The 144,179-nt window shown below is 42.2% G+C and overlaps 8 protein-coding genes across 12 annotated transcripts; 5 read left to right on the forward strand and 3 right to left on the reverse strand.

Moving 5' to 3' along the window:
• Positions 1-14,005: 14,005 nt before the first annotated feature.
• socs1a (suppressor of cytokine signaling 1a) lies at positions 14,006-16,898 on the forward strand. Its single transcript, XM_079178417.1, has 2 exons — positions 14,006-14,183; positions 15,356-16,898. Exon 2 carries the CDS (start codon positions 15,413-15,415, stop codon positions 16,109-16,111), a length of 699 nt encoding a protein of 232 aa, XP_079034543.1. The 5' UTR covers positions 14,006-14,183; positions 15,356-15,412; the 3' UTR covers positions 16,112-16,898.
• A 7,147-nt stretch (positions 16,899-24,045) lies between these two features.
• Positions 24,046-56,381, reverse strand: clec16a (C-type lectin domain containing 16A). 4 transcript variants are annotated; one of them, XM_079177637.1, is made up of 23 exons: positions 56,224-56,381; positions 55,340-55,468; positions 53,880-54,013; positions 53,475-53,623; positions 51,656-51,761; positions 48,941-49,064; positions 48,442-48,616; positions 48,036-48,086; positions 47,550-47,666; positions 42,804-43,029; positions 41,382-41,493; positions 40,490-40,590; positions 39,552-39,671; positions 39,084-39,193; positions 37,488-37,532; positions 34,959-35,009; positions 34,742-34,870; positions 34,321-34,441; positions 29,517-29,668; positions 28,677-28,881; positions 27,765-27,935; positions 26,733-26,870; positions 24,046-24,615 (listed from the first exon to the last, which is right to left on the reverse strand). In XM_079177637.1, exons 1-23 carry the CDS (start codon positions 56,295-56,297, stop codon positions 24,053-24,055), a joined length of 3,303 nt encoding a protein of 1,100 aa, XP_079033763.1. In that variant the 5' UTR covers positions 56,298-56,381; the 3' UTR covers positions 24,046-24,052. The 4 variants fall into 4 exon arrangements, with proteins under 4 accessions (XP_079033763.1, XP_079033762.1, XP_079033764.1 ...); XM_079177636.1 differs by having other exon boundaries at positions 34,706-34,870; XM_079177638.1 differs by lacking the exon at positions 26,733-26,870 and having other exon boundaries at positions 34,706-34,870.
• A 335-nt stretch (positions 56,382-56,716) lies between these two features.
• Positions 56,717-60,270, forward strand: dexi (Dexi homolog (mouse)). Its single transcript, XM_079178146.1, has 3 exons — positions 56,717-56,827; positions 57,134-57,697; positions 57,922-60,270. Exon 2 carries the CDS (start codon positions 57,257-57,259, stop codon positions 57,524-57,526), a length of 270 nt encoding a protein of 89 aa, XP_079034272.1. The 5' UTR covers positions 56,717-56,827; positions 57,134-57,256; the 3' UTR covers positions 57,527-57,697; positions 57,922-60,270.
• Positions 60,271-61,529: 1,259 nt separating this feature from the next.
• ciita (class II, major histocompatibility complex, transactivator) lies at positions 61,530-78,979 on the reverse strand. The gene is made up of 22 exons (XM_079177678.1): positions 78,204-78,979; positions 71,304-71,366; positions 70,671-70,718; positions 70,454-70,525; positions 69,779-69,877; positions 69,525-69,590; positions 68,962-69,003; positions 67,924-68,130; positions 67,327-67,377; positions 67,002-67,115; positions 66,847-66,906; positions 66,523-66,740; positions 65,031-66,376; positions 64,322-64,858; positions 63,899-64,078; positions 63,716-63,787; positions 63,524-63,604; positions 63,349-63,432; positions 63,132-63,215; positions 62,939-63,022; positions 62,507-62,590; positions 61,530-62,097 (listed from the first exon to the last, which is right to left on the reverse strand). Exons 1-22 carry the CDS (start codon positions 78,859-78,861, stop codon positions 62,022-62,024), a joined length of 4,326 nt encoding a protein of 1,441 aa, XP_079033804.1. The 5' UTR covers positions 78,862-78,979; the 3' UTR covers positions 61,530-62,021.
• A 1,887-nt stretch (positions 78,980-80,866) lies between these two features.
• nubp1 (nucleotide binding protein 1 (MinD homolog, E. coli)) lies at positions 80,867-88,471 on the reverse strand. Its single transcript, XM_079177161.1, has 10 exons — positions 88,412-88,471; positions 87,446-87,550; positions 87,142-87,275; positions 86,541-86,609; positions 86,404-86,436; positions 86,201-86,291; positions 85,956-86,110; positions 83,556-83,666; positions 82,514-82,700; positions 80,867-82,036 (listed from the first exon to the last, which is right to left on the reverse strand). The coding sequence occupies exons 1-10, from the start codon at positions 88,440-88,442 to the stop codon at positions 81,984-81,986; spliced, it is 969 nt and encodes a 322-aa protein (XP_079033287.1). The 5' UTR covers positions 88,443-88,471; the 3' UTR covers positions 80,867-81,983.
• A 15,221-nt stretch (positions 88,472-103,692) lies between these two features.
• On the forward strand, positions 103,693-117,206 carry emp2 (epithelial membrane protein 2). Its single transcript, XM_079176979.1, has 5 exons — positions 103,693-103,798; positions 112,882-113,081; positions 113,172-113,280; positions 113,370-113,510; positions 114,316-117,206. The coding sequence occupies exons 2-5, from the start codon at positions 113,004-113,006 to the stop codon at positions 114,483-114,485; spliced, it is 498 nt and encodes a 165-aa protein (XP_079033105.1). The 5' UTR covers positions 103,693-103,798; positions 112,882-113,003; the 3' UTR covers positions 114,486-117,206.
• A 1,427-nt stretch (positions 117,207-118,633) lies between these two features.
• Positions 118,634-125,270, forward strand: atf7ip2 (activating transcription factor 7 interacting protein 2). Of its 2 annotated transcripts, XM_079177119.1 has the most exons (14): positions 118,634-118,660; positions 119,035-119,101; positions 119,654-119,869; positions 120,900-120,972; positions 121,174-121,305; positions 121,842-121,910; positions 122,196-122,230; positions 122,345-122,385; positions 122,456-122,502; positions 122,772-122,817; positions 123,103-123,182; positions 123,380-123,520; positions 123,609-123,796; positions 124,638-125,270. In XM_079177119.1, exons 3-14 carry the CDS (start codon positions 119,670-119,672, stop codon positions 124,843-124,845), a joined length of 1,260 nt encoding a protein of 419 aa, XP_079033245.1. In that variant the 5' UTR covers positions 118,634-118,660; positions 119,035-119,101; positions 119,654-119,669; the 3' UTR covers positions 124,846-125,270. The 2 variants fall into 2 exon arrangements, with proteins under 2 accessions (XP_079033245.1, XP_079033244.1); XM_079177118.1 differs by lacking the exon at positions 118,634-118,660 and having other exon boundaries at positions 118,842-119,101.
• Positions 125,271-131,612: 6,342 nt separating this feature from the next.
• LOC306709263 (NACHT, LRR and PYD domains-containing protein 3-like) lies at positions 131,613-138,524 on the forward strand (the record flags this gene model as incomplete). Its single annotated transcript, XM_079177330.1, has 9 exons — positions 131,613-131,757; positions 132,016-133,897; positions 134,089-134,262; positions 134,431-134,592; positions 134,986-135,159; positions 135,448-135,618; positions 136,515-136,688; positions 136,823-136,872; positions 137,761-138,524. 9 exons carry the CDS (start codon positions 131,613-131,615, stop codon positions 138,294-138,296), a joined length of 3,468 nt encoding a protein of 1,155 aa, XP_079033456.1. The 3' UTR covers positions 138,297-138,524.
• Between the last annotated feature and the right edge of the window lie 5,655 nt (positions 138,525-144,179).

Raw genomic sequence — 144,179 nt, forward strand, 5'->3', positions numbered from 1 at the left:
TCCTGTTTGACAAGCTTATCCCGTTAAATACTGCAGATAATAGTTCTCCACCCAGACTGAACCTTTTGTGACTGGTGGGAGGAGGCGCCACTGCTACTGGATACGAGTGCTTCGAGGAAACACCCAAACTCAAATTCTTGTTGGATAACCTTATAGTCTGTGAAAGTTTAAAAATGTTCCACAACCTGTTTTGTTGTTATTCACCATCTTTGTCTGGGATTCCCTACATTTCCCTCAGTTCCTTCAGCTCAATATATACATCTCAGTGATTTTATTAAACATATTTCAATGTGTTACTTTCACAAGCAAACAGGTAAGATCTCGTAACGATTACAGCTGAGAGAAGCACTAATACGACAATTACAGGACATACTGTGTAAACCGAGCACAGAAATACACGTGTGACTGATTTCTGTGTATAAGAATTTGCTGACACGTGTGAAAATAGTTCCACAAAGATAGAACTTTTTTATTAAACTGAGCAACAGCATTGACCACACAGGAATGAAGTCCTACATACATGCTGATGTGTGTGCAATCAAAACAATAAAGCTCCTTCAAGACAACATCAACACAGGTTACTCAATATCAGCTGCTGCAAATTCATAAAAAATGAAATTGAATATCTTAAAATACCCCAAGAAGCCTCTCTGTTCTCCGGCACATTCATCAGCTGACACACATTTAGCTTAAATGAGAATTCCAAAAATAGCTTGAGGTCGGATTTCCTGCCTGCAGATGTTAATCATACTGTGGAATAATTAATAATCATTGTATGCTTATTTGCGTTCTTGCAGAGTGTTGTGAGAATATGAATTATTTGACAGAAGGTTATGTGCAGGACTACTTCTTGGCCTTAACTGGTAACTTACTCCGCTGGTTGCCTGGCAACTGGTAAAAATAGTCTGACTTTATTTTTTTTTGTACAGATTAAACAGAAAAGATTGTGTTAATAAGTGACCTTTGGAGGTGCTGGTGGGTAGATTTTTGTCAGCTTCGGAAAGAATCAGGCTAGCTGTTTCCCCCCGTTTCCAGTCTTTGTGCTAAGCTAAGCTAACTGCCTGTGGTATCAATATTCTCACCTAACAAGCAAGGAAACAAAGGTTCATCTCTTCATTCACTTACATCTGTGTGTTTCCTTTACAGGCCTGTTTGTGAGTCTGTCCCTGCCTGAAACAGGGCGTGCAGATGACTGTCAACTTTTCTAACTGGTTTTGTTAAATGGATAAAGTTCACTATTATTAGCAGTTTTGTTGTTGTAGCCCGTCCCCATCCTCATATCTTTGTGTTGAGTAATACGGCAGACATGTGCACTGTTAGGTAATCCAGACTTTACTCTCATGAACGAGCACACTGTCGGTGCTAAATGATCCGTGGCCTTTCTGTCACCACACGCGATGGCCAAAACGCAAAAACCTCCTATCTGTCTGTTTTCTGATTGGCGGATTTCACTTTGGATGATGAGTACAAGGAAGGCTGCTCATATTCAGTCTGTCTGCAAGATGTTCCCGCCCTTCATTGTGAAAGAAAAGTTATTCCAAAAACAGTATATTATGTATAATAAATACAAAAACAAGAAGTTCTTTTTTGTTTTCTCAACAAAGTGCATTTTTCAGATAGGAGGTTTTGCTTTTCGGCCATCGTAATATGAACTTTATCAACTGACAAAATCCAAACAAGAATTCTTCAACATTTCCATAGAAGAAGCCACAGTGACACAGTTGTCACAGAGAATTTAAATATCCTGGAAAGTTCCAGGATATTTAAATTCCTCACACAGTTTTATCTCTTGGTGACACATACTGAACACCCTGGTGAGGTTATGTGACAGTGAGTTCATTTGGGTACCCATGACATCACTTCCAAAATGGCTGCCTGGCTGGTTCAGCACATTTTGACAGAACTAGCACATTTTAAAAAGCTTGTTTCTGTTGCTAAAGTTTCAACACATCTAACAACTCCAATGCTTTGATAGCACGTTCTACATTACATCTAAACTGTTCTAACCATGTTTATCAAACTCATTTATAAAATGATTCAATTATCAGTAATATGTATTATGAAAGAATGTTTGCGTTACAGGAAACACAAACTAGATTTATATCCTATTTTGGTCCGATTCCAAAGTAATTTCAATATTTATTTTGTCAGTATGGATTAGAATGAACGATAGTGTTCAGGATGCACTGAAGATCATCCAAGGAGAAGACGTTTGTCTCTTGTAAAACAAATCTGGTTGAATCTGAAAAGTTATAGTTTTGATATGTGTTGTGGAAACGCAAATAGAACTTTGTTACTAAGCCAAAAAAAAGGCCAAGTTGATTGGTTTTCAAATGAGTAATACATTTATATTAAAACGCCCATCGTGACATACATGTAAACATTCCAGATCTTTGGCTCTAGGTGGTAGTATTTAGAAAATATTTTCAGAAACGTGGTCCATTTAGTCTGTTTTTTATCCCCTCTAAAATGAGTTTGGGTTGTTATGGGTTAAATCAAAGTTTCTGTTTATGCGTCTTCGTGTGGAATTACTGTAAATGGCTTACATAGATCCTCTTCTTCTGAAATGCTTAAATATCATAGAGAAGTGTCACTTCCCTCTTTTAATGGCTTCATACAGCCAAACCACTCCAAACGCACGCACACACACACACACACACACACACACACACACACACACACACACACACACACACACACACACACACACACACACACACACACACACACAGTGTACAGTACAGTCTAGACAAACATGGGCAGCAAGTATTTGACCACCAATAAACAGTCGTTGTTTCAGTGACAGTAACTATTTCCTATTTTTGTTTAATAACAGTGACATCACTTTCATTTCATCATTTCATTTCTTTGAAATAAAGATGACTGCATCATAGGGAACATCTATTATCACTTCTATCTAGATACTGTTTTAGCACAACATCACGTAGGGTTGTATGATGCAGAAGGACCTAAAAACCTCCCAACACAAGTGTGTATATGCAGACGTGTGTGTTTTCGTTAACAGGTCACGGTATAGATGCACACACACACACACACACACACACACACACACACACACATACTGACATGCTCGTCAAGTACTACCACGATGATAAGAGGTCACATGACTTCATAAAACTGAGTCAGTGCGAAAAAAGGGGGTCGACCACAGAGCAGTGGTGTGTCGGTGTGTGTGTGTGTGTGTGTGGGCGTAGTGCCTTTGTGTGTGGGTTTGTGTGTGTCTATCGACGGTAAGCTTATGACTGAGACAGTGTTTAGTGGAAACATCAGAATCACGATTAATGAGTGTGCACGGTAAGCTGTGTGTGTTCCTGTAAGTCGATCTTTCTGATGGTCCTGAGGAGAGGCGGAGCCAAGATATAGCTGCTGCAACATGCAGCTGACAGTTACCTCAAAAGACAACTCATTCAAATTGCAGCAGTAGAGGATTTGAAATGTTTCCCTGATGTGGAATCCATATTTTCTGCACAGAGAATTATATTGTTGCTGTTGTTCACATTAACATTATATTACATGACAGTCATTTAGCAGACGCTTTTATCCAAAGCGACTTACAATTCAGATTCTATCATATTTCTACACCGTAGGCACAGCTACGGGAGCAATTTTGGGGTTAAGTGTCTTGCTCAAGGACACATCGACACATCATGTGACTAGTGGGGCCGGAGCCGGGGATCAGAGGACGGCCCTGCTACCCACTTAGCCCCAGTTGCAAATAGTGATGCAGTCTTAAAAAAGATGGAATCCAGTAATTCAGCACTGTTTTTGTTTTGTCGTGTTCCTCTTGTGTAGCAAATGGGCAACAACTGCATTTCGTTGTGCAACCCTGTGTTGCATAACGGCAATAAATCATCCTTAAATCCTCAGTAATTATAGCAGCAGTGTAGGAGGGAGAGAATAGGAAGCAACTGTACTGATACCTGTAAAGTATCTAAGTAGTATAGGAGTAATATGTAACGTGGTATTAGTTATAATAGTGTATTTACATGCACACAAAGTATCCTGAGTTTGTGGTTTAGATATTCGGGATGAGGTGGAACATGAGAAACCTGGTTGTTTCTATCAAACGGTCTAAACGTTTAACGGGACCATGTTTCTGAGCAGCAGAGTGCAGTTCTGTCTAGATTCCTCATCATCACGCCACATATTTCTCTAGTTTACGTGGAACATTGTAACCCTTCTTAGAAGTTATATAAGTAAAAAAATAACACAATGAAATAATACAAATGTTTCTAAATCATAGAGGAATAAAACCCTTTCTGCTGTCCACTTCCAGGCCACCATAGCCAGCAGATACCACATGAATAATTCAACTGAAAACAAACAGCTGGGCCTTATTCTTTTGTCTTTCTTATTCGGAACAAAAGACCATTAAATATGAGTCCTGGCAGCAGGACGACAGTCTTCAAACCAATAAATAAGCTGCGTGCAAGTTGCTTTCTGTTTCCTCGAGAAAACCCGAAGGAATCAAACTCTCTATAACGGTTTGGAATAAAGACAGCGAACCGCGGGTGTGTTCACTCCCGTGCACGGCCTCGTTTCTAATAAAGTCTGTGGAGCAATTCCAGATTAAATCCTGCGAGAGAGGCTTGTGTGTTTGCATCCATGTGCGTGCAGGACAGTGAACAGCAGTGTCAGCTATCATGCCGGTGGATCACGTTACATGCAAACAAAGCAACGCAGAAAGAGAAGAGCTGCTCATTCAGTGTTCTGTATGAGCAGGATATCACATTGACGTCAGCAAGGAATAAACAAAGGACCCGAATGACTGCTTTACTGTACATGCCTCACTCTTTATTTACTTATTTCAATATGATATGTTATCATTTCATTTATTTTAGGATTACTGTTTACGGCAGACGTTGTAGCACTCACACACACACAATAATCAACTTTTCAGATGAACCTTCTCTTTAGGGATTCTGCTAAATGATGGTTCCAAGAAGACTTTTCCGAGAAACCTGACAAACCTTTTCCTTTGGTTTTCACTTTGCGTGGACATGTTAAATCCCCCAAAAGTCCTTTTAAAAGAAACCCTCCAAAATACTTTGTTTGTACGTCGAGTTTGTGACTCCGGGAAGAAGAGATCAAGAACTATAGTAGGGCTTACGTCATACCCTCAATAGTTGCTTTAAATCATTTATTATCAAGTAAAGTCTATTAATTGTTCACTTAAACTACGGCTCTTCAAGGCAGCGTGAGCCAATCAGGGTTTGAGAGGCTCAGATGCATCATCTGTTGCTCTGCTACATCACAAAACATCGCTTTCACTTTCGGGTTCTTAGAAAAACGGAGCATTTCTATCACAGTGCGGCCGCTGACATGGACAAAGACCACAATTTGAAGACAACACACACACATATACTGTTAACTATTTATAGTTTTTGCACACAGTCATGCCAAACACACTTTATAGCGTGCAGACACACAATAACGCAAGGCATGAGTATGCACTTACGCAATAATACAAATCCTGTGTGTGTGTGTGTGTGTGTGTGTGTGCAGTTTGAATCAGAGTGTGCATGCATCTATTTGGGTGTTGACACTAATTACAAGCCAGCTGGGCTGTCAACATCCAGTTCTTTGCTCTGCACTCCTCCCACCATCAATCCAGTTTCTTCAACTGTAGCCTCTTTCCATAGAAATAGGAGGGACAGGAGGGAACTACAAGTCAACAGGACTCAAACCCTTTATCTCAACAATCTCATCTTTGAATCGGTGGGGAGGTTGGCTTTCAGTTTCACTCTGACGATGTGCTCTTCTTTGCACCTTCCTGGACTCCGGCCACTCAGCAGATGGTTACCAAAGACAAAGCTTTGAAACAGTGAAACAGTGAATTTGCCAGGTTCCCCCTGCAGCTTCAGAGCTCTAGTTCAGCCTCACACCTTGAGCTTTTTGTCAATGTGAGTTTTGGAAATAGCATGTGGCGTCTAAACTCTCAAACCAAAAGTGAATCTGCGCGGTCCTCATATCAGCTGTCATCTAGACACTGAGTAGATTAACAGCTGTGTGCACATACAGCATGTATAAATAACAAAATGTGTTTCTATTGAGGGAGAGGGCTTTTGCACACTATCAGCCGATCCTCTGCTGGGATCTGGAGGCTTGTGTGTCTAGTTTATAGAAGCAGGGCACGAGGCCAACGTTTGAATGAACACAGCAGCGTTGCCAACTGGCCGAGCTCACGGAACCAACCAGACGGCAACCTCCGGATCAGAAAAGTGAAGCCAATGTGGAAGTGCCTTAAACCTACATGCATTCTTTACTTATTAACCAGCAGGGGGCGACTCCTCTGGTTGTATAGAAGTCTATGAGATTTATTACCTCAGTAAACATTGTAAACATGAGTTTATGGTCTCTGTCTCTAGCTTCAAGTCTTCTTCAATACAGCATGATGTTCATTTAGTAAATTATTGTCCATTTTAAAGTAAACTAGAGGATAAAGCGAGGTGTGCTTTAGGGCGGGGCCACAGTGTGATTGCCAAGTCACTCCCACGCGTTGTGCGGTTTGGGAGTTGTTTGTGTTTTCGACTTACTTTCACAGTGTTTCAAGTTCATGAAAGTTTATTGTCCCCTTTTTGGTCGTAAACATGTCTTATTGAGAGCTCGGTTGTACTTAGCTCCACCCTCTCCTGTCGCTTCTGGTTGTGCAAAACTAAAATGGCAACAGCCAAAAGGGAGGGACTGCAGACGAATGAATGAATGTCAAGCAGCAGAGAAGGATGGAGCGAACAGTGTTGGAGAAACTGCAGGAGTTCACTGGCGTGACAGAGGACCCTTAGCTGGATGAATACTCTCCTAATACTGCAGGAATAGTACAGTAGGAAACAGGGAGCACCCAGAGGCTGTGCTTTAAATACACTTTAGTAGCTAGAGGCCAAATGGAACAACGCTCAGAGTTAAGGAGAGTTTCCTCATCATATGATTAACCACTTAGGTATGCTGTGGCAACAGAAGGGCATTAATAATTGGACTGCATGACTCAGATTAGCCTGCGAAGGTTATCTCATGAGGTCCCAGACAGCATGACGGCAGGGATGGTGTCATTCATTGTCAAAAAATGCGAGCAGTCATTATGAGTCTGAGCACATACATGAACATCTAGTGTACCTAACAGTTAATAGTTACTTTTCTGAATTCAATTTGACCCTAAAATGTATTACATACGAAAAATGTAGAGAGGCGAAGTCCCGTCACTGCCTGTTAACAACTGTGGGAACTTATTTCAGAACAATGATGCACAAGAGACAGAAACCTTTTTTGGTCCCGTTTGAATTCACATAAGATGTTTGTAGGATTAAAAGATACATTTTTGCACGTCAAGAAAGTCACTTTTTGTTGTAGAACTTTTGAAATATAAGATTGTGTAAAAAGACTACACACCCAAAAGTTGTGTAAGTTTAATCTCTCTGAAGCTGCCATACCTGTGTGTTTGGCACCAGAAATGTTCTCACACACACAGCAACAGGTATTGCTCGTTCTCTCGCTTCGCTGATGAAAAGAGTCGTTGGATAAAACACATCAGGTCAGATAACGTTACATTTGTGGCTGGAACAGAGCTCAGTTAGGGTACCGGCCATGTTGGTGACGTAGATAATAATAAGACAATAATACTACGACAAATCTGCTACAAACTGTGACTTTCTAGAATTGCAAAGTTATCTTTTATATTGACGAACATCATATGTTTCATTCATGGCACAATTCAAATGAGAAGCTACGGTTGAAAATAGTTCTTACATGAAACTCCGACATGAAACCGCTCACAACAAGGTGTGTGGATTATCTTTAGTCGTTTCTGGAAAGAGATATCGCTGTTGAGTTTTCCAAATGTATTATTCTTGGCGCTTTGAGCACCACAGGCCAAGTGCCATAAAGCTACATTGGAGAGAAGGCAGACATCTCTTCAGTTTACACCAAAACAATCTAGATTTACAAATAAAAATATGTATTTTTGATTTTGGGTTGATCTGACTCTTTAATTCAACATTACACTGAGAAAGAAAGACGCCAAACTCCAAATAAATGACATTTAATCAAAATGAACATGATTTAGCGGTTTGATTCTGCCAACTGGCTTTTTCACTTTGATCTAATGACAGTCTAAATGGTGCTTTTTGCGTAATCTGGTTTACTTGGCGGCAAAAAGAGCAGCAGCAGAGGGAAGAGCTCCGGGCGTCGGTACGACGGAGGGAAGCCAAACATTGATCATTTGAACACATCACCCACACGCAACCATAACAAGCTGGTTGAGTTTCCCTTTTTTTTTTCACTATTGGGTAAAGGTCTTAATACTTATTTCACAATGGTTTTACAAAACAAAAGGCAAAAGTGACACATTCAGGACGTTGTTCCTGAATCTCACATGTTGATGTTCTTTATATTAACTGTCAGCGCAGTTTAAAAAATCCTAAAATGCTGCAACGAGTTGCATAATTGAAGTGCCATTGACAACATTAGACACAGCTTTCCTTTGGAGTTGTTCTCTGAGATTCAAAACGTTACACACCGAGTTTGGCTCCTCTTCAAGCAGCAGGCCCAGAGTTCTTCACTCGGCAATGTTTACTTTTCGCAGCCAGCTTCAAGGCCGCTTCATGTGCCGGCCTGCTTTACTTAAGTAGAGTGCTCAACGCACCACCATATTCTGGAGAACAATGAGATTCTGACATCGACTAATCAATCAACAGACAACCATGGACCTTGGCAGCAAACCGATGCATTTTGCTGGCACAGTGAGGGCAGCACATTAGTGAGAAACATCTCTTCTCCCCTCACAGTTCCCCAGAAGCTCCGTGTCGTGACGGGAGAGCTCCGATTGGACTTTTAGCTGCCAGACTGCTCAGAGCCACTCAGGCTCGTCAAGTTAATCTGTTGATTCGCTCGCTGCAACTGGATTACTGTAAATTGTTTCACTTGCTGAACAACATTTTGTATTTCAACAGAAGAGGCAGATGGTTGTCCTTGACAATGAATCAATTCCAGAGAGGTTTCTGCGGCCCACTTTTCGGAAAGAGCAAGTCGAAATCAATGACATGTTATTGTTCCGACAGAGAACACAGGAAACAAAGGCACCTCAGTTACTGAGGAGTGACTGGGGGACGACCAGCAAAATAACTTGAACATACAAAGTGCTTTGTTGTTGTTATTTTCCAGATATTTGACTAAATGTGGCCTCATGAATACCTTCTTTAAAAAGCAGTGCATTCTGGGGAGAGAAGGGAATAGAAAAAACTAATATAAAATACAAAGAGAAATAAAAAATATACAAAGAGACTACTTTGAGAATGTACTCTGTAGGAGCAACACACTGAAGACCAAATCACAGATTAAGACGATTTTTAGAGGTTTTTTTCCACAAACATTTATTGTGCAGTTTTGGAGCCTAATTACATGAACTTGTTTAACATCCAGCAGCTCTGGAAACTGTTGAAGCCGAAGGGATTTTATTGGCTGGCAATAAAATGTAAAAATGCTGCAGTGTTTCCCTTAAACATCAGAACTTCATGGAAGACACTCTGCTTTCACATTTAGCAGAGTGACCTTTGGTGCAAAGGTCACTTATTATGCCATGAATCAAGATTGCATATCAGATATGAGCTTATTTCTCTGTCTTTCCCGCATTGTGAATGAGAAAGTAACAAATGTCCCGGTACAATTCTAGAACCTACTTACAATAATCAGTAAGGATTCAGTGAAATGCAGCTTCTCATTTCCCTGCAGCTCTACTTCCACTTTCATCCCAACTCAATCGTGTTTTGACAGACGAATACAGGAACTACTGGATCCAATTTACTGAATTGGAACTTCATCAGGCGCATCATAAACAATCATTAGAAACACATTCTAATTATCGTCTTGCTTCTATTTACTTCCTCTAGAACCTTCTGTCTTCTTGTAAAGCTCATCTTAGACCAAAGACTGGTTTGTAATGATAAGCCACACATAATGAAACTGTAGAACACACACACATGCACGCACGCACGCACACACACACGCACGCACACACAACCAAAGATAAAGGTTTTGCAGCGCTTAAAGATAACTTAGTTGTTGGTTTAGTGCACCAGGCAAGATACGCTGCTACTGCCGTGACATACACACTACAAACGCGTCACAGCAGGCTCATAACAGACGTGTGTGCAGCAGATGTGTTCACAAGAAGTTAACTGTTTACTAACCGTCATTCAAGCCCTGTTATTGAGGCTGTAATCACCAGTAACCCTTATCGCAGATGACAAAGTACATAGAAATGAAAGTGAAGCAAACTGAAAGTGTAACCCAGAAGATAAGAACCTAAACTACATTTTCATTATTTTCAGATTGTCCTCATATTGAAAGTACATTCTGCTATGGTGCAAGGCCTGATGTCCGCATTCCGCTGATGGTCACCATGCAAATATTAGCCTCCGCCAAACAAGAAGGACAAATAGATTTTAAGCTTTGAAGAAAGTTCCTGTTTCCAGACAATGAAGTGCAGATATTTCTTTGTGGACTGGTGGAGACGGACACGCTGTGAAGAGAGCGCCTCTGGGATGCAACGGTTTCATTTTACGTGACACAAATCCACGGATGAGGACACACCCACAGACACACAGGTCCTGTTCATCCTCTAATATCTGTCTTTGCTGTGTGACACACATTTTGCTCGCTGAAAATTGCAGGTCGACAATAATTTAGAACAATGAAACTTAAATAGTACGTATCTCAGCAGATCCCAGAAATCTAAAAGTGAAAAACAACAGCACCGAAGCATCGGCTTGCTCCTGCAGAAACTTTCAGAATGCATGTGCTAAGACATGTTTCATCTGCTGATAATCATTAATAATGTCTCTTCCAAGCATGCAGACTCCAGTAAAACACATGGTTTAATACTAAGAGCTCCTGCAGGACTAGAAACAATTGATTTTTCCTACTCTGCATTTTTCATCCATCTGTCATGCATCGAGGGGCCCTCACACACTGCAGGCTCTCATGGAGTGTGTGCAAAAGAAAGAAACAATAAGCTTTATTACAATATATTTACAGCCACAAATAACTTTTAAAAACTAAAACTGATCCCAGATTATTTGAACTGCAATAATGTCCATTTTTACATATTCATGCATGTGTGTATTCTCTGTTGAACCGCTGCATTCATTCATTCATTCTTTCATGCACACACACGCACACACTGTCAGTAGTGTGCATGGCTCTGTAATTAGACACAACAAACCCTCTGTTGAGCTGGCTATGTTTCAGTTGCTTCTCTCCCTGTTTCACAGAAATGAAACTCATGGAGTACACGCACACCTGCAAACAAACAAACACAGAGTGCGTATACTAACGAGCACGCAAGGCACATGCACACACTGTTAAAAAAATGCATTGTGCAGAATGAGACGATAGTGATTTAGAATATGTCTTTAATGCACGAAATAAATCCAAAACAGACGTGCAGCGAGAGCAGTGTGTGTGTCTGTGTGTGTGTGTGTTTCTGATTAAGCAGAGACAGACAGAAAGCTAGAGATCCGGCCCTCCTTCTCTCTCTCTCTTTACTGGAATCATATCTCGCTGCACTGATCTGAATGTATTCTGCATGCTGCAAATTTGCATTGTGAACATAATGTTCAACACCCAAAAAGAAAAATTTGATTAGATTTGATTCCCGGTAGCAGCGATTATTCTCAAAGCCACCCCAGCTAGTTATAAGCAAATGTGATGAGTGAGCCACAGAGACATAGTTTCCTTCATTTTAACTTAGTAGTCTTCAGTCCTAACTGACTCAAGCGGCGTCACTTTGCAGCTACCTCCTGGAGCCACAGAGGCTCGTATATACTACGTCACTTGCTCGGCCCGAATGCACAATCGTCCACATTCAACGTGTCCGTGGTTTGCAGGAGCGTGCAGTGCCAACATTTATCCTGCTGACTTTGCTGCCCCCAACACCTACAAACAGTAACTTAAAGGGGAACGCCGCAGATTTAATGCCTCAAAGTCTGACAGTCTGCAGGCCTGTTTCCAAAGGAGCAAACACATTTTATCACCTGATGCAGAAGATGAGTGGTGCAAGACTGGAACTAAGCCCACGGGGTTTATGTCAGCGCTGCAGAGTGGGCATGATTAACACCAACAGATTTGATGGAACCAGCATGCTAATCTGAGTGCTAGCTGAATCACGCTAGTCCTGATAAAATGAAACTCACCATAACACAGACTTACACACAGCCTCTCTGCCTCTCAGCCTCTCTGCCTCTCTGCCCGCCGCCCCACCTCCCTGTCTCTGTCTCTTTAAGCAATGCCAGCTGACCTGTAGTCTTTCCTTAACTTTCAGTTTGCCTCCCTCGCTCTTTTGTAACATGACCACTTGGAGCTTAGCTCATCTGGCTCTCTCTGAAAAACAAGTTTATATTTACTTGAACTGTAATGCCCATATTTATGTGTGTGTGTGTGTGTGTATGCAGACATTTGATAGCTCTTTAGGACGAGCTGATGCAGCATGTGATGTTTTAATGTGCAGGTACTGTATATCTAGAATACTGCACATTATGCTACTTATTTAACAGATCAATGCCGAACACATGAATCATTTGGCGTGAAACACTGATTAGGTAATGTACACACACACACACACACTCATAATAAAGCAAAAGTGAGATTGGAAAAACATTCAGGGAAGTGTACTTCATGTGAAACAGCTGTTACTTAGAAACAACACTCTTCCGAGTCTCACTGGTCATCATAACCATCATTTGACCACAGCTAAAGAGGAATAGGACAAATGCTCCACTGTATGCTGGGTTGATTGCGTCTCATTAATACTACATGGCAAAAGAAAATGGGATTCAAAGGGGAACTGGGTTGATGTGACTTTGGTGTTGAAAGTCTAAATAGTGGAATGACTGTCAGGGTGTCACAATATGAGCATTTCTGAGATGAATCAGCCCAAATGTGGAGGCTCTTCTGTGGAAGAGCCTGCTGTAAACAACAAATGAAGAAGTGACACAGCGACACTGGTTCGGTTTTCCCTCGAGGCCCGAGTCAACTGATTTGTCCGCTACTGCCTCTTTTGTTCTTTCTTTTTAACCGAAAGATCAGAATGTTCCTTCTTTTGTGACATGATATTATACACGAGTGCTCTCTGACTGCTGAGATCATTCTGATAATAGGACTTACCTTGGTGGGGCCAAATGTTTAAAACATGCACCTGATGTGCAATCTTCTGGAAAGGTCAACTGAGACTAATGACAAACGTGAAAAACATTTCACGTAATGTCTAATGATAAAAATAATCTTTTGAAATGACTGATGTGTTGACATACGGATTACAACCGTACATTTGCAGTGAATTAATAGAACAAATATTATGACACAGACAGATGGAGAGAGACTGACTACAAAGACAAATATTAAAGGGACAGTTCAGCTCAAAATCTAAATGACATAATTACAACATAATTGTGAGATAGATGTAGATGTCTACCTTTTCACACATTTAAGGGGACTGTATGCCACTCGGCTTGTGGTGCTCGAAGTGCCAAAAAAAACACATTTAATAAAACTCAACAGTAATGTCTATTTCCAGAAATCAGGACCAAGTTACTTACAATAATCCACAAACCTGGTTGTGAGTCGTTTCATACATGTAGCCGCCCACAACAAGGTCTTTTGGGGTGAACTGTGCCTTTAAGAAGACTCATAAAACGCCACTAAAAACCCCAAAAAACAAGCACACCTTGTGTAGTAAACGCTGCCATTACTCGGATCTGTCACCAAGTCTTTCAGTAACGTCCGACTGTCATGTGGCTTTTGCGGTTTTCTCCAAATAACAAGCGCGTTCAAACGAACTGAAAGACCGGAGGGGGACCGAGATCAGTTTCACTTTCGTTTCAGAGAAACTGGCTGGCTGCCGCTAAAGAGTCGTGTCTATATTCGTGGAAGCGGGCGGAGCTGAACGAGAGTATAAAGGCGTGTTTTATCACGGGAGGACACGCATTCACACAAACACACACGCACACGAGAGTCAAACCCTGACGGGTGGAAATCACGACTCAGATGCTCCCGAGCTGTCAGGCTCACCGTTGCTCCTCCACCTCGCGCTGCGTCACGGATTTACCTGCAGGACAGCAATTTAGGGATTATAGACAAACGGATCTTTAAACAACCGCTGTTGTTAGAACAAAACGGTAAGACTTTTCAAACTGGAGTTATTTTTTTCCTCTTTTTTTTTTTTTGCTGCTTTGCAGCATTCATGTATGGTTTTCTTTTTTCTGGGCCTTGTGCAGTGGAACAAATAAGTGATTGAAATGTGAAAACTGTGTGCATGGACTGTTATTTGGGGCAAACGTTGCATGCTGGAGTTTCACTCTTCTTACTCGTGTTTGGTTCTCACTGTCCAGATGTTTGCTGTGGAAAATAAAACTTCACGAGGCAATGCAGCAACTGAAATAACAAAGACATTTGCTCTAAAGATTTATAAAAAAAAAAAAATCTGAAATCTGATTATAATTTGAATTTAGTCCCAATGATCGTCTGACATTGAAACTAAAAAGATCCCCCATAATCACAACACCTGTTAATCATTACCTTTCCCTGGATTTGTTGTTTGTTTGTTGGTAGGGCAAGCTGTTCGATAATTCACAGAGGAGTAGGAGGTGAATAGCACACAGGGCAGTTCATATGTGAGTTCTGGGAACATCTGGTGTAGCTTGTACTCCGCTGATGAGAATCTACAGGTGTTCATCACCACATCTGAGTCCAGGCTCCAGCGTCTAGTATTACAAACCACATGTCCCGAAAAACTCTACAAAAACTACTGTCTTCTTCCTAAATACAGAGCCTTTTATATCAGTGGCTTGAAAAAGTTTGATTTCAACCCGGGATTTCAGTCATTGTCGGTAGAAGTGAGAAAGAAAAAACACAGCAAGAAGCCCCATAAACTGTGTGTGTGTGTGTGTGTGTGTGTGTGTCTGTCTACAGTCAGTGTACAGTAATCTGACTGTGGCTGACTGTATTTTGGCCTAACCGCAGACTCCAGTCATATGAAAGAGTACCTCTTCATTGTATTTCTAAGCTAGACTCAGAGACAGTCACTGACTTGTGCACACACTCCCCCCCCCCCACAGACACACATTAACTTCTATGTCTTTTTAGAGCATCAGAGCCAAACATGGCCTTCATTGCCTAAAAGTTGTGTGTTGTTCTTGTGAACAATGATATTCACTGCCACCTTTATAGTTTTACATGAAGATGGAACTGTTATCTTGAGTTCGACCCGGCTGCTGTGAAACTAGTAACACATGAGTGAATGTTTGTAGTGACGATAATAACGTGCTCTTTCTTATCTCGTCTCTCTCAGGATGTCAGTGTGGTGGTTAGAGATGGGAGAGGGTCTGGGGCCGCTCTCCCCTGTAGGATGGTAGCCGACAGCACAGTGGAAGGCCATGACAAGACCCAGTTGTCCAGCTCTTCATCCTCATCATCATCCTCCTCCTCATCATCGTCGTCGCCCCCGTCATCACTGCTGTCCAGGCAGCTCGCTCTCAGCCCTCGCCGCACCGAGTCGGATCAGCTCCAGCATCGGGCCGCCCCGGATCCGAACCCGAGGTCGGCGTTCGTCCCCTCCGTGTATCTGACCCACTTCCCCACCTTCTCCTGCAAGGAGGACTGCAAGATCATCACAGAGACGGCGTCCAAGCTCGAGCGCAGCGCCTTCTACTGGGGCCCTCTGGGAGTGGAGGAGGCCCATCGCATGCTGCGGGACGCCCCGCTGGGCAGCTTCCTCATCCGCGACAGCCGGCAGAAGGACGTCTTCTTCACGCTGTCCTACCACGGCAAGAGCGGGCCGGTCAGCGTGCGCATCGACTACAAGCGGCAGAAGTTCTCACTGGCGGGCAACGAGCGCTCCTTCCCGACGCTCTTTGCCCTCTTGGAGCATTACGTCAACTCTCCCAAGAAGAGCCTGAAGTTCCCGTACAGGAAATGGGAGCCAACGCTGCAGGAGCTGTGCAGGAAGCGCATCATGGAGCTGTGTGGCGAAGGGAGCCGGGTGCAGGAGCTGCCACTCACTCACGTTGTCCAAGACTTCCTGTTGGAGTTCCCTTACAAACTATGACCAGCTTGCCATTCAAAGTTCTGGTTGTATTATTCTTCATTTCAAGAAGGCAGTTTTCACCGAGAAAACAGGAGGAGTGTTTACACATAAAAGCATCTCCCTGTACGGTGCCGAAAAGCTGCAAAATGTATCATAAAAGACAAGTACGGGTCTCCAGTTGGACAGGGCGAGACATTTCAACACACATTACCTCCAGAGACACAACTTGCACACGGACAGAGCGCCTTCTGGTCTCGAGGACACACAGGAAGTTGGAAAAGGCTGCATTAAGAGAAATCTACACGCGCGCCGGCGCTGTCACAGCGGCGGGGTCCACTGCGACTGCGCTGCTGGAAACTGTAGGGTCTGTTTTTTGGCCCCCGGAGGCCCGGACACGCTTAAAAGCGGATGGTGGAAGGACATTAAGAGCATCTACGGTGTGGACTTGTTGGAGGCGGCTGAAGCCGTCAGCAGGCTGTGGTGACCAGTAGGACTTGTAGCATACTTTTAATACTCTAATGTTGTTGAATGTTTACACATCGCAAGTGAATGTTTTGCCGGCGCCGATGGCTCAAATACCACCCGATGTCTTTTTCCAATCCGCTGTCACGGTGAAATATTGAAGAGGATGTCAGACGGTATCTGGAGTCACGAGGTCATGGTGTTTAAATGTACTGTATGAAGAGGCTGACCGCCTCTTACTCCGACTCTCTGCCAGGCAGACCATGAGTGTGTCTTTACTGAATGAGATATGCAGGAATATCTTTTTTTTAAATATATTTTATATTATATTTGAAATAAAACCTATTTAAACTAACCTTGTTGGATTTTTAGTAACTTTTTTTTTCGACTGTGGTATTTCTCTTCCCCGAATGAATCACGTCCTTTACAGGGAGAGGTAGGAGTCAGTAGGGCTGGTGAGAGAGAGGGCGGGACAAACACACACACACACACACACACACACACACACACACACACACACACAACCTCATAATCACGCAGACAATGGGCCATACGGACAGACAGGAAGTGCGACGCGGGAGCGTACAGTATCGTCACCACAGTGAGTCATCTGTGCAGGCTAGAGTGACAGGTGGGTGGGGTTACACGGACTTTTGCACTTAGAAACGCACACACTTACCAGAAACAGGGGCAGAGGTGACACATAACGATTGTGTGTGTGTGTGTGTGTGTGTGTGTGTGTGTAAAATTTCCTCAGGAGGAAGTGGGAAATTTCTTTTGGGGTTAGTGGTTTTGACAGAGACATGTTAGATCAAGGTCAGGGTTACAGTTTTGCGTTTTTATTTTTGGAGTTATGATAAACATAAGTATGCAGCGCATATTTAAAACTGTTGTGTGTGTGTGTATAAGCAGTATGGTATTAAAGTAATACAACACTTTATACTGTACATACCGTCTCTTAAAGAAGAGATTTAAAACATGACTGTTTTTTAAACAAAGTGCTGCCATTGCTGACTGAAGAGTCACCGTTCTTTAATGGTGTGGCCACACCGATCCAGGTGGGTATAACCTGGTTTGAGTGTCTGACTTATTAGTTGTTAACACGCTGCACAAACTATACACGTAGTCGGTGTCACATTGGAGCAAAGCCCAGCTGAGCGCTTCTCTGCAGACTGATCCAGTCTTTAGAGACGCCGCTCTGTTTAAAGGGGTGTGACGGTGTTCAGACAGGAACCTTAAACCACACCTTTTACACACTCTTACACAGAGCCGTTGCGTTCATCCACGCTGTTGTAGAATGTGCCGCAGAAACTGACGACACTTTCTTTTTTTGTCTGAACCACAAGTTGAAGAGTTCAACTGCAGCATAGATCAAGGAGACATGGATTGTTCTACGTTATCTCAAATGTGGAGTCTCCAGCCGGCGGAAGTATCAAGACCACCGAACAACAAGGGTGATGCTTCTCAGCAATTGTTCAAGAATAACACAAGTTTTTATTTTTTTCCTGACAGACTCCCATCTCACCGCTGGAGGAACGGCAGATTGCAGCCAATCGCCCTCTCGGCAGAGCGAATGATACGCTGCAGTCTGCCCTTTGTCCTTGGCGGTGGCTGCAGCGTACCAGACCGTGATGGGAGGATGGACTCGACGATGGCTGTGTAGAAGTGCACCATCATGGTCTTTGGCGGGTAGAACTTCTTCAGCTGCCTCAGAAAGTCCATCCTCTGCTGAGCCTTCTTGGTGATGGAGCTGAAGCTGACTTGAGGACTTATTTTTCATTCTATATTAACGCTCTCAACCACGTACTATGCATCTTTAAGTTCTACATCTGTTAAAAACGACACCCAAGTTTGTATTGGTAAAAAAAATAAAAATGCTCAAACAGATGTCACGTCGATGTTAAAAAGCACAGCGTGTATTACAGTATGTGTGCACAAAACTTTAGAAAGCAGAATTATTTGCTCAAATTTAGCAGTTTCATGGCATTTGTGAGAGCATGAGTCACTTTTTCGGACAGCGTAGCCTACTTCTCATTTCCAGCTTGAGGTTATACCTTCAACTAACCTCTTCCTAATACCTAACCCGAACTCCAACGCTCAAACCAAACCTTACCATAAGGCTCTGTGATCTTTATGGGGATTTTTTAAATTATTTTTATTCTCTTGGGTCTAGACAAACGTAGCCACACACACACACTCATACCGAATATAACACTCACAGCTTGATTCAAGTAAAGCCCTACAAGTTTGAGGATATAATTATCTTAGCTTGAGGAAGAGGCTGCGCAGGGGTGGAACACACACACACACACACACACACACACACACACACACACACACACACACACACACACACACACACACACACACACACACACACACACACACACACACACACACACACACACACACACACACACACACACACACACACACACAATTCTGTGAAACATGAGTCAGTGATATAAACACTGTGATTGCGATATCTTAATTCTTATAGGCGTGTTATCAATCCTCACTTTTTCGAAGCTTTACCTTGAAAAGATGACAGATTTAAGCGCAGTGGTGTGTTCTCGTGGTGTGGCGAGTGAATCATACGCAGCAGTTTCATTCATAGCTTCTCAGTATTCAGGACATTTCCGACTATTTTGAGAAGTGAAACGTGAAGTGAGGTGTCCTGTGATCGTGTTATCAGCTGATTTCGGTGGAACCCTCCACTCGGAGTTTTCTGTCCTTTATTAAAGGACACAGACACCCTTCTACAGAAATCAATTGAAAATGGACACCTCAAGAAAAAAGGGACAAAGAATAAAAGGGAGAAGATCTTGCAAAAACGATGAGCTTGATATTTGACGTGATTAAGAATAAAGTCTATGAGCCGTTCACCCATCAGGCAAACTCGCTGGTCTTTTCTTGGACGAGGCTTTTCTCAGAACAAACACAAATACCTGAGTTCTAGTCACCATCAGTCACCAGGTTGTGGGACATCCCAAAATTCCCGGTATTACAACTGATATGCAGGAAACGTCATAGAAACGTTGGTCATCAGACGAGAAGAATGTGTTTTGAGCTGATTTACCAAAAGTGACATGACTCTTTACAAAAACACAAAAAAAAGACAAAGAACCTCGAAAAAACTCAAACAATGTGTCGCTTACAGCAGGAAAGGTCTATTCTCTTTAAAAACACAACACGGTGATGTGGGAGGCTGCTTCCAGACAAGCTTCAACTAAATCCAGTGTGGATGTGTAACGCAGTAGTTCTTCTAACAGCTGCTGTAGATCACGGATACAAGGAATTCCCCAACGTCGTTCTTTAAACTTTCCAGCTGCAACAACGGTCAACACTTTCTGGAGGAGAGTTAGATGAGAAGATTCATACCACGCTCATGTCATGTCCATTAAATATGAGGCCATAGCCAGTCGCAGGTTAGCTTAGCATAAAGACAGGAAACAGAGGGGAAACAGCTAGCCTTCTCGGTCCGACCAGCACCTTTATGTCTCAATAATGAACACGTTATGTCTCATTAGGGTTTTGACCCCAGACCCCTCAGTTTACAGTCCAGCTTATTTTCTGCTGGCTGACTGTAGCACAGAGGCCCCTAAATGTGTGTGATGGGTTTGATATGTGGTGGTTGAATCGTTCTTAATGGGAACAAACAGCGGGATGGAGACACAACTGTTTTCTAAGCAGCACTTTACCGTTCTGCCCACAACAAGCATGGCTGTATAAAGCAAACAACAAGCTTCCTTATTATAACTCACGTGATCGAACAACACGTTCTTATTCAACACGTCACATACTGACGCTTTGTCAGACCAACAAAACCACTTCGTTAGGTTTAGAATAATCATGGTTTGGCTTAAAATAACTACTTAAACGAAGTAAAATGTCAACAATGTAATTTTAGAACAGAAAATGAGTTATAAATACGTAACTTCAAAATAACTCTGTTTGAAGTCCTGTGTTTATTTGACCCATCAGGCTTCCCTCCCAAACACCGATGCTGTGTGTTTTTGGCCTTATATACACACACTACGATGTCCCACACCCAGAGCATGTTCTATAAGCGTCTAATAATCCCACGGATGGGTTTACATCGTAGTTATAGGGTGTAGTGGCATTTGACACCCTGGGAATGAGAACAGGCTGGACCGAACTAACCAATCAGAAGCTAGGAGGACTTGGACTGAGGTGAACATGAAGAAAACCTCAGAGGTAGACGCACATGTTCTTCATCTTTGGTTAACTGTGATACTGGCATATGTGAAGTGCCATTAAACTCTTCTGTACGGACCAGAACAGCAAAACCGTACAAATCTGTAAGATCTCTACAGTCAAAACTTCAATGTAATGCTGTGACTGTGGTTAAGCACAGAGGAAACACACACACACACACACACACACACACACACACACACACACACACACACACACACACACACACACACACACACACACACCAGAGCACTTTACTATAGCTGCAGTACCAGGAACCCAGTCAAATGTTTACGCACACCTAACCCGACTTCCTTGAAGAGAGGAACCGCGATAAAAGCAACACATACAGACCACAAGATGACTGAGGGCTCCTGCAGCCGTCACAGCAACGCGACGCAAAAGGTAGAAAGTGTAAAAGCAACGTCATCACCGTCTCTCTCACACACGCACACGCACGCTAACACAAATCCAGTTCAGAAGCAAATACATACATATTGTTAAACTTCCAAACACAACTTTACATCTGGTTGTGGAGGCGCAAGGTAGGATGGATCATTAACTCTCTTTTCAGATGAGGGGAGGGACGGTTTTACAGCTTTTGGAGCCATAAAACCTAATCAGTGGAAGCCTTCACACACTCAGTAAGATAGTATACAGGGTGTGTGTGTGTGTGTGTGTGTGTGTGTGTGTGTGTGTGTGTGTGTGTGTGTGTGTGTGTGTGTGTGTGTGTGTGTGTGTGTGTGTGTGTGTGTGTGTGTGTGTGTGTGTGTGTGTGTGTTCCTGAGCTTGCTAGTTCTTTTCTGATCTATCCTGTGGTTTCCTTGCTCAAACACATCTGCTGTTACTACCAGAGTGTGATTCTGTGAAGACGGGGGGGTGGAAAACAAACTTCTGTGTGCAGACAACACGACTCAAGCACTGTTGTTAAGTAGAATAATTTATTGCAGTTCTTTATTTATTCCTCTGTTTCAGTTCATTAACAATAATTACAGATTTAAAAGCAAAAAAAAGCATTTACAGAGCATATAAACATTTTACATACACACACACACACATACACTACAATCAGAGACTTAATGGAGGCTCGACATGACGTGTTGGGATAGCGGGTTCCAGTGGTTACCGGCTACATGCCGCCATGTTGTCTTCAAAGATGGCGGCATGTTCCTTCACGCCATCGGAAGCTGCTCTACAAATTGTGCCAAGCCTCTTCAGCACGCCAGTGATCATCACCATCATTCTTCTATTTACAGTAGCAAGATGGAGAGAGAGAGAGAGAGAGACACTCGAAAAAAACCCAAAGTATTGCTCCAAATTCCTCCTTCATAAACGTGTTGACTGTACAGAGTTAAAACATAAGAATGATCGAGCATTAAGACTTGAGCTGCTAAGAGAACGGCACAGAAAAGAAGAGCGGAAGAAGCTAAAAGGATTAAAACGGATGAGATAGAGAGATCAACGCTGCTTTTGTTCCTAAGATTTACAAATCAAGTCATGAATGATAAAACACAACGATCTCATTCTGAACGACCAAATAACACAACAGAGAGAAGTCGTCCGTTACATTCACCTCTCCCCTCGTTGGTTAGCTCTTCAGATTATTGCAGTAGTAAAGCTTTATTCAGCTGATTAAAGGAGGTCCGCCCCTCCACACTGACCTCAGAGCAGCAACTCAACAAGGTAATGCTGCTTTTCCTTTTGTTTGTAAACAATCCAATCACTGTGCTTTATGCAAATTAGCCCCGACGAGTCCTTCCTGGAGGACGAGGAGTTCATGGGTTCACCAAGAGTTGGAATCTTGTCATTTGAGTGTTGAGAGCGATACACGAGAGTAAGACTGAGCTCAGGTCAGTGCCTGAGGGGGAAACCGGCACATACATTCAACCCAGTGTTGCCAACCTGAAGACACAGAAGTTGTGTTTTCAGAGTTTTACTACATCACTCGATGAGGACGTCAGTGTTTCATTTAGTCACGCAAATCCACTTCTTCATCTCTACGACTGAACGCATCAAACCGTACTCTCTTCATTGAGTCAAGCAGCAGCTCACCCGTGTTACTAAGGCTGAAGTGCTTTATGCAGAGAACACGCGACTCTGTGAATTATTTACTACTACTACTCAGTGACCTGCTATCCATTATGAATAACTCCTGTACCACTTATTCAGCTCCATTCAGATCGTTCAAATCCGTTTGTGAATAACACACACCATCTAATCCCTGAAGGCTCTGAACTACAGCGTGGATATGAGGAGGAAGTTGAAAACAAAAAGCAAATCTAACGAGGTCAAGGTTTGCTGAATACTGTTGCATATCTGAAAACAATGCTTTGCTCCACGGCACTCAAGCAACCCGTACTAAACTGTGAGCTCAAGAGATCAACGCCAACTATGGCGGAAACCCACTGCGTGCTGTGACACTCCACGCTAACGTCTGATGAATGTTTACAGTAGGAGACCTGCTTCCTCCCGGCTCAAGATGCTGCAGACTATTCTAATATTTTTTCTTTAATTGTCACCAGTTAGTAAATGTGAAATGAACGGATCATTACTCTACACCTGGAACAATAAGAGCTAAACAAAATGTAGAAAACATACAACCCACGGTGTCTGAATCATTCAAGCCCATGCACATCCCGACAGACAAACACACATACACACACACACACACACACACACACACACACACCTTCCCAATGGCAGTTACTGCTAACGGGTCTGACAGACAGCGGTTAAAAGGCAAGTGCAGCTGACTCAGTGTGGACTGTGTGTATAGCATGTCTGTGTTAGCATAGACGCCACAACACCACAAAACATTAGTGGTGAACGTAACATACGACAAAAAGTCTGTGGATGAACAGCAGCATGTGGTGTGTGTGTGTGTGTGTGTGTGTGTGTGTGTGTGTGTGTGTGTGTGTGTGTTTCTTTGAGCTGACGAACAATCGATCAGAATGAGTAAAAAAGGTTGCTGGTTGCGCGTCTAAACACACGCTCACTACAGTGAACAGAAACCCAAATGTGCTTTAAGCCTTGCTTTTTTTTAAATCCGTCGTCTGTTCTCTCCGAGTGAAAAGAGTCTCTCTTCATGTGCAAAACACAAACGTTGAGATGCCTCAAAATCCAACTATTCACATCACACACTATCTACAGGTCGCAGCATGAAAACATGCTGCGGTCACGCTGGATAGTTTAACTATCACACTTCCCCGTCCTCCTAAGTGTGTGAGAGATATGTTGAAGTGCATGAACATGGCTGTGTGTGTGTGTGTGTGTGTGTGTTGCTTAATCCAGTTCAGGAGAGTCTGGTGTTTCAGTGTGCATCTCTGGATCCTCCGTTTCCGCTGAGTCGTCTCTTTCTTGGTCTCTATTCACCTCTGGAGGAGCGTCTTCACCTTCCGCCTCCGGTTCCTCGTCAGTGGGGGTGACCAACTCCGTTGTTGTGGTTTCCTCTTTTACCGTCTCGTCTGTGGGCGACCCCTCTTCCTCTGGCAGCTGCTCCTCATCTCTTTGCTCACCTTTCCTATGTCCCTCCCCCTCCTCCTCCTCCTCTGCGATGGAGGCGCCTGCTCTCTGGAGGGAGTGCGCTGTGGAAGTGTGGCTGGCACAGGGGTGCAGGTGCGGCGAGTCTGCCGGCGGCAGCAGCGTGAGCGACTCCACGCTGAGCGCCTCCGCGTCGCCGTCCGTGAGGAGGGAGATGGTGGGCTGGGACGACGGGGTGAGGCTCGGGGCGAGGCCTGTGACTGGTGCCGAGGGAGCAGAGGAGACTAGCGTTACTGCTCCACCTCCTCCTTCCCCCTCTCCGCCCGAGAGGGAGGGCGGGGTGTGCTCCAAGAACGTACCATCATCTAGAGGAGAAAGCGAGGCAGGTGAACTCAGAGGAACACTCATTTCTAAAGGATTCTCACTGTGGCCCCGCTGTGAAATGATGTGGCTTCTCTTAAACAAAGAGATGATCTAAAGGGGTAAAACGTGTAGCGTGCATTTGATGCACAGTGAGAAAACACAGTAAATGCACCATCGTAAGTCTGAATTCAGAAATATTTTGCCTAGAAAATAACTTGTATCTAAACTTAAATAACTAACAATCAGTGGGAGCCATGCAATTAGACAGACAGACAGGCTGATGAGTAACCCAGCACAGTGTGTTCACCAAGTCCCTCCTCTCGTTTTCATTGTTTATAGAGTAAAGAATGAGCAGATCCCTTCTAACAGGGAGGAATTCAGTGCAGAAAGCTTCTAGGAAGGAAGAAGAGGAACAAGGTGGACTCAGTGAATGTGAAACAAGCAGCAGCAGCAGCAGCAGCAGCAGCAGCAGCAGCAGGTGTACTAGTGGTTTAACAGCAGCAGCATAGTTTGAATAAGCTATGAACTACAATGTAAACTACTGTGTGAGCATACTTACATTGTTAGAGTGTAAGGGTGCAGTGTGAAAGATACAACAAAACCGTTTTACAGTCAGCAATGTCAGATGTACAAAGTTAGAACAAACCACTGGATGAAGGGTTACAGTTCCCTGAGAGCGTGTAAAGAAAGACGAGTGAATGAAATGATGCAGACCGTCTGAAAACACTCGTGTGTTAAGTTCGTCATAGTGAAAATGTTTCAGCTGTAGAATATTGTTTCTTTTGTGATGTGCTCTTTTACATTTGGTACCGATTAGCTGCAGTCATGAAGACTTTCAGGTTTGAGCCAGTGTATGAAAACACTTCCTGTCTTTACAAACACACTCCGTACCAAAGAGCAGAGCCTGAACACGTAAAACACTTGGGACTGACTTTATTAACTGTGATGAGTCCAAGCAACTCGTAGCAGCTTATATGCAACAGTCTGTAAAAAACAATAAAAAGCTTAAAAACCCACGATCATAAGGAACCCTTTTCATCTGATCAAACTAATCCCTCACAGAACTCAACCTTAACGTTCACCTGCTCTGGGTTTCAGTTCACTCGTGTACAGGTGAGAGTGACAGATGTCCCACATCCCCTTTAGGTGTAAACCAGTGTAACAGGTACTCTGAGGGTAAGACGTGTGATTTACATTCACAAAGAAACAACACATACACGGGACGCTTTATTTGCGTCTGTGTCTTTCTGCCTTTTCACGACGCTGCGCTCCCTAAAAATACGTGTTTTTGGTGACTGCTTGGTTGTCGGCTCTTTGTAGTATGTCAGTCATTCATGCTCAATACCAGAGCCCTGGACATAAGTAATTATTAATCACACACGTGTTTACCCTGCAAGGACATGTATAAAAAAACAGCTGCTGTGAAAAGGGCCTATTCATTTCAGTCCACTACTTTATGTATTTTAAGGTAAACACATGACACATCCTTGTTTGTTTTGAGGGTTCATAAGATGTTGATTTACTGTCAAGAGATCAGCTGCTCAGCAGCCCAATCAAGGAAAAGCGTAAGCAGGTTTGCTTAATTGCGTCCTCTGAGCAGAGAGCGGTTAGTGTGCTTATTAGTACGTATAGATCGAGATGTCAGAGACATTGTATTAATGCTATTTGAATCGGTTTAGCTCGCATTGGGGGAGACTCACTACTCATCGACATGCTTCTTCAACATTCCTTTTCAAGTTTCCCGGTACCAAACTACCTCGCCTGCTTATTTGCATGGGGTGACGGTTACACAGTGTCCCTGTCCTACTTCTTCTCTACCAACAGCTCAACTGACACCACTCTGCAAGCTATTGTGGTTTTCGTGGCGAGTGTAAATATGTACCATAGTTACACCCAATGCTCTACATGTGTAAAAGACGTATGTGTGTGCTGTATAGTGCAGATATACTGTGTGGACCACACCTCAGCTCCATAAAGAGCATGCTACTCCGGTCGTTTATTTTTTCAAGTTGAATTTTACTTTCCCAAAAATGATTGATTTACATCATAGTCCAAGAATCTGTTGTGCCTCTTTATTTCTGTATTGAGGGAATGTGGATGTACTGTGTGTGTGAGCTACCTGTGGGGCTCTGAGCTGATATAGTGCTCGCAGTGACAGAGTCGCATCTTCCTGTGCTCCCACTCCCACTGGAGGGAGGCGAGGGGGAGGAGAGGGGCGAGGGACTGTGCTGCGACACACACTGAGCCACGGCAAAACCTGGAGATGGCGCACAGGAACATAGACATGTGTTACCATGGCTGGGGCAATGATCTCCCCCTCACCACATGTAGTCTGAATGATTGTGTGGCACACAGTATATAGACACATAGCTCATTATACCTACAGTAAGAGACGTGTGTGGCAGATGCAGTATGTGCACGTTTGCTTATGCGTGTTCCTAAATTAGTTTGATTCTAAAGAAAGATATAAACTTCAAATGTCTGTAAACAAACTTAAAATATTATTGCAATTCATCCAAAGCACACTGCACATTAATACTAATCAGAAAAACCTTCCTTTAGATGAAAACATGTGGACTTTTGTTGACCTAAGTGGCTATAAATTCATTGGCTAGCTTTCATTCTCACTGTGATGAAGCCTGGACTTCAGAAATGGAGCACGTTTCCTTGCTGAGACAAACAAAGAGTCCTTTTCACCAACAGACAAGGCTACACAACGTGAAACTACAGTAGAACTATAGCAAATGGTATGCAACATAAATGGAAATGCATGAATTAAGCAAGTATGTATTCTCAGGAGTCTTATTTCTACACAAAGCCTCTAAATCTTTGTTTCCTCAGAGCTCCACTAAAGATCAAATCACAAACCCATCTCCACCTGCTGTCTCGATCTGAAGGTCTGACAAGGTTTTCTCCAACACATGTTTTTAATTTGTCATTAAGTATTCAGTGTGTGGAGCGCGGGAACGAGTTTACTGATGTTTGTATGATCCTTCAGATCCAGGCTACAGGCGCTCCGCTACTTATCTTGTTAAGAGTTTACAATGTCTAGATTTAAAGCGGAGAAAGAAGCATGAAGAGACGAGGTTCTGGATCTGTATAGGCTAAAGCAGTACGTGTCGGCAGTGGAGCCCGGTTATCTGTGCGTCACCTGGTACTTTATCCACGGAGGCGAAGACCGCTCTATTTGCCGTGGGGTCGCTGGGCGACCGCCTCGACTGCTCGTAGAACCGGAACGGCAGGGCGCTGGGTGAAGCGTTGGCCGTCTGACCGAAACCCAACACCTCTGTTGCGCTGGGCTGCACGGGCAGGTCCAGCAGAGCTGCAAGCAGAGGAGTGGAGAGCGTGAGAGGGATGTAAACACAGCATCACTGCAGGTGAACCTTTGGGACTTCGTGTGAAATTACAGAGAAAAGAATCAAACTTTGAGCGGACATCCCGTCTATCCTGTCCACTGTATTTGTTTAAACGATACATATACAAATGTTTTTGTATATGTACAAATGTTTTTGTATATGTGACCGTGTAGTCATTGAGAGAATCTGACGCAGAGGTTATTTGGGCAGGGTGCACATCCTCCTTCACTCTATTACTTTTGTGTGTATTTCTAAAGAACCAGACCGTCGGGAAGGGAAGTACAAGTGGCTGGTGGGTAAATCCATGAGTGTTTACAGTACAAAGGGACTGGAGGAGGAGGAGGAAGTCATTTAAAATGTGTATTAATTGATTAAGTAGAATTGAATGAACAGAGAGGAAGGACTGATTCAGGGAAATGACTGTTGCTATGAAGCTCTTCATAAATAGAATCGCTGTCACTTCTGTTAGAGAGTAGTTTCACTTCTAAATTTAGTAAAGTGAAGGAAATTTAAGTGATTTGTCATTTTCTTCTTTTAAATAACATTGTTTTCTAATTGTGTTTTTTTTTAATTGTGTTTTTAAGAGTTATTTTATTTTACCCTCACGTGATTTCTTTAAAAAAAGAAAACTTAAATTAAACACTTCCCGCCTCTGTGAGGAAAAAGGGTCATACCGACCATCTGATCATGGCTTCCTGTCCACTCACCTGCAATCCTCTGCATCTTCATGCGTCGGGCCTGGATGCGACCCTTGGCCAGCCTCTGCTTGGCGATGATGCAGCGGATGTGGTCGGCGAAGATGAAGTTGGCCTGCAGGATGGGCAGGGGCTTGGCGTGGGGGTTGGCGCTGGGCTTATGGATGACGATGTTCAACGCTCGGCTGTCGTCCTCCACGCCAGACACCTGCATGTCCTGTCGAGAGGCGGGACAAAGAGCAGGGGAGAGCGTCAAGAGAGATGAAGAAGAAAACAGGAAGACAAAGACATGGAGAGTAGAGTTGAGAGACAGATGAATGGAACATAAACTTTGACTTTAGCGGCATTCATAAGTTCAGACCCTAACAATAGTTAAAGTGACATTCATCAAGCAGAAAAAGGAAGAAAAGCTTACGTCATGTGGATTCAAAATACACAGGAAACATTGTAATTACACTGCTGTAGATCCATTTCACAACAGCTGTGCTTACTGTATCTATTATGCAATTCATTTTTCTGAATTTCTTTAGAAAAATGAAATTCAGTATCAACTCAACTCATCTGTTGCCATACTGACGCAGCAAGACTAAACATGATTACACTCGTCAAAGTACCCAGAAGAGACAGTAAAGCACGTTACTGGAAGATCTCTGCGGTTATTATTTCTAGTGTTTTTCTGGTGAAAAAAAGATATGAAAGATAGAGGGAAGTGGAAATAGTCATAAAAACTGACAAAAAATAAAAAAGGAGGAACACAAACGAATTATTGGTTTTAATGACTGAACATCTCACACCTCACTCTTCGGCACAAAGACACATCCACAGACGTGGACACGCCCCCTTTTCTCTTACCTGCAGAAGGCCAGCAAACTTGACCACACCCCATCCGAGGCGCTTGGTTTCTGGTTCGACCAGACTCATCTGGTACACGTCTACAGAGAGGAACCTCTGGGCCTGGCCGCCATCTTTACTGACCACCATACAGGCTATTAAGTCACTGTTATCTGAAAGAAGGGGGCAGACAATGAGAGTAAATGTGAATCGAGTCGAGGTATGGCCGAGTAGACGCCTCAGGTGCGTCTGTGATCTTTAGCAAACACAATATCACCTGCTGGGACAAAGGCTCCAAACTCAACAGACATGAAATATGCGGTTTGCATAAGATGACAAGACTAAGAGTGTACAGCAAGTACAGGAATGATCCGTTGACGGTTCAAATAATTACACTTAGTAATGTAAATAATGTAGAACAGGATTTAGCAGGCCCAGGCCCACCCTACAGCTCTACTGAGGCTGGACTAACTCCGACTCTAGGCACAGCGCTACTTTAAGCTAAATGCTAGGTATCATTTTTTACCAGGTTAACATGCAACTTTTAGGATTTAGCACTGTGGTAGAAATGCATGGTTTGTGTGTTGTCATGGTTTGGTATCAGAGTCCCTGGCTGTCTGGAGGTTGAGATAAGATGAGGACCGTGACGATGTTCCAGACGTCGATGGTAAATAGTCTCGGCCGAGGGTTACACAACACAGACTGGAAGTACACGTTTTCCACGTAAAGCACTCAACACAAAGTACAGCAGAGTCTGACGGGACGGTAATTATTCTTTGCAGGTATTTGACAGGAGCACACAGCCGGTCCAAAACGGACAGACCGCTACGCACACTTGAAAGGACCGAGAACGCTTCTCTCCCACACGTCTAGCAGGATGAAGAACAGATGAGCCCACATCAGTTTACCACAAAACCTTTCTGCAAGAAATGTGGAACTGATGATGACCCGTTTTGACACCACTGGTTTGGTTTTTACTATCAGCCTCTGTCACTGGCTCTAAATGTAAACTTGTAACAACCCACTGATGTAAAGCCCCCCCCGACAAACTTCTCTTATTCATGTCGCTTCCACTTTATAGTATATAAGCTCTCTGGTTCCTTAAATTTTCCATTTTCAAGAATCCTGACTAATCCAACATTAAACCAGTATGTGACTAATGTTATTAGTGTGAAGTTTTGCTCATTCAAGTAGCCGTTTCAGTACAGAGGTCACACTATTTATAGTTTCACAGCTGGCGGCTTGTGGTGTTAATCATACATGTCACATTAAAAGATCACCGGGAGTTACCAGGAACTTGACTTTACCCACCGAAACAGTGAGCAGGGTAAAGTACCTGCAGCTGTAGAGGTAGTCCCCGATTTACTCTGGCAGCAGAATGGACAGAGAAATTAGGGGAAGTTTAATAACTTGAATCCCCTGACCAGCTGCAGAAAAAAACACCTTCCACCCCCAATGTCGACTTAACTTCTGACTACAGAGGGCGGGGGCGGGGGCGGGTCAACTTGATAATAAAAAAAGGCTTGAAAGTCATCCGATTTATGAGCTCACTGAAACCAAGTCAGTTGCCAATCAAGTGACGGTTTCACTTCGATTTCTAGTGTCTCCATCTATTAGTCAGGTGAATCTTTAGACTCCCTCCCCCTCACAAAAAAACATTTGCAGCCACAGTTTCAGTGTGTGAAGGCGTACTGCTGTGTCATCGGTTCCATTTATCAGGACAGGTGTACATCACTAACCATTCAGCATTGGTGTTGCCGATGCTCTTTATTGCTGAAATTCTTCTGAATTCTTCAGATAGAAGTGAGACACTCTCTGTCACTACGAGCGTGATGTGACTGAAGCTGTTCAGACCACAGTACAGGAAGAGCAGCCGTAGTTCTCTAAGTGGTCAACACCCTGCAAGTATTCCCTGAGGCTAACCACTTACCTTTAATAACCTGCCTATTGCACAAACATTACAGAAGGTAAACAATGGAGTGACTGTACTAGAAGATAAAAGAACACATGACTCCAGTGTATTCTTGAGTATTTCGTCGTAACGGGTCACGGCTCATTAGAAACATATAAAACACATAAAATCAGTGTTGTCAGATTCTTCAAAAGGTGAATTTTTGCACATTCTGACAATTAGTCTTTGTGGTTCACACACACACACACACACACACACACACACACGTTTGCAGCAAAGAATAGGTACACTTCCTTAAACACACTTTTGATGTTTCAGTTGATGGGAATGCAACATGACCTTCCGCTTGCAAGACAATCTCTGAAACCACAAATACTACGACTCCACTGACACAATATACAGGTACTGACATTAGCAAATGTTCTGCGATTCAACAGCAGCTAACCGATGATGTGGTGAACTGGAGGCGGTGGCAGCCTATTGGTCAGAGAAAGGAGTTTGTGGTTGGAAGGTTGCAGGTTTAAATTCCCCAACCCACGATAAAAAAAAAACTCCCTCTCTCCAGAATCACTCTGTAAGAGTGTTCTTAGTCACTTTTATACAAGTGAGATTGACTGTGAATTAGAAAACAAAGGAAACCCCAATGTGGGGTTGAGTTTTTCTTTCACTATACATGGGTAAAGTTAAATGATCTTTGATCTATGTCCCGATCAATGGCGTCATCGAGAAGCGTAGCGCCCATTCTCTGGTTCACCCTCAGGTAAACACTGCAAGCTCTGTCAGCACTGTTGACGTTGTTAGCCCCGTTAGCCCCCAGCTCAGCCGTGGAGGCAAAAGTTTAGCATCTTTAAAATGATGTATTCATTCAAGTGACAGAAAATGACTGGAAGTAATTCCACATTTAATATTACAGCTCATGAACCTATATCTGCCACAGACTCTTTCAACAGGCATTTGGAATTTACGAAAAGACAGCCGCAGTTTCAACTGCTGTGTTAGATTTGAAAGTGGAGCTGCAGGGAGACATTCGGTTTCAAATTGATACGTTTCCATCTGTTAGTCAAATGATTTTTTTACCCCGCAAAACACATCAATCACAGAAGTGGAAAGTCTCTTAAGAATTCAAACTAGGTCAGTTATTGATAACAGTTAACTACGACCGTTTCATGTAGTCTGAAGACAATGAATGACATCTATTAATATATAATATTTTGATGCAGAAACAAATGAGCACACAACCATTGACACATCTACAGAAAGCGTCTCAGTATCTGAAGGCTCAGTGTTGTCATTGGTTTGATCCACTCATCGGGTTTAAATCTTTACTCCTTCTGAAAACGGCGTTTCCAAAAAGTACCGAAACTGCAGCTCAGTCGTCACAGATGATATGATAACTACTAAAGGCCATCGCTGCCACAGACGGTACAGTCATCACTGCGCAGTCACCCAGAGGAATTTACAATGAACTGTTCTCTTTGTGTTTAATTCTAAGAAGTGATATTAATGATACACCTACCTCCACTTTAATCATTTCAAAGTGCAGTGCAAGTAATATCTTTTACAAAAAGTGTCATTTTCTTAAATGTTCATCTTGACGTCATGCTACTGATCAGTACAAAACCAAGAAAAGTAGAATAAAAAAAGATGGTGCAAGATAGTGTGAAAGAGGAAAGAAAACTTTCTTTGCTTGCATCATTAGATACACCGAATATAGATACCGTGTGACACATTGGGGAATTTGTGGTGAACCGTACTCTCTTTCTGAGATGTTCTGCTTGTCAAAATGAACTTCAATGAGGGAAGAGGCTCATTTCAAAGAAGAGAGGAGGCTGTCCTGTCTGCTCTTTAGCTCCTTTCGTCTCCTTCAGTGTGAACGATATGAGTAAAGTGGTATATATTCTATTCCGTCATTTAGATTATATCAGTAACATTGACATTTTTAAGTTGTAACAAACATACTATAACCAGTAATATAACCGTGTCAAACACGTCATCTACCTCTGGATAAGGCCCGATCAATGCTGCGTGCAGCTCTAATTCTACTATTTATTTATATATCTCAGTACATCTTTAATTATATTCGTAATTCTTGAGGTCGTGTTTACCTCTCAACTTCCTGTAGTTTGGGTGTTTCCATGGGATTTGTTGGTAATCATATTACAGACATAAAAATCAAACCAGGTATATCCCGTGTGTTAGAAATTATCTTTTAAACAAAGACATCAACAACACGTTCGGTAGCTGAGTTGCAGCCTAGCTTTAGTCACGGAGAAGTGGACGGCTGTGAGGTTGAGACGGCAAAACGTTGCATATTTATATTTGTTTTAACATTAGTCACAACTTTAGAACCACAAGAGCATATATGCACATCAGCAAAAAAAGCACAAAAAAACAAAAACTCTGCAGTACTTGTGATATCCTGCAAGGCAGAGCTAACCACATGCAAGTTTCCACAACATCAACTCCACACCTGTGTACAGTAAGAGCCGATCGTTCAGGTTATCTCAGTGTGGGAAGCTGTGTGCAGACACACTTGTTGCAAGTGCGTCTGTATGCTCTACTCTGTCGTTGTGGTTGTGAACATTTGCATATGCGTGTCCGTGTATCGTTAGGACGGCGCTCACATGTCTGTGCTGTCAATCTAACGCCGTCTTTTACAGGGAGAGCGAGTGTGTGAGACAAAGAGAGAGACGCGTCTGTAACTATCTTTGCTGAACTTTCTGTGGTTATACTTTTATTGCAGTAATTACACTTAATTTAGAATTTCATAGTGTCCCACCCTGAAGTTTGACTCCATTTACCAAAAGTGTAAAAATGATTAAAGAAATCAGCACGTTGTCAAGTGTCCTGTAGGAAGCGGTCTGGGTTTGGTAAAGTGTACAGTATGCCTCTGTTTCTTTGTGCGTGACTTACTGAGGTCTAAGACGTCATCCGTCTTGATAAGGTCTTCTGGTCTGGTCAGAGGCAGCTGCGTCTCAGGTTCCCCCTGAAGCTGGAGCGATAAGGACCTCAACATGAAGAACACACGGATCGCCTGTGCAGAGAGAGAGGAGAGGTCCCACATAAAACACACAAACTAGAACGGTTTACGTTCTATCTTTCATCTGAGCTTTGGAGTGCCGCCATGCTGATGTCATCTGTGTTTGCAGCATGGTTGCGAAACACAAAACCAAAGGAATGCAAAGCGAGTTACATCTGCTACGTGGTACAGTGTAAACAATAAGACCTGACTTTCCACGAGTCTAACAACTTGTTGTATTAGAGAGCCCTGGCTTTTAAAAAGGTCAGGGTTACGTACAGTTTGGACTGAGCTCCGGTGAACGAGTGGACGTACCCTGCGTGTCTTCTCCACGTCTCCACAGGGCAGCCTCTTGACAAAGTCGATACCAGTCAGAGGGGTACCGGTGGGGGGCAGCAGCACGGAGGCGTCCATCATTAGATACTCCACATTCAGCGGTTTACTCTGCAACATACACACGTGCACGAGTACAGACAAGCTCCAAGCAACACCAAGAGCATATTTGAAACATATCAAGTGAAGGCTAACTGACCGTCATGCTCCTGTACTCATCTTCAAACATGTCCAGAAAGATGTCCTCGCCCTGTGATGACATGATTCAAATGTGTGGTTAATTAAAGAGCTTCAGCAGTAAAAGCATCAGATGCATTCAAACAATAAGAAGTGTGTGTGCAGAGCAGAAATAAGCAAATGCATCTTCTGTGTCTGAATTATAAACACATCTTAGTCATCATGCATACCCACTGATTTACGCATTTTCTTGTTTTGGCATCATCCTGGAACACTAACAACAGTAAAACCCATTCACACACTGTTCTACTGTTACATGTTGGTGCATGGCCTTTCCATTTCATCGTGACAGTAGAGATACAGATACAAACATGGGAATGGAGCTAAGAGCAGTGTATATGTATATCACAGGAGGTATTAATAATAAATACCTGGTTTGTTCTTAAATTCTTAATTATAATTATTTAAAATCAGGCCTCATTATGGTCTGGAATTGTCTCATTAATCATGATGCCAGTAAAAAGAAGAATGTTAATGCACACATGTATAAATTCTCTGTGGATTCAAACTGATGATACTCAACAAGCTACGGCTCCGTCCTGAAAACATCCCCCCCCCACAAAAAAATCCCTGTATCATGTTTTCCTTCACTTCATCATAGGATATGACTCATATCATGTCAATATCATACACTCAGCTGACTCATCTGTGCTCCAGTGAATGGAAGCATCGACACTCTCACGATTTGTTCCGATAATATAGTTTTCTGTGGACAGCGAGCTGTTCATGACCATTTTGTTTGCGTTGGTCATATCTGCAGCTTCGCAGTGTTACCACATTCATCTACTCTTGCACGCATTACACGAGTGACTTATTAAAAAGAGACCGTTTGTGATCTGGAGATTTGAAGCTGTCGCAGGGCCTCTTTCTCCAAACATGACACCCTCAGCTCTGTGCACAAATCCTACTTATCTGCCGTGTGTTCCAGCACATAACCCGCATAAATGAGCCCTGGAGAGGGAGAGGAACTCTTAAAGGACGCCCTATCAGCCAAATGATGACGTGAACCAAAACAGGAAGTGCTGGACAGATAAGACGAGTTGCTTGGACATGCAGAGTTGAGCAGCTTAGCCTACAGGACAGTGATTGTTTATGTGTTTATGAGATATGTATCTACTCCTCATCAGCTCAGCGTGCTCATCTAACCACACAGTGATACGTCTCGGCTAAAATCCACTCAAGTCAAAACGGAAACTAGAAGTAAGAGAGGTTAATATCTTGAATAGAATAAAAAAAGGCCAATGATCAATTAATGTTGTTTATCACGGTAAAATTAAACCAAATAAACAAAGAAGCCAGCACACCAATAATTCATATATATAGATATATAGATCAGCTCAATAACATATTTACTGGAGTGAGGCAACTCAACAGAGAATTTCAAAGTGTTCTTGAATGCGGTGCTAAATGTAATTGTTTGATAAAAAAATGAAAATGAACTGAGTAAAGATCAACATTAGGAAGCACTTAAGATATTTTAATGATCACCCAATTAAAACATCCAATGGTTTCTCCGGTTTCATTTCAGATTAATCACTTTATTGTTTCATCCAAATATACTTTAATCAAATCAACATTTAATCTCATGAGATTCATAATTCAAACTTCCACTTTCTTGAAAAAAAACCCTAGAAGGGCTCTATTGTTTCACTGATTCTGAATCTTTTTGTATCCTGTAGATGTTTGAGAGGAAGTTAAAAATCATTTAAAACTCTCAACCTGTTGAAATCACCAGTTGAGAATCAATAGCTAACTGAGAGCAACCATCATCTCTTTTTACCGATCAGGAAGCTTCTTTTGCTCATATTAAGAGTATTTCCCTGAATGCTGGAACAGAACGCTCTGCGTCTCTTTGACGTCCACTTGGTTGAATTGTGTGAAAGTCAGCAAAACTCAACTCCTGTGACTGATTCCAAAACTGATATCCAAAGACACTCAAAGGGAAACAGAAAGCACAGAAAGCACTTTGCCTACGAGTATACATTTGAAGTTGTATAGTATGCAGGAAACACTTTCACTTTTACCTATTACACCTTCAGGGAAATGGTCTTGGTTCTAATAAGTAGAACACACACAGACAATAGAGACTGAACGGGTAGATGCTTCAGCCATTGTTGATACACGTTTCTCAAGAAGAACTGGCTGGAACACCAGATCGTTTCCTCATTATTCTCCCTAAATTATTGTTTCCTTGTCTGCTTGCCTGTCTCAGCAGAGGCAGCAACAGTTTTTCATGCTATGACTTGTCAGCTGAAATCCTATTGCAGGGCAGTCAGAAGAATGCAAACATATATGACATTAATATCATTTGTTGGCCGGCGTCAGTCTGCTTGTTTCCAGCTGTCTGTTGCTGCTCAGTTTGTCCTTCCTTCTTGTGTGCATATAGAGTATATATATGTATATGTGTGTGTGGGTAGATGGGAGAGAAGCGCTCATGTTTATGTAGGTTAGTGGTGTGTGTGTGTGTGTGTGTGTTGCTGTTCACTCTCACCTTGTAGAATCTCCGCAGTAAATGCAGACTTTCTTCTCTAGCACCCTGCAAACACAAAATGATGATCTACAATTATGGCAGATGCTATTAGCAACCAGGTGTCAGACGCTGACATTACATTCACACCCAGGCTCCCTATTTGTCCTAAAACTAACCAAACTGAAAACAATGACAACAAAATGTATTTATTAATAAATAAAATTAAATAATACAAATTCCTAAATTGAATCCATTCATCCACCTTAACCTAATCCCTTCACATATTTTGCCGCTCTTTATACTACTACTATTAATATTACACCTTCCTTCTGCCTTGCCAACTATTGCTAAATAAATAATGAATAATAGAGGAATAAAATACATTGGAATGCTCCAGTACTTCATTCAGTACAACAATCTGTTTGTGAAGTACTACTTAACCTCATCTCTAACTACTGTGAATCTTATGTCCGGTCTGTTCCTGAGAAAGAGTCACACCTCAACTGCTAGTGAATCACACACTTAACAGGAATTGGATCCGATTTCACTCCTGTGCTGTTTTATGCAAGGCCCTTTCCTTTAACAGCAGTACATGCCTCCCTGGTTATTCTATTCCCATCAAGTGTCAGAGAGCTGGAGGAAGGACAGACAGTCTTCCTCCTGCAGTGATGGTAGAATGAAAGTGCGTTTGCATCCAGTAATCCTCCAACAATGTGAAGCCCTGTGTGATTAACACTAAATAAACTAAATCTGGACAGTTTTCCTGTCAGAGATTAGTAATACGACTAGTCAGCTATTTCCCAGCAGCAGAACAGAAAGGGAATCAGCAGCATACGGGTCAACTACAAATAATAGCAACAGAATTATTATTTCATGGTCAGTGAGGTCAGTTTTTAATCATTTAATCATTGTGTCATTGTGTCATTGGATTGCACACAGAAGAGAGCCAGAAGCCAGTAATGCAAAATAAACTGAGACTAAAAATAATGATCCTAATTCCTGGAAAACCCCTCAACCATTGCAGCCAAAGAAGCAGCTTCGTTAACATTAAACTGTGTCAGAGGAGGGACATTCTTCAAGCAGAAACCCCTTGTGATGCGTCTGATACCAGTAGGTGAAACATGGCCTTTAAAATGACCACGTCAGGTTTCAATTCACTTTTAAACTCACATTAGACGTGGTTTCTTTTCAAAAATGAAAATTCAGACAAAAAGCATCACATAAGCAGTAGTGCAACTACTTCCTGAAGCCTCCGTTGAGAAAGAAAAGAGGACTGCAGAGAAAAGAGGATGTGGAGGATTACCCTGAAGTGAGTGGAACAATAAAACAATAAAATTCCCAGAAGAATGAGAAAGAAAAACCGAGTGCTGTGGAAGCCGGGGCGGGTAACAAGAGAAGAGAGGAAGAGGAGTCAACGAGGAGGAGAGGACGGCTAATCAGCTGAGATGTGAGGTTTGAAGAGAAAAGGTGGTCCGGCTCGTCCCTGCTGAGACATTTCTTAAGTCATAATCATAAAACCCTGCAGCTACATGAATGGAACAAGTTCCAACTTCCCACCTGCTGGCTCTGATAAGTTTACATGTGAGTGTAGCATGTACATGTTAGCGTGTGCTGTACCTCCAGGCAGGCCAGGTGCACATCTTTGATTATACAGCGGTTTCCAGACAGCACAGACTGCTTTAACAAAAGGCAGCTCAGCTCCAGGGTAGCGAGACGCACTTTACCATCTACACACACACAAACACACACACAAGAGAAATATATGAATAAGTAATGAGGACATTTTTCTCCGAATTAGCTCAACAAAGCCAAAGTTTGTATGGAACAGTGTGTACGACGTTAATATCTAATATGTAGTTAATTGAGCAAAATATGTTCATAAAACGTGTGGTTTTTGAGTTACACATCCAACAATATTTACAACATTTCCATTCACGTGTAAAATGTGTTTATCTGGAAAGCGTCCATGCTCGTATGTTCATCTTGCCAGGTGTGGCACAGCATATGTTAAATTAGTAATTTCATATTAATCACACTGGCATGCATAATGGATAAAGTGTGTGTGTGTGTGTGTGTGTGTGTTACCTGGCTGCGCTGCCTGACTCATTGCTCTGATCAGTCTCTCTACCAGCACCAGGCTGTAGGAACTCTTCTCCTGGTCAGGAACTGGTAACTGCAGACGCTCCAGAAGATCTCGGTTTATACCTGCAGACAGACGGGCAGGGAAACAACGTATACATCTCCATTTTAGAGAGGAGCTCAATGGTCATACATGTAATTCTGTATTACATTATACAGTCAGGTTTTCATGTTATTTGGCCTCTCAATCATATAAATAGGGTGGACAAAATAGAAATGCCTGTTAGTATAACACAATTCAACAGTACCACTAACTTCATCCTCCATAGAGTTAAATTAAAACCTCTATAAAACAGTTACTGCCTTGTATTTGTATGCTTCCGCCAACCAGTCATGTTGAAGTTTACATCCATGTTTGTCCAAAATGTCATCACTATTAGACATTTGTGTGAAATTGTCATAATTAAAAATCGGACAACCCAAACACATAATGCCTGTTGCACGGCTATCATCGACGAGGAGGCATAGAAACGGAACACTGTAAACCTTTGTGAAGGTAGGACTTCTGCATGATTGTTGTATTAGAATGCATGAGTTGCCAATTTATTAGGTACATCTGGCTACAACAGAGTGTGTATTGAAACAAATCTGATCAAATGCAAAGTAGGAAATGAAGAGTTCTGTGTCAAAGACGCCTCAGAAATGAACCAGATGTATTCAGTTCTGCTGAGTCAGTCCTGCTTATAGAAATGTAAGCAGTAGTGTGCAGACATTTTCAAACGTGACAACAAAAACATTGTAAATGAGACCTTTTGTGCTGCCTGTTGCCTGTTGCAATGTTTCTTAATGCAGTGGCTGACAGAAAGTAAGCAGACCGGTAAAAGAACTGCAATGAAAAATTCTATACGGACAACCAACCCAATGAAATGAATAGAGAGGCCAACCTTTGCTGTGTGAGACAGCGTAGAGCAGGCAGAGGACAAACAGGGCGTGGTAGTCATCGGTGGTGCAGTCGAGGGCGCTGTACACCATGTCTAAGAACGGTCTGCAGAAAGACAGGATTTCATCAGTCCATTAACACGTTATTTCCCTTTTTAGTCATTATTTCCACGTCTAGTTCAGATATGCATGTGCGTGTACCTGCTCCTCTGAGTGTGTATGTGTGTGTACCTGCTCCTCTGAGTGTGTATGTGTGTGTGAGTGTACCTGCTCCTCTGAGTGTGTATGTACCTACTCCTCTGAGAGTGTGTGTGTGTGTGTGTGTGTGTGTGAGTGTACCTGCTCCTCTGAGTGTGTGTGTGTGTGTGTGTGCGTGAGTGAGTGAACCTGCTCCTCTGAGTGTGTGTGTGTGAGTGTACCTGCTCCTCTGAGTGTGTGTGTGTGTGTGTGTGTGCGTGAGTGAGTGAACCTGCTCCTCTGAGTGTGTGTGTGTGAGTGTACCTGCTCCTCTGTGTGTGTGTGTGTGTGTGTGCGTGAGTGAGTGAACCTGCTCCTCTGAGTGTGTGTGTGTACCTGCTCCTCTGAGTGTGTGTGTGTGTGTGTGTGTGTGTGTGTGTGTGTGTGTGTGTGTGTGTGTGTGTGTGTGTGTGTGTGTGTGCGTGAGTGAGTGAACCTGCTCCTCTGAGTGTGTGTGTGAGTGTACCTGCTCCTCTGAGTGTGTGTGTGTGTGTGTGTGTGTGTGTGTGTGTGTGTGTGTGTGTGTGTGTGTGTGTGTGTGTGTGTGTGTGTGTGAACCTGCTCCTCTGAGTGTGTGTGTGTGAGTGTACCTGCTCCTCTGAGTGTGTGTGTGTGTGTGTACCTGCTCCTCTGAGTGTGTGTCTGTGTGTGTGAGTGTACCTGCTCCTCTGAGTGTGTGTGCGGGTGGCTGCAGCGGTCTTCTCCTCATCAGTGGTGTTCTGCTCCGTCAGCTCCGACACTTTACACTTCTCCATCACCACCATCTCGATCTCTGTGTGAACGCACACACGCACACACACGTTGTACCTACTTACTGGTATATCCATAGATGTGAAAAAGTTTTAAATGTATTTTTGAACATTCACATCACACAAAAATGAGCTACTGTCACCAGTGAATATGAATGTAACGTCTGCTGTGCTTCCTTCTCTAGTTAAAAAATCTTAAATGTGTAAAGACGGCAAAGACGAGCCAATCAGTGTCTGCTGCTATTGATTAGGAACAAAATACTGATTTTTCAATGCAATGCGATGCATTGAAATGCAAGAATATTTAAATCAATGATTTTTAGCATCTCACAAGTAACCATTTATCCTTCAAAAGGTTTATTATTTTATCTCTTTTATTATCAATCGGTTAAATAGGGTGGGCGTCATCTTTCCACCACGAATGATGCGTGTGTCATTTGGAAACTATCCGTTCCTCTGCAGCCCACGATGTCATTTGTGTTAAAACGCAGGCTGTGTGCACAATTGTGTGCCATGTGTTTGCATTAAGACTCTGCAAACAGAGTCGGTTCACTCAAAGTAAAGAAGGAATCATGTCAGATGAGTTAAATGGTGACATTTTAAAATAACACAAACATACTCAGATACTAACAAACACACACACACACACATGCACACAGAGCAGGAGTGAGAGACAGGCGGAGAGGTGAGGCGCACAGGATGGATGGTGTGTCACCGTGGAAATGGACAGTCGGCTGTGGTCAGTGGGGAAGCAGCCTAAAGAGGGGGGGGGGGGGGGGGGGGGGGGGGGGGGGCCTCATCTCAAAACTATCCAAAGAGGAATTTTTGGTTAAATGGACTTTCTTTCTGCCGTTTGTCTCCTGCAATGTTTTAGCCTAAATTTTAATACTATGACATTTGTTGTTTTTAACACTCCCTTTTCAGGATTTAAGCATTTAGAAATATCTTTCTGCTGAGCAAGAGGCTGCACAGTCCAATGTGAATTTGACAAGCAACAGTAAATGCATGAAGATGAGCGTAACAGTAAAGCGCACACTAAATTAAGAAAAAATAAAAAGCAAAACAGTTACAGGAAAAGAAAAATGTTCGTTATTCAGTCTTTTAAGGAGTTAGTTTCTCTCTTTTCTGTTTTGAGACGAGGGCTGCTGCTGTGGTGGCTGATGGGTAACCAAGGTGCATCATGGGAGACTACGTCTGATTGATGGCAGTAAAGAAAAACTGAGAAACACAGCCCTGTACTGCTGTGTCCAGTGAGACACACACTCACCTTCCGCCGTCTCCCCACTCGCTCTGCTTCCCTTAGAACTCCCACCTCCTCCTCCTCCCTCTGTACCTTTTCCCTTCTCCCTTTCTCCGCCTCTGCCGTCATCGTCCCAGCCCTCCTCTACTCCTCCACTTCCTCCTCCTCCCCCAGGCCTTTCGTCATCCTCCTCCTCGCCCAAGTTCTTGTAGTTTGGCCTCTTCTGAGTTCTCTTGCGGCCGCGATGGCGGGACAGCTCCAGGGAGCGCTCCAGAGACTCCGAGGGCTTGGTGAAGCGACGCACACCTCCTGCACTGGCCTGAGGTTTAGAGAAGGAAAGAGAGGCAAGGGTGTGAGAGGGGGAGGAACTCACATGTCTGGAAGTGACACTCACACGGTATTATCTTATCAACTCTACATTTTGTCTGAATCCATTCTTGTGATCATGAAAGTCCACGATGTCCTTTCAAATTTGTTTTTAGCTCAAATAAAGCATTGGCCGTTCTGTGACTTTGCTTTGTGGTTTTTAACATATACGGTGGCAACACAGCACCAAACCTCCCAGTATGTGCTGAATACAGAACAGAAAATGGTTCAAAACAAGTGAGATAAAGAAAACAGGTGTATTTAATCAGTTCATGATATTCTGAAGTAAACGCACAGGATACCTAGAAGAAAAAAAAAACTGTCCCGTTTCCAGGCAGCAACATCTCTGCCACCTTTTACTGGCAGAAGGGCATGAAAAAAAAAAAATAGACACACATAAACACAAAAAGACTAATAACGGATGTGCCTAAATCTTATCGCACATGCTCACAACCACCAAGCCTTACAGTAAATCCTTCTAGCACTATCTTGTTGATCAAAGTTTGATAACACACAAAAGCCTCTTCCTCCCAGATACACTTCATCAGAGAAAATGAACTTTTGACACACACACAATAACTGGCTTTGAGGCCAAGTCGGTGAGGCCATACTGGAACTAGAAGTAACCCGCTTCTCACATATGGCCCTCAAATGTACAGCAAATTGCAGTTCATGCACACAGGAAACAGCTGGCGAAGATAAGATGCTGAGAAGAGATGTCAGCACTGACCTACCGTAAAAAAGAAGAACCACACGTTTATGGACCACATAACAACCACAGGTCAGCATGGTTATCACTGTGTGCGAGGCCAGAGGAGGGATGCATTTAAAGACAAGGCGGCTACAGCAGACCATGCTGGACTAGGACTGACGCATCAGCAGTACGAGTTCATTACTAATTCAGGCAAACCTGAAAAGTGCACTTCTAACACCACGAACAAAAACGTGCCTGAATATTGTGATGTCAAATAAAATCATTTGAATGACTGCAATTGTACTTTGTTTGTGCATGTACTCATTTGCCTGTGTGTGTATGTACAGCGGGTAAAATAAGTATTGAACATAAGTATATTTCTAAAGGTGCCATTGACATGAACAAGATGTCGGTAACAACCCAAGTAATCCAAACATACAAAGACAACCAAACTAATAAGTTCAGAAATAAGTTATGTGTAATAAAATGGAATGACAGAGAAACGGTATTGAACACGCGCACTGAAATGTATTTAATACTTTGCACAAAAGCCTTTGTTGGTAATGACAGCTTCCTGTATGGAGAAACTAGTCGCATGCATTGCTCAGGTGGGGTTTTGGCTCATTCTTCCTTACAAACAGTCTTCAAATCTTGAAGGTGATCCGTGGGCCTCGTGATGGGTGAAAGCAAAAAGCTCTCTCAAGACCTCCGCAACCTTATTGTTGCAAAACATACAGCTGGCATTGGTTACAGAAGGATTTCTAAACTTCTGAATGTTCCAGTGAGCACTGTTCCGGAAGTGCAAAGAACATCATTTCACCATAAACCGGCCATGGCCAGGTGCTCCTCGCACGATTTGTGACAGAGGAGTGAAAAGAATTATCAGAAGAGTTGTCCAAGAGCCAAGAGCCACTTGTGGAGAGCTTCAGAATGACCTGGAATTAAGTAATGCACTCAACCGCCAAGACTCCATTGCTGAAGAAAAAGCATGATGAAGCTCGTTTAATCCAAATAGACAAATAAGATCGATACTGTAGAGAGCCCAATGGTGCGTCAAAAATAAAAAGCCACTGAATACCAAAATAAACCTGCCTTCAGTGGTTTCATTTGTAGAAAAACGATTTGCCTTTGTTGAAGACGATAAAGAGGAAGAGGATCAGGTATCACGCTGAAACTAGGTGGCCCTATTTCACTTCACCTCATACGCTAACACAAACCACCGAACACACGTCAAGCCATAGGAACACACACACACGCACACGCACACGCACACGCACACGCATGCCCATCCTTCCTACATGCCCAAACAGCTGCTCTTTCTCAGAATACACATTTACTGGAAGGAGCAGTGAGCCACATGAATAAATAACTAAAGTTAGACTTCATGTTTCAGTGCTATTCTTTGACTAAACCTATTCATTGCTAGATGATAGTGAATGCTGAAGTATTTATTTTGATTCCCTCTCCCCTACATCCTCTCTCAGGCTTTTTTTTCCATGTTCTCATGACAGGAGAAGATGGTTTTATAAGCAATAAACACATCTGTGGTCATTAAAGACTAAAATGTGTTGTAAATGGCTTGTGTTTCAGATCAAGTCCAACCTATTTTTAAAACCATTACCCTAAAGCATAAATCTAAAAGCCTCAACAACTCATTTACACAGAACAATTAGACACGCCTCTGTAATCCTTCCTAAAGCCAGCCAACGAAAACATTGATATCTGTATCACTCGGGGAGTGTGAGCACTTAGCATTGTTCTGTACTCGCTGCTAAGAACACGGTGTGTCTGCTCGCTGTCAGACATAAACCACAGACTAGCTTTAGAGAGTGTGTGTGTGTGTGTGTGTGTGTGTGTGTTGCACCTGTTAGCTGACTATGTTCTGGTAAACCGCTCACACTCAGAGCCTATGCTGAGAAATTGATGGAGGTCACCAAGCGTGTAAGGCAAACCTACACAAACACCTAGCAGCACAACAAAATAGAGCACCATTTGCAGGGCAAAGATATTCTTATAGATGCACACAACTTAAAACAGCTGCATGTGTTTTTGAAAGATAAACGCCACACAAACGGATCTAACTGGTGCACTTGCAAGAAAAACGTGTGTACAAAATAGAGAGAGAGAGAAAAAAACACTTCCAGGAAAGAGATTTGGGTTAGGTGAGCCAGCTCTGTCAGTGTTCCATCATGTGACCTAATTTCCTGCCACATCACAGACAAACAGGAAGAACCATTTGACCACCTGCACAGAAACGGAGCCCATGCTTCACTGTGTCTGTTTCATCTACAATAAATCAAACAATAACACACCAAGAGTTCCATCTGATGTGGCTGAAACAATTCATATCCACAACCCAACATGCATGTAAAAAAAAAACAGTACTTCTGTACACCTTATGTCTCAGGCATTATCGGAAATAATCAAAGGCTTTTCCCACAATAAATCAAAGAGTCTTTCGTGCTTCGTCAAAATTCTGTGGTGCCTTTGAGGGAGGCCGGCCATCAAAGCTCCTGTTGCAAGTTGATCAATAAATAAAGTGAACACAGGAAGTAAAACAGACAATGGGCGGGATGACCTGTCTAAAAAACACATGACAGTAAAGCCATCTCAAGTCTGTTTCTCTGGTTTATTTCAGTTGTTAGAATATCCTAAAATCCAGACCATGACAATGGCCTGGACAGTATATTTACTATGAACACTATACTTCTCTAATCTTTGGGAAACTGCTCGACTAACGTTTAAAAATGCAACATGTGGCGCTTTTAAAGTCCTCAAGATGCAGAGAAAAAGCACAGCTGAGTGAATAGCTGGCAGCTACTAGTTTGGGTCTGGCTGCCTCCTGTTGTGGTAGACCGACATTTTTAAGACTTCACGCCTCAACTCACATTCACTGAAAAGGTGGGCTGCTTCTTACAACAGCCACAGGTCTAGTGCACACACACGCACACAGCACAAAGAATAACCACAAGAGTTCTCAGAAACGCTCACTAGCTCAGCACACCCACCTGACTTTACAAACAGATGGTCAACAAATGAAGAAAAGCGAGAGGGGGAGGGGGTGAGAAGAGAAACTGAATCACGGGAGAAGAAGAAACTGGGAGGCTGACAGATTTAGAAAAAGAGAGGTGAGGGGAGTCAGGTGGGGAAGATAAGGGGCAGACGAGGGAGAGATAGAGAGAGAAGGAAACAAAGTGAGAAGGGAAATAACATTCAGATGAAAACACAAAGAGAAAGGAAGGCCTAGACGAGGGGGGGAAGATGAAAGGAGAGACTGCTTGAAAAATGTAAAGAAGAAAAAACTATGGAGCTAATTAGCATAGCTGCCTTGATGTGGGTGATTCATGGAGAAAACCATGAGCCCGCGATCTCATAGCCACCTACACGCACTCCTGGAACTCCAGTCTCTCTCTCTGTGTGTGTGTGTGTGTGTGTGTGTGTGTGTGTGTGTGTGTGTGTGTGTGTGTGTGTGTGTGTGTGTGTGTGTGTGTGTGTGTCCATGCGGTTGCCTGCGTAGGTGTGCATGTTCTTGTTTGTGCGCTGTACTCTGTTGTGTGTATGTGTATATGCTAGTGTGACCCTGTATCACAATGTACACTCTGCTGTGTGTGTGGGCGTATATTTAAATTAAGTGTTTTTTGTTGATGGTTCTCTGAGTGCTGAGTGCTGAGTGCTTGTGTGTGTGTGTGTGTGTATACAGCAAGTTCAAGGTGTGTGTGTGTGTGTGTGTGTGTGTGTGTGTGTGTGTGTGTGTGTGTGTGTGTGTGTGTGTGCATTACCGTATTCTTGTGTGTGCTGTGTATATCCGTCTGTGGGGTGAAGACAGACAGGTCTCCATTGAGAATAACTTCAGCCAGGGAGTTGACCATTGGATGATAGTGGATGATCAGAAACACCTGGGAAACACACAGACATACACAATTAAGAAGGTAATCCAAAACATCTTGAAAAACAAGAATTAAATGAAGAACATGTGAACAAGATGTATGGTAAAGTAACCCTAAAAGGACTTCATTGGACAGGTTTAGCTTACATAGAAAAGTAAAGCAAAGGCACGAAAACAACACGAATGTAGCTGAAACTCTTTTTCAGTTACAGAAATATCTCTGAGTTCAGTTTCCATAACATCCGTGTGTGTGTGTGTGTGTGTGTGTGTGTGTGTGTGTGTGTGTGTGTGTGTGTGTGTGTGTGTGTGTGTGTGTGTGTGTGTGTGTGTGTGTGTGTGTGTGTGTGTGTGTGTGTGTGTGTGTGTGTGTGTGGCTTACTTGAGACAGCAGGTAGAGGGACACCTGAGGGTTAATCTTTCGCTCTTCGGACTAAAGAAACAGAACAATTAAAGACCAGTCAGTGTCACACATATGCAGTACATATAAGAAAATGAAAGGAATCGTGGACTGCATTATGAGATTAAACTGAAGAGAGTGATGAGAGACAAAGCATAGAGCTAGTCTGGACCGTAGAAGTGCTTTTGTACGTTAAGCTAAATACATTTTCCGTGCTTACACCTTCCGTCAACGCTGGAAGTTATTTTCCAAAGCATTTTAAAACACGTCATGTGCTTATCTTTCTAAAAATAAATAGAAGAAGCATCTTTGATAGGACACAAGCGCAGCACGTAGAACCGGTTATCGTCAGCGTGAACTAATTCAGTTGGACATGAGGGTCACGTACCGTCTCAGGGATCACCAGAGAGTAGACGTAGAGGGGCAGGAACAGACGGTTGAGGAGGTGGTCGGTCAATACGTCGTTCAGGAATTCACAGTTGATGATGAGGATGTCGTTCAGGTAGTGCAGGTGGTCAAGGTGCTCCGCTACCAGGTCACTTAACTTCCCTCTGTTCCTGTGTCTGGCACACAAAGACAGGCAGAGAGAAAGAGACTGAGATGTTGCGTGATTAGTGTACATTAGTATCACAACGGCATCTTAATGTATGTGCAGATTCATAATGTAGGACTCTTTTTGCTGCAATTGTGTGCAGCGAAAAGAAAAACACACTTTCTTCTAAGTTGAAAGTTGATTAAAATAAAATGTAAAGGCTGAATTCAGTGATTGAAAAAGTGAAAGTATAATGTAATGTATACAAAGCATCGTTCCCTTGAGGAGACAAAATAGAGCCGTACCTGACCCCTAGAGGCCACAGTGAGAAACACAACGATAAGAAGACACTTACTCTTCGTCTGTCTGCACACACTTGTCCAGTTCGATGACATGGCTGCCAATAAACCAGACAAGGTTGCTAAAATACGGGACCGCCGTCTTATCTCGGATGTAGTGCAGCATGTGCTGGTTGTCCACTGCAGAGATAAGGGTCAGGATTAACATCTGGGTTCCCAAGGCTGCCCAAAAGTATCAAATACCACACACACAGTCACACGTACACACACTGTGAAAGAATCACCACAATGTGACCGTTAAATACGATTTAAAAAGGAACCAAAACCATTGAAGTTAAGAGACAAATTATGAAAATTAACAAACCATGCTAAGTCAAAGTAAGTACATGAGCTGGTTTACAATCTAAAGGGAATACTACTGGAGTAAGATTAGGAGGAAAGCCAGTTCAGCTCACAGTGACTCGCTGTCATAAGACAAGAAATGCTTTTTTAAAAATGTAATTCAAGTAGAGAAAGGTAAATAGGAACTACAGCTATTTTTCCCACCAAATGTAATATAGAAGACGGTATTTCTGCTGCACCAATTTTTCCTTTTTGTAAGCTGCCCGTCGTGAGTCTGTCTAATGTTTTATAGGAGTGCAATACTAAACTGGTGGGTTACTGTTTAAAAAGCCAGAATGCCAAACTGGTTTTAGAATTGTATCGGCACCACTGTACTGTACGGACAACCGGTAACAGTATAAAGAAAGAAAATAACACAACACGTCTCTACAATACCCAGCCCTAGAAATACAAAGACTGAATGAATGGAACCAACTTACATGAAACTGGAGTTAGGCAGATGGGGCACGCAGAGGGAGGAGAGAGACAAGGAGAGGAAGAGGAGGAGGAGGGAGAGGGAAAACAGACACAGGGTTAATGTGTGTAAAGGGGGGGGAGGTTGGGAAGGACCCCACAGGTATTTTAACAAACTGCAAACAATGGCACATTTGGCAAAGGAGTTTACATGTTACCGTATCATTTTAAACATTCAGGATATCACATTGCTTTCTCACTGTGTAGCATGTCAACAACAGAAACAAACAGCAAGTTACCAGAGAAAAGGCTAGTGTAGTAACAATCATTATATAATTAAATTCCAACAAACTATTTGAATATCTTGACGAACCCTTTTCCAGGTTGTCATTTGTTGCAGTGCATGACTTCAGGAATCAGTAGGAAGCATCAAACCGTGAGATGATCAGAACTTTATGCTAAAATGGTTTTCATTGCAACATCCTGACCCGTTTCGGGAAAGTAACTACATCAGCAAGGGGTTTGTTGGAACAAGTTCTTTGAACATTTGACTGCATAATGCAATGAATAGCTTCCGTTGCAGCAGGGCCTCAGCCTGTTCGTCAGGATACAGATGTTCTGTGTGGTCCCCTGATCATTCTCAGTCAGAGCAGCTGCATTGAGATGATGCTTCCCTCTTTGACAGATTCCTTACTATAGCATAGCACATGGACCAGACCAGCAGTGATACATCACATGTATTTCTACGGTTAAAGTCAGTTGAGCGAACTGTTATGGCGTCACTGTTGGGAGTTACAGAATCAAGACTTTATGGACAATGTAACACACACAGCTGTATGGCGCAGTGTTACATGCAGGGCTAAACAGACAGGACACCATGTTGCGGTGACTGGATGTTGAGGAAGGTAAATGTTATGCATGGTGAAGAGAAGCATGACGTGTGGAGAAAAAGCCAAACCCGCTAAATTGAACCACCCGCATCCCCTGGAGCGACAGCGAGCAGCTCAGAGCCCAAAGAGACGGCAGGAAGAAGCAGCAGAGGCCGACACAAAGCAACAGTCCTGTTGTGCTGCTCCTGCACTCATAGTGCACTTATTTTGAAAAGGCCTGCGTGTTGCTATTGATTTCTGGGTGGAAAGAGTTCAACAACTTTGTTAGAATGGACTTGCTGAAGAGTTAGTTCCTTTATAATAAGTAAGTAAATCAGTGAACGTTGAGGTGATGCTACTTTAAACGTCGCACATTATATGGTACAGATGGTATTTTTATCTAATTTGATCATTTTCTGCATTTAGACCCACAGCTGCTGGCTGACTGCGGAGATTCAAGGGTTACAGTCAGATATTGCTGTATTTAGATTCTGAACTGCAAGTATTTATACAGATTTTCATCCGAGTGTTAGAGGTCAACAGCTTTCATCGGTCTGGTTCAGAGCAAATATTTATTGGATTTCTGGTCTGTGTTGTAGAGTTGCTCTGTGAGATATCATTAGAAGAGACGTGTGTGTAATGGCAGATGGCATTACTGTAAAGAAACAGGACACACTCTTGATACTTTAAATGCCTCGACTAGCACCAGGTAGCTATGAATAATTTCAGATTGGAATGTACAACTTTAAATGCAGAACGTCCAATAAAGGTCTGTTAAATAACGGCTTAAACAGCTACCATTTGGAATACATCCTGCTTTTAGAGAGCTCCTCTTTTACTCTAGAATGACGGTAAATCGCACCCATTCGAAAGCAATGAAACATTTAAGAGCAAGAACTAAGCAGGTTGTGTGTGTTTGTCACAGAGTTACCTGTTGGTCATGCTCATGCACCAGAAGCAGCAGCAAGAAGAGGACAGGAGGACATAGAAAGGCGGTAGACAGTCCCAGCATCCCAGGAGCGTTTGTGTGCGCGCACACACACACACACACACACACACACGTGTGTGTGTGGTTAGCATGTGCGCATGCGTGTTCCCGGCACTCACCTTTGTAGACGTTGAGTGTGATGGTCCGGACTGCGATGCGAACCATGCTTTCAGGGTGGTTGAAAAACTTAATGGCCTCGGTGTACAGGGCAAAGTCATTAGTGTGCTGTGTATGGGAGACAGAGAGGGGGCGCCGGTGAGCAAGGCACTGTACTGCATCGCCGCTAGTGGAGACAGACACTCTAGGCAGTATTGCATTTTGATAACAAAGGTCTTAATGAAAGTAACAATCTGGTTTTTATTTCTCTATTTAACTGAGAAAATGTTCCATAAATGTTAAAGTGCAAGTCTGGGCAAAGACACAAAACGTTATTTTCAGATGTTTCAGAATTACTGTAAGACTCTGAATTTCTCCACTTCCTGTTAACAACTAGCCTGCGAGTTACCTTACGGAGCAACGCACATCTTACAGAACTCATGATAAATGTTTCATGACTCTTAAAATCCAGTCAGTAGGGATGCTACACTGGATGGATAGGTGAGCCCGTTTTGTCTTTGACACTTCATATCAAAAGAACACATTGTAAGCTTTTGATTTGGGTGCTTTTGGTTCAACCTGAAACCTGACAGAGGCACTCAAAAAGTTGATCTAACAGTTCTTTAGATGGGCAACATGTGCTAACATACCCGCATGCTGCATTAAGTAAACCGGCTGCATCTTAGCGATCTCTCTCTGTGCCGGTGCCTGATCCTCTACCCAACCGTTCCTCAGTCACTGAGACCTCCAGCCAATCACAGTGGAGGGCCAGAAACCAACAGAGGTCACAGTAAATGAAGAACCTGGACACCAAAACCAAACCAAAGTGTGTCCTCTGGTCTGAAAAATGTAGCTGTGTAGATCTGACAGCAACACAAGTGGCCAACGCAATGCGCTGTCCAACAGCGCCCTCTGGAGGAGATGAAACAGCAAATCTTCACATTATAAATTACTCTTGATAAATGACGTGAGGGATTCATTATAAAACATGACTAGTTTGCAGTTTTGTATCATAAATAGGATTTGCTTTCAGACTGACAGGATTTCAGCTAAGTTATTCAAATGTCCAAACATTAATTACCTTTAGCTAATCAAACAATAGACATAAATACTCAGATCTACACGTTGGGTCTGGTCTTGGCGTCAGGGGCAAAGCAACCATCGACAGTACACCAATAACTTCCCCCAGCACACACAGGCCAATGAAGGACTACTTCTGCTGAAACATTGAGCAGTAACAACGACATCATCAGTTAATATTCAGGTGGTCTGTTTTTTAAAAGTTTCTATCACCACACACACACACAGACACACACAACAACAACAACAACAGGCCTGATTAGTTTTAAATAAAGAATAAAATCAGTTTTGAAACTCCCTTTCAGAGAATCAAGATGTGAAAACTGTCTGTAATAAATATAATAAATGAATAACTTCCTAAAATGAAGGCAACATTGACACGTATGTGTTTGTTAGAGCTGGTGAAGAGAAAGATGATTTGTGGCTTGATTGGCTGAATCAAGCCATCTACACAGGAAGCTGACTCAACTTGCACACGATGCAAGTGACAAACGAGCTTCTGGAGCTTCAGCAAATTAACTGGCTCTCTGTACATAGAATGATTTTATGTATCAGTAAACATGTCTAAAGTTGTAGTAATAGCTGATTTAAGCAGCAGGCTATTATTTGTCTGACGAGTATTAATCATCTGCTCCATCGATCCCTCCCTTAGTTCTCAGCCTGTAATATGGACTTTGTTCCTTCCTCTTTGTGATAGAGAGAGCACGATGACAGATGACATTGACTAAAAGACCCTCGATGTCCCTCCGTCTACAGCCTCACCTCGTTGTAAAAGAAGTGCACGGTGTGGTTGTTGAGTTTGAGTGACAGTGTCTTGAGGAAGGAGATGTAGTAGGCCATGATCTCCTCATCCGAGAAGTCAAACTTGTGGACGATGATGGAGTTCACGTGGTTGTTTGACAAAAGGTAATCTGAGAAGAGAAGCCACTTCATCAGGCTTGTTCACACAGCACATTTTTTTAAAAGTGGCCTTTTGGCAAAATGATGAAAAATCTCTCTATGAACCATCTAGGAGCCCAGTGATTGTAGAAGGGCACACTGTACTCTACAACAACAACAACAACAATAATACACACAGAAATATATTACATGTTACGGTGCTATTAAATTGCAATGCGTTGCATCACAGCCTTTATTTTGTCAACCAGTGTTAATTCAAATACTCACAAAGGGAAGTCTCATGGCTGATGTTCTCAAACAGTATGTTGAGAGTCTGGAGGAGCTGGACGCACACGTAGCGGCCCGACTTCTGACGCAGGATGTTCAGGAAGAACGCAAACATGTTCTTCTCCAGGAAGAAACTGAACACACACACACACACACACACACACACACACACACAAACATGTAAAAAGAGTCAGTTCATGATGATTTCGTCTTGATATAAAATGTATTAAAGAGAAGAATGATTCTCTTTTGCAGCATCCTGGTGGACTAGTAGTTTAGACCCATACTGTATACACACAATGGCACTTAATTAGGGTACCGGACCTTTATTGAATCTCATGTCCTTTTTTAAGATTATTTTTTGGCACATTGCCTTTATTAGAAATTGTTATGCTGTACAATGTAAATCTCTCCTCACATACTGCCAATTTCCTGCTAAAAAACATGCAGCTCGTCACCTCAAGCGACTGTTCATTGGAGCAGATCTCAGACCGGCTGTATCTAAAGTAAATACTCAGTTCAGAATGATAAGAGTACTCAGGCACTTTGCACCATAGATATTTCATGTTTTGTTTACCTATAAGAAGATCATTATCACAATGTCGCCATTAGGCTACATATCAGTTTAACTCTTCCATAAAAGAAACATAGCCAATGACTTCAGAAATACCAAAGAGAAAGAGTACAATATAAGTGACTGTTCATGTCCATGTATATTCTAAGGGTTTCCTGATCACACAAAGTCATCTTTCAACATCCTTTGTGGCTGTTCTGCTCTTCAAAGCCATTTCCTGTTTCATAAAATAAAGCCAGAGGTGGCAAAGTAGAAGAAATGATGACATGCAGCACTAATTGCAGAGCTGCTTCTGATTGAACAAAACACCATGCTTTCATGAGCTTGAGTCTTGTATGTATATATACAGGATTACACTGTTTATTTTTGCCATTGAACAGGCTTTTGCAATGAAATGTGGATAAATATAATATATTTTCCTCACACAAGGATGTTCAAGTCAAAGTGTTACTGCTCTCTGCAAAGCCAGCACAACAGAAAGACAATCAGTAATCTCTGTGATGCACATACACAGTTTAACATATGGTTCACAGTAAGAGAGCGGAGAACAACCACTCAGTTGTTGAAATATATTTAAAAAAAAGAAGAGGGAGTCCGAGTTTAACATTGCCTAGGAGTGTGAATTGGAGTAAGATTATGCATCTATATTAGTTTTAATGTTGGAGATAAGGTTTACAAGTTCGCCTGTTCAAAGTTCTTCTGTGTGCTTCTGGTCAAATGCATGTGAGGTTTATTAATGGAGTGAGCAACATTTAGCAAAGCTTGCCTATATGAATAGAGATCTAAATATGAGTAAATATGAAGTCATCACTTTGATTCCCACGCAGTAGTCACATCTGCAGGTACAGGTGAGGAATTTGTCAAAAACACATCGATTGGTACTTACTCAAACACAGAGCTGTCATTCTGGTCCCCCCAGATGAGGATCTCTGTGATGGAGCGGATGGTCTCCACGAGAAGGTTTCGGTTATGGTCTGTCACTGTGGTGTTTTTGGTCAGGACATGGTACATATACCTGATGGAACGACATAAATCAAGGGTAAAGGCACAGCTCGGTAATACTTTGTACAAATCTATCTACAAATTGAAGTGATATAAATACATGTCTGGAGGCCAGAATAGTACAACAAAAAAACTCTTATTTATGGATCTCCAAATAATGTAATGTAATAGCAATCCAATTAAAGCCCCTACACTGTACACGCACACTGGTGTTTTCACTTATTTCGCCTGATTAGACTACCTGTGTGTGTGCGTGCGTGTGTGTGTGTGTGTGTGTATGTGTGTGTGAGCTGGATTATCTCCCTCACTCTACTGGTAATTTGTTGCACCTGTTGTGATGGGACAATTTAAAAGTTCTTCCATCCTGACTGGTAACGTTACGTAGACGTTGGTGCCCATCAGTAATAGAGAGCACAGCTTCTATCTACTTCAACCTGAGCGGATTTACAGCTTGTACGGACAGTTTATGATCAATACTGACTTAATTTTCCAAAAAACATTATAGAAATTTAACGTTAAAGTGTCAATTTTGTATTAGGGTGGATTTTCACTTTGGAGCTAACTTAACAGCTAACGTTAGCTCACATTTCTGTCCAACACTACCTTAACAAACAGAACAACAAACATGCATTATATTAGCTGACTGGACAGTTACGGTTAACTGTTGTTTTATCCGTTTACAACAAAGCTAATGATAACGCTGACTGTCGTTCTCAACCGGTAATCATAGAGGGCTAACGTTAGCATATCTAATACTTAGCTACTCACTTCAAATGGTCCAGGGAATGGATGTTTTTCGGTTTCCCCGGTCCTCCAACCCAGCTCCGTGACCGGCCAAACATGGTGGTGGTTTTAAGGGGTCTAACGATTTGACAGGTGCGTTATTTTTGCTAACGTTAGCGTCCGCATCTATACATAACACCCACTTTTCCCGTGTGGATAGCTACTTAGCAAACAGAAGGTGATAGGCGGCGCTAGCTGCGCGGAGGGGTCATTGCGTAACCGCGGTTGTGAACGGTTTGTCTGGGAGTTGTAGTTTTCTCCCATTGATATACCCTCGATACAGCATACAAAGCGAGTGGTTCTAAAACTACACCAGTACTTCCTGTGTTAGCAGTGACGATTAAAGCAGGCGACACGTCCTCGCGAAGGGCTATTTAAATGATCGACAACTGATCGACACCTGATCGACACCTCAACGACCAATCACGAGAGAGCCTGACAAGCGGTGAGCCAATCAGCTGCCGATGCATCCGATGACGCGTTGTGTGGTCAGGACTGTTTTGATGTAGTTCGCTAACATGTTATAAGGGACGTTCAGCTGTGAAATCATCACCAGAAGCGTGTTTGTGTGAATGTTTCGTATTTCCCGGTACGGCTGTGTATACATGAAAACTCCAAATAACTTAACTTACAGAAATGTTCGCGTTTGTTTTACACTAGCATTGCATGCTACTGTTTTTAGCCCTAGCCAGCTGGCATGGCGTGAATTCCGCAAACCCGAAGGACCAATGTCAAGAATGCGTCGAGCTCGCTAACGGTGTATTTTAATCCCGTCCGCCGGTTATTATTAGCTATGAATGCTACGCCCTTAAGTCTACCTGTGTTGCTGTCGTTTTTCTTCGGGACCGTACAGATGCGTTAGCACTCAAAGCTGCCTCTCAATCACTGTTTGCAGGTCGGGACGAACCGAGATGGACGCCCCATCCCCCCGGAGAGATTTCTAGCGTTGACACCAGCGACTCCGGTCCGCCACATCCTGACCCCGCAACAACACAAACCGTGGCTCTCCTTCTTTTCTATGACACATCCAATTTATGCACAGCTAGATTCGGTAGAATCGCTGTTGGACGAACTCCCATATATGTTTTATCTGGGCCTGTTCTTTGTGAACGTCCTGATCCTCTATTATGCCTTTCTAATGGAGTACATCGTCCTGAATGTGGGGATAGTATTTCTTCCCGAGGATATGGACCAGGCGCTGGTGGACCTCGGGGTGCTGTCCGATCCGGCCTCTGTCCCTTATGACACGGACACGGAGCTGGATGTGTTTGAGGGGTATCTTGAGTGACACGGCGGTCCTGGAGGAAGAAAAAGAAATTCGAGTGGTGGTGGTGAAGATGCAGAGGTCCAGGACGGACTGGACCAGCGTGAACACTCCCTGGTCCTCCATGTGGCGAAAAAGTCCCTCAAAGCGGATGCTGTTGCTGCCTTTTTCTCACACAGACACATCAGTGAAAAAGTAAGCAGAGAGCACACAAGACATGTACAATATTATGGACTACACGATCCAGTGGTTCCCTCACAGAAAGAAACACGGGGTGCAGCTGATACAAAGAGGAGGTTTTGGTGATTTTAAATATGATTTTTATCCACAAAGCTCCCCCTTTTTTTATGATATGTTGTAACATAAGCTGTATGAAATGTTTTGGACATGATCTTCTGTCTTTTGTTTTGTTTTTACAGCTCTAGGTTCTCTGGGCTCAAAACAAAGGTAGCCTGAGGAAGAGATTCAGCACCTCCGCCCACATGATCAGCACTTGTCCCGTGGGAGGAGGAAGAGCTCTCTACAACGGCTCAGCTGTCGGGTCAGTTTGTTGCCATCCTAATCGCGATTGGCTGGTCGCACACCATGGGGTTAGCACTGGCATCTGTGTCCTTCACTGTGGACACAATGAAATAAAAAAGGAAGCACAATGTGCTCTCAAGTGGAAGGAGGCAGCTGTTCCCTGTGGATTGGAAACAAATGTTACCAGTGATGTGCAGCATGACTCAGGTCGTCTGCATTGCAGCCAGTTCAGACAAAGTAGTCCGATATGACTTGGCATTTTCTTCCCAGGCTGTGCAGGAACCGGTGGTCGACGGCTGAAGGAAGCGTGACATTCTGGGAAAACAATGTCCACTGTAGGTCTGTTGCATACTCAATCATCGACAGTACCACTAGTTTCATTCGTCTTTTTTAGAGGTTTTCAGAATGTACTCTGCAAGCTCATGCACCCTTGAGACATAATTCAGAATGTGTCTTTTGAGGTCGCCCATGCTGTATGTCTGCTGCAGGGATGTACACACTCTCAGGAGCACAGCTTGCCCTCTGGGTGCACTGACCCCGGACACAGGCTGCCAAACTGAGATATAGGAGAGCCCTAATCTTTTCAAGCTCTCTCATGAATCAGAAACACTTCACTGTAATGCAGAAAGTATTATTTCTTTGATACAGTAAGCCCTCTGATGATGTTTACCACATTAGTAATTGGGGGTCTTATGCACATGTCATTGTTTTCCATGTAGAAGTTAACAGCAGTAGTGATGACAGCTGTGATCACAGCTGGCCAAGATGTGTCGAAGTGTTTTCAGTGCGCGTCGTGTCAAAGGAAACAGAATCCCAGAAGACGTGCGTCACATATTTTACTTTGTTGCATTCATGTTTATTTGTTTTAATGTTGCAAATGTGTGTTAGACACATACAGAAAAGACTTGACGCATGATATTGGTTGTGTTTAAAGAAATGGTTTTGACGAGATTCTGTTTTATCCTTCTGTTCAGTTTGTTATGGATTTAGAATTCCGTTAATACGATGTATATTCTAGGCAGCAATAATAAACATGATTCAAGCTATGAGGCAATTCCATACTGGATATGTGTAAGCCTTGAAGGTACTGTACATACTATAGCCCAGCTAATTAACTAGACATTGATTTTGAGAGGCAATACAGAGGAACCAGTATTTTTTCACTGCAAACAGCACCAGAATAAGCAAACCGTGCACAATAATCACAGCAATGTGGTTGTTGTCCACCAAATAACTGAAGTCGTAGAGACGAAAGGCGTTTCCAAAATATTTGCTCATGCACGTTTCATACTCTAAACAAGCTTTAGTCCAGAATGTACGACTCTGTCAGGGTACATGAACGTTACATTCAGCTGGACAACCTTTCACTGAGATGGTGTTTCACCAACACTTTGCCACACTCGATATTACCGGATCGTTGTTCAATCACAGCCACATCGCCTCATGATTTCAAAAGAAACGGCCGTGTTGCAAGTCAAGAACAGCGAAGTAATGATTCTGTCAAAGACACTAATGACGGCACAGTTTAGTGAACAGACTGAGATTTACCATTTTAAACCTGATCCTCCGTTGTGCCACGCAAGACTGAGTTCATCCAGTGTTGATTAAGGATTGCTGATAACCAAATCATTTCCTCTCATTGGATCAAGGCTGCCATGATGAAATATTTTGTGGTGACAAATGTACAATGTTTGGATTGTTGTTCATGCGTTTGTATGAATCAGTGTGACTACTGACAGGATAACAATTCATCTGCAGCTCAGGATACTAATATTCATGAAGTATTGTGAAACATGTTTGTATGGAATTTGATCAAAAGTCAATGAATGGATAACAGGAACGGTCTTCCTGTAGATGAACAGTGTGTGTAAGCGAGCGTTCTGGAGGTGGAGGGCATTGACAGGCTGATGTCAGCACGATGAGTTGGGTAGTTCAAGTAATAAAGTCGCTGCCTAAAGTCTGAAAAACAATAAAACGTGGAGGACGCTAGTTTTGTATACAAACTGTTGATGGACCCGCTGGTGTCGGCTGCAGGTATCTGACTGCTTGTGCTATTTCCCAGCATGATGCACACTGTGCTCGTCAGGTTCTGATCAACTTCAGTGGAAACCTACGAGACTTCACTTGGACTGTGACGGATCATCTCCATACAGCCTTCACCTTGTGCTTGTGTCACCCCTCCACATCTGCTTCTTTGCAGACATGCACATTCTGTAATAAGCTGTGGATCGTAAACAGAGATTTATTTTCCGATGTGTATTTAATAAACTTTGAGCGAATGACAGCTTTTTGTTTTTCTCCGCCTCTTACTTTATAGTCATTAGATGTGTGTTCATTGATTATCTTGCAGTTGTTCTTTTAAAGTGGACATGTTGATCTCAGACTGTTTACTTGTTGCCATGTACTCGTTTGGTGTCACTTTACATTTTGTCCACAAGATGGCATCAGTTCACCAGACAACAACAATGAGAGCTATGGTGGAACACTTTGATGTTTTGCTGGTGCTTGAAAAATAAACTCCGTGACAATCAGCGGTCCTCAGACTTATGTATGTCAGGAAAATAATGTCAGTGATTGATCGATGACGCTACCTGACATATTGTGATGTGACGCACCGTAAGTTAATCGCTAATACCAATGATATTTGTTACGCAGTCATGAAGTTTACCAAGGCACGATACTAGTTCACGTGTAGTTAAATACGGAAGAATACATTTGAATAACCTATTTCCCTTTTCTATTTATTGAGAATCAAGTATGGCTTCGTCTATTCACACATGAACCAAATATAGAACTGTCATTCAATTCTTCGAGGGCTGTTAAACAAGTGCATACATATTAAGGCCTTTAGCATTAATCTACTAAGAAACTGCTACTTGTATTCTTCCTTCTAAAATCAATCACACAACCAAAATACAATTTAATATTAACATAGAGAAGAAGCTAGATTGTGTGAAGTATTTCACATCTATGACGTACGTGATGAAAAGCAAAAATTAAATGTTTTAATTGTTGAAGAAACCCAAAAGTGGTTCAAATAAATATCTAAACCTCCGTGAAATGTGTGATTCTCTGATATTTGAGCCCTTAAGTGACCTGATATTTATTTGTGTTTTATTTTACTTTTGCAGCAGCAATTTAGTAGTATTTTCAGATATGGGTCTAGCCCCCGAAGCACTGGATCCTTCATTTCCCATAATGCAACTCAACACCCTCCCTGTCTGGTAGATGTGTGAAAAGTGATAACCAAGTATTTATGATACCTGTTTTAGCATGATAGCACAACTGGGTCTGCCCTCACTCTGGAACATATTGGCAGAAATATAAATAAAGTAATATAATGAACTCAGTGCTGCAGACACCAAAACAATGTAAAGGTCAGTTTGCGTCAAAATAGAGAACAGAAACCTGTTGGGAAGGAAGCGAAAATACGCTGGTAATAAACTCAGTAAACATAACCAATGATTAGTGAAAAAGAGGAAAGGAAATAATGTACCTTGTGACAACATGAAACATTTTATTTATATCAAAGTGCCATGTAATAGTTCAGCAATGTCTCATTTAGAGCCACTGAAGGAGTGCAAACAAAAATGCTGTTAAAGTCACACAGTGAAGAACGCTCATCAAATAGCAGGCCTCACAGGCAACGACAATAGACAGGAAACAAATCGATAATTGCGTAAAGACAAGTATCACAGTGCAAATGTGCGTATTGAATTTCTACCGACGAGCATCACAACACAGCCGTACCGTACACACATGCAGTGCTGTGTGACGCTGAATTAACTCATTGTAGCACTTGAACCTGGCAAGATGAAGTGTTGAATAAAGCAGCGGAGAATTTGTCCATTTTGGGTTTGTTTTAGTTCGTTCTCTCTCTCTCTCTCTCTCTGTTCCAGGAACTGTTTCTTTAACATACATGCTTTAGAAAAAGTGTTGTGTAGTGTGAACATGTATGCATGGGAAACACAATAAAAAGTCCAGGCTTCATATCGTTCTACTGCCACTGGATCCGGTTGTCCTGCTGCTGAAGTCTCTCAAACACTCCGTATGGAATACACTGGTTCCACATCCTGTGATAGGATGAGATGGAAAAAGACATTATGATGCAATCTGACATGCAGGAAACTAAATAACAATAACAAGTCTTTGGTTGTGGAGCAATTAAACCTAAAAAAGAGAGACGGGACATCCAGGGCGATGGTCCCGCACACACACACAACCTTGTACTTCTATCTTTGTGAGGACACTCACAAATGCCTTCCCTTGTCCCTTACCCTAACTTTAACGATAAAAAGCTCAATACCTGACCCCAACTGTTACCTTAACCAAGTCTGAACCCTCAAACAGGCCTTTGAAGGTCTGTCCATAAGTGAGGACTCCGAATGTCTCAAATTAAAACGGGTCCCCCCAAAGATAGCTGTACAAGTACAGATACGCACACACACACACACACACACACTCACACAAAGGGTTTCTCACCTCAGAGTCTTCATTTTTTTACAGTTTCTCAGACTGGCTCCCAAACTCTGTGCTCCAACGTCTGTTAGCTTGTTAAACTTCACGCTGTCAAACAGAAACGAGTTTACACTTTAAATGTCTCTTCAATGTGTCAACATATTAGTGACTTCAGAACAACAGACCCGCTGATCAATATTTACATGCTTCTAATCAAATTCTAATCACTGGTTCCTCATTTTCTGTCTGCTGAGGGTTTGTTGAAAATGATTGTCACTACAAAATACAGATGTGGTACATTTTGTCATTCAGTAAATCAACCAAAATGTATTTCTCTGTTTCTACGAGATATTTGCTGCTGTGACACTTAAAGAGTCAAATATGAGGACACCAAGTTATCAAAGCAGACGCATACACACAGGAATCCCAAATGTCGAATGAAAACGTGAGTCTTACTCCAGGTCAGTGAGTGAAGCCACGTGTGGGAGGACAGCTGCTAAGCTCTCTGCGCCTTCATCAGAAATCTCATTACTGTAGAGACTGGACAAAAACAGAGGAAGGTGAGATTATAGTGAGTCCACGGTATGTGCAACTGTGGGTGGTGTTGTTTCGGTATATGCGTGTGTGTGTGTGTGTGTGTAATATATACCTTAAACAGTGCAGTTTGGGCAGATCCCTCAGTGTTGCTGCTAATTTCTTAACCCCCTGGTCTCCGATACAGTTCTGTGAGAGACTAGGAACCCACAAGTAGAGGGTTAACACTAAGATCTTACAATGTAAAAAACTAAATGATTTATTTTGTATTGTGAGGTCAGATTTAGTTTTTATGTCACCCCTGAGAGGAGGGTCAACATTTTTGTACTCACTTGAGTATCTCCAGGGAACCATGCGAGACGAGAGCATCAGCCAATTTCTCTGCTCCTTTGTCCCCTATCTTACTGTTCTCTAGACTGAAGGAGGAGAGAGAGAGAGACCGTGAGACACTAGAAACAAACACATAAACACAGAGAGAGAACTAGAAGTAAAGGTGTGTATATTTACTCTAAGTGCTGTAGGTTATGTAGACCTGGCAGGAGCTCCCAAAGCTTGGGAAGAACCAGGGGACCTTTTTCTGGACCAAGCCTAGAGAGAAAGATAATGTCATCATCATCACCACCATCATCATCATCACCACCATCATCATCATCACCACCATCATCATCATCAGTTCAAACGTCAGAGCTCTATACTCACGCAAACTCCAGCTTGTGTAGCTCTTTGACAGCCGGTACCCCCTCTGCCAGAATGGAATCTGATTGGCTGGAACTACAATTAAACACAACACACACTTCAGGGGCCAGACACATAGTTTGTATTTTGCAAAAGGGTCACTGTGGGTATCTTAGTGTCTCTGTGTGTGTGTGTGTAGTGTGTTACCTGTCCGACAGCCTCTTGTGCATATGTATGTTCACCAGCTTTGCCAGGTGCTCCACGTGACACACCTGTGTGGCTTTCAGAGGATGGATCTTGAATTTGGACACCGTCTCTTGTAGGAGGTCTTCTTCCCCACTGTGCTCTAGCTGCTCCCATAAGGTGATGACATCAGCGATGCATGCCCTAGAAGACACCCAAGGGTTGACATTGGCATCACTGAAATGTCAGCGGACACTGATGAAGGTATAAATTACCAAAAAACGTGCTACTGTAGGTAGTAAGCTAGTTAGCCAGACATAAAATGCAAAGTAAGTTACTACAGCCCCATGCACATCCCTTTGGATTCTGGCAAAATCCCAAACTTGACAGACCCTTATTAGCGTTGCTAAGCTATTACTTTTTGAGATGTGCATTTTAATCATGTACCTGTATGTGTTGATGTTGTTGAGCCCCACCAGAGCTCTGAGTCCCGAAATCTGTATCCCAGAATCCTCCAGATCCAAACAGAACCTTCTTCCTTCAGTTCCACCCCTTTCGAGAACGTTCTGCACAGCGAACACGTCCGACGGCTTGAGTGGAACTCCGTGAAATGTCAGGACTTCTGGAAGATTCGCTGCCAGGTGAGCGACTAACCGTGTGCTGCCACTGTCTCTGCTACCGTCGCCATGCGTGGAACTCGCCTCATAAACATAGTTACACGCCTCCAGGACCTGGGCGGGGCTCAGGTCACCATGGGAGAGCCCCTCAAGGTGTCTTGTTACTAAAGCCTGCTTGGCGGCCACCATATCTCTGAAGGATGTCTCCGTGTATGAGTGAAGCCTCTGCAGCTCTGTCTTTTTGTGGAACAGCAGCCCGACTGCAAATCGCTGAGTGAGATCGACCTCCTCCCTCTGAGGCCGCCGACGTTCCTTCTGGCTTGACTGGAAAGGGAGGGTCTGGAGGAAGGCACGGTCTGTTACGGTCCTGGGGAAACAGAAAGTAAGAAAGAGTCAGGGAAATCCAGAGCACTGAAAGTAAAAGAGAAAGGAGGCTGGGAGTGGAAAGGGATATGCTCTTTTATTTTCAATTAATCAATCAACCACATCTCATTTAATCTTGAGGCCTATTGTCTTCTGAGTATTCAAGAAACTGTTACCTTGACAGAGACAGATGAACCGCTGCCAGGTAACTCTGAAGGAAAGGGTTGGCCCACAACAGGATGTGGTCATCACTTGCATCAGCGTCTTCAGTAGACGTCCTCCCCTTCTTTCCCCTCTTTTCTCTATTCTTTCGTGTTCTTATTTCTTCTCTCTCCTCTCTTCCTCCTCCCTCCCTCTCACCACTTGAGACACCCTGCCTCATCGTTAGGCGGTAAGAGAAGAAGAGCCCCGTCCTTTGGCCGAACGCCTTGAGTTTGGCAGATATGGTCTGTTCTGTGGGGAGGATGGAAGAGTTTGCTTTGACCCCCTTCCAAGCCAGACAACTCAGCTGGGACAGCAACTCTCTCTCTGCTCTATCTATTTCCCCGCCAACACTCTTCATCCCCTCCCCATCAACGTCATCTTCCCCTTTCTCGCTTTGGGTAGGAGAGCGAGTGCGAACCAGTGCTCTGGACTTTGACCGAGTGTTTTTTTTACGCCTATTCACTTGAGAACTTCTTGAGACTTGTGTCTGCAGTTGTTCTACTGATTGCACAGACACTTCTGATTGAGTTTCAGCCTCCGGGAGTGTGCTACTACGGTCCTTTTCCAGTTTCAGACGAAGCACTTGATGACAGAGCCCGGTTAAAGTTCTCGGTAGGTCCTCCGAACTTTTGCACTGCTCTAAAACCAAACAGACCAACCGACATAGTCCAGGGTTCCAACAGAGGAGTTGTAGGTAGCTGCAGCTTTTCAAACAGCTCAAAGCAGGTGCTCTGAGGTCAGGATCAGTGAAGTACTGGGATAAATATGTTTCTACGTTTGTGGGGTTAAAGCCGCACACCTCTAAAAGACTGTCTGTCCGCTTGAGTAGCTGGCTGGCAGTGCCTCTTGGTCGAGTGGAGAGCAGAAGAGTGCAGCGTGGAAGGAGGACCCTCTGAAGGATGGCAGAATATAACTGTCTTACTGTGTAGTTCTGTGCTTTACTGTCTTTGAGCAATGACGTTATCAAGTCTTTTTCTTGAGTCTGGAGAAGAACTTCATAGTCCCGCAACTCGTCAAACCCGTCAAAAATGACGAGCACGCGCTTAGGGGCTGCGAGAATTTGAGCGTACACTGCCTCCGGGTCCATGCAGGAAGAGGCAAACGAGGAGAAGTTTAAAAGAAGGGTCTGAAGGCTAAAGGTTGCTTCCGGTAAAGAGAGCGCTTTGCCGTCTAAAACGAAGACAAAGTCAAACTGTGGGATGCAGTTTCTGGACCAGTCAAGACACAGTTTTCTGATCAGGGTGGTTTTTCCCATGCCAGCATTGCCGAGTAGCAATATGTAGCATTTGGGTTTGTCTCCATTTGAGCCTTCGAATATCTGAGTGGAAAAAGACAAACATGTACTGTAGGTACCAGCCAGTGGTTTCAGCAATGTTCTTGACCTGTATAAGATTTCTGAATTGTTGATAAGACTAGTCAAAGTATACTTAAGTTTGGCTGAAAGCACTTGATTGAAACTCTTACCTGAATGTGCCCCAACAAGCTTTTTTGCCGATCTGTATCTCCCGTGATGACTAGTTCCTTGTCCAGGACTTTGTTGGTATTCTTTCCCGAGCGGAGAATCTCTCTCTGGCTCACTTGCACATCTACGTAATGAGAAGTCAGACTAAGGCCTGACTCCATGTCCTGGCAGGTTTGACTCACGTGTGCCTTGGCTTCCTGAATGTAGTCCTTTACAACCGCTGTAGAAGAAACAAAACTGAATTTGAACCTGCTTCTCCGTGATTTATACAAGATCTTTTTTTACATCAAAGCAGAAGAGAGAAATAAAAGCATGTGGTAACATACGTGGAATATCAAGGACTGTGGGAGACTGAGGAAGAGGTGATTCCTTACATGGAGACATTTCTGAAAAACAGGCCAAAGTATTTGTAACATGGAAACAACTCTGCAAAGTGATTTACACAAAAGGAGAAAGAAATCAGGGAGTAACTGGTTCTCACCATGGTTGGGGGAGAGGGGTGAGGCACAAGGTGGAGACATGGCTTTGCTAGCGGTGTCTGACAGAGACCCTGGTGGGGCTGAACTCATTTGGACCGGCGCTACTGCTCCGTCCACTACGAACACAATAGAAGAACTGTTAAGAACCTGCATTCACACATACAGAAGTCTGCAGAGAGTGGTTTCCATGTTGCTGCCATAAAGACAGAGCTCAAACTGTACATAACCTACGTAACACTGCCAGAATGAGATCTCTGCATACATGCACATGAGGTAAAGACCGGCAGAGACATATATACATCCCAGATTAAAGACTTTTTTACTCACTTGGGGAGAGGGGTGGCACTTGCTGTTTGACGGGTGGTGAGGTAGCAGGAACTATATAGGAAACAAGTGTTAGAGTATGTACTGTTGATATAGCATATGTTCAATACATATACATACATGAGGGGGCAAGGCAAGTTCATTAGTTTGACACATTTCATATACTAAGTGCTTTACATAGTGCACGGAATACATTTAATAGTAAAAGAGTAACACAATACAACACAAATTTAGTTCAGGATGTGGAATTAGATTCACAACAAATCTCAAATCTTCTGGGAGGTTTATCCCAGCATACAGGCAGATTGGCATCCATTACTGTGAGTGGCAGTGTCCTTTTTTAATACAACCCCTGGCAGTCACCAAAGTAAGAAATGTTCAAATCCTTTTGTGGGAAGGGGTGGGGGCTTTAAACAAAAGAGGACCAAGGACTGAGCCTTGAGAGACTCCGCAGGATAGACTGGATACATGAAGTTATTACAAACAGAGACAAAATATTCAACAATATTCAAAATCAATCTAATTGACTCAAATGCAGCATAGTATTCGATGGGACAACACAATCAACATTGCATGCATATATGTGAATACTCTACTCACCAAATATGTAAGTAGGTGTAGCTGCTGTATTGGGGAGTGGAAGTCTGATCAGCGGGTGAGAGAGCCTCAGTGTCCGAACAACCTGATATGCTGGAGTGTCTGGGATGGGGACAAACTGAATGGAGGGATGGAGATGAAGGATTCTTGGTGGAGTGGTGGAGAGGTCGGCCGTCTCTGCTGAACTCGGATCTGATCCTGTGTCAGTGCCTGCAAAAGAAGCAGAGACAACATCCTTATCTTTTCTCTGCTGACAAGTTTCGTTGACCTTGCGTGTATCAAAAACTGGGACTGGACAATGAAAACACGCTGATAGTTTAGGTTCCAAGTGAATAACAAGGAATTTAGATTCAACAATTTTGTGTCAAGACTGAAACTTTCACTTTAGCAGACTTGAAAGTCTTAAAGAAGGAAAGCTCAGAGCTCAGAAGTAGAGCGATAGCCCTGAACTTACAACAGTGTACAGCAAGTAATCGTCAACAACTCATCTGCAAAGACAATAGTTTTTATCAAACTGAGAACTAGATTGGTATCTAAAAAGCACCAAACTGATCTGGAGGAAGCCGGGTGAAGGGAGAGTTCTTCTTTCAGTTTATCAACTTGTCCTAATGTGATGACTTCAAAATTAAACTTCCCGTTTCTTGATCTGCAATCCAATGGCACGAAGGAACCAAGTCAAGTAAAGCCCACCAACATCCCTTTAACCCGTGAGTCTAATGTTTGTACCCGAGCCGCACATTTGCCTTGGTTGTGAAATGTCACTTTATTTATATAAGGCTAATGTCTAATGTTTATTCTGTATGAGTTAAAAGAGTATGCATGGGATTTCTTCCTTCTTTTGCCAGAATATGTGGAATATTTCTGAAAATAGAAGACCATAGGTTCTGTGTGTTCGTTTATGAGAGACTGTGTATGTGTATGTTGTTAGTGTGTATATGTGGACGAGTGTTCAGAGGCTTAAATTGTATGTAAAAATGTACAATGTCTATCTGTTCCCCTAACAATTACATTAGGTTTACAGCAGGAACATTAGAAACATACCTTGAGATGGATCAGCCTGTGTCACTTTGGTTTTTGGTCGACCTGCAAGAGTTGAAGAACCAACATTAAAACATGAATGTTATCTAAAGGAAAATATTGTATTAGCAAGTTTTTGTTCCTAACTACAAAACATGTTAGCATCTTAGCATTTCTGCTAACGAACGCTGCACAGTTTCAGATTTTCCTGCTGCTCCGTGCAGCCATTGGTTTCCATTATGACATTTTTGTTGCATGCTGATCAACAGTACAGATTCATTTGAAAACTCTGCAGTGCATCATCTCATGATGTGATGTTGAAAAACATTGACGCCCACTTGATGTTCACTGTGATATTTGAAAAGTCTGCTAAATGATTTTCCTAATAGACGGATGTAGATGAAACCAATGGCGGCTTGAGACACAGTCTCCTAAAACACAGCAGCATGGTCTGCAGAATTATTAAACTGACCACACGATGGGCTGGTGGCTGACACTGTGCAGGTTATATATCTCCCAGTGCCCCACGTTTAGAGCCACGCCATCAATATATATTAGACAGAAACCAAACAGTCTGGGTAGGTCACCTGCTGCTTTTCGTCTTTTGGGCCTTGATGGTGTGTTCTCATCAGTGCACTGTGATGACCGGGGAACTGGAGAGAGGGAATTTTAAATAAAACATGTAAACTTTCCAAGCAAGTAAAAGTGATTCATTACTTGTAGAATGTTGTGTCTGCGATCCTAAAGTTACGTTTTCTATGATAAAGGAGTGATCAGGAGGGTTTTCACACAACCGAGCAGACTGCAGTTAGTAGGTTCTAGCTAGTGGACGGTTTTCTACCTCTGGGTCTTTTTCTCCTGTTATTTGTTTTGCTTGTATTTTTGTCCGTCTGCTGGTGGCTGTCTGGGCTGAGCAGATCTGTTGGCCCAGGAAGAGCACCTGAAGTGTCAGAAAGAGGAAGTAACAGAGTCAGTGATGCAGTTAACAGACACAGTAGCCAGAAATGGTTGTTATTCTCATGCGTTTCAGTAGTGAACGGAAAAACAGGGCAGTGAAGCATGTTTCTCCAAACATGTTGCAGATTTTAAAAAGGAAGTGGTGGACGGTAAAACTTGCAACTGTGACTTCAAACATCACCATGGAAATAGATTCTTTACCCTTGTGGGTTTTTTTGGCATTGGCGTTACTTCCTTGGTGTTTGGGGGTCTTACAGACTCCACTGCAAAATGTTCCGCATCAATTTTGATCTTATCAAAACCCACTCGGTAAAGGTGTTTATAACACTTCTCTTTGCACATTTACGGAAGGAGACAAAAATGCTACAATGGCCAAACGGCATTGTTATTATACCAAATAAGGAAATATATTAATTATATGTGATATGGACTGTGGTCTTCTCTGATTAACACTTTGTAAGATCTAATACAAGTTTTTATATTCCTCCTTGACTCACATGTATTGCTTGTTATGTGTTAGCAGTTGTAAAATAAAAAAATGTAAAGAAGAGCTCCTTACTGCAGGTGCTGAGTTCATCCTCACAATTCAAAAATGGATCGTCAAAGAGCACATCCGTGTCGAGGTCAGGAACTGCGTAGAGGGAAGCAGACAATAGATCACCTTTGTGTTCATACCTGAATGTGTGTGTTTATGTGTCAGCCATTTGAGCCAATCTTAAGTGTGTCAGTACGTTCTGCAGACTGTAAGTGAAAGGGAAAGTTTGGTTGCAACTTACCCACAAACTTCACGAGGTAGTCATCGTTGAAGTATTCAGATAAATCATCTAAAACACAAATAATGAGCATTATTGGACAAAACACTTGACAACAGTTGTCTTTCATGTCTTTCATTCAATATTTGCTAATGAGTCGTTGAAAGTTTCGCAGTTCATTCGGCCTGCGTGTCTGTTTCTGGGGCTGCTTTCCTAAATCCAGCATGTCTCAATTATAATTCATAATAATATAAGACTAAGAAAATCAAGATATTAAATACCAGAAATGTTTAAAAACTCTTTCCCATTCAACCAACCAGCCCAGATCCCAGACCAGCTTTTTCAGCGCCCCTGTGGCTTTCCTTAATCTGTTTATGTTAAACATGCCCGTTGGATTAGTGATTTGATTATTTCAATAATTAAGTTCTCTATTGCTGCAGTTAATGCAACAGTAGCTTGGTGGTGATCCTGGCGTAATAAACTCACTATATTTCCTTTAATGTCAGTATATCTTGCACTTGCAGTGGATTTCTTTTGTGAGGTTATTGGGATGAACACGGTCTGCTTCATACAACGGGGTAAAAGCAGCAGCTTTCCATGTAATCAGCGCGTTGATCCATGTTGAACCGTTCAACCCTTCTAGAGTCTAACACTCACCTGGTAGATCTCCCAAGTCAGGACAGATAAACGGGTCCTGATCCAATTCCTGCATCTTTACACCTGACACACAAACACACACATCAAATGAAATTAACATATTGACTCATGAGTAGGGAAGCTGCGTGAGTACTGTGTTAAACTGAAGACAACCGCTTGATCTGTGTGCACTGATTGGCTCCTCACAGACAGCATCAGATGAGGAGTTGGCATGTTTTGGCAGCCACAATGTTTTAAAAAAAAAAATCTTATCAAGCTTTGCACATGTTCCCACTTTAAGTTTCAGAATTTCCTCATTTCGAAATGTCATTTCAAACGCAAATGCTGCCGTCATTGTTAGCTTCAAATACACAAAGGATGAGAAGTAAATAGATAAATGTAATCCTCTCAATCACAAACCATTTGCCCACTTTTGCTGCCGGTGCCGTGCAGCAGATGAAAGAGCTACATATGACAGACAAGGGTCTGTCCCTACACAGAGATGTAAAGCACACATAGAATAATATCACCTGGCAGCAAACAACAAGTCCAGGTGATTTAGCAAACAGTCCCATATTGAGCAACGCATATTGAAACATCCCGACTTACATATAATGTTAAGAGTCATTGTTGGTAATGATGATGAAGTGTGCGTCTTAATGTTTCAGTTTGAAGGGGTCAAAAGCCTTCACAATAGATTATCAGACATCGGTTATCAACCAGAGACACAACAGTTTGACTTTACTTTAAAAAATTATACTAAAAGCAAAGATGTATTTACCCAGCAAACACTGTTTTATGTTCTCAGGCTTACGTTCATGTTTTGTGTGTTTGTTTGTGTGTGTGTGTGTGTGTGTGTGTGTGTATGTGGTTCCTGTCTATCAGGTGGAAGTGGTTTTCTTCACTATATTCTGATGTGTGTGTTTGTGTCTTGTATTTTTATTCTTTTGTTCTGTTTTATTGTTTCGTTTTCTTTATCACGTTTGTCTGAACGTCACTTGTTGAAGTATGGATCCTAATGTAAAGTATAACGAGTTCAGAACACGTTGTAAGGGCCGACAAATAAAATGACCTTGACCTCGACTGACAGAGGAGAACAGTGCCACTGTGGTTTCACACTCCTCTTGTCCTCCATTTAAGAGCAGCTCTGAGGTCAGTTATTATTTACACAGTTTTACATACAATATATATATATATACTGTATATATATATGTAATGTAGCAATGTGTCATGTAGCAATTAAGATGCAAAATTAAACCAAGTAATGAAAAACAATAACTAAATGGGAGTTTGCATATAATAATATATGATATATGGAATTAAAACCATTTAATTGACAAATGCATGATGTGCTGCAACGTCTGCAACGTGTGTTCGGGGATTACAGTTGACAAGAAAGCAACAGTTAAGCTAAACAATCCCGTTCTGAATCACACAGATGGACAGAGATACTGTATTACTCATCATCACCAATGCTGCAGTATATCGTATAGTCATAACAAAACGCGCATGCTTGCGCGTGCATGCTTGCGCGTGCATGCTTGCGCGTGCATGCTTGCCTCCATCTCTGTGCTGCAGCTGTCCAGGACCCTAAAAGGCTTCTTCTCTCAACCAGCGAGAGAAACCTGAGCTCTCTTAGATTTAGCTTTTATAAATCAAAAGGCATACGGAGAAAGGAACGTTCACTTTAAGTGATACTTTAAGTTTAAGTTTGATGGATCCAGATCCAGGATTCCTTTAAATGGATTTGTTTGTTTGTTTGCATATGGTTTAAAAGTATGGTTTATAATATCATCAATTCATACTCATCTATGACTTGTTGACATTAAATACAACTGTGTGTAACATTGTATATGGTGGGCGGTGCCGTCACTTTTGTCTTGATGTAAGTGTGAGAGGCTGGCTCTGACACCTTTTGTCCGTCAGATGTCTGTCGTATCTTGGACAACTCCTGCAAGCTTAACAATACACAATGTACTGTTGGAAGTGTTTCCCTCCCTTCTTCCTCCCCTTCAGTTGAACTAAGGCCAAGCTAACGTGGTGCATGGCGGTATAGTCATAAATGAAAGATAGGGTTCAGCATTGTGACTCCGTGGTCTGCAGCTTTCTGCCTACTGTGTCGGGAACATGATGGTCTCAGTTCGAGGCTCCTTAGGCACACATTGGTGGTGATGGCTTGCAGTTGAGTTCCGATAAAGCTACTGTACAAACTTTTCAAATCATTATCAAACTGGATTAATTGAACTTTGAAACTTGGACAGGGGACGAGACAAAAACACCAACGAGCCGTTTGAAATGCTTGTCTTGATGACTCATTGAGCTACTTTGGACACAATAAATCACTACATTTTCTGATGACCCGGTCCAGAAGGGTTGTAGGTGAACAAAACAACAGTGTCTGCTGCCCGAAAGACCACAAAGGGAGTTAGGAGTTTCCTATAATTGGCACATAGACGGTTCCTGTGTGTTTGGAGCAGAGGGAGCGCAAAAACAAGCAGATTCAGAAAAGGGTGCTTCTGATCTGATCCACGTCAGGTGGCGTTTGAGGGGTTAAACAAGCACTAAGGAGCACCTGAACTGTTCTCTCTGTGTGGGGGTCATTTCTTCAGCATGTTTAGTGCCCTCCATCACTTTCCACTGGGATGCCTTCTCAACCCTCTAGTCGGACCACCAAACTCAGGCCCCTCTAGAGGCTCCACTTGAGGAAACATTTGAAGAAAATTACCCACACGTATCGGGGCCATAAAACGTTACAAGTCCAAGATAAGCTCAGTCTGGCACAGCCAGACTGCCAAATACAATGGCAGGTATGTTGTTTGACGACCTGTAAGGTTACTGCCACACACACGCACACACGCACACACACACACACACACACACACACACACACCTACACACACACACACACACACACACACACACCCTTACCATACAAAACCACTCCAAAACCCTGACTTCCAGCCAGAACACAGACTCGTGGCATCAACTGTGGACTTTCAACTCTGTGTGTGAACCAATACATCTTGAATGTCCACATCCAAGTTTCCTGTTACGGCGAGTATATCGTGTGCACTTGCTGTGTACTGCAAAGGATGACGTTAATAAAGCAGGTGCCATTTTAGTCCATATTAAAAAACAATAGCAGTGGGTGACTTGCCGCATCATAACACGCAAAAAAAAATGCGATGAAGAACTTGTCAACTTAAATACATCACCAGGCATGCTCTGTCACAGCAACCTCATCAATAAAAACATGCACAAGACTACATGCTGCACAACACATGGCCGAGGTGAGAAAAGCTGCAAGAAAAACAAAGAAAAGGCCTTGAATGTTGCTGAATCTTGATCATGAATAAATGAACTTATCCACACTGGCCATCGCCTACTGTGTGTTTAGTTTTTGCTTTCTATTCTTTCCCTGGAAGTCCCCCTGAATATCCTGCTTTCACCAACTTACCCTGCCAACGCCCTCTCATTCACATGCACAATAAGGTGGAGACACTTTACACATGCGTGATGGAGTTTACTCGAATGGAAAGTTTGGAAGCCAAATAAAAAAACACCACTGCTTAAAAAAGACTATCAAACGCAATATCTTTTGGGCAAAATGTTATTTAAAGGCAGAAAATATGAAATGGTAAAATGCATTTTTAGAAAACACATTTTCTTAATTCTGATTACCTAAATGACGCAACGCATTGATCAAACTGTTAACACTGCGCATCAGTAAGCCAACTTGAAATCATTACACAACGGAGCTCATGTACACTACACAATATTTAGAGAGGACCGCACACCCCCTCCGACATCTTAATTTCCTCACCATGCTTGCGCTCTTTGGATAAACCTTCGGATAATGATAACAGTTACCTGCATGTCGCCTCACTGGATGTCGCTCATATCCACTGAACTCCAGCTCTAAAGCTGTTTTCCCCCCCGCAGTGCAATAAACTTTTCAGGTGCTGTGTGTTCTTCAAACGCAGGATGCATTCTCTGATGCGCCATATAGTACCTCCAGTCAGTGCGCACAGCGGGTCTGATATTAAACAAGGGTTTTACTTTCACTTTGACCAATTGCGCACCAGAGGTGCCAGTCTGTGGCGGGGATAGATGGGGGCACCAGAAGCAGCAGTTTGTTTCGGTTTAGGTCCTCATGTAACTGCCATCATGAAGACACGTCTTTGAAAGCCACTCCTTAAATGATCAGTTGAACACAGAGGGTTGTGAGGTATGTGATGGAGCGCAGTCAAAGCTAAACCCCAAATAACTTACTGTACACTACTTAAAGCACGCGCTCAAAATGCAGGTGTTGCTAATTAACACTAATCAGAGATGGGCAAAAATACATCAAAATGTATTTTGATACAAAATACAAAATACCCCCAAATAAATGTATTACAACAAAATACAAAATACAAAATACTGGTGCCAGAAAATGTAACAAAATACATGTATTTTGTATTTAAAATATAGGAAATACTTTTTTCTGGATTTTCTGTTTTCTCACAATTTGGTATAGCAGAGCATTCAGGTTTGGGCTATAATGTACACAAAGCTCTGGTGAACCCCACTAAAAGGAAGAACAGTCACAGAATGTCAGTGTAACTAAGCAAAGCTATTGAAAGACAACAACTTGATTATGTATGTTTTTATGAATGGGACTTAACAGCCCATAAACGTTGGCTTGTGAACTGTTTTTTGATTCGTGGAGAAAGTATTTTGAGTATTTTAAATACTAAATTACTCCACTCTAAAGTATTTTGTTACAAATTACGTTAGATTTTTAATCGGCCCTATCAAATACAAATTACAAAATACTCAAAAGTAATTGAAATACGTATTTCAAATACAAGTAATAGAAATACTGCCCATCTCTGACACTAATCAGACAAACCAGGCCAGACTAAAGGTCAGTGAGACACAAAGTCTAACAAACAAATAGGTACAGAGTTTAAACTGTGCACACCTCTCCTGTTCTTAGTCCCTTATGCTCTGACAACAAACATCCATTCATGGACTTCTCCAGGACTGTCTTGCAGATATGTGGCCATGCTACCTCTCTCATAGACCCCTGATTCCACCATGACAGCTCCAACTCATTTTCTGGCTCAAAAGTCACCTTTGTCCACGTGTTCCTGGCACGGATCAGTTATTATACACAATTAAGTCTCAGTTATCTTTTACATCTGTTGTTGTCATGTCACTTCCCCTCCTCATTTCCATCTAAGGTCCTCATTCGTATACAAGAGTATGAGCTCTACCAAACTGTGTGCAGACACATGTTCATGTTTTGCTTGCGGAGCACTTTTACCTAGCAAGGCGTTTTCTGTTCCAAATATGCCCAAAAACATTCCAGCAAAAACAACGAATGGGTACATAAACACACACCCGGAGCACTTTTACCTAGCAATGCGTTTTCTGTTCCAAATATTACACAATTGAATATATGCTCTTTTGAAATCTACCACTGATTCCCTGTGTGACATCTATCGACAGGTGAAATGCAGCAGCACACTCACACCGTGGTACGTTGAAGGAAACGGAGGAGTCTTTGCCACAAAACCAACAGTACCTGCTCTACCTGTTCCTCTGTGTCAATTAGATAGACCATGTATGCTGCCACACAGATGTACCATTAATACCTGTTTTTCCACAGAGTGATACTGCCCAAAAACATTCCAGCAAAAACAACGAATGGGTACATAAACACACACCCGGTCGATACTTGGAAATATGGCGTTCTATCCTAAACGAAGATGGAAGTGTGAAAGTCAGGTCAGTGTGAGCGAGATGACCGAAGGAGGGAGGAAGCAAAGACAAAGGAAGGAAAGGTGGAGTTCAAGGCTTTACGATGGCTGTCCATTCTCATGAAGTTGAGTCAGAGACTGTAGTCTTTTGTTCTTCCTCTGTAACAACAACCCAAAGTCTGCACTATAGGCAAGGACAGGACAACCAAAAGTCATTTACAGATTACTCAAGTAACACATGATAAAAACATATGAGCAAGCAAACAAAAGCACAGAAAAAAAACAATGAAACAACATAACAAATAAATGAGATTTAAAAGAAAACTAATCAAAAGCAATGGTAAACAGGAAGTCATTCTGAACTGTAACAACATTACCTGAGCTGGATAAATGCACCACACGCTAGTGGACTAGTAATAACAACAGGTAACACAAGTGCATGAAAATGGAGCTCCGCCTTTTAATTGAATTATGTTACATTCAACTAATCTCCTCTGGGCCAAGCATTCTTGTTCTTTGCCTCAACTTTGCGTTGTGTGCACTGATGGCAGGTTTCCCCACAGCAAAGCCCAGCAGGCACCCTTGAGCCCATGTGCCCCCTTTAATTCCTCCGTCCGAAGCCTCCAACGGATCACTGCTCGAGCTCAAAGTCAGTGAAATATTCAAGCCGGCAGAGATGTGAGATTGATTTACATTTTTTTAGAATATTTTAGAATACAAAACACTAATTTGATTATCTAAAACTACAGTATGAGTATCAAATCCTCTGCATGACATCATCCTACACTCCTAACAGACGAAAACAAAATTCTTCTTTGTTGCTAGCGTGGGAGGCGCACACCCTCTTATCCTAATTATCAGCCTGGGAATGACTCCAAATCAAAAGTGAAAGTGAGGCACACAATAACCTCCAAATCCTGTCCAGCTAAAACACCACTAAACAAACACTACCTGCCATCTCACGGTTGGCACTTTGGGTGACTTTGATTGGAAAGTACCAAAAAGAAAACGGAAAGCACCTGGAGAACTAAAACCATGAAATCAAGGTTTTGATGGCGTTCCTATAGCCCCCAGCATATCACAGAGACGAGAACAGACAAAGACTTAAAGGCATGATAGAATAATAGAAAACCAGCAAGAGGGGACACGATATGATGATTGAGTGCTAACTTACCCCAGTGTGTCTCCACCCTCTCCTCAGCCTCTCCATTCTGGTGGGAATCGTCAGCGCTGCAAGTGTTTGTACTATAAGCAGTCCTGAAACAGTTTTCTGCAATGCCCAGCGTCATGCTGTGATCTTTGTTAGGGTAAAAAGAGTGATCTCGGGCGTCAGTATGAGTGTCCGTCGGTGCACAGGGAGAAAATAAATGTGCAATGTCTTCTGAAAATCCTGCTTCGGCGCCACATTGCACCTGTCTCATCAAACAGAGCAGGTCTTCTGCCGTGTCTGCTGTCCTGTCCGCCTCCCGGCAGTAATCCAGGTTTCCCTCCAGGCCGTGTGTTGCCGCGCGGGCTTGAACAGGTGAGGCGCTTCTCCCCGCTTCAGAGGTTAAGTAATGATCCACATTCAGAAAGGTTGTCTCCATGCTGTCGTCTGTAGACAAACAGAGGCCTTCCGGTGCCCCTCCTGTATCCAGTGGGAAGCTTGGGCCCGTAATCTCCACCTCCGCACATTTAAAGTTGTCATCGTACAATTCTAATGTCCTGCAAGCAATTGCGAGCTCTGTTTCCTTTTCCATATTCAAAGCAAGGCATTGTGCTTCACTGTCTGTCGATGTGTCTTCACTTGTTGCACAGCCAGGAGTCATACAAGGAACCTGGGGTAGCAACATCCTCCGTCCTCTGTCCCAGTGCTGCCACAGAGGGACAGCTATCCGTCTATAGTCGCCTCCTCTACCTGTTCTAACCACTCCTTCTCATTCTCCAAATTCCCCTCATCCACACTTTCACTATCACTTCATGGCTTCTGCATTGATTCTGCACTTCAGTTCTGCAATTTCATGGTCAACTCTGAGACCGCATTGGGTCATCACATACTAACCGGCGTTCGTCCAACACTGGCCCCCCCCCCCTTCAATTCCTGAACAGTGGATGTTTTTCTGGCCTGGACCCTGTTGCTGTCAGGTTCATCCGCTGATGGTAAGTCGGTGCAGACTCGAGCTCTTGCCGTCGGTCTCTTGAGATGATCCGCTCCTCCACCGAACCGTCCAGCAGGGCCCGGATCTCGGCAGCAGAGGCCAAAGGTCAGAGCCAGCTGCACCCCTTCAGAACCTCCTCGAACTGGGCCATGCCGACGGCGTCTGCTCCCGGGACAATGATGTCAGACAGCTACTAGCAGAGATGATGGAGTTTTAGGTTGTTGTTGTTGTTGTTGTTGTTGTTTTTGAGGGACACAATGGTTTTGTTGAGGAGGCGTTCTCATTAAAAGAGGGAGGAGTTTGTGTGGTTGGAGGGGGAGGTGTGCTGGAAGACTTGTTTCAGTTATCTGACTTTAACGTTCTGGAGACAGAGACGTCAGTATCATTAGGAAGTGAGGTTAGATTCTGCTTACACAAGGAGAATATTTGTTCACTTTCAGACTGAATACTTTCATCAATCTTCCTACATCCCCCCCCGATGTTTATTAAGCAAACTAGAATGCATTTTGTCCAATGACACTGAATATTTTGCATTTTTTCAGTCCACACATATCATTTTGAGTGCAGTGTCACACCCCACACACTTCTATGACTAATAAAAACATGCCAACACAACTACACATGCAGGCATTTGTTTATAAATGCTTGATGTCACTATAATTATGAAATGTGTCCACTCTGTTGTCTGTTGTTTGGAACAGAACTGGTTTGGCCAAACAATGCATGCCCCGCTGCCATGCCTCGTTTTAACCGTACTTCCCCTCCTGAGTATCACCACTCCAGCCTGCACCACGTGCACCACAGCAGAGGTCATCAATTAAAGGTGTATCTATACACAGATACTAGTTGTTTGCTGGTATATTAATGTTCAGAATTTAGAATTTAGCACCTTTGACGATAGGAAGGCGGCTCGTAAAAGTTGGTGCCCATTCTTGTCAAGAATAGTTCACTTAAAATAGCGAGAGACCCACACAGCTGTTTTGCCAAATCTCTTAAAGCAGCTGAATGTGTTTCCATACAACAGTTCAGTGCACTGCTTTCACTGTTCATATCTGGTAACCTCTGTATGTTTCCTGTGCTCTGAATTCTTAAAGCGTCTGAAAGTCTTTGTTATGGACACTATGATCTTCAGCGCTTCACTCGTTAAAATAGTTGTGCTTGTATTCTAGGAAATAAAACTATTGTTTTCAATATTTGTATTTTTCTACATAGACTGAATTTCCTTACACGGAGGAAAACATTTCAGTGCTTTAAGTCATACTTTTATAACTCAACAGAGTGCAACAATCCAAATAAAAGCGTGTGAGAAACACTCTGTGTGGCTGTTGTTGTTTTATCCATTAGCAGGATGCAGATGCAGTTTCACATGTGTTTTTTGGGTAAATTCTAGAGGAACTACCACCATTTATGGCGTACGTACACACCCACACACCCACACATGTATAACATGGTGGCAAGACTTGGCAGTAACAAACCGGTGGAACTGTGTTCACACCACGTAGACCAACACTGTCCACACAGTCAATACCAGTACGAGTGAAATATGTTGTTAAAATACTCAAAGTGCGGGTTTCAATATTAAAGAAAAGGTTATCTTAATTCATCTTTTATTTGGTGAAACAGATCAAACAAAAACAATCCTGCATTAATAGTTTAGAAACTTTGAGAGAAAAAACATTGATGGTGATTTCATGTTTGGTATTTTATTTTATAAATCAGTTAAAGGAAGTACAATACAATGCGTCTAAAACAACGGTTTATAACAAATACATCATCTAATCACAGCAAGTTAAACTGAATCAAATGTTAGCACATTTTGCCTGCAGCTTTTTTGTATGAAAACATTTTTCAAATCATGCACCATTTGGTCAGCGTCTCCAATCCAACATGAGAACGTTAAGTCGTCCCTCGTCTTCTCCCTTCTCTCTTGTGTATTCAGTGTCTGTGCTCCCGTCGTCTTTTAAGCTTTTTGTTTATTAAATCCTTTAACTGCACCAGTCGGCCTGCTGTTGCATCTGTATTTAGGTCCTTCTCCAGCACTACAAACTACAAACTACAAACCTGCTACACTGAAAGACGCGCTCCTTTAATGTGACGAACAGGGCTCTGAAGTTTGAGTAAATCCCGTCCTGCTGCTATGAACACTCACCGGAACACCTCGTGTATTAAATAAATACAGTATTTACTCCCGTTTTGCCTTAAGTTTAGTAAAAGCTTCAGTGCCCAGCTGTTGTAGGTGTAAGTGGACATCTTTAGAATGAACCAATGGGCTTTGAGAGCCACACAGAGGCTGTGTAACGCTGACAGTATTGAGAAACAGCACAACACATTGGTATTTTATCTTTTTATGTTAATTATAAGACAATAACAAAGAGGAATATCGACAGCTTTATTCTTTAAGATAAACATTTCTAACTGCCTTGTATCAATTATACTTCAGGGATTTTAAAGTATTTATCTCATCTCAAGTATAAACATGTTATATACAGAGTATCCCTCATAATTATGTTTAAGCACTTATTTGAATAAGACAACCCATCATTAGAAAGCTGCAATTATTTCTAAATATTCATCAAAAAAAGGAATAAAGTCCTTTTTCTGGATAGCCACTGCAGAATAAACCACTGTGAGGTATGCAAGCTGCTGCCTGTCGTGATTCATCATCATGTTGACAGAATCCTGACCGGCTTTGGTGAATGTTGCATTATTAACGCTATTAGTGCGTTTCTTATTCGGTAGTTAACGGTTTCTACCACACTCATATCGTGTCATCTCTCTCACTGCTCTGGTCCAACATGGCCGCCATCGGAGGGGCTTCAGGTGCCGCTCTGCTCCTCCGTCACACGGTTGGAGCAGTAGTCCTTAATACCTGGAGGAGAGAGAAGAGGAGTGTGACGAGGAGGAGAACGCTAGTTTTGATGAAGATTATACCTCTGTGTTTAAAGATCTTTGTGTGTGTGTGTGTGTGTGTGTGTGTGTGTGTGTTTGCTTTTTATTAACTGCATGCTCAATCAAAGTACATCATCCGTTACACAAACCACATTTGATTCCTCAATTATAATCCCATGCTACAAATAGTTATTAAATGTTGTTCTTTCCCTCTTCCCTTTAAGTCGACTGCTTCCCATTTGTTAAGTGATCGCTTCTTCTTTCGTTACATTTAAATCGGAATTGAGACATCAAGCAAACCATCTAGTCATCAAAAATAAGAGGGGACTTCGCTGGAACCCGTATGTGCGTCACACGTCCTTTCTACAGAACCTACGGCGTGGAGCGAGAGGAGGCCAAACGGACGTCTCAGAGGCTCGTGTGTGCGTGTTGGGTTTGTATCGCTGTAAACACTCACTCTGCACGATGTTCTGGTAGACTTTAGCAGCAGGAGAGTCGGGGACTTCAGTGAGGAAAGACTTGCCCTCGTCGCAGCTTCGAGCTATCCTCGGGTCCAGAGGAACCTTTCCTAACAGCGGCAGGTCGAGGTCCGCACACAGCCGCTCTGCGCCCCCGCTGGTGGGAGGGAAGATCTGTGACGTGTTCTGCAAAGAGACGGGACAAAGAAAAATCAAAGTTATGTTTGCGTTTTCAGATTCTATGTACGCTCTCTATACATGCTGAACTCTGGAAGGAAGTGAACAGCCAGAGTTGACTGTTCACTGAGGAGAGTCGGCGCGCTGTATTACCGCCGAGCAGAGCGACACACTGAAGTCAGCACTGCCTTCACCGTGGTAACTGTGGCCTCAAAACACTTAGGAGACATCAAAATGATGCATGACAAAAAAGGAAAACATTGGATATCTGCTGTCCAAAGTTTGTAACGCAGGTTTTAAGTTGTACCAAAGCCACAGAGGACATTGTACAACTGCTTTCACAGGCTGAGTGGTGATCTCTGCTAGAAAATAAACTATTGGAGACGTGTCACTTTAAGAGACGAGTAACTACATTAAAGAGGTCTGTAGATGCAGCATGCGTCTCTTCCTGTGGGACGAGGCAGACACACTTGAGATCGTCCTGCTGCTGCACACGGGCCGTGAGCTCTTCTGTGACTCTCTCACGGTCTTGCGTGTCAACAGAGACCTGCTTCACAACGCTAGCTTGTGTTTTGACCTGATTTAGACTGCAACGGTAGCACTTTCAAAACAATCTTCACAGCACAGAATAAAGAAGATCATAAAGCTTTAACGCTTCTTAGCAACAGCAAGCCCTAACCCGTTGGCAGTGACAGATCCGTGGTCATGTTTGTTCTACCGTGTCCTTCAACCGCCGTTTCTCTTTGCTGTGTGTGAAAAACCGCCCAGACGACTGCTGGTTTCGCCTCCATGTGTTTCCGTGTGTACGTGTGTGTGTGTCTGGTCGTCTGTTTGCAACACCGTGTGTGCACATCTGTCAGTGACCTTGCATGTGGGGCAAACGAAGCCACTCATGTTCTCCACCACTCCGATGATCGGCAGCTTGACCTTCTGACAGAACCTGATCTCCTTTCGCACATCCTGCAGCGACACCTCCTAGAAAGAGAGAGGAGCAGAAAGAGGAAGGTGAAGCGAGAGAAGACGGGGGAGAAAAATGCACTAGAGAAAGGAATGAAAACTGTTTTCACATGCGTCCCTTGAGAAAAAGCAGTTGGCACGGATAACATGGGGCAGCTTAAAATGTTCATGAGAGCAAATAAAAAGGTATCGTCTTTGAGATCAAGAGCTGGGCAGCTCGCCTATGAATGTTAAACAGAGTTTGGATAATTCCCAGCTCATGTGTGGTTAGTTTTGGTCAAGTAAGCTGGAGGAATGAGGAAGCGAATTTTACTTCTGTCTGACCTAATAAGACCTGGTGTAATTTAAGGTATGAGGAAGTGTCAGCTCAGATTAAATCTTTCACCAAGTACAGCACAATCTGGTTGATTAGGGACGCCAACACAAACATCAAACAAGCACAGTGGCTTATTGTCATTGTGAAAATATTGTGCAAGGATAACACAGTCCAAGCTGAGGGACAGCACAGTCATTGTACTGCTTTTATTGTGTTTGTATAAACTAATAACTACTTCACATGGTGGAGTATAACTTTATGCGGTGCGGTCATAGGTGTGTGTGTGGTCCCACTGGAGCATTGACTTTTTATGGGTTTATGATAAAACAGCATCCGTTGTCGGTTACCATATGACCGTGTTTTTTATTGAATAACACTATAAAAAAGAAAAGTGACAGCTGTGATGATGGCTTAATTGAAACACTGGGATTACTTTGCTGCCAATAGTTCAACTGTGACTATATGACTATTTCGCAATAACAAAATAAACTGTTCATGTGTCGTGATGAAGAGGGGGGGGGGGGGGGGGGGGGCTCTAACAGTTTGTGTCAAGGGTGAGAGGGGTCGGATACAATCTTTGTTGCCCGCCTCGGAGTCCTGGAGGAGAACACGTCTTGGAGGGACGGCAGATTGCAGCCAATCACCTTCTCAGCAGAGCGGACGACACGCTGCAGTCTGCCCTTGTCCTTATCATGTGTACTGTATCTGCAACACTGTTCCAGGTTCGGTTATCCCTACAGTACTGTTCTGTGTGCTGACGTTTAGGCTGATGAAACCCTTTGGTTAAAGGTTAGGAAAAGATACTGATAATGTGTACTAATGTTACTGTTAATGTTGCACTTAACATTTCCCAGCATTCTTTGCACAACGGAAAGACTTCACGAGAACCCAAACTAGTTTTAGCAGTGAAGAAACAAGTTCATGCTTTTGGAGACACGTGCTGTCTCTACCTGTGGGTTGAACATGTAGGTGGAGAGAGGATTGGTGACATTCACAGCAGTAATGGAAGCGAGGGGTTTTCCAGTTGAGATGAAATTAGATCTCACCCTTTACTAAAAACACAACTACCTTGCATAACGGGCTAATGAGGTCCTCCTCTCTTCTTCCTTTGTGTGCGCTGTTTGCTAAAGTTATAAAGTAAACTGCCCCTCGTTTGTCTAGAAGAATAACATTGTAACTGTGCTGGAATTATCTTTACTGTGTCACAAAAAGGCAGAGATACCAGTTTGCTCATGGTCAGTAGCAGCGACGCTGCATTCACGTGGAATCAGGCGAACCGGACGTCATGTTAGTGGACGAGAGCAGGACGGTAAAACGAGCCGAGGCGACAGAGAATACCTGCAACAATAGACGGTAGATGGTGTTGTCCAAAGTTAAGATATTTTAACTTTTTGCCGTCGTCTGCAAATTAATTTACAACCGGAAGTTACGCATCTCCCTCACCGCAGGCAGTTGTTCAAGTTTGCGATCAAATATTACGAGAGAGCTGCATTCTATATCTACATGCATCACAAGAATAATTACACAAAATCATTTTATAATATATATTTCTTTCCATGCTGCATGTTTCGTTTTGCCGTCCTCCCATTCAGTTAGACTAATGTTTTTCTCCCCCATGCTGTGCAGGAGGTGATGTCCGTCTGTCTGATTGCATGTGAATGCAGCACGAGACGATTTCATAATGCAAGGCGGCTGAGTAAAAGGTCATCACTCTCTCTTTCTGTCTGTTAATATCGTTGTGGCTATTAGTGTTACTCTCATTATTACTCTCTAGTGTTACAGAAATAACACCATCGGTTCAAATGTATTCTGGGAAATGTAGGAAACCACCAACTAAAGTACAAGTAGTCAAATCTGCAGCAGTGAACACGTAGACGATATTTGAGGGTGGAATTTCCCTTTACAGTGTAAATGCAGCTGTTGATGTGAGTTACTGCAGCCAGTCATAGGTCGTATATGCGAGCATGTGTGTGTGTGTGTGTGTGTGCTACCTGTGGTGTGGTGATGATGACTGCTCCGTCAACGTGGGTGGAGCTCAGGTACTGGACCAGCGACAGGTGTTCGTCAGAGGTGCCAGGGGGCGTGTCCACGATGAGGTAATCCAGATCCCCCCAGTCAACATCCCTCAAAAACTGCTTGATCATCCCTGATTTCAGACAAACGCCACACAGGTTATAAAGGTGGGACATTTGGAAAGAAGTTTGAGACATTTTACACACATAGAGAAGAACACTACCATTCTTCTTGGGTCCTCTCCAGATCACAGCATCATCAAGACTACTGAGCAGGAAGCCAATAGACATGACTGCCAGGTTGTCTTCCACATACTGCAGCATACAACACACACACACACACAAATATATATATTTATTAAATGTGCACATTTCTTCAACGAATGAAACATTAAAAACTAAAGTAGCGTTGTTTGAGCTGACTCACCACAGGAGACCAGCCTGAGCCACTCTGGTGAACCTGTTGCAACAGAGAACAGATCACAGCTCTGAAGCTAAAGCTAAACATGACTCTTCCATCACAGTGCGTCTGCATCGCCGGTAACATTTCTGCCCACAACTCACCTGTTCTCCCTCTAAGCCCATGATCCTCGGAATGGATGGACCACAGATATCCACATCCAGCAAGGCAACCTGAGAACAGAGACACTCTTTAGCCTCCTGGGTAGTCTGTGATGAGCTCAACCGGCCTTCCATTCCACATCAAGTCTTTGATCCTCAAAAACAGCAATGACCAGCGAGGTGTGTGGTTTACAGAAAGCCGTTTACACGAGTCTTCAACACGCTGCAACTACGTTATCATAAATACAACGATGAGTCACTGACACGCTGCGCTGCAGTTAGGAGCAGGTTGAGCTGAAATAGAACTTTAAGGGGTTTAAAATGCATCTGAATACTAAGCTGGACGTATCGCTGTGTTAAAGACGAGCCAGAATACAGATAAACAGCAGCTAATCTAGTCACATGATGAAGTTACCTTTACGGTAAACCGTGTGATTTAGTTGTATTTATTTTGTAATCATTCAGCCCGAATGGAAATTGCTTTCTGTCCTTATACTGAACTTTATGACCGTACACTTCTGTTAACCATGTCAGCAGTGACCTCTAGAGGCGTTTAGTTCATTTCCACAAGAAACAGAAAGATAGATGAAAATGAAACTCGTACCTCCTTCGTGCTGTCACTTGCCAGAGCGTGAGCCAGGTGAGCGCTGAAGGTGCTCTTCCCCACCCCTCCTTTTCCAGACAGCACAAGGATCTTGTGTTTGACTGTCGACATCTTCGCTCCGATCTCCGCTATGGCTGGAGGAGAGACACGGGACGGGGAAGACTCTCAAAAAGACAGCTCACTGAAATGTGGGTTGTTTTAAAGCGGCTACATTTTTCCTGTTCAATTGAAATCAACTCAATAATCCCAAATGTATTTGTTGAACTGTAAACGAATGATCATAGTGATGTGGTAACAGTCTTACCCGGATCGGGGGCCTTGGTGGCTCCAGAAGCACATATTTTCTGGTTGGGACAGCCCTGACATGACGAGGACTGTCCTGCCTCCTCACTTTGTGTTCCCGGGCAGTCTGAAAGGATCGAACACAGACCGGGTATCATCAGTCGGTTGCTTTTATTAGATCATCCTAAACTCATCAGAACCCAACACGTGTTCTGGTTCTGGTGGCTGAAGTCAAACTCAAGTCTATCGCTGAACTATATATACATATATATCTTTCAACCCCACCGCCTGCTGGTTCTTCTGTATTCTAGTAGAGATGCCAGAGTTTCCAAACATAATAAAGATGTCATGGTACATTTAGTGTAAACGTACATAAATGTCACACACTCTGGGATAAAGAATTTATCATTTCTTACACATTAGCTCTTCAGTGTAATAAGCTACTGCAGAACAATATGGTTAAAGTGTGTTATTATCAGTCAATAACAGAAGCTGCAGTCATTCTCCTCTGGGTCACAATGACTCAGCAACATTTCAGAGAGTGGTGTGGCAGTTTATTAAACAAAGAAGAAGCCCCGTGTGAGTTATATTGTTGTTCAGGCAAACACGACCGATGTCGGCTCCGACATTTAGCCGCTAACGTTTATCTAGCTACTGTGTCTGAATGCGTCACGTTAGGAAAAAGACTTTAGCAAGTGCGTCATTGAACTTCATAACTCCACAAGAGATTTCTGTTTTGTTTTATAGTACAGTCCATATGAATATTTAATATTTAATATTTTAGCTAACAGATACCCTGAAAGAAGACGTTTAGCTAGTGTTGCCAACAGTAACAGAGAGATTAACAGCAACAGGGATGAGATTAACAGCAACACTGAGACGTTTGTTTGAAACACAACACAACCCGACAGTTAACGGCAATATTACAAATTACGAATCAACTTCACTGACTAAAAGTACCAAACAAAAATTAAGTTTAAAGACTCACGCTCAGGTGCATTATCCGGTACGTCTTCCATTGCTACACGAGTGTCCGTCGCTTAAAGTCTTCCCCCTTCTAAGGTTCCGCATGCGCACGGCTTCGATCCGATCGCGTAGTAAAAAAAGAAGTAAAATTGCAACAGAATACAGGAAACAGAACACATCACTCATATCTCAGAGTCATATAAATGCTAAAAGAATGGTGATACGATTATTCTTAAGGTTTAGTATTTAACTACCTTTATCATGAAACAAGTTGGTGAATAACAGAAACAGTACATTAATTGACTTTAACCTACATTTACATGGTCATACCTTGGAAGTTCCCGGGCAGACAAAACACACAACAGTCAGAATTTCATAGTAATTCATCAAACCGTAGCTGTCTTATTTAAAGAGCTGCCATAGTGGTGTACCGAACAAGATCGCTGTAGGACTGACTACATGTAATCTATCTATTGACCAGGGATGCTAAACCATAAGCACATTGTCTGCTTTACACTAAAATTCCACTTTTTGAAAAATAACTACACACATCTAGTGACATCAGAGACAAACTGAAATACCACTCCCAGTTATCAATCACCTGCACACCAAATGAACATGTGAAAACACCTGTAGCCAATTACATCACTTAGAAATCAGAGCTTAGGATTCAGGTTTGATCTATGGTGTGCACAGTAACTGATTAGAAGAATGTTGTTTCAGCAAATGCACTAAATTCTAACCTGAATTAGCGCAGCCAGTTTATTTATTGTCTGAAAACCAGTGTGATTACTTGAGCTGAAGGTAACTGTGTCCACTAGGTTGTACTGTTGTTTAGATTGAGCAAAAGTTACAGCCATACACTTTCCCACACATTCAGGAGAGGAAGGAAACACAGAGAGAGAGAGAGAGAGAGAGAGAGAGAGAGAGAGAGAGAGAGAGAGAGAGAGAGAGAGAGATTTTCTTTAAGTTTAATACAACTTTGAGTTAAAGATACTGAAATGAATACATCTGAACTGATTCCTGATAATGTACAGTATGATTTCATTTTTTCGGGCAAGCTTTGCCCGAAAAAATGTACACGACACACACACAGACACACACACACACACGCACAGACACACACACACACACACACACACAGACACACACACACACACACGCACGCACATACGCACACACACACGCAAACACCCTTTAGTGTTAGTACCCTTTACAAGCACTTTATGGCCCTCCTGAATCTCTGAACTGCTCACATTTATTACGTGTTACATGGTAATTATGTACAGAGCAGCTTAAAAAATGGTGCTTGATTATAACACGTGTCTTTGTAGGCCACAGTTGTTTCTGTTCAAACACATTTAAACTTTGTCACCAAGCTGTTTCATTGGCTCACTGGCCTTATGGGAAAGGGTGATTGGTCGACATACATCATTTGTCTGGCTTTGCAATTGAAGAACAAGGAGAAGTGTTAGGTGTGTGTGTGTTTTCATGCCTTCCCCTCCCCCAATTGTTTGCCCTGTCAAGAGTGTGTAATGTGATATTTTCTTTGTGTTGGACCATCTGTCATTAACTGAGAAACGTATTCAGGCAAACCTTTCACAAGCTGTATTCACTGCTTTCACAGTAGTATATGATAGTCTTTCAACCAACAGTTGGGCAGAACACTGTGTATTAAAGTGAGATCTTTTTGTGTCATCTGGGCACAGATTTGTGTTAGACTGCATTTCATCCACGAATAAAGGAAAACTGGAATGTGATTTCAAAGATTGTAAATGACATTACAGGTTTTTTGGCCATTACTTACACAGAATTTGACTCATTTTATCAAAACTCAACAGAGGCCAAATAAGACACAACACTTGTAGATAGACATCTCACTGCACTCAAAACCTCACAACCCATTTTCAAAATGGAATTATTGCAACAGAATAATACACGCATGCACCATTTGAATTACTCTTTCAAAGCAGCAACAACACACTGATTTACATTATACAAACCATTGCTGTCTTTAGTACTTTGTCTGCTAAGCAATGGAGAGATAGGGACGGACACAAAGAGAAGGGTGCAGCACAGAGAGACATGGGTGTCATTAAGTGTGCAATTGATCCTTCGAGGCAGAGAAAGACAACAGTGCAGCTCGAGACTTGGAAGAATGGTTTGTGAAATTGCTGTGATATCCTTCCTCTTTCCACTTCACTTGTCCTTCCATGCCTCTCCACACCCTTTAATGGAAACGCTGAAAAGGTTTTTAGTTCCTTGAATAGAGAGACAAGCTGACATTACCCCGTGCACAGTGCTCTGCTAAACCTCTAGACAGGGAGAAAACAAACTTTATTGGACACTTTCATCCATATGAGATCATGCATATTTAATGGGACATACTACTTTGTCATAACACCTCTGACCCTCTCATATATCCGCTATACGCAGAGAATTGTGGATCAGAATAGCCAGTAAAGCGTGCTGGCTTGCATACTGCGAAAGGTTGTCTTCCATCCCGGTATTTCTGTCACACAGTATGGGTACGGGTATTGGAACGTGCAGAAAGACTCTTTTCAAACTAAAGTGTGTTTGAAATGTGTCTAACCTGAGTGGAGAGTGCAGTGTAAACACATGGCGACCCTGAAGGAAGGAGATCAGTGTTGACACTAAACTGTGTGTGTATTCGCTTTCTTGCTGAGAGATAGATGAGATACCACCATCTAATGTCTGTATGGTAAATATAAAGATACCAGCAGCTTAGCTTAGCATATAGAGTGGACCCGGAGGGAAACAGCTGGCCTGGCTCCGTCCAAAGGTAAACAAATCCACTTACCAACACCACTGAAAGTCACTGATTGACATGTTACATCTTGTTTGTCTAATCCGTTCAAAAAAATGCATGCTAGCATTTGCTTATTAGCACGAAGTACAAAGTACAGCTAAGGCTGATTGGAATGTCAATATTCTTTGCAGGTATTCATTCAGAAACCCAAATATTGGACAAATTAAAATGTACCTGATGATGACACAAGATGAAAAGCTAAGAACTCATCAAAGTGATTACGATTCACCCTGAGGGGGAACATGACGAGTCTGAACAGAATTTCAATCGGTTCAATAGTTGTTCAGACATTTCACTCATAACCACAAATCTGAACCTCATGGTGGCGCTAGAGAAAAGGTCAGGGGATGACCAGAGTCAGTAGGATTCATCCTCCAGGGACCATGAATGTCTGTCGAAAAATTCATAGAAATCTGTTCAATAGTTATTGAGATATTTTAGCCACAGTAATCGCCCGTCACTAGAGTCATGTATGTGTATAAATTAGAACATTTGTTCTCTGTAATAAAACAAGAGCTCTTGGACGAATTGTTAATCTTAATTAGTTTAAACATTTGAAACATTTTGTGAGTTCTGTGCGAGTGCATGCAGTTCATTTGAGCGATGACATCATCTGTCAGTTTCACACCCACCCACCCTCACACACACACACACACACACACACACACACACACACACACACACACACACACACACACACACACACACACATTAGACTAGATAGTCCATCATGAAGTCACGCACATTCTGACGAATCAGCAAGTGGTTTACGCACACACAACCCCGCACTTCTATCTTTGTGAGGACACTCATTGGATCTCCTAGCGCCTTACCCTAACGTTAACTATCACAACTTAATGCCTGACCCCAACCGTTACCTGAACCTAAACCTAATTCGTCACAACCCTGAAACAGGCCTTTGAATGCCAAAATGTCCTCACTTTCCAAAAAGGTCCTCACACTAAAGGTCTAAAACTCATATTGGTCCTCACAAAGATAGCAGTACAAGTACCCCCACACACATGCACACACACTAATAGACTCAGGTCAGACTTGGGGCACAGAGTTACTCAGCAGTAAAGTTAAGCCTTGGCTGCACAAACAGTCATCACACTGGGAACAAGGCCACATACACACACACACTCCATGCAGCCTTAACATAACTCACACTTATTCTATGAGGATTAACAGAGGAAGTTTTGTGTGTGTTCGGTTGAAAGCCTGTGCAACGGTTGATATGTCACACAAGAGGAAACAGGAAGTGAGTCGTTTATGGAAAAAATATCTGGTAATCAGGTTACAGAAGTACACAAGGAAACAAAGAGTTTTTGGATTCAGAAAGAACCAAGAAAAATGATTCAGTTGTTTCAGCAAACAACCCCAAAACAACATTTGTTTGTGACAAAGCACTCTGGTAATTATGAGTTTTGTCCGTCTAGACTCTAGAGCCTTAAATTTCACAAGAGACAGTCAGGGTGGACGATCGGGACAAAAAAACGTTGGACTGTAACATAGACCATGAATTGTTCCTTAATAACCCAAACAACAATCTCCTGGCCCTGACCAAATTTGTTTTGCTCCTTATTATGCGCAAAACAACTTATATACAGTCTCATTCTGGAGGACGATAGCCCCTTTGCTAAATCTCGCCCTCGAACGCAGACTAGCATCGGTCTGCTCCATAGACTGTCATGCCATCGTTTCAGATTTTAAGGCTGGTTTGTGGATTTAGAGCATGTCACGGTCAAACGTTAATTGCGATACTCGTTACCCGGAGATGTTGGAAGGTTTCTAAAACCTGTGGCGCTAACATTAGCAGAGTACGCTAGCACATCATTAACATATATATATACAGATATATCCTTCAATTCCTTCATTGTGTTTTTATATTTTTAATCGATATTATTTATGCAGTGAGTGCAGTTAATGACAGTGTGGGCTCCGTGGTAGCATTGACAGCTTGACGGAGTAGCAGCAGGGGGCGGTGCTTACCTAACGGTCAATTGCAAACAGTGTCTTTTTTGTTTAATTTGGAGGACGTGTTAGGCTGAGATCTCCACTGCAGAAACCCTGCTGTGCCAACACAGTGGTCTCATTGAAATGAGTGAGAGACTCAGGGTGGCCTGGTGGTTACAGAGTCTCAGAAGCAGGATGACAGAATGCACCAGGTTCAGTTCTTTAAACAACCACTTTTGTTTGGTTTGGGATCCTCCTCCATCGTTCTCCTGCCTCTGATCCTTCCCTCTCTCTTCCATTCTTCTATTTCCTCCCTCTCTTATGAAATTCTCAGCTGCTACGGTCACGTCGGGTCATCCCCTCGGAGACTATTTTAACTGCACCTTGTTGGCCAACACTGAGTGTGACTGCAGAGAGTGCCAAAGATCTTGACATTAGTGTTTGAAATTTAAGGAAATAAACTGCAAGCAGTTTCACCTGCTTTTTAAAGAGACCTTTAAAGTTCCCTTTTCACCTCAGACACAGGAATGTTTGTTGCACAGTCCACACCCAACGACAATGCAAAGTAACACACACCCACACTCATTAAACATGCTATGACTACGCAAAATCATTGCTCACCATCATGAGGCACACATTGTGTACATGCGTGCATTTTTGTTCATGCTTTTGTGTGTGGACACTCCCTGAGTGATAACGCATGCAAATCTCTGCTAGTCACTCATCCATTATCCTACTTAAGATTGTTTGTTTTATTGATGATTCTTCAGAGAAATAGACAGACTTCTCACGATGCACACAGACAAAGAAGTGATATATTTCTGGATTTGCTTGAAAAAAGTAAAGCCACATATCAGGCACTGAGAGGAGACTACTTTCAACTAAAATGCATAGTGTCCTGACATTATGATCACAGATGATGAAATGCTAAGAAAAAACATTATTTACAATTTTCTCCTAATTTGCAAAGACTGTACTGATGTTCTCACACCTCTGGAAAGAGTAGGACATGATTCCTCACCAGCTTCCCACACACTGCAGCCCACAAGATCCACATTTAAAATGTTTTGGTCCTTGGCAGTTTCTTGGTTTTGTTTTTGTTATTTGTGTTTTAATGTCATTACAAATGAATATATCAAATATAAATGAACGCCCTGTATGTAACATGGAAAATAATTTCTGAAAATTGCTATATGTCGTATCTTTCAAGATACTGTGCAATAGAATATGTGCACACACACATGCTATCCACATGGAATTTCAGATATTTCTTGCAGTTATTCTGGTCAGGCTGCAGCCAAAAGAATCCCAGACATCGACTCTATCTTCGTGCCTCCATCCCCCAGCCTCCATCACACCATCCCACAACTCAAACCCCTGATCACATACACCACCCGCTCTTATGACCAAACTAAATTAATAAATAGCTAATAATAAACTAATAATTGTAAGTAAATACAACCTTCACTCCAAAGAAACTAAGCTACCTACTTATGTAGGTGCTATTTGGCCAAAATCTCCAAAATAAAGGTAATATTTCAATAATGATTTCTATATATAATATGTTTTCTGTCTGTTCTGTCTGTACATGGTATGTACGATTCCACTTAAAGATCCTAAATGATCATATTGAATAATCGCCCAGCCCCAGGTTGATGAATGATGTTTTGAAGTATAGTTTAAACGTCGTGTCGGTGTGTGTGAACGTGAGATGTCGGCGTGTTTTTGTGGGGATATTATCCTTACTTGACGTTTGGCACTGCCAAAACCTTCCCACTTCAAACAGCCTCTATCACAGTGGCTGAAGGCAAGAGAGCGTATATGTGTGAACAAACACACACACACACAGTCTGAAGGGGTCAGAGGTCGTCAGAGAGGGGAGGTTGGGTGTTGGACTGATGGGTGGCCGGGCGGTGTCCCCTGCTCTCTCTCTCAGCTGTCCCGACTCGCTGCCTGAGCGGAATAACACCAGAATAACCGTCGTTATCTCTCCGCCCGTGTGTGTGTCTGAACTGACAGTTGGCGGGCAGTTGTGATGACAATGAAAATATCTTTGTTCCGAGGAAGGGAGGCCAGTCGTGCGTGCCCTCGACTGTCAAAGTATTTATGTAAAGGAAGGAAGATTAGCAATCAGCCTATTTCTGGTAACGCAGACTTAGATAGAAGTGTTTTCCTCTTCATTCAACTGGAGAAAAAGTTGCATTTCCTACCATAGAAATAAAAATGTTCGCCGCAAGTGATCGAACCACAATTACTCTGACGTCAAGAAATACACACAATCACAAACAGGCAAGTAAGGCTATTTATTCTGAAATGAAGTACTGTATTCAATCTCAATCGACATTATGCAGATGTGACTTGACACTGTATGTTTGGGAACATGTTTAAATCAGGAAAATATGGAGATTTATTCAGCTATCAATTACGACTGCTCAAACTTTTGAAGTGCAGCAGAATAAAAGCTGTTTGCATTTCTGGAACAGAAATATCATTTTCAGCTGTCTGTTGCATTGTAACTATAATCCTTTATTTAACAGATGCTTTTCCATCGCAATGTACTCATTTGTGGACCAGTTTGATTGATGAAATGCTCGATCATAAAACAGGAATAATGGAAAAGAATAATGGAAATTGGTGGTGGTTACCAATCATACCGTAATCATAAAATATGTGGTTTTGACAGATTAGATGATTAAACAGTGAGTCTACACAGGGCTGAATCTGTGCATGTGTTATTTGTAGGTGTGTCTGTGTTTGTGTGTTCATCAGCTGAGAGAGAAAGTGCTGATAAACTACGATGTGTAAACTACAGATCCTTGATGGACGCCTTCTTATCAGTGCAGTACTTGTGCCAGAGGTCATTTCCTTGTTGATTTGTGGGCTTTGGGAGGCTCTGCCCTCTTTGTTTGTTTGTGTGTGTGTGTTTAAAAGGGACAAACCCTGACCTAAATCTTAAAGTTCTCTACCAGTTTGATTTTCTTTCTCCATTTTCAATTTGCAGTTAAAAATCCAATCTGCTTCTAATGGCTCCTTCTGTGTCCAGCATTGTCTCATGTGGCCAGGCGCTTAAGCAAATGAATGAAAAGCTGGGGATGCAAATGCAATGGAAAGTAGCATGTGTTTGAATGACTGTGTGTGATCTTTTATCTTTACTACACTATGGTCTGGTTACACACACACACACAGACACACAGACACACACACACACACGGTTGACCGGGGTGGGGGATGGAGAAACGGAAGGTGGAAGCAAAACTGTGCAGCTGCTGAATGTAGTGCTTCTTTGTGTTTGCTCCTTGCAACCTTGTGTCTCCCCCCAGGCTGTCAACTTAGTTAAATAAGTTATGTAATGTCCTTTCTTTTTGTTTCTCATTTTTAGATGATAGTTTTGACCACTGGAAAAGCAGATTTGTGAGGCTGTGGCTAGTTTAGTCTTTAATATCTGCACTTTTAGTTGTTGCATTTATATTTTGCATTGCTGTGCTTTAGTTCTTATATTTTGGGTCATTTCTACTGTGTGCAAAGGCAAACGAATCCTTCCTCTCTTTAAGGTGCCGCTGTCACAGCGAACTTCTCCTCGGATCATTACATTTGAAAATGTGTCTAAATTGTTGTCCTGTGCAGGGAAAACCACACCTTTTGAAGCTCTTACTTGACTGCATGTGACAAACCTCGCGGGCACTGTGCTGATTTTCAGCTGAGCGCTGATGGCTCTCGATGTATTTACGGTCCTCCATAAAACCAGTATTTTAAACTCATGCAGCTGTCTGACAACATCAACAGAAACAAAAGTTGCCCGGGCGATGCCTCTCTTTTGTGTTTTGTATGTCCATTTGCAATAATACACAACTTTCATCAAACTATAGTTGCGTTGAAAGTTACGGAAACGATTAGAAAATGTCCAAAGAATGTAAACAGTTTTCATATTTGTGTGTGTCGGTGTGAACACTGCCTGAGTCTCTCCCCCTCCTGCTGCCAGTGGAGAGGAAGGGAGGGAGGGAGGAGAGAGGTGTAGACAGCATTGTCCCACAATCACTTCTTTCAAACTTCTGTCACTGTCTCCTTTCTTTTTTTGTTTTTGCTCTGTATAATTTTGTACACCTTTGTTTTTTCCACTCCAGTAATATTGCTCCTCCACTATCTTCTCATGTCTTTGTGCCATTCTTTTCCTGTGTTGTTCAATCTGCCTCCTGCTGATTGCCTACAGTTGCAGGCCTGTACAGAGCGAGCATGGACACACAGACACACACACACACACACACACACACACACACACACACACACACACACACACACACACACACACACACACACACACACACACACACACACACATCCATGCTGTGAGAAACAGGAACAGGGGAGGTGGGGGTTTGCATCCTGTCTGGCTGTAGATCTCTGTGTGTGTTTCTTTTTTCTGTGTGTGTGTGTGTGTGTGTGTGTGTGTGTGTGTGTGTGTGTGTGTGTGTGTGTGTGTGTGTGTCTGGCATGCATCCAGGTAGTAAAAGTGCCGGGCAAGGAGAGGATTTTAGTTCCAATGGTCACACAGGAGACACTAGCTGAACTTCATTTTGAAGGAGTTTCATGTTATAGTCAAAACAAAAAAATCTTAATTGCTTAAAATGTTTAAATATATGTTTTTAAATTCCGAAGTTCACCTTTTCACCGACTATTGAATCAGATTGGTTGCATGCTTGCTGCACTGCTGCTCTACACAGGATGTCACTGCAGGAGGAACTGTGAAAACTAAACAGTGCAGATCATGAAGGAGGAAGAGTTAGAGGAGTCCCACTTTGTGCTGCTATCACAGTCACAGCTGAGTCACAGACCACTGCAAGTTTGAGCAATCAACAAACTCTTTGATACACTTATTGTGTTTGGGGTTTCCTTGACCACACAAGTTGTGACGCTGTGCATCACAGAGCTATTCGATTCTTCTTCGGAGTTCACAAATCTATTTCTGTTTTGTCCACTACTGGTGATATGGGTTGGGATCTCCAAACATCAGACATGAGTGTCAAATGCTTCGACTTTGGAATGGACACGTGAAGATGTCTGATCAGAGACTAACTAAAGAGGTATTTCATTGGGACATTTTACATGGCCGTCCCTGGGCTAAGGGTTTGAAATCTCTGTTTTTGATATGAACGATTTGTCATTCGTTTTCCAGAACAGATGACTTTGTGATATTCAGGAGATTAGGATCAAACTGTATCTCATGCGTAGAGAAAAATGGTCTGTTTATAGATGGTGTAAACAAAAGTTTACGAACGTATTGTCTCATAAAGAATAGCTATAGTGCAGAACTTTAAGTATAACTTAAACAAAAGACAATGATCCCTATGTGCACAGCTCAGGGACATTCCCATCAGCTCCAGAGACTGTACGGTTAATTCCACTCCAGAGGACCGAATCCGTTTGCTGTTATTAAGAATGAGGAGAATTGAGAATGTTGTTTTTCTGTCTCATCTACGAGGACATAAGGGATGTACTCTTTAGTAAAATGACTTCCATTTACGTTGATTTCACAGTAAAGGAACCTTTTTTATAACAGATTTTATTTGCAAGGCCTGGGAGGGAAGGCAGCTTTAGGATCGAGCGGTAAAGTCACCTGTCATAGTGTAATTCAGTGAAACCTAATGAAATGTACGTCCACTGCAGCTGTGTTTTTGGTGTCTTATGAACCCATGAGGGTTGGGCACGTTATGCGCATGACAAGAAAATAAAGATATCTTTCTATCTATTGCAGAATCCTCAAGAACTCCACTAACCATTTAGATGAAAAGTGATTCTGTAAGCCGCACAAAAAACAACAAAAGAAAGAATTGAAATGAGCTTTCTCCTGTTGTGACTGTGTCTATTAGCCACACATTACACACATGCCTGCTCTTTTTGTAAAACACAATAACACAGAATGCCGTTTTTTGTGTAAAGCTATAAAATTGATACCATAAAAAAGTTATCTCTTCAATTTCTAGGCTTGTTCATCCAGTTGATCAGAAGTCTTTGAGCCTCAAAAAAAGGAATTCTGAAAATGCATTCAGGACAGTAGTAAACTATGATAAACAACTTTCTGACGTGTTTCAGAGATTGTATTCATTTCTCATAAAATCGTCTTCTGAGGTGGGGCTGAGGAGGAATGCGTGTCGCGGCCAATAACCATCCATCATTATCTGGAAATGTGCTTTTCACACAACATAAATCGGAAAGAAATAGGTGCTTTGCAGGTTAAGAATTTACACAAAACAATTAATAATTTCACAAATATAATGCGTTGTTATAGATTAAACATTTTGCATAATGAGCACTTTTAATGTGCTATATTTGAACTTAAATACAAGGATTTGAATACTTCTTCCACCACTGATTTGCAGTACTTGGGCCTCTTCCACCCTTATTATGCAATAGTCTTCGCCTCCTGCTGATATGCTCCAGAAATGCAAAGGCCTAAAACACTGTATTTCACAATGTTGGCTCACTCTGTCGGTCTTCTCTAACTAAGATTGTTCAGTTGTTGTTTTTTATTTTAGCATTTTATATGATATATTTGTGACTCTTATTGTTATACTTTTCCCTCTCCGCCATAATACCCTCATACGTATACAACTAAAATGAAACACAGGCAGCGACATTAACAAGAGTATTGTATTTGCACCTTTTAGGTGAGAAATGCATTTCTGTATTTCTTAAATATTGGGTGGAATACCTCTTTAGAAAAAGAAAGCTCTCATTCAGACTATTTACAGTAATACTTCTTAATATGCAACGTTTTTGTTGGTGAAGGATTGCAGAGAAGAATGTGCGAGTTAATACTAAATTGTCTCAAATGTGAAGACGACACAGCAAATAGCACGAGGCAGCGATGACCTATTTCTGCCCCAGGTGAGATACTACACTGTACTAAAAAAAACTCCTTACAGGGTGGAGCTGTGTACACATTATTGTCTTCACTTATGTGTCTAATACAATAGCATGTAGCTGATATGTGTCTACGGTGACGTACAGTGTGAGTGGGTCTCCAGTGTTTGTATTGTGTTTACCTGTGTGGAGGACACCTGACACCTGGCAGAGAGGTTGAGCCTGTTCCCTCCTGTGTGTGTGTGTGTGTGTGTGTGTGTGTGTGTGTGTGTGTTTGGGTGACAGCCGTGGTGCTGAGGAGCTGAGGATGATGGGAATGCTTTGTTGTTTAAACAGCCACTCGCTATGGGCATATGTGTGAGTGTGTGTGTGCTGTTACAGTATGTGCAGGGATGCAATGTTGAAAAGAACAACAAGTGTGCAGAAGGGAGACACACAGGAGATGGACAAAAATTAAAGAATGCGCCAGCAGTTGTGTTTTTTAAAATGCTCTTCTGCAAAAGACCTCTCTGCCCAGAAAGATTCAGGTTCTCATTAAATGTTAAAGATATATGATCCTCCAGAATAGAAAAAAATTGCAATCCTGTGCCATTTTCTGGATATTTCCTGTAGTCTTTGGCTGTTAAAAACAAAATTAAATGTATTGAAACATGTAGAAGAGAGACAGAAAAGGTGTGTGTGTGTGTGTGTGTGTGTGCATGCTTGAGTGCTGGTAAAGAATCCGATGAGGAATAAACAGAAAGCAAAAGAGAGAGAGAGAGTCCATTGTATGAAGCGTTACAATGAGTCATCATCAGCTCAACATACAGATTCCATCCCTCTCCTGCCCGCACAACACTTTACGTGTATGTGTATGTGTTGTGTTTGTGTTGTGGAGAGTATGCACACATTACGTTATAACTCTGAGGAATGTGTATGAGCGTGTGCACGTTGCGCGTGTGCAAAACGTGAATGTGTGCGACCGAGTAACCGAGAATCACTGAGAGTAATTACGGGAATTTTTGTCCATGGTGACCCGCTATTGTCACACAGCAACACGAGCGTCCTGAGGCTTTCCCAAAGAATCCATATAGCCCTCCAGCCCTCCAGCCCTCCTTCCCGCTGTCTGCTATGGGAACATGTAGGGACTACAATGAAGGCTCAAGCAGGATCACAGTAATTGGTTCATATTTAAAGCCTCAAAGTCAAATTGTAATTACTTTTTTTCACATCATATATTACGTGGTTTCAGCTCTCAAATATTCAGAGGACCCATAAAGCTGTTATGTTTATATTCCTCCTGCAAAGTTGAAACTAGCACGCATTGAAGATGAAGCTTGTTATCACTGAGTTCGACCAGACGTTACTTTTTGTGGGTATAATTTAATCAGCAGCTCTCACACTCGGTGCTGTGTTCGTCCCACATTAGTTTGGCTTAAATCTGCACATCTCCATGCTTAATGTCACAGAGGGTCACCTGGGCAGCACAAGTGCTCCCTCTGATTGGCCAATGTGCCACCCCTGCCCTTACAGAGTCTGTGTGTCTGTGTTCTATACATGTAATTAATTGTAGGCACAAGCTCACATTTACCCAATACGTAAACATTTTAAATGTTGAATGACAAACTTTACATCAGGTTGGATGGATGGAGTTTCGTTTATTCCAGCAGCGATGGCAGTCCCGTGTCGTGGCCAATTGGAAAATGCAAAGAACTATGTGCTGCATACCAGCCCTTGACAATGCCCTCTTCATTACCTCGTGCCTGTCCTAACTAACTGTCTCCTTGTGACCCCACAAAACGATCCCATCCCGTCGCGCTGGCGACATCGGACCGCTGAGGACGGGGGACAAACAAAGAACCTGACGTCCTGAGCTCACAATGTGGACTTGATCAGGTATCGAACGGATCACAGCAGACCTTTGCACGTTGGATGATTGTTGAGGTTTCAGTCAAGTGTTGATATTTCAGTTATCAGTCATGCGCAGATGGAGAGTCTCGATGGGAGAGTTGTTTGTTGACTCAGCCTAGAGTCAGATATGCCTTTAGAGATAGGTGTGACATTGAATAAACACAGGCCTTTCACACATTCAGCTGGAAATTAATACAAGTTGACTATTCTTGGCCTAGCACAGTGACTTAGTCTCGTTGTTACCGGGGTGGCAGGTTTTTTCCCTTTGGACAGAGACAGACTAGCCGTTTTCCCTGTTTGTAGTCTTTGTGCTAAGCTAAGCGAAGCTAAGCTAAGCTAACCAGTTGCTGGCTGTAGCCTCATATTTACCAAACATACATGAGAGTGGTGTCAATCTTTTTGTCTGACTCTTGGCAAGAAAGCCAAACAAATTCAACAAGCCAAACTATTCCTCAAACAAACAACTTAACAAACATAGAGCTAAGTCAAAACCACCTGAATCGCACAAAAGATACAAAACCGTGACAAAAGAGGTAAAATGATGGGGCAGAAAGCATGAGGGTTGGGGTCGTTGGAACTCCGATCACTCCGATGTTCTTGTGAATAAGAACGACAGCAGAAAATGACGTGAAAGAAATGACGTGCAACAGCTGGTGGTGCTTGACGGGGAGAGGGCAGAGGTCAGAACTTTGACTGCAGAGAATCAGGGGGAAGGAAACAAAAGACAGAAAATCTCTTTTTCCAATATGTTAGTTGATTGCTCTAGACTTTTCACGCATGCTTTTTGTTGTACGCCTCTAAGCGTGTGGAATCTAATAGGTGATGTCTCACATTTGGGGCAGCAGTTGAGAAGAAGAACTGTTTTTATTATAATGAGCTGTGATAGCCAGCCATAGAAAAGAGTGAAATCTAGAGAAACACAAACTTTAAGAGCGGAGAATCCAAACTGACCTCTCAGTGCTGCCCATTCTGTTCTAGGCGTCGCGGTGCAGAAACACCACAACAATAAAAAAAAGTATTCCCAGCTGATAAAAAAAAAGAAGCAAATGAAGAAGTCAAGGGTTATACAAATACAGGACAATTACTACTCTTCTTGGATCTGTAATACCAATGAAAATGTGGAAAAAGTGGAATATAGCCTGTTTATAAAATCATGACAAGTATGTTTAAAACCTCATATTCATTGTTCCTTTTCACTTCTCCATTTCTCTTTTATCCATGCGTCCCCTCTTGGTCCTTTTCACCATTCTTTCCAACCATTCATGATTTTTTATCCCATTTCATTCTCTTAATTTCCTTTCGTCCGACCTCGGCGGTTTGTTTTCTTGTCTCCTGCTCAGTCTGTCTGCCATGTGAGGAAACGCAGACTTTTAAACTTCCTCTCTGACCGCCATCATTATTTTTTTATAGCTATACTTTTCCCGCCGAGGCCTAAACTGCTGTCACCAATCCGTTCATGTGTCAAACACACACATGCACACACACACACACACACACACACACACACACACACATGCAAACGCACACACACGCACACACACAAACACACGCACACACACAAACACATGCACACACAAACGCACACACACACATCTCCCATTATATTAAATCCCAAACCACACCCAGCTCCAGCCCTCGAGCCCTCCCTCGCGCGCTCACGACAGCCCGTCCAGAGAACGTGCGCATAGAACAAACTTTTTTTGGGGGGAGACTACTAGCTCCAGCTCCAGCTGCCGTTTCGTCACGTTTGGAGGCTTTTTTTTTTCCTGCATTTTTTTTCTCCCAATTTATTGTTCCCTGATTTCCCTTTTAACATTGAGACCCAGTCACATCTGGAACTCCGCACTCTTTGCTTCCTTCTCGGACCAAAACCCGGTGAGTAAACTGAGTATTCTTAGTTTGCATATTGTTTGAATGCTGCTCGGGAACCTTCTCTACGGGATGTGGCCGCGATACGCCTCTTTAATATACCAATTACACTATTAAAGTGTCTTCTGGTGAGTTTTAGCCCAACTGTCCTTATTTACTGCTGTGGACTATTTAACCTCAAATATTTCTAAAATAATTGGTGCGATATTTTCAGGCTATTTTAAAACTCAGAGCAGGTGTATTTAGTTTCATCACAGATTAGTTTTAAGGAGTCTTTGTTACCCTTATTTTACACAGATCGTGGCTCCAGGTCTCAGACATTGGAAGTGAAAGGGGCGTTGTCAGCCATCAATGTGCGTGTGCGGGTCTGAGTGCTGTGAATGAACAGCGTGTGTTTCGAGGGAAGATAAACTGCTATTTGTTTCACAGGAAACAGGAAATGTGCGCGCGTGTGTCTCACAGGTACTTTAAGTGTGTCTGCTGTGGACTAATAGACGTTAGACGTTAGAAGCTTGCACATATAACACCACGTTACTATTGCACCGTGAACTTGGGCGTATAACCATGTCACCTTGAAATCAGTGTGTTTTGATAGTGTTTGAATTGTATTAAAGAGTATACAGTGTAGCCTAAGTGTGTTATAGAACTGAACAGAATCAGATGATCATAATCTGTCCAGGTCCCTTGTAAGTGCATTATTGCACCATGATACCGCTGCGTTGCTGATTTGCATCTAACTTTTGCATCTAACTTTTGCTGAGGCAGGTGATTACTGTAGGATTCACCCATCAGGGTGGCGCCCTCTTGTGGTTGAACTCGGTCCAGGGTTTTTTTCATGGTCAGAGGAGATTCTTTTCATACTGGGCTGCAGAAGTGGAGAATCCTCATCAGGCAATGTTTGCATGTCTGAGGAAATCTCTGCCATCGTGGCAATGATCTGGAGATTCAATGTCACATGAAGTGTGACGGCATATCTATAATATGCAACAATCTATTAGAAACGAATTCCCCCTGTTGACATGCAGTTATGAGTTGTCATTTGGACACCTTGAAGTTATGAAACAAAAATAAATACTTGATCAAATATAACTGAAGAATGAATGGAAAGCCAGTCTTAATTATACCCCCATCTTTAGTTTATTGAGCCCCACAGACACCAAACATACACATGTGTGAAGTACTGTGTTAGACAACCACAAACAAACTGAATGAATGGCAGTTAAAACGTGCAGCATGTAATGTGGTAGCTTCCCCCCCCCCCCCCCCCGTCTCGTGGCAGACTTAATGGCCTGTGACTGAAGTTTGATCCATGCAGTGGCCAAAAGTAATCTGAAGTAGCGTAGTATTTGGACGGCGCTGCGCCCCCTTTGTGCTGCGCCTTCCTTTGCTCTCACTCGTTTAGGACGTGATGCGACGCGAGGCCCGGACACTTCAAAGGCAGAGTGTCCGTGTTAATTTAAAAAGTATTCTCAGTCCCATTGAACGCAGCAGGAAGAGAGAGAGGTGTGGGATATTTGATAGGAGGCGGATTAGTCAGGGGGGGTGTGAGGTTTTTAAAAAGGCGCTGACAGATGAAAACTATCTGGGAACAAGTGTGAAGTGACTGAGAGTAGAGTAGAAGGAAAGGGGAAGAGAATGGGGGGATAAAGGAGGATGGATGTCTCTTTTTTTACCAGGTGTTCCCAGCTTCTCTCTGCCATGTGGGAGTCATTACTCACCGCTGCCACTTTAGGAATGTGTGTGAAAACATACACACACACACACACACACACACACACACACACACACACACACACACACACACACACACACACACACACACACACACACACACACACACACACACACAGACACCTAACAAACCATGTTGGTGTCCAACTTGAAAGAATTCCTGCATCAGAGGGAAGTCTTTTTAAAGTTTAAACCCAGCAGGAAAACCGTTGTGTGTTGGTGTGTGCGCATTTTTCATTTAGTTAAGTTGCTGATTCCTGAAGGTGGCATGTCGTGTACACGCACACACACACACACACACACACACACACACACACACACACACACACACACACACACACACACACGCACACGCACGCACACCGTACTGCTTTCCAACAAATATTCATTGTGCAGAAAACGATTCTCCAAAAAAAGCCAGTGTTTTATAACTTGATATGAATAATTCAGAGGGACTGACAGATTATGAGTCATAAGAAAATATCACAGGAATGTCAAGTTATTAGGCTTGTGTTGTCAGTAATAAAACAGTCCCATGACCGTTATGAATAAATTCAGTTTTGAAACCACAGTGTTGTTGTCTATTTGCGCTGTGAATGCATCATTTGTTTGCACTTTATAATCAATTTTCCAAATGCTGAATTTCTAATTAAAATCGACCTTTAGCGAGGACGATCTCTTTATTTAGAGTGTGGCTATGAGAAAGAAAGTGACAGCGTTGCATTAGAATGTCAATGTCCTGATAAAATAATGTTATTTCCTCTTCTCTCACTGGGTGGGATTTCAGGATGAAGAACCTAATGTTTGGTTTTCAGCTCCAGCCAAACATTACACGCTAACTGTTAGCAATGTAGCACGTGGTGAATCATAAACACGAGTTTGTGACACTGTTAGCACAGCTTATCGTGAGGACGGCAAAGTCTGAAAGACTTATGCTGGAGCAGATAAGACCTTATTTCAGTTACCTAAACTAAAACTCAATCAAGAAACGTAACGACTTCAAGACGAGCAAACTGGAAGTGCAACATTCCTCACTTATTTCCAGGTTTTTAGGACTCATCCCTGCAGCTCTCTACTGGGACGCAGCCACTATGGCTTATCCTCTGGTGACACCCGCAAGCCAAACTGTCAAATATTTGGCTTCCTTGTGGTAAAGACGTGCAAATAGCAAAGTGGTCTCGACCCCGTTCATTCAGTTTTGCACTTTGCTTCACAAAGCTGCCATTGTTTCAGGGCGCTCGGGCGGGCAGTCCTTGTTTTTAAAAGGCTCCTGTAAATCTATAATGTAAAGGATTATAGCTGTCGCACTGGGCAATCTGGTTATAATTATAATTCTGTACTTTGCTCCACTGCCACTTGGACGACTCCTCATGCATCTTAAAACTCCTCCTGTGGCCCACAGCGGCCCACTGCTCCTAAATGCTTAGCGTGAGGTCAAATGTCATGTAAGTACCAACATATATATATGACAATAGTATAAAGTTTAAGGTTTAAACCAAACTGTGAATGTGCAGCTGAGCGTGTGGGTCTACAGGTTTTTGTGTGCTCTTCCCAAACAACGCTCTGTTTGGTCACTGGCTTCACTCCAGGGAAGATGTGCCTTTTGTGTTTTCTCTAAAAATAAGCCTTCGCTTGGCTATTGTTGCTGTGTACACACACACACACACACACACACACACACACACACACACACACACGGTTGTTATCGCATTTTAGACTCTGTAAGGCCATGTCTGGGGGGAAACAAAAAGCAAAAATAAACACGAGGTTTCATTCTTGACTTTTTTTTTGAGAAACTGCGTCTCAACTCCAGGTGCACTTGCAGGCCTTTTTCCAGAGCTTTTGACCGCACCTCACCGCCATCATCAGCGGATGGTGTGCGTTTGTGTTGGCTCAGTGTCAACGCACAACACACTTAAAAGCTACTGAGCAAGTGATCCGTCTAGAAGATCGGACACTCTTCTGGGCCGTTACTCCAAATTGTTGCTTTTATTATTGTTCCCTACAGAACAGTTTGTTCCTAACACAGATGATCTATATTCTATCAACCTGCTTGCAAAGACACAAGAATGCTTCGACTCGACCTATAAAAGAATATGAACTTTTTTTTAGATTTTTCCCCCCCAACTGTTTTGACCTCATGGAATGAAATACAAAGCGAGGTGTCAGTTAAAAATGTTGCGTTAGTTTAAACCGGAGCGATGAACATATTATAAGGGCTCATGAAAAACGAGGCACTCGAGACTAAGTATCCCCTGGTAGTGAATCCCAAGACTTGCGGGTTTGGAGAAGGAAATGTTGCATATTCAGTCTCAACTGTACGACCTCATAAGGGGCCAGAGGGCTCCTCTGGAAGCCTTCGTTGCCTTTCCTCTTCCCCAATCAGTTTTTCCATCGCTAGAGAGAGAGAGAGAGAGAGAGAGGGACAGTGAGAGAGACGGGGGAGTGAGATTCAGAGGCCCAGTTAAGTCTGTGGCTTTGTGTTTTATGAAAAGAGTTTAAAAAAAAAAAAAGACATTAAAAGTCAGCATTTTCCACCAGGCAAGGGAACCGGTCGACACACACACACACACACACACACACACACACACACACACACACACACACACACACACACACACACACACACACACACACACACACACACACACACACACACACACACACACACACACACACTTGCACCGAGTCCCCCAGCCTCCTATTATAAGGCTGAGTGGAGAGGAGGAATGGCAGCCGGATTGTCCGTGTGCGTGTCAGTCGAGGTGGCTGGAGTCTGACAGAATCCATCACGTGATTACACAAAGCTGCAGTACCGTTATCTTCTTTTCTGTTTTGTTACGTATTTTTGTATCCACTCAGCCGTGTGATGGAGTTCGTGAAAGTGAAGCAAAAAGGACAACTGTGACATCAGGAACAAACACAACGCAGGATAACATGCTCACAGTGACACGACGAGGTGTAAAAGAGTTCGGCTTAGTAAAGCAGGAAAACACAAGCCTGAAGTTAGCAGGTTGCTTTCCTGAGTGATGGATGGAGATTATCTCTTCCTGGGACGAGTTAGTCACTTTGTGGTGCCGATTGACACGCCACAGCTGAGCGAAGTACGCCTCAGTGTGTGCACACGTCTATTGTGTATCAGATAAGGCGTGAAATATCTGTGTTGTACATACCAGACTAGCTTTGCTAATGTACAAAGCATGCACGTGGATAAGTGCTCCGTGCTTGTGTGTGTGTGTGTGTGTGTGTGTGTGTGTGTGTGTGTGTGTGTGTGTGTGTGTGTGTGTGTGTGTGTGTGTTCAGCTGTTGTCTCAGTACTTTCACACTTTACTATCAGCGCTGAATGAAACCTCTGCAAGGCAACACCCGGGGAATACAGGGCTCTACATTTAGGTTAACGTTTGTGTGTTTGTTTTGTGTGTGTGTGTGCGTGTGTGTGTGTTTGTTTGTGTTGTGTATGTGTGTGTGTGTGTGTGTGTGTGTGTGTGTGTGTGTTTTATGTCAGCCAAAAAATGAGCGAACGAGTGTATCACTATTACGGACAAGTTTTCAGTTGTTCGCTTTATTTTCATCTTTGGTGGTGTAAGAGAGAAATGACAAGTATAGAGAGCAATACATCTGCTTAATTGTAGTTTTGGGATAATTACTCTTGTATATGATCATTACAAGCCCTGTTCCCATAAACTTATTTTGATGCACATTTTTGAAGTATCGCATTTAGGAAATCTGTATGGAAACGACAAGATCCCATGGAAATCCTGTGTAGAAGAAGAGTTGATGGAAATGCCTTTGCCGGATAAATTCTGACGTAGCGAACATTTAACATGACCGATCAGCAGTTTCCACGATTGGCATCTTCCCCGATATATTTATACTCTCTTCCTCTCCACACAGCATGAAATGAAGAACATGAAAGAACAATTAAGACAAATTAATGCAACTTGTTTTGTGTCCGGTTTGCAACCTCCGTACTCTGTTTACTGGCCCATTACAGCCTCCAGCGCCAACTTCTGAGCAAACTATGCTTTTACATAACGCTGAGCTCCTCTCGCTCCAAACCAGCTGATGCTAAGACAATTAATAATTAGAATTTATTTTATGGTCATTTTAAAAGCATGCTTAAAGTTTGCTTGACTTGGAAACACAGCAGTTTGGACCATCAAATCAGTATATAGCTGTATACATCATTTACACAGTCTGCTCGGTCAGTCGTCACCAGGCTTCTATGTCTGTGGTTTACAAAGTTTGAATTAACTTTAATTATCTGAACTGTGTCAGAGGCTCTCTCATTTTCGGGATTGCCTTGGCAGGCTATACATTTGTGGTTTTGTGTGGTTTTGTGTGGTTTATGTGTGTTTACGCTCTTGTTTTTGTTTTTCTCGTTTCCCTCCACTTCCCTCCAATGGGGTTCCCTTCCTCCTCTTGCTGTCTCCTCCCTCCCTTCCTCCCTCACTCCTCCCTTCATCTTCTCCCCACTCAGACGAGAAAGCAGCTGCAGATGGAATCAGATCCAGCTGTGTGTGTGTGTGTGTGTGTGTGTGTGTGAATGTGTGTGTGTGTGTGTGAGTAGGAGATTACTTGTTGCTCCAAAGAATGTTCCTGCAGATTAGACTTAAATACCAGAGAGATGCTTTGCAACGGATGTCGTAAATTGAATTGTTGGTCTTTACCTTGGCTCGTCTGTCTTTCCAACTCCGTCCCCTCCATTCTTCTTCTTCTCACTCTGCAGTGTCATCGTTCTTTAAAGTCAAAGCTAATCTCTGATTGGCCACCCTGGAGACACAGTGATGAGGACTTGTTATAACGGGCCAATCTTCTGGGAATTTGCAGAGCTCCAAAAGTCAGTTCTCCAACAAGCCGTTGCCAGTTCCTAAAAATAAAGCTGTGTCACATTTCCATCCAGTGTGACACAGCTTTATTTTTCTATCGTCCCAGAAATTACTACAATAAACAATATTAATGTCATTTTAAGACCATTTTATGCCTCTGATATAATGATAATATAATAGCATAATAAACACACTTTCAATGATCAAAGAGCTTTTAATGCTTTAGAACATTTAGACATGGGAACGTGATGTTTAAAAAAATATATATTCCAAATAAATAAAACCACACGATCAAAACACAGTCGTTGTAAAATTGTACATCGTGAACGCTTAAAACATATTTCATCCACATCGAACGCAGGTTTACAGATGCTGCTCAACTTCAGCTCCACTTCTCTGATATCCATATTTGTCCTCATTTCAGCTGCAAATTAAAGTTTGTGTTGCAGGTTCTTGTCTACACTTCAGTGTTATGATCAGCTCAGCTTCTCCTTCATGCCTCCGTACCGGTGACAGCCGTGACCGGAAGCGTTGTGTTTTCCGGTTGTCCGTCCGTCCGTGCGTGCGACCCGTTCTCGTGAACGGTATATCACGGGAACACCTTGAGCTAATCTCTTCAAATTTGATACAAACATCCAATTGGACTCATCCCAGGATGAACTGATTATAATTTGGAGTTCAAAGGTCACTTTGCCCACACAAGATACGTTTTGATCATAACTCAATAATTGATTTGCTGACAATTCCCCCCCCATCCTCTCCCAACTTAGACCTTATATCCTCTGGTACACCCCGCGGCCACATGCACACACACAAAACCTGTGGCCTGCTTCCTGTCAGCGGGGACAGGCTGTTTTTACTGCGACTCCATTTTGGCAGAGAGAGCTAATTCCTCTGCTGTCTGGCTTTTTTTGTGTGTGTGTGTGTGTGTGTGTGTGTGTGTGTGTGTGTGTGCACTCACATGCTTTTAAACATGTTTGTGTCTCTGCCTGCTGCAGCTTCTGAACGTCGTTGGTGGGAGTTTGGGTTCTTTATGTGCATTATCCTCACAGGGTGGTTAGTGTGAGTTTGATGTGTACAGCGTACGGGGAGAAGACTGGAAGCGTGGTAGAGATGAAGTCTTTACTGCGTTTATATGAACTTGTAAAGCAGCCATGAAAGCGGTGCTGGAAACGTTTTGTCGGAAAAAATAAATATATTCTAGACTTCAGAATCTTGTTTTGTGTGTTTATGAATGTTAAACAGAAGGATGCTGACAACGCATTTTACATGCTGAGAAAAGCTTTTTCCTGGACAAACAAACTAGTGGGTTTCTGGATATATTTTTTAAGGGACTTTCATGCCAATTCATCATAGTACAACAACACAAAAGCGACACAAAAATACTGGATATCCCTACGGAAAGAGTAACATTAGCCGTTATTGTCAGTTTATTACTTGTTTCTCAACACAGTTCAGAAACAGAAAAGTGGACAAACAAAATCAAGGCCTCAGTAGATGATCATATCTTAAGCGGAGGCACACACACACACACACACACACACACACACACACACGCCTGTTATGACTGTCAACAGTGTTGTCTGAAGCCATACGTTCCTGAACCCTCTGTGTTTTAATGCTACAACTACCAAGGTCAAGCTGCAAAAACCAAAGGAATAAGCATTAGACCCAGCACTCTGGGTTTGGTTCATACACAGTGACCCTTGACCTCTTGTGCATCATTTTTCACATCGCTTGGATGAAATTGCATGCTAATGCTGCTACGCTAACATAGCAGCATTACATCCTGGTCTACGCTGACAGAGCACAGACTGCCCATTTCAAGATGTAAACAGTCAGCTCCCCGTTTCCATCAACAAGTCACAGTCAGGATTAAGGCCTTTCAATCACTGCAGAGTAAACACTACGCTCCCACACACTGGGCTCACACTCTCAAACACACACACACTTAGTTTGGCATAGAAACGCAACATACACGTTCTCACATCTCAGCAGGAGTTTCTGTAATTTGAGGGAAGGCGTCGAGACGACAGATAATATAATGTTTCATTAACCCTGCATCACAGTTGTTTATGCTATTTCCTTCTCTCAGTTCCTTTCCTTCTCTCAGTTCCTTTCCTTCTCTATACAATAATGAAGACTGCATATACAGTATGCTTCAGATATCTATTTTTATATTATATTATTATATTAGGGTCACAAATAATCTGTCTAAAGAAAGATTCACTTATTACTTTTATTTTTCTTATCTTACCCTTCTAAGATAAATCAAAACTCAACTTAATAAAACAGCACACATGTAGTTATTTTTCCTTTAGTATCATTTACTTAAAGTGAATCCAGAAAAGTCAAATTGGTAAATATGAATATGCTGTCGGTATCTGTACAGGATGTGGTGATATACCGGTGAGAGGAACCTCTGCAATAGTCTTATCTGTGTGTTTGATGCTGAGGACACACATGGGATTCATCTTTCCTGTATTTGTTTGTGTTATTAAAGTATTACATATATGTCGCTCCCAACAGATCCCTTTCATGTGAAGGACCTCGATCAGTCCCCTGACTATCAGCCTGCAAACCAGCGTAAACACACAAGCGTTGCACATTGACAGCCGCAGAAGCAACCTGTGAGATATTCAAGGGCAGCCATGTTGATCATCTTAGCCTTCATCCTCCTCTTCCACGTGGCCGCGGCCATCCTCCTCTTTGTTGCAACCATTCACAACGTGAGTACCAACCCAAGAATGTTCACGCAACGCAGCACGGGACATGTCCGTCATTTTAACCCGTCTACGTGTTTCCCTCCCCCGCTGCAGGCCTGGTGGGTGGTGTCGCCCGCGGGACGCGACGTGATCTACGCCGACCTGTGGTACTCCTGTAACTCCACCTGCTATCCTGTGGAGAACAGCCACACTGTTGATGCAGGTGAGACGGAGTGTAGCTATGTAGAGTGCGTAGTACTGTAAGTGTTCGCATTTGTGTCTGTAACAACCTTCTGTCTCCCGTCTCCTCAGCCTTTCTGCAGACCGTCCAGGCTACTATGATTCTGGCCACCATTTTATGTTGTGTCAGCTTCTTCGTCTTCATCCTTCAACTCTTTAAGCTCCAACAGGGAGAAAGATTTGTTTTCACTGCTGTTATCGAGCTGCTGGCCTGTGAGTAACACACACACACACACACACACACACACACACACACACACACACACGTAACTTTTCAATGCAGCTTTTGTGAATGTTGTTTCCAGTGCAGTGTGGTTGTTGTGGTAAGATTCATGGCCAGACATTTCTGAGGTTGGATAACCTACAATGTGATATTTTAGCCTGTGACTTGAGAGCATCGCGGGGCTCGGGATGATACTTCAAACTTCACAATTCAAGATTGGCCAAAAAGTCCCCAAACTCGGGAACGTCTTTTCTTTTTAAATGAAGTCTACTTGAGTTGTATTCACACTTGATGTGCATTTATTTTTAGATCAGGATCAAGTTGATTTCCAGCCCGAGTGTTGGGTAAACCCTTTAAACTTTAACTTTCCACACATTGATGGAAAGACAGCATACTCTCATTGTCTTGGTATCCAGTTTTTTGACTGACCAAAAGACTTGAAATGGAACATATTGTTCACTTTATTGACGTCAACTACGTCTCTCTCAAAGCTCTCAATAGGACAGCCCTCTCAAACTGGAGCTGACTGTTAAACCGAGTCTGCGTCACCTTTGGACAGAGACAGGCTAGTCGTTTCCCCCTGCTTCCAGTCTTTGTGCTAAGCTAAGCTAACCGTCTGCTGGCTGTAGCCTTTATATTTAACCGGCGGATTAGAGAGTGGCATCAATGTGATCATCTGTGTCAAACTATTCCTTTAAGTGGCACCAGACTGGCTGCGATATTTCAGAGTTGGAAATGAAATTCCTTCCTCGGCTATCGAGTAGTAATTTCCATCCTCCTCTCTCCTCCTCTCAGCTCTGTGTGTTATGATCGCGGCGTCCGTCTACACGGCTCAGAACAAGAGCTTCCATGTGGCGAGTCTCCAGGAGGGCTCCTACGGCTCCTCCTACATCCTGGCCTGGATCAGCTTCCCCATGACTCTCATCAGCGGCCTCATGTACCTGGTGCTCAGGAAGCGCAAATAGATGGTGATGGGCTCGACGCACGGGCACGCAGATATAAAAGAAATATAAACAGGAACACTTGGACACATGCATAAAGACGTACACTTCTCCTCAACAAACATGCATGCACACATTCTCTCTGGTATCCCTTAGATTTATAATAACATATGAGAAAAGGACTAATCCACAGTCATTTCAGTCCAGGCAATTCACCAATAAAGCGTTCTTTTCCACCTCACACACACCTTTCTCCCTCCCGATGGTATATTGTTCTCACTGAATGTGGCAAAGAAAACCCAGTGTGTTCCTTTTGACAGGCTGTATTATACACTTTTTGCCTCAGAAACACTGCTCACAGTCGACTGGATTGACCCACTGTGGGTTGGCTGGTCTTTGTTTTTGCATGACAGCCGCTAAAACATGGAAACATGAAACATTTGAGTTGAATCACCGTGATTCACATTTGATCTGTAGTTTATAAAGTGTGATCTGTAGTTTTTTTCAAGTTGAATTAAAATCTACTCGATGCAAATGCAGATCAGCCTCGTTGCGTTCCCCCGTCGCTCACTGCTCTGCATAGAAAAGGCCCCTGAGGCTCCTTGCTGCGTTTAGTGAGAACATGCCGTCACTATCCTCTTCCTACTGTTCCCCTACCTTGCTTCCTATCAACTCCATTCAGAGGAGCCTGTCTGAAGATATTTGATCGCGACGGATAAAAGTTGAAGACGAGTGGGAAAATGTGTCTCACTGGAACGCAGCCCCTGGACTTCCCAAAGGGTCCGTGCTGTCTTTGTGAATCTACAGTCAACGGAATTTATTTTGTACATATTTGCTGTGTATGTATAGTTCAAGTAATTGTCAAAATTGCTTATTTCTAAGACTGAAATACTAAAACTATATATATATATGAAAAAGAAAGGAAAAAAAAATAGAAAATCTTCTCTTGCTGATTTGTTTTTAATGGTGAAAAAGGAACCAATGATGTGCTGTGATATTCGGGATTTCAAATGACAACATAACATGCAAACTTGAAAATATGAATGGACATTTCTTTGTTATCATGTTTTTCTTCACTGAGAAAAAGACTAAAGCTATTTATCGTTTGAAACCACTGTTGTGTATTTTAGCCTCGTGTGACTGAGGATGTATGAAGTAACTAAGTCTTTCCACATTTTCTTCCCTTTTTGGCCGTGCTTCCGTTTCATTTGGTAAACATTACTGAAACATCTGGAACACCCGATGCACATGTGTGCTCTGGCATTTTACAACAATAAATGTGTAACTGTACTGTACCTGCCACAGATTCCCAGAATTACTTCTAATTCTAGTGATACTATTTGATCCACTGTGGAGACGCTTTTCCTCCTTCTTGGTGTTGGTTTGGGTGTCAAACAGTAAACTGAGACCAATTGATGCATGCAGCTTGGACTTTAATTGTTTAAACTGGGTTGTTTTGTGATATCGGGCCACATTTCGACCACACATTTGGAGTCTGGTGGTAACTTACCATCTCACCAATGCTAACGACACAGGGAAGAGAAATGGAAGTGAAGATTTTGCTCTCAAGATGATACTTGAAAATGATCAAAAGAACATATTGGAGACCAAGATTGTGACGTTTGTTTATAGGTTTTTATGAAGTTGTCATCTTAAGAGTGTTTTGCTAATTAATAAGCCTCCTGTTTGCATGCAAGTGTTTGTCTTTCAGCAGATACCTGTTTAACCTACATTGAGACGAAAAGGAAGCTGATGCAGTAAAATAGGCTGAAGATTTGTTGTTTTTTTTTAGGTGAAATATGGTTTATTAGAGGTCATTTAAAGTTTGTACCTGTTTAGTTTAGCTTTGGTGATTATAAAACAAATCTACATTTAGAATACTTCTGTGTGAACCCTGTTGCAGATATTAAACAGAAACCACAGCTATCGCCTCTAAGAGTTGAGTTATCGAAGCCCTTATGATTTGGAAATGTTTTGTTTTAGGATCGTGATCATGATTCTGTAGTATTTTCCTGTAGTTTTATATCAATGTAGATGTTCTGTATCTTAGTCAATGTAGATCTATACAAGCACCCTCAGTGACAAATGAGCATGTGAGCTGTTGAAGCCCAAACTGTATTTATGGGGAATCTTTTTTATTTTGTTTATTTCTTTCTTTGCAGTTTCAATATTTCTAATGCTGAGTGAAGTATTAATTCAACATTGATTGAGTCATGTTGCTTTATTATGGAGACATGTTAAAATGGTCAATGTTTGAAGAACTTAAACTAAACAACAGTTTCTTTTCTTGCATAGAATTCATCCAAAAATGTTCATTTTGTTAGTTTTAACATCGGTTAAATGGGAGTGTGTCTGCTTTGCTTTAACTATTTTAGGCAAATTATTTAACAACATGCAATTAATGTTGACATCTGTTGTAACATCTGTCCAACTCATGGATTCAAGTGTCATCAAACTAAAATGTTTGTCTGTTACTGACACCCAGTGGACCGATAGAAAGCTACACACTGTTCAGTTGGTAGTTTTATGGCTTCCGGCTCTGGAGTAGACTGCTACAAGCTCCTGTCAATCACTCCTGAAAAGAATGAACTTGATTCTGCTGCTCTAATCTCAGAACAACATACTGGGCAAACTTCCAACAGATTCAGGACCAAAGACTCATCTCCAACTGCGAGAATATAAAGGTGCTTTTTTCCCCCCTGTTGAATCCTGTTGATCCATCAGATAGATCTCAATAAATGTATTTTACGATGAATAAATTCTCTTTGTGTGTGACATATCTGTCATTGAGTCAAGTATCCATCCATACTCATTACACATAGTGCCTGCTTGCTATTTTCCACCACCTCCACCTCCACCTGCTTGCAGAAAGATCAATATTTCGCTCTCTTGCATGCTGCAGTGCAAGATTTTCTATATCTTTATATTCAAAAGAGAAAAAATAATCTGGCGGAAGGAATAGTCATCCATGGCAATTACACTGTATGTAGTGCGATTAAATTGCTACAGTAATGAGGAATTTGACTATTTATTTACTATTTATGCCACCCATGATCCCTGAACAAGTCAAACTCTGAAGTTTGACTTGTATTAGTTTGTTTCTGCACTGTACTTTTGCTCTGGTTCTTGTTCTAGTTTCTGCTCTTAGATGCTTGTTTAACAAAGGAGATGCACTTATGTCTTCTGGTGACTGTAGTTATCTTGAATACCTATGTTGAATACACTTATTGTAAGTCGCTTTGGATAAAAGTGTCTGCTAAATGACTGTAATGTAATGTAATGTTTATATTTTTTATCATGTCACTGTTTTGAAATGTTGTGAAAGTATCCAGTGATGTGCCAAGTGTGGAAAAAGAATTATATAATAGTACCGAGTGAGTCCTATAATACTGAATAATGAAACAAGAAACATTGAGGAAAGAAGTTTATCTTTAAAGTATTTATTCTCTGGCCAGAGAAGGCTTTCATCGTCATACAGACTGCAGCAAAATCAGCAAAGAATCCACTTTCTGAGATGCATCTCAGCACACAGGGTGGGGGAACATCAGGTATTTACATTAACACAATTGATCAGCAGTTTGAAGCTCCCCATTGACACCTCCATCTGTCTTTATTGCTCTTGAATGCCCCTGGGAACATTCTTAAACTGCACCCCTATTGAGTTACCCCCTCTTATCAAAGCAAAGGCCCGGGATACCCCATATGGTCCTGTTACCACTCAATCATATGTCACATATATAGTTTTGTTAATGAGTAAGGCACATACACCAAGTCACAGTAGAAATGTACTCGCACAGGGAGAATATTCTATCACACAAGATATTCGGAATAGCCTATAATATTAAAAATATATACACACACACACACACACACACACACACACACACACACACACACACACACACACACACACACTCACACACACACACACACACACACTTGACAAACATTTTGCTGTCAAAAAAACTTATTTTAATTTTACACAGCTACACACACAGTATGATCGTAAAGATACGTGTCAGGAAGACTATTTCCATATATTTGCTTAGTTTCAGAGCAGACGTTGCTTTTCTTTAATCGAATTTCTCAATATGTTCTCAACATATTTTGAAGACGACGCCTTTATTCTGAAAAAACTGAGCCGGAAGTGTTTCATGATTCGTTGGGCGGAAGTTACCCGTTAGCTAAAGCTCGAGCAGGTAAAGTTAACATGTTTTAACAGACACAGCAGTTAGACGTTTTTACCTTGTTGCATTTTAAATCTTTTGAACGTAGCAGCTGTTTGGTAGCTGTCTTGTACGCTCTTTGCTAAATAGAGGAATATTTCGCTAAAGCTTCAGCTAATTTACAGTTTAGCTAGCTAACCCAGTATCTTAGACTATCGAAACAAAAGAGCCACTAATCAATATCATTAATTCTGCAACGAGTTATGCTGTTAACATCAATACCGAGTAAAATATGAAAGTGAATTGATTTATAATTAGTTATCCTGCAAAGAAAACAGTGTATTATTGTTGTTTGCATGATACATTTGCTCTTTTATCTAACCTCTGTGTCTCTGTTGCTATTGCAGATATAAAGCCTGGTAGACTCCTTGATCGATACGTCACAGTAGATACTCATATGATGCAGGACTGAAGGTGAGTTGTTCATTTCCTTCACACATTGTAACTCAAGTTAGTCAAGCCTCCAGTCTCTCTATGGCCTTTTGTTTACATTTTAATAATAGCACACAGTGTTATTCTCCATGTTGTGTGTGTGTGTGTGCATGTTGATATGCAGTTTGTTTTGTAGAAATGTATATTTGTAAAACTAAAATCCCAATGCAGAGAATACATTTTATACGTAATTGCTTCCTTTCTTTTGGTAAACACATATCTGTTCAGTAGCGGGCTGTGTTACAAGATGAAAACAGTGTGTGTGCCATGATATTGCTATTGTTGGCAACATATTGTACACTATTTACACTGCGTCACATCATAGAGAGCTCTGAAACAAAGAGTTCAATAATGTAGTGAAACAAAAGCAACGACTGTGTCAGCCCCCCCAACCTCACCTTTTACAATCCCTATCTTAACAAAACTGTGTGTATATTTTGTCAATCATATTTTACGTAGTCGTATCTTATGCATATTCATTTTATGTTCTCTGTAATATTGTAAAACTAAACTATGCAGCTTTTGTCTCGACAGTACACCGCTGTAGAATATGGCAGACCGCTCAGGCTCAAAACGACCAGCTCTGAAGAAGGGAAGGCCTCCCACCAAAGGCAAGAGCCGCAAACAAAGCACTCCGAAGCAAAAAGAGACCCGCGTGAACATTGGATCGGCCTTTAATAGGTGGCGTGACCTGAAAAAATCAAATGGATTGACAACTGATGCAGAGGTGGCCCTGAGTCTGCTGGATATGTGAGTTAACGTCCGATAGCTTCATGTTTGCAGAACCGCTGCATGCGTGTTTATTGCATGCCGGCTGCCCCTCGGCGGCTGATTTTCGTTAGGTTAGCAGGACCGGTCATAAAAGAAGGCTCTGAGGGGATGGATGCTGTGATCCTCCTGAAAGTATTGTGAAGCTCTGTGCTGGCAGGGGAGAAAGTGTGTGTTGTGGATTGCGTCTGTCTCCACCTTTCCCCGGGTCAATAGAGGAAGCTAGCTACCGCAAGAACCGTAGGGGAACCGATGACCATTGTTGATGATAAATCACAGCCTATAGAAATTGCATTGTTCTGCCCCCTGGTTGATCCAGTCCTTACATTGTTACACAAAAAACCCTATAGTCTCAGTAAAGCCCTCTATACTCTACAAACCATATTTAATAAATATGCACTTTCCCCTGTGTGTAAGCCACAAACCAGTTTTTACTTTTTTACATTACAGAGGAATCTAACCGAGACACACTGTTTGTTTTTATGCTTTTCTTGCAGTGTTTTGAAAGTAATTTAGTTGTTAATTTAAGTTGCTTGTAGACCCGACAGCTGTTTGAGAGAGGAAATGTCGGTTTGGGAGCATGTAGTGAGACAGTCGAGTGTTTAAAGAGGTAGACCATCCAGCACATTCAAATCCACAATGTACTCTGTTACCAGCTTTGCTTTCTTGCACACATTGAACTCTTCCTCATTGTTCTTTTTTTTTTTTTACTGCGTCTAATGTTTGTTGCTTCAGCACATTTTTCTTCTGGTCGGTGCTTGTACAACTCAACGCTAGCGCTGGAAATCTTCCTCAAAACCATCCCGACAGCGATCAATGAATCCATTACGATCCTGTCCAGTCACTGTCTCCGGCCTGAATGCATTGATTGGCCGGCCTACCTGCCTGGGGGACCGTTGGAGAAAGAGTTGGCAACACTGCGCTGGGTTTTTCCCGTTGGATAGTTTTTAAGATCTAGCTCACTCTTGCTCGTGAATATTGACATTGTGTTTGTCTGAATGTCTGCATGCAGAACGAAGAGGCCGCCCCCCAGCCCAGCTTCCCCTGCGGCCCCCGCTAAGAAGATGAAATTCTCCCAATTGGAAGTAAGAGACCCTATTTTATGATTAATAAATGTATACTTTTTCCTGTGCATGGTTACTTTGCAAATGCATTTACTGTATTATATAATCTGCAGTTACATTCAGTAACGCTCTTCCATAATGCTTGTGTGTGTGTGTGTGTGTGTGTGTGTGTGTGTGTGTGTGTGTGTGTGTGTGTGTGTGTTTTATTTTGTCTGTCCGCAGGTGGAGACGCTGATCGAGCAGGAGGTTCACACCGCGGTGCAAAAGAAAGAAACCAAGCTGGAGGGTTTAATAGAAACTATTCAACAGCTGGATCGTGCTGTCGACTATGAAAGCTCCATCCAGAAGCTGGAGGTCGGTGGTCGTAGTGTGCTACACGTGTTAAACTGATCCCGCAGGGACTTTACGCGGTTTCACCCACAAATCAACACCTTTATGGGAGTTTGGGATCGCCAGAGTTAGGCAGTGGGGGACTAATGCATGTATTTCTTCTTGTATATGCACATCTGACATTCCTTCTTTTTCTCTCCTCCATACCTAATTATTTCATTCCTTCATTTCTTCAAGCTGTTTTACAATCCGTCTCTTCTCTTCCCTCTTCGTCTCTAAATTTGACAGCTGCTGGTAAATCCTTTAAGCATCCAATCTTCTGCTGTCTCAATCTGTTGTTCATCGTTACCCATTACATTAAAACCCCTTGAACTGGACACAGGTGCTTACATCACAACATTCACCTTTTTATGCACATTTTTGTTATTCTGTAATTTCTTTCCTCTTTAAAGTAAAAGAGCCACACATGAATATCTTGTGCGTACGTCTCAAAGCCACGTTGGTGACAAAGAAGATCTTTAACCCAATAAATCTTGACAGAACATTCCTCTCTCCCTCAGGCTCGAATTAACACGGTAACCAAGCGAGCAGAAGCAGCGATTGCCTTCATGACGGAGGAACAGAAAAAGGTTTGATGCAGACAAACACACACACACACACACACACGCATTAATGCAGTCGATGCATGTTTATGGACTGACGTGCATGTTCAGCGTCAAAGACGTTTTTCACTCGTGCGTTTACATTTTTTCGGAGATTTGCTCAAACACAATATATCAATTGTTTTGTCTGGTAACTGAAAGTAGAACATACGATAGATACACTCCATAATAATGCTCAGTTTGAGATGCAAACACTGTTTGTGTGAGCATAACGAATGTGTTAACAATCTCTCAATAATATCTGCCTTTCAGAGCCCTCTGCCATCTCTTGTTAAAGTAAAGAGCAGGTATGTAGAACCAGGTTCAGGCGGATCGGTGCGGTGTGATGCTTCAGAAGGCCCTGATGGGAATTATTACCTTTTGGTTTTTATTTGCGTTTGATTGGATGTCCAACTCTGCAGGGAACACTCTGAGGATGAAACCCTGGAGACCGCGACACAGAGTAAGTGTGCGCTAAAGAGTATTTGCATTTGTGTATTTGAGTATTCATTATATGCATTTTTATTTTTCAGCTGACATGGAGAGCATGGACGAGAGCGGAGAGGTCTTTCAAATGATGGTGAATATGCAGTTCTTTATCTTTGACTAATCGGCTAAATAAATCTTTAAAATGTCTGTTTAATCAGCACAAAACTATTTTCACAAAGGTCTGTTTGTTGTAGTTTGGACAACAGTTATTTAGCAGAGTTGAGGCTTTTATGTATTTTTTTTAGTGTACAGAGAGAACATTGGTTCCTTGGCTCTGAAAGTTGTGGCTTGAACTGTTCTGAGTTAACTGGCAATGTGGTGTCAACATTGAGGTTAAGTTGATCGATCTTTTCTGTCCAGGAAAACACAAAAGAGGCCCTAAAGAAGATGCAGGCTGATAATGAAGGTAATATATATATATATATATATATATATATATATATATATAGATACACACACACACACACACACACAGTGGATGTTTGAATAGCTCAAGTTTAAACGACGTAATGTAGCTTCTGGTGACATGATGCCGCCTTGCAGTGAGAAAAAGGGACACGATAAGCTGTTCTAATGACCCAAATTAAATAATATGAGTCAGTGAGTACATGAATTAATAACCACATGCTTCTTTTCCACTCTTCCCCGTCCCTTCCTCTGTTACTTGTCATTGCACATAATCCATGTTAAGCTTTGAAGGGTGCCATAACAGATTTAAGTGATGAGCTGCCTCCTCCGGTTCTAACCCCTTATGGTTCTCCAGAGGGTAAGGTAGGGTGTTTGTATTATTGATATTCTTCCTTTTCAAAACATTCCACGCATAAATATGTTGTATGTGTCGCTAATGTCAATTTGCAGTTTTGTATAAAACCCCACATCCCCGTTTCTTTTTGGCTTTATTTTCATTGTTGATGTGTAATTTTGTGTTTTGCCTTCGTTTACCGACGCTGTTGCGTCGTGTGTTGCAGAAACTTAAAGTAAAGAAAGTGCCAAAATATAAGCAGGAAATACAGAACAATGTCAAGGAGCTCAAGCAGTGTGAGGAACCGAAGGCTGGGCCGATGAAAGTGCAATGTCTCAACACTCCCAAGCACGCAAACTCAGAGCGGGTAATGCTCACGCTGACCCACGTTTGTAATTCACTTGACTGTTTGCTACTCTCATTAACCTCCACTTCCTCCCTTTTTGACCCCCAAGGACAAGCCCCTGTATCCCCCTCTTCCCTCCAACGCCTTCCCCTCCACCCTGAGCATGGAAGCGGCCAAGTACAACATCCCCCAGCGTCAACTAGTCAAACTGGCTCTCATCAGGAGACCCCCGAGCCTCTCTGTGCTCTGGAAAGCGGAAGCGGAAGAAAAATCGAAGACACCCATGGCTAGTTACAGGTGAGAACTAGCAGAGGGTGAGACATTCTGGGCTCAGTAGGCAGCTTTCAGCCCTGCTACTCACTGGATAAAATCACCTTTACACAGTAGTGTAGTTATTTACCGTTGAAGGGACTGCCTCTTTCACAGTGTTTGTCCCATTCCAATGGCTCCTCCAAATGGACATGCATCAACACATCGACGTCTTCAGATGTCTTGTTTTGTCCGACCAAAAGTCCAAAACCCAGACGTCTTTAGTTCAGGACTATATCGGGCAAAGGAAGCAAATTAAGATGCTTAAACTCGAGAATTTGAACCATTTTAAGTTACTGAAATGGTTAATCAATCATCAAAAGCATTGCAGGTTATTTTTGTGTCGATCGATTAATTGATGTATGGACTAATCGTTTTAGTTCTAGTAGAGTTGCATGATTTTCGATGGCGATATCTGATCTTAATTCAATTTTTTTGGGAGTGTGCCACACCAAGGCCATGTGGTCAAATCATTTATTTAAAATGTGAACACTGACTGATTTCAACAGTCCATTGAGTGCAAACTGTTAAACCACCACTAGATGGCAGGAGCGTGCTTTACAACAACAGAGTGAGTTTCCTCACCTGCCGAAATCACCCAAATCCTGTTCCTGTCCCAGTCAAATGTATTTGTTTATGACGCCTGTGAATATCTCCTCATTCGCTTGTTTCCATTGACTTTTGATTTTGAATCAAAATCGCGAAGCCGTACTCCCTCTCAACCAGGTTGATTACACGAATGCTATCTCCCATCTGTCTGAGGAATGTACAGGAAGCAGAGTTAACTCTGCTCATTCTGGTGTTTTCTCTCTCTCTGTCCATGCTGCAGCGTCTTCATGACCACGGAGAAGGTTAAGGGTGGCAACGTCTTCCCAGATTGGACCATTTGTGAGGTGGACGCCCACGAGCCGCCCATGTGTATGGTGATCAGCAAGTACAAGGCCGGGCGCAAGATTTGTGTCGCTGTGGTGGGCAAAGACACGTTTGGCCGGTACGGACCTTACAGTGAAGTTGTGACCGTGTCCATACCTGACTAGTCGGGACGACGTCTGGTCAAAGGGAGAGACGACACGAGCGATTCACCCGCTTTCCACATGAACCTCCGTTTACAAGTGCCTTGAGGTTGATAAAGTGGAGAGCGGCCGCGAGGATACAGATGTTTTATTTTTTTTTGGGGGGGGGGGGGTTGTTTTTGAAACGTCCAGCGATGTTTACAGATCGGAAAGCACTGTAAATATCCATGTTCAGGGCTTCTTTCTCTGGTTGGTTGTGTGGCAGATGTTGGTTCAGCTATAAATAAACAAGTTTATTGTGTGTTTCACTTTGAAACAATTTTTAAAGGTCAAAGTTTTTGTCATGTATACTTTTTTTTAATTTTTTTTACGAGCCATTAAAGTTGAAAGTGTTTGAATGTATGCTCTGTATGATCATTTTTGGTTGTTTATAAAGTGAAAATCTCATAACATTTGAACGGTTTCTTGCTTCTTTCTGTTTCATATAATGAATCAAATTCTTCTGGTCAGACTAAAGCATACGTGTTATTATCTCACGGAGGATTGCTTTAACAATAAATGCTATTTGAATTAAGTTTTAGACGCATTTGGTGCACTTTGTCATCGACAACCTGATGTGTGATAAATATGGCGATGCGAGTGTTTACAACGTAACCTCATAGTCTGTGGCGCGTTTTGTTGGTTGTCACATATTTCACGACTCTCACCCAACGTGCAGCGTATTGATCGTAAATGTAAAAGCTTATATTTATGCTGGAATTCGACTCTAATCGGATGCAGCCTTTGAACCAAGGATTTGTGATTTGTGACTCTTCACTGTAACAATAATGGAAGTAGGCTTGAATTAGAAATTGGCAAAGAGCTGTTGATCAGCCAACCAGCAGCAGACAGAGGGAGTTGTCCAGTTAAATACAGCTGAGGCTGATGAAGCGGTTTTCTTTCAGGGTAACACCACAGCCTTTCCTCTGCGACGCTCCACGGCAAACATTGCAGTGCTTTTATTTCACATACTGAGCTCTGATTGTGCTCTTAGTTGCCTCTCCAGATGTTTCCCTTTCCCCCGCTTGATAGAGCTCTACTTTCTTGCCAGCTGGCAGCAGTCAACAGTCTCCTCGCTCCACGGCGAGGTCTCACATTCGGTACGTGTAAGCGAAGAAGACAGGACACAATCCCTATCGGTCACAACAGAGGCTGGGAATACTCAGTCAAAATTGGAGAGACTCATGGGCTCGACCTTAAAGGGCCAGTTCTCCCAAATCACACATAGTGGTATCAAGCCTGAGGGGATTAGCATCCAGTCGGCGTATGAATCCAGATCAGAAGTTGGAGTCGATGTAAAGTTGATTGACAGTGTGTCCTGAGCTGATACTTTGAGCTAAAACAATGTCAAATGAAGTAATTTCACATGAATGTATTTCTCTTTGTGTGTGCATAATCTTTCAAATTGTGTGTGCATTTGTATACTTCTCATTGTTTTTGATTCCTTTTTTTATTTTTCTCTAAAGTCAGGTTTGGTCCTCCAGCTTTGGAGCCGACCATGTGCCGGAGAGCCTGTTCTATTGGCACAAGCTGACCTTTAATGGTCACGCCTGCAACCCTGAACTGGATCAGCAGGTATTATTAAAACACAAGAGAAATACAGAAAAGAGACTGAAAGTGTTTTTAAATGCAGGTCTTTTGTTCGAGTGAGATCCAGTTTAAAGTATCAAGCGATTCCATAGATCGCGAGCCCCCCAACTTAGTCCCCTGGTTCAGGACCACTGACAAAAAGGATAAATCCGCCTCCTGGTAGGTGTCCCCTGGATTAGCACCAGCTTGAACACACATCAACTGTATGTAGGGCGCGCCTGACTAACTGGACTGTATCCAGACCAATCTAACTCTTATCTCTTTCCGTCACCTGGCAACACTGAGCCAAACATTGAATAATCAAGTTGGTTATTAACCGTTTCAGTGAACTATGGGTTTTCATCCAGCTACCAGTACAGAGTGAAGTACTTAATATTAAATGAAAGTAGTGATATCAAAGGGAACATTTCGTTAACCCTTACATACTGTTCATATTGAATGCCTTCACAGTACGGTTCGGGTCAATTTTGACCCAGACCGAGAATTCCCTCATAGTAAGTGTCTATACCAAATTTTAAACCACAGATCTATTTAGAATGTCTAAATAGCCTATGTCTCATTAATACATGTATGATTAATCCTCATTAAATGTTTCAGAGAGCAGGGAGAGTGTATTTCTTAAGTTTTACAACATTCGTTTTTGGAGAAAAACATCTACTGTTACACATTATCACGTCCTGTTTTACATAAGACATAAAAACATAAAAGCCATAATGACTTAAATATATTGTATTGAATTTGAAAATGCCATGAACATTCTGGAACTGTTGGAATTTATAATATAACCATGTTTAATCATTGCAACCATTAAACGCTGTCTATATCATAAGACATCATAATTATCAATATTAATTCAACATTTACCACTTAGAACACAAAACATTACGTAATAAAATGCTTATTATAAACTAGTCAATAATCAGTCAGTGATCAGAGTTTTCTTCCACGTTGTCTTCCTGCTCTGACACGTCGACCTCCTCATCCTGGAAGAACAGATCGAGGGCCTGTTGCACACTAAATCTTGCTGCCATGATGTCAGTCACTGAAATGGCAGCTCAGGCACCTTTTATAATGTTATGACCCCCCCCCCACCACCACCACCACCACCCTCCCAACCCAAATTGATTCAAATGTGTTACTTTGTAGATTATTTGGTAATATTGCAGGTGCAGGTGCTTGTGCTTGCAGGTGCAGATCGTATGTCTGTTACAAGGCACCCTCTGACCTCTGGATGACCTCTGTTCCCTTTGTGCACCATGATCACTCCTGTGCTGTCTTACTATTTCACTGTTTCGAGGCTCCCCCCATGCCCCTCCAAAGACCAGCAGGTGTCTGTCCTGCGGGAACCTGGGCAAATGTTGGAACACAGACAGTTCTCGCGACAGTGTCGAGGTCCCCCTTGAACTCTCCACACACAGACATGGCCTGTACAGTTTCACAGTTTCAAGATTCCCTAAAACCACAATTCTCCTTGATTTGACCCACACTGGTAGATCTAAAATCCATCTCAATAGATACGGGTCAAAATTGACCCAAAACAGCCTCAGTGTACAAAAATGTGTAGCACCTGTACAAAAGTACATTTTAAAATATTTAAATTTTTGTGTATTTTGGGTCACTTTTAGGAAAAGTCATCAAATTCCAGACCAGAAGAATGATGTTTAGGGTATTTTTACTGCTGTCAAAGGTCAAAACAGGTCAAATTTGACCCTAACAGCAAAAAAGAGATGTTTAATAATTCTCCCAACTATAAGAAGCTGTAGAAACACAAGACATAATGTCCAAATACTAAAAGTAAAGCTAAGCCTAATAGGTAGGACTGATTATGAACAAACTATTATGAATATGTGATGCACATACTTTATCACTTATCGCGCCGTTCCTCTGAAGTTAACCTAGCGGGTTAGCGCTGCAGCATTGGTAGCTCCATGGTGACCTAGTCCTACCAGCTTTGTGATGCTGTAGAAGCGGACCAAAGATAGCTGGTTAACTCACTAATGACTTACAAATAATTGGGTACAGGCTTGACCATTATAACTGCGGAGAACACTCAACAGAAAGACAATACACAGTAACTAGGGAGATCAAAACAACTTTAAAGCACTATTGACACAACTAAGGAAATATTTATCTTGGGACACTTATTTTATTCCCCCTCTAAGTGATGCAAAACGGTATCATGGAATGACTTTACTTGTGGTGCATTTGTGGTTGTTACACGCAATGCTTAGCTCCTCCCAATACATAATGAGGTGTACTTACCCGGGAGGTGGTTTTATTTGTTTTGCGGGCGTTATTCTCCGGAGCAAATACGAGTTATTTTCTCTCCCACAAGCCAGATCGTGCGCATGTTTCTACGGCGACATTTGTGACATTTGGTCTGCTGTTGTGCTCGTGCTGTTTGCCTGGCACAGTTTGATATTATGCTGTGTGTTAAGGAGTGGGAGTGCAACTGTAACGGGAGCCATTAGACCCACATTGAATGCCCACTCGCAGCATCAGCAATAGCCTGTGTGTATGTGTGTGTCTCCCCTCGACCAGCAGGACCCAGTGGGGAACCACAGCGGAGTGATGGGCCTCCTAAGACCACTTAAAAACACAAACCCACAATCACACTGACACACACATCCGGGCGCACACAGTGACCTAATTAGAGCTGACAGCAGAGGAGAGAGAGAGCTTATGAAAAGAGGGTGAGGAAAAGGCAAAGAAAATAATAAAAATGGATTGCGCAGAGAAGCTAGATAGAAAAAGCAGAGGTGGAGCAGAGAGAGTGATTAAGGAGCAAATGCGCTCTTTAAAGTTTTAAAGTGAAGTGTTGGCAGAATGGTGACCTGCTTCCTCAGTCCCTTCCCTCTTGTAAAATGGATGATGCGTAGGGAATTACCCCTTTCATAAATGTGCGCTTAAAAACTCAGGTCTACTTGTCATCTTAATTTTGTGAGGCGGGATAGTAAGTAAGACGTTTTCTGCCTTTGTCTGTCCCTTGGTGATGAAGGTCCATATTGTCGGTGCACCCTTCTGTGCTGATATGTTGGCTCACGTCATTCTTACCCTACAGGCTTTGCAAAGGGCATGGCCACTGTCCTGGTGACTTGTAGGTATAAATAAAAACTTTTCTCTGCTCAAATTTTCAGATTTCAGATTTTCTTGAGGCGCTATGCCGTCCTGCCCCGCCATTTTGACAACAGCTAAGCTAACAGCTATGTTAAGTTAGCTGGCCCCTCTGCCTGCCTGAGCCATTGATGTATAAAAAGAATTAGATGCAGCGTTGGAGGCCGGGCCCCATTGTTTCCCATGAAGGCACCTTCATTTATAAGAAATCTCTATTGCTCTGGCATCTGCCCGCCCTCTTGATGTTTGGCAGCCAAATTCAAATCATAAATGTTAATGACCTGACTAATGATTGATGAATCTTTTGAAAGTTCTAAAAACAGTTGGCAGCACCAGTGATAACGTATTGGACCGTAAATGTGTCATAGTACAAGGGTGACATAACAGTCTTTTTGTTGGTCCAAAGGGGAAAAATAATTTTTAGCGGCACTTGTAAATCCATGATAAGATGATGAATTTACCTGCTGCCTCCACTAAAATATACCCTACGAAAAATAAGACAACACAACCTACTTATTTTTACATGCATATAAACAAGTAGTAGTAGTAGAAGCAGCATTAAAACTATATACACTATATGACAGCAGACTTGCTAAGATCCTCAACCTGGAGACAACATTAACACAGAGCCCTGCTGTCAGTGACTGTTGGTGCTAAACAAGACTAAAAAAGTCTTTTTAGTCAAACTTACTTTGTCACGATGCTTGCATCATCTGCCATTCAAGTCAGTTTTAATAATGTGTATTTTAGGAAGATAGAAACAGCTTCCTTTCTGAAGAAGACTCATTATTCTGCATCATGCATCATATAATCTTCATATATACGTCAGTGAAATGCCATGTGAAGCCAGTCAAGTTGTCAGTGTGGACTTATGTAAATACTTGTGCATGTTTTTTAGGGGAAAGTAGTGTTGCTGTTACTGTCTGTTCTTGTATTTTTGTTAGTAAGCAGTGCCATCATGTGTCTGTTTAAGTCTGTACTGTAGTATATCACTTAGATCATATATGTTTAAGTGAGCTCCAAAATCTTCTGAAAAGTAGTATTTTTAGTTTAGGATTTTCTTCACATCAACGGAAATTCTCCCTAACAACACACACACACACACACACACACACACACACACACACACACACACACACACACACACACACACACACACACACACACACACACACACAAGGGTCCGCCCACCAAATGTTTGGCTTCCTGTGTTTTCACCCACAGACGCTGAAGATACAACACAGTCTTGTTTCCTGCTGCAGCTTACATCGGGTAAAACAACGCATTTTAATCTATCTATGCCTGTTTGTGTGTGTGTGTGGAAAGATAGATGCTTTATTACAAATGTTTTCTTCTACATTGTTTTAGAGTTGTTGAGTATAAAGAATATAGATCAAACTAACGCTGCTTTTACTTGCAAAACGAAACAAGTTTGCTAATGTGTCCTTGCAGAAAATACGAAAAAATATATTCTGAAACTGTAACAAATCAAACACATTTTTGACCCAATGATTATCAAATTGATAATTACCACAAGATGGATGTGGTTCAGAAGCGTGCCTTTACTTTTACTTTCAAAGGCAGTGACGTCTATTGTAAAGCAACAACATAATGAAAGATGGTTTAGTTTGTCTGAGGACAGTGATGTTTAAAGCGGAGCATGGTATTGGTCCAAAGACAACTTGTTGATATTTAAATACTTTCCAAATGGCAGATTCACTGAGCTAACAATGAAGAAACAGCATCCTCGGTAAGCCAATGCTCTGCACTCAGGCGGGGGAAAATACAGGAAAATGAGTGGGACAAACCTCACTGAAACAGACGGTCCTGAAGAGGAGAAAGGTGAGTTCAAGTTCATAGTCTATGGCGGCAATCTTGATTTGACTTGGTGCCAATCACAACAACATGCACATGCTTTAGAGGCCATTCATCACGTGTTTGTTATCTTTTTAGAAGAAGCCGACTGGGTGGACAAAAAACGGGCTAAGCTCATCCAGGATGTAACTTTAGTGATGCCAATAGCGGATGAGATGCTTCAGCGGAACATAATGCATAAAGAGATGTACGACAACATCTGGGTAGCCCAGACCAGCCAGGACCAGATGAGAAAGCTCTACAGTACTCTCACATCTGTAAAAGCCAAATCTGCTTTCTATAGAATCCTCCATAAAATTCATCCAGTGATATGTGAAAGTAAGTGAGGTCTTTTTGGTCTAAAATATGATGATAATGTAATCTTTGTAATGGTTAGTTTAGTAATACACCTACTTGTGCAAACATGTCAGCTACTACTCAGCCATACAACATTGATCCAGCCATATTCCGCCTATTTATGAGCATAGCTTGTAGATAAAAGTTGCAATTTTAATACAAATTAATAAGATGTTCAAATATAAGTTCAAATGCTGAAAAAATTGCTTCATCAAACATCACTGCACTCTTTCATTGCAGCAGAAGATGTCGTCAAAAAAGTAATCAAAGAGCACAAAGAATATATGAGGGAAAAGTTCAGTTATGAGTTTGAAGGCACTGAAGATGAGCATGAGAATATACAATCATTGGACAAAATTTACACAGAACTTCACATTGTACAAGGAGAGAGTGAACGTGTCAATTTAGAACATGAGATCCAGGAGATCGAAGATAAGGCGAGGTGTCAAACAGCCGAGGACATTAAAATCAACTGCAATGACATCTTTAAAAGTACACCAGAAGATAACGTGTCATCCAGGCATGACAGAAGGAACGTGAAAGCTATCAGGACCGTGATGACAAAGGGAATTGCCGGCATTGGAAAAACTGTCTCCGTGAAGAAGTTCATCCTCGACTGGGCAGATGGGACAGCCAATCAGGACTTGGACTTCATCTTTGTGCTACCGTTCAGGGAGCTAAACCTGGTCAGTGATCAGCATAGCCTTGAGTCACTTGTGAGAGAATTCCATCCAAAGCTTAAAGACGTGGCAGTTGACAGAATATTTGAAAATCACAACGTTTTGTTCACTTTTGATGGTCTCGATGAAAGCCGGCTTAAACTGGATTTCGGTAAAACCGAATTATTGACGGATGCCACGAAGAAATCGTCAGTGGACACTCTGGTGACCAACCTCATCAGGAAGAACCTTCTTCCCTGTGCTCTTGTCTGGATAACTTCCAGACCAGGACACATTCAGCGCATCCCTCACCAACTTGTACAGAAGTGGACTGAAGTCAGAGGATTCAACGATCCACAAAAACAACAGTACTTCAGGAACAGAGTTGAGGACAAAGCAGTTGCTGAAAGAATAATTGACAGCATCACGATGTCCCGGAGCTTATACATCATGTGTCACATACCTATCTTCTGCTGGATTGCGGCAAAAGTTCTCGTGTATTTGCTGCTAAAAATGGACAGAACTAAAGATGAAGACATAACGATACCCACATCGCTTACTGAGATGTACACACACTTCCTTTGCATTCAAATGCAGGTAACTACCAAAAAGTACGACAACCAGTCCGAGGTAGACATAGAGGACATCGTCAAATCAAATGAAGAATTCATTTTTAGATTAGGCAGATTGGCATTTGAACACCTGATTGAAGGAAAGATCATATTTACTAACAAAGATCTGGAAAAATATGGCATCGACATACACAAAGCTGGACTTCGCAGTGGGTTGTGCACAGAGATACTCAAAAAAGAAAGCGTGTTCAACAGAAAGAAACTCTACTGCTTTGTGCATCTGACAGTTCACGAGTACTTTGCTGCTCTCTATGTGTACCGCAGCTTTGCAAGTAAAAAGATAGATTCCCCACTCCTCAAAGAATTCCTGCTCAAAGGATCAGAGGAAGGGCTCAAGTCTATCTTGGATGCAGATCCAGTTGATTTGCCTTTGCCTGAGCTGATGGAAATTGCAATAGCTAATTCAGCACCGCGAAAGACAGGAGAACTGGACATGTTCCTCAGGTTCCTTATTGGCATGTCCCTACAATCAACACAAGAACTGCTTCAAGGCTTGATTCAGCAGGAAGAGAACCACTCTGAAGCTGTTAAAGAAATTAGGACAAGTCTTTTAGAAATAGATTTAATGGACTGCTCACCTGAGAGATGTCTGAACCTTGTTCACTGCCTGATCGAGATGAAAGACAATTCCCTGCATGAAACCGTGCACAAGTATCTAAAACCAGACCACAATCCAGAAACACAGCTCTCCCCTGTTCAGTGCTCAGCTCTGGCCGACTCAATTCTGATGTCAAATACGCCTCTAGATGAGTTCAACCTGATGAAGTACAGACCATCTGCTAAATGTGCTTACAGGCTTGTCCCGGCCGTGAGGAACAGCAGAAAAGCAAGGTGGGTTGGTTACTTCTATTGTGGTATATCTGTATTGCATGCAATCATTTTGTCACTAGACAATTTGAGCTGAGATTTGAGCTGGCAGGTTTTTTTAATAAAGCACACAGAATGCATCCCTGTATAGTGGCAAATGAATAGCATGCGTCTAAAACTTTATCTGGTCTTGATTCTTTTTTTAATTTCTACAGAATCTCTGGCATGTCGCTTGATGTTTGGGTTTGTGAAACAATCTCCTCAGCTCTTCGAATGCCAAACTCCGTGCTAACTGAACTGCACCTGATAAATAATTTCGTTGATGACAGAGGTGCAGAGATCCTGATTGATGGACTGCTAAACTCTCAGTGTAAACTAGAAGCTCTGAGGTTAGTAAAACTATTGTTCTTATTCTAATTATTTTGTGATACTATTTGTCTTTTCTCTTTTAGTACCTTCTAGATATGTATTTGTAGAAGCAGTGAAGTACATAAAACAATAGATCATTTTGTCATTGTTCTATATAACTTTTTTTTTAATTCTCATTTTCTTTGTAGCTTCTCAGGTATGGTAGGATCACACTCAGTGAATATGGCATCAGCTATCAAGTCATTCATCTCAAATCTAAGGGAACTGGAGCTGAGTGGAAACACACTGAGAGATTCCTTATACTCTTTGCTTTCTGTTGGGCTAGAAAGCGCTAAACTGGAGAAGCTCAGGTCAGTCTCAGGGCTATTCCCAAAAACATTGAAGTATGAATACAAGGTACATGTAAATTCTTGGCTATGTCCTATGGCAGAAATGATGCATTTGTTCAATAAAGACATTATCCACACCATAGGAACAGCTGTCCTGCTAAAACAGTCATGTTGTTTTTGTATGAATACTTCTTGATAGATCATTGTTGTTGAAGCTATATTACTGTAAGCAATATTTACCATATTGACACTGAATCAAATATCTGTGCAATGTAAAATTGTTTGCTAAACACCTCACAGCATACTTTTATGCAACTGCTGTCAGTGTGCTTTGAATCATAAGTCAGTTTGGTCCAGCTAGAAAGTATATGTTTCTAAATGTAATGCTATTTCTTATCATCTCTGTACCAAAAGACTCAACAGAAATCCTGGTATTAGAAGAATCTGTGAGGAGTTGATGACGGCTTTCACATCCAACCCATGTTACCTGCGAGAGCTGGAACTGAGTTACACCAGTTTTGAAGACTCAGAAATGGAGATCCTCTCTCCTGGGCTGATGAGCACAAACTGTTCTCTGAAAGTGTTGAGGTGAAAGATTACATTACGTTGCACATCAAGCCTCAATGACAGCTGCATTATCATGCAAATCCCCAAATCCAAATCCAATAGATATTAGGAAGTATATGTTAATGGGAAGAATTATGTCTGACAAGGTGAATATTAAGTAGAACAAACATAAACTCATATCATTAAGCCAGAAAAACTAAATTGTATACAGATAATTGATAAATGTGCTACACTCAAGTCAAGGTTTTCATCTGTATTTTTAAATAGCCATTTAAGCAATTAAATGATATTCCTTCATTTGTCTTTCAGTCTCAGTCACAACAAGCTCACTGAGAAAGGCTGTGAGATGCTGGCCTCAGCATTCAGCTCCAAAACCTCCCACCTGACAGAGCTGGACCTGAGCTACAATGACCTGCAGGACTCAGGAGTGATGGCGCTCTGTACTGCACTGAAGATCCCAAACCATTTGAAAACGCTAAGGTCAGTGGAATGAATAGCTCTGTTTCACTGGTGGACTCGGTAAATATAACCTCTTGGTACCCTTATGTCTGAATGAAGCGCCGCAAAAGTGACCTTCAAGAAGAGACATCATGATGAAGTGCCCTCGAGGGTGCCTTTCCAGTGGAGAAAACATTATGAAGTACCCTCTTTTATGCCCCTGCTGTTGCTAAAACATGATAAAGTTCCCTCGAGGGTGCCTTTGAGAAAACATGATCAAGCGCCCTCTTGGATTCTCCTGCGGTAGATTCAACATAATGCAGTGCCCTCCTGGGTGTCCTACCAGTGGAGAAAACATGATGAAGTGCCCTCATTGGTGCCCTTAAATGGAGAAAACATGATGAAGTGCCATAAAGGCTTTTTATAACCCCTGCCCCTCTGACAGCCCGAGTCCGTCACTGCTCTTATTCACTTTGACTCTGCTAATTGATGTGTCTGGATTGAGCCTTTTGTAACACGTCAACACAACAGTGTCTTTAATACAATTGAGTTCTAGACGTTCATGGATATAGTGCTCAGCTTTGAAACTCTTTGAAAGAGTGGTGTTGATTCAGGGCATTTTGGAGGTTGTGCTGCATTTTGTCCACCATGTACATCTCGAGGATGGAGTACATGTAGCGTGTGTGAGAACGAGTTTCTCAAATGTATTTCTAAAAATATTTGCCATGTTAAGGGTACAACATCTTTTCTGCTCCTTCTTTTGCTTTGCCTCCTGCTCTTAAAGTGTCACATTGTGTGATGTGTGGTGCTACACGTCAAGTCTATAGGGAGAGCCATATAAATGACTAATCTAATGTGTGTCATGTTAACAAGTGAAAACTGCTGCTGATAAGGGCATGTAACACGAGCCTAAAATGTCAGTTGCCTGATTTCTGTAGGCTGTCATTCTGTAAAGTGACAGAAGATGGATGTGCCGCCCTAGCCTCGGCTCTGAGGTCTGACCACTGCAGCCTCAGGGAGCTGGACCTGAGCTTTAATCACCTGGCAGATCAAGGAGTCAAGCTGCTGACTGAAATACAGAAGGATTCACGCTACAGTCTGGAGAAACTCAAGTATGCTCAAACACTCACTTCTATCATTACTCCAAGATCTTTTTTTAAGATTCCCTTTATTTGAGGTCGATTTGAAGTGCATGTGTGACAATATTGTTGACATTGTCACCTTCTGTCCGTCTGTTTCCCATCAGTGTGGACCAAAACGAAGAGTTCTGGTTTGACCTGAAGCTCCTGAGACAGTGTAAGAATGTGATTATTGTAATGAAATGCTAAAGCTGTGATGTTGTAACATGAATGTATCATATGTGGATACGAGGATATCATGTTAATATTATTGTGTGTTTAGTAAGTGATAGCGTACAAAAAAGTGTCAGGCACAAACTCCAGGTCTCTACCAGCCCTCAGGGGACAACTCTTCTGGTTGCAAAAATAAGTCAGATTGTATAGAAGTCTATGAGAAAATGACTCTACTTCTCACTTAATTTATCACATCAGCAGACATTGTGAACATGGGTTTATGGTCTAAATCTCTAGTTTCAAGTCTTTTTCATTACAGAACGATGTTCATTTAGTAAATAATGGTAATTTAGAGTGACATAGGCCATAAAGCAGGGTATGCTTCAGGGCGGGGCTACCTTGTGATTGACAGGTTGCTACCACAGCGTTTTCCTTTCTGGGATTTGTCAGTGTTGTCATCTTACCACTTTAACTCTATCACAGTGTGTCCTCAGTTCATGAAAGTTGTTTAACTGTTTTGGTTGTCTAAATATTCAGTGTTTAGTTGTACTAAACTCCACCCTCTTTTATCACTTCTGGTTGCAAAAAAACAAGATGGCGACGGCCAAAATGCCGAACTTGAGGCTTCAAAACCGCAGTCCACATCACATGGGTGATGTGGTTGATGTGGGTGACGTCTCGGTGACTACGACCACTTATTACAGACAGTCTATGGTCGTGAAATAGATAAATCATGGACAGGCTGAGAAAAAGAATGCCACTCTGCTTTGAATGCTATTTGAGATATAACACACCTCTAATTGGATAGTACTAAAGCAATAGGAGATCAAGAACCACACTCATACAGCAGTTGTACTCCACCAATGAATTGTTTATTCTGTCTTCATCACAGATGCATGCCATCTGACACTGGACCCTAACACAGCAGGTGTGAATGCAGTTTTGTCAGAGGAGAACAAAATGGCAACACATGTTCAAGAGAAGCAGCCGTATCCTGAGAATCCAGAGAGATTTCAACTCTGTCAAGTTCTGTGTGAAGAGGGTCTGACCGGTCGCCATTACTGGGAGGTTGAGTGTGATTCAGCTGATGTTGGAGTTGCATACAAAAGTATGGACAGGGTGAACGACTGTTCAAGTGAATGTTCTTTGGGGCAAAATGAAAAGTCCTGGTGCTGGTTGTCTAACGGGAGCTTTTGTCATAACAATTCCAACTTTGAGTTTATGGACTCTTCTACAAGAAGAAGCACCATAGGAGTGTATCTGGACTGGCCAGCGGGTGTTTTGTCCTTTTTTGAGGTCTTTCCTGATAAACTGACCCACCTGTACACTGTCTGTACGACTTTCACTGAACCACTGCATCCTGGTTTCTATTTTGCAGACGGATCAGTTTACCTCTGTAAAATAAAGCAACCCAAAACATCTTTGTGAAAACATTGTATATATAACTACAAAGAGCGGATCCCTGCTGGATACATGCAGAAACAGTGATAGCTGTAGAATAATTCAATGATAAAATGAATCTGGACCGTGGTCCAAACAAAAGCCTGAAAAAAGAAGGATTAACACACAAACCCATTAGAGGATCTGAAACGGTCTTAAAAGCATGAAATGTAAACTGTGTCTTTGTAAATACCGTACCAAATAAAGATTTAAGTCTTGCTACCTGTTTGAAGTTTGAATATTTTTGTAACTAAAAGTATGATGAAGTATTTTGAGTCCAAAGAGGGGTGGGTAAGAGCACTTTTTCCCATTGTCGTATATGGGGAAATGAATGGCAGTCAAATAGCTAAGGAGAGGTGTAGGACACACTCCCACTCAATCCACCCATTTTTAACGTATGCATGTTCATGTATTTTACTGTAAAACGTGTGTACGGAAAATGACGATTTATAATTGTGGTGAATAACAATAAGTGTTCCCTTGTGCTTTTTATCCGGGGAGTAAAACTTATCATTTAACAATCAAAGCAGAATACATTTCAGATTGGTATCATGAGGATTTGTTTACTTAATACTTCCCACACTGTGTGACTCAAATTCCATGAAGAAGAACTGGTTTGCATTCCTTCTCTCAGTTCTCTCCTTCCTTATCGGACTGTATCTACTTTCATTTTGTCAACTGACAAAGCAGAGTTTGTTCATGTGCAAGTTTCTCGCTTGGATGATATTCTTATCATCTTGTCAGGCCAGCTAACAAATACAAAAAAACCCAAATCAAATAGTGGGCTATAGTTGCACATTGAGGCCATTTATTAAATACATTTTGATCTCCAAAAACAAAAGTAGCTGTCTCATCTGTTTTTAACAGCAGAAAAGTGTAACGAAAGCACTATGGTGATGGGAGAAAGAATTTGACAATTTGAGGACCATTCAGAATAACTAAATGTGCTGAAAGCAAGCTTGTGACGAGAACGTTGTCAGTTTGAAAGCACAAGTCTCTGCACTAATCTTAAAGAAGGGAATGAACCCCATGAACAAACAAATATTGCAGGATAAAACCAATCCCAGAATAGCTTCAATGACCAGAAATATATGTTTGTATACAGAGATGGGCAGTATTTCTGTTACTTGTATTTGAAATACGTATTTCAATTACTTTTGAGTATTTTGTAATTTGAATTTGATAGGGCCGATTCAAAATCTAACGTAATTTGTAACAAAATACTTTAGAGTGGAGTAATTTTGTATTTAAAATACTCAAAATACTTTTTCCACGAATCAAAAAACAGTTCACGAGTTCAGTCTTCAGATCTTCAAGTTCAACGGATTATCTGTCAAGTTAAATATTGTATCTGAGTGTGACAGATGTCAACTAGCTTGATGTATAACTTATGCTGGGTCTGGCTACATAGCCTATTGTATATACATGGTGATGGTTATACTATCAAGCTAGCGATCGATGCTAACATGCTAATGACGCTAGCATGCTGTCTAGGCTAGTGCATAGCCAGTGTTTAGCAAGTTAACTTATCAGTCGAGTAGCTAGTTATAGGAAGAGGGAGATTGGGAGCTTGTATGTCATAAGTGATTCGTCTTTGAGCACAACACAAAGGACCAAAGTCAGAGATCAAAAGGTTGGCGCTTCAGCTTGTGGTGGTTGGTCGATGGGCGGGAGTATTAAAACTGGTTTGACAACATTAAGTCAGTTTGTGGATCGTGTTAGCTCTGTGACTTCTGTTTCCTTTCAGTTGACTGCAGAGTAGGAGCCTTGTTAGCATTACTCACTCTGATTACTACCCTTGATCACACTCACATCCAAATATGCTGAATGTGCTCGTGATGCAAAAGGAACAGTTCAACAGCCATTGTGCTAAGCTAACCAGCTGCTGGCTCCAGCTTTATATGTCCTGTACAGACTGGAGGAGTACAATCTTCTTATCTAACTCTCATCCGGAAAGTAAACAAGCATAATCCCCGAAATGTTGAACTACACCTTGAAATTAAAGTCGATTGCACTTACTTGCTACCTTTATGAGATTTCTGTCTCAATCTTTCCAGTGGAGCCAAGGAACCATTATGGAGAACTTTGTCCCTTTGTCTCGAGTTACTTGCAGTGAGTTGAGTATGAGAGCAAAATTGGAACTGCAACTGGATTAGGTAGAAAAACTTTTTTTTACCACAAAAAACAATACATAACAAAGACGTCAATCTTAGAACTTTCCAGGGATTGTTTTCGGGCAAAATGTTAAAAAATGAATCTGGGGTTTAGCACAATCATCCAATATCATCATTTCGTCCGAACGTAGGATTGCATCATTCTAAACCAGACCCTCACCTCAATGAATATTAGAAGTTGTATTTTATAGTTGCATGATCTCACTTAAATAAAACCGGTTGTATTTTTTCCCCCGGCAACCTATATATGAAAGACTGGTGACATGTCCTAGCCTGTATCTTGAGGCGAGAAGATAAAGCCAAATCTCACGTCGCCACACTTCACACTTTATATCACCGGCACTGCATTCTCACGGAGTAACAAGAGCGGGACGCTGAACAGGAAATGGCATGCCAGGTCAGGTGATTGTGCAGGCATGTCGGCCTCGGTGTGTGTGTGTGTGTGTGTGTGTGTTTGTGTGTGTGTGTATGTTTGTTTGAATGACATTTCGTGACATGGCCTCTGCATATTTTCAGGCAACCGTGATTCGATGGAAACACGTGGCTTCACAATGCCACACTCTTATTTGGAATTTCAGGGTTGCTTCTGTGAAAGCATGCCGTGTTTCTGCAGTTTTCAGTTTTTCTGAAATAATGCATCCTATTTAAATTACAATTCAATGTTTCCACTTCATATAAAACTATATCTCAAGGACACAAGGACCTCGGAAAGCAGATGGACACATAAACACACACACACACACACACACACACACACACACACACACACACACACACACACACACACACACACACACACACACACGATGTAGAAAGACAGAAGCAATAAATGGAGCTCAGCACCCTTTTAGAAGAGACTGGACCAAATCCTTCACGCCTGAGTCACCTTCTGTTTGAAATTATTTATGCATATTATTTATTCATATTCTCATCGTGATTTGCCCACATGTTGTGAAGGTCAGGGCACATAAAGTTTTAGAAGCTTAAAAAAAAAAGTGAGAGGAATCACCAAAATGATTAAGATTGCCTGGGAACTCAGTATGTCCCCAGAGGTTGTGATTGTCCAATCAGAGTCAACTAACAGGGAACAGCAGGATCAAGATTCAGGCCTACCCTGTTTGGATTTCTTCACATGCTGAAGATGCGGGGAATGGAGTGTAAGGAGTGTAGTGAACTGTGTGTTTGTCCTCTTAAATGTAATCTGCAATCAATAGCATGCCAGGCTCACTATCTTACAGTAACAACCAACTGCTACATCCAACACACTTCCAACACATCCACTGTAGTATTTCCCCGTGTGAGGGAGCCGATTATGGCAGCAGGAAACAAAAAATTCAGCTGGAGTCCGCGTTTCTTATCAACTCATGTAAGCTTAATTAGCTAGCTACCTAAATCTCATAAAAATATGCCAGCGACAGTTTCCAGCTAGAAATGAGAGGCCTGATTTATAACGTGATGCACAGTAGACATTATGCTAGGTCTGCTTTTTATTGCAATATTATGACTTTATTCTCGTTAAATTACGACTTAATCTCCAACTTTTCCCCAAAAATATCACATCTTTATTTTGTGGCTAAATGTTAAACTGCAACTGTTTTACTCATCAGCTTCTTTGTATTTCAATGTTGACAGTAGACTTTCAGCAGACAGTCACGCCATCACCCGCCTGAGGTGGAACATCTGCACAGTCAGACATTTCAACCCAGGTTTTGCTATTTAGGCAGTAAAGATTCCTCATCTACGGTTCTTGATGAACCCTCCGTAATGGCTCGCTAACAGCTGTTGCTTACTGCCTTTCTGGTGTACGCATTGGAGTTCAGCCCTTTCAAAAATTGTAACATTTGTAATGGCAGTTTTGTACGAAATGAAAGGAAAAACAAATCCCAAAATGTGCGTCGTCCTCAGTAACGTGGCCGGCAGGTGTTGCTATTATTAAGCTGTAATGTTTATTTCGTCAGACGACTTTGCGATCGTAAAATAGTGATTTGATCGACATCTCAGCATCAGAATAACTGCCTTGGGATGACATTAAGGGAGCATTTATGAGCCACAATTAAATTTGTACTTATTAGGCAATAAAAATATGTAATTGAGAACAACTAAATGATGAGTTCTGTTGTATCAAAACTCAGCATCGGGGATCACAGTGAGCAGAGCAGGTCTAAAGGAAATCAGCAGAGCTATTTTACATTATTACAACAGTGTTTTACGATGGGTCTTATTTTGTTCTTGGGAAATAAACATATTTCACAAAATGTCAAACCATAGATTCAAGTGTTTCAGTGTGAACATCACCTAAAAAAATTCGGTGGGAACATGTTTTCACTTGAGGCAGTTTCAGATTTAGCCCACTTAGTGTTAACGTTGTCTTTTTCTCTGCACAATCTGGACTTAAAAAAAAGTTGTGTCTCATCTAATTCTGTGTGTGTGTGTGTGTGTGTGTGTGTGTGTGTGTGTGTGTGTGTGTGTGTGTGCATGAGTGCCTATTGTTTATTTAGTGTGTTTAGTGTGCAGGCTTCTGGCTTCCTCCAAATGCGATCCCCAGCCGCCACAGACACACTGTCCTCTCTCACATATTCCTCTTTCTCCCCCCTCTCATTATCTCTTCCCCTCTTTTCACATCCAAGTGCTCTGGCTTGGATGTGAAAAGAGAGATTCTTTAATCCAGCTTAAAATAGCCGCTACACTACTCTCCACTCTGCGTTGCTGGTTGAAAATGGGGGGTTGCATTAGCGTGTGCTGTATTCTTTTGCATTTGTGTGGACTGTCTGTAAGTGGAAGTACTTTAAAGTTGTCTCTCATGTTTATTTAATGGGCCATACATTGTGTTCGTATGTCTCACCCTTGTGTTTATGACTTGATCGTGTCGTGTTCGCTGCGGAGACAGGTGAGGAGCTGTGAGAGTGTGTGTGTGTGTGTGTGTGTGTTCACCTGTGCCTGTGAGCTTTAGAGCGAATGATTTGGAGTGACGGGCCGACCATCGACAGCACAGCATTCACAGTAGCTGCATCAACAATTTCGCACATCTGAGGACCCGAATCATACGGCTCATTTTACCTTTAACCTGCACATGCACACAAACAATCTCTCTGCACACACACACATGCTGACGTGTATACACAGGTTTCCTGATTCTGCTCCCAGACACACTTTTCACTATATTTTCACAAACAAATTCACCTTCCCTCGTCTTTTCCTTCTTTTTGCGATTCCCGTCCAGCAAATTTTCATTTGAATTTCATTTTGTTTCTGTTATTCTTGCAGCCGCTCCATTCAGCTTCTGGAACAACTGACAGTAACACAGGCAGATGTAATCTATCTATTAAAAAAAGCATGTGTGTTTTGCAAAACAATAATTGAGTGTACTGAGGTTTTGTGCATAACTAATACATTTTGTGTGTGTGTGTGTGTGTGTGTGTATAGTAGTATGGTTGTCAGACTAAACGGATCAAGTGCAGACAACTTTACTAACTACAAGTCTGAAAGCAATATTTTGAGAACGACGCATATTTGCATTGTTGTTGAGAGGTCGATGAGAAGGTTTGCGCCACATTATGTTTGTCCGTTGAACATCATGCAGGAGCCAGGAGTCGGTTATCTAAGCTTAGCTGAGCTGTCCGACAGGAACACGATCTGCCAGTCAGTGTCAGCACCTCTAACATAGAGAAGTAAAGTCATCACCGGGTATCAGACTCAG

The sequence above is a fragment of the Pholis gunnellus genome (assembly GCF_910591455.1).
Source record: "Pholis gunnellus genome assembly, chromosome: 17".
Lineage (NCBI taxonomy): Eukaryota > Metazoa > Chordata > Actinopteri > Perciformes > Pholidae > Pholis > Pholis gunnellus.

What these genes read in the sequence shown, in the direction of transcription:
- emp2 (XM_079176979.1), top strand. Translation starts at nt 113,004, where the DNA reads ATGTTGATCATCTTAGCCTTCATCCTCCTCTTCCACGTGGCCGCGGCC. An exon ending in CAGCCACACTGTTGATGCAG is followed by an intron (nt 113,281 to 113,369) that starts GTGAGACGGAGT and finishes CCGTCTCCTCAG; the next exon opens with CCTTTCTGCAGACCGTCCAG. An exon ending in TGTTATCGAGCTGCTGGCCT is followed by an intron (nt 113,511 to 114,315) that starts GTGAGTAACACA and finishes TCCTCCTCTCAG; the next exon opens with CTCTGTGTGTTATGATCGCG.
- dexi (XM_079178146.1), top strand. Translation starts at nt 57,257, where the DNA reads ATGACACATCCAATTTATGCACAGCTAGATTCGGTAGAATCGCTGTTG.
- socs1a (XM_079178417.1), top strand. Translation starts at nt 15,413, where the DNA reads ATGGTAGCCGACAGCACAGTGGAAGGCCATGACAAGACCCAGTTGTCC.
- clec16a (XM_079177636.1), bottom strand. Translation starts at nt 56,297, where the DNA reads ATGTTTGGCCGGTCACGGAGCTGGGTTGGAGGACCGGGGAAACCGAAA. An exon ending in TACTGCGGAGATTCTACAAG is followed by an intron (nt 35,010 to 37,487) that starts GTGAGAGTGAAC and finishes ATGTCATCACAG; the next exon opens with GGCGAGGACATCTTTCTGGA. An exon ending in ATCAGCTCAGAGCCCCACAG is followed by an intron (nt 24,616 to 26,732) that starts GTAGCTCACACA and finishes TTTCTCCTCTAG; the next exon opens with ATGATGGTACGTTCTTGGAG.
- atf7ip2 (XM_079177119.1), top strand. Translation starts at nt 119,670, where the DNA reads ATGGCAGACCGCTCAGGCTCAAAACGACCAGCTCTGAAGAAGGGAAGG. An exon ending in TGAAATTCTCCCAATTGGAA is followed by an intron (nt 120,973 to 121,173) that starts GTAAGAGACCCT and finishes GTCTGTCCGCAG; the next exon opens with GTGGAGACGCTGATCGAGCA. An exon ending in CTTGTTAAAGTAAAGAGCAG is followed by an intron (nt 122,231 to 122,344) that starts GTATGTAGAACC and finishes CCAACTCTGCAG; the next exon opens with GGAACACTCTGAGGATGAAA.
- ciita (XM_079177678.1), bottom strand. Translation starts at nt 78,861, where the DNA reads ATGTTGCTACCCCAGGTTCCTTGTATGACTCCTGGCTGTGCAACAAGT. An exon ending in TGACTTGGGAGATCTACCAG is followed by an intron (nt 70,719 to 71,303) that starts GTGAGTGTTAGA and finishes TTTGTGTTTTAG; the next exon opens with ATGATTTATCTGAATACTTC. An exon ending in CCCAAACTGCACTGTTTAAG is followed by an intron (nt 63,023 to 63,131) that starts GTATATATTACA and finishes GTTTTTGTCCAG; the next exon opens with TCTCTACAGTAATGAGATTT.
- nubp1 (XM_079177161.1), bottom strand. Translation starts at nt 88,442, where the DNA reads ATGGAAGACGTACCGGATAATGCACCTGAGC. An exon ending in CAAGTGACAGCACGAAGGAG is followed by an intron (nt 86,610 to 87,141) that starts GTACGAGTTTCA and finishes CTCTGTTCTCAG; the next exon opens with GTTGCCTTGCTGGATGTGGA. An exon ending in CTACCAGAACATCGTGCAGA is followed by an intron (nt 82,037 to 82,513) that starts GTGAGTGTTTAC and finishes TCTCTCCTCCAG; the next exon opens with GTATTAAGGACTACTGCTCC.